The following is a 144179-nucleotide window of genomic DNA, read 5'->3' as shown; positions in this document are numbered from 1 at the left end:
GGGGCAGGAGGAGAAGGGGACGACAGAGGATGAGGTGGCTGGATGGCATCACTCACTTGATGGACGCGAGTCTCAGTGAACTCCAGGTGTTGGTGATGGACAGGGAGGCGTGGCGTGCTGTGATTCATGGCGTCCCAAAGAGTTGGACACAACTGAGCGACTGATTTGATCTGTTCTGATCTGGCAGCAGATGCCTTATGAATCTTAGCTCAAACTCTATATAGACCATGATTTTTGGTGCCAGATAGCCTTTTAGTGTCCCTATCACTGGTGCTGGTTATTCCTTCCGTCTTGGCTCTGTAGTGTAATAACTCATTGCTGACTGGCAGTTGAGTCATAGCATTTCAGCTTTTGAAAGTCTCCTCATAATAACTGCCATATATTATTCAATTAGCACTGCTTCATAAATTACTCTGTGACAACTGTATCTGGTGGTATCATCATGGCAATTTCCTGCTCATGCATGACACAATATCAGTTCAGTTCAGATCAGTCGCTCAGTCGTGTCTGACTCTTTGTGACCCCATGAATTGAAGCACGCCAGGCCTCCCTGTCCATCACCAACCCCTGGAGTTCACTCAGACTCACATCCATCGAGTCGGTGATACCATCCAGCCATCTCATCCTCTGTTGTCCCCTTTTCCTCCTGCCCCCAATCCCTCCCAGCATCATAGTCTTTTCCAATGAGTCAACTCTTCGCATGAGGTGGCCAAAGTACTGGAGTTTCAGCTTTAGAACCATTCCTTCCAAAGAACACCCAGGGCTGATCTCCTTTAGAATGGACTGGTTGGATCTCCTTGCAGTCCAAGGGACTTTCAAGAGTCTTCTCCAACACCATAGTTCAAAAGCATCAATTCTTCAGCACTCAGCTTTCTTCACAGTTCAACTCTCACATCCACACATGACTACTGGAAAAACCATAGCCTTGACTAGATGGACCTTTGTTGGCAAAGTAATGTCTCTGCTTTTGAATATGTTATCTAGGTCGGTCATAACTTTCCTTCCAAGGAGTAAGTGTCTTTTAATTTTATGGCTGCAGTCACCATCTGCAATGATTTTGGAGCCCCCAAAAATAAAGTCTGACACTGTTTCCACTGTTTCTCCATCTATTTCCCATGAACTGGTGGGACCAGATGCCATGATCTTAGTTTTCTAAATGTTGAGCTTTAAGCCAGCTTTTTCACTCTCCTCTTTCACTTTCATCAAGAGGCTTTTTTGTTTTTCTTCACTTTCTGCTGTAAGGGTGGTGTCATCTGCATATCTGAGGTTATTGATATTTCTCCTGGCAGTCTTGATTTCAGCTTGTGCTTCTTCCAGCCCAGTTTTTCTCATTATTAGCTCTGCATATAAGTTAAATAAACAGGGTGACAAAATACAGCCTTGAGGTACTCTTTTTCCTATTTGAAACCAGTCTGTTGTTCCATGTCCAGTTCTAACTGTTGCTTCCTGACGTGTATACAGGTTTCTCAAGAGGCAGGTCAGGTGGTTTGGTATTCCCATCTCTTTCAGAATATTCCACAGTTTATTGTGATCCACACAGTCAAAGTCTTTGGCGTAGTCAATAAAGCAGAAATAAATGTTTTTCTGGAACTCTCTTGCTTTTTTGATGATCCAGTGGATGTTGGCAATTTGATCTCTGGTTCCTCTGCCTTTTCTAAAACAAGCTTGAACATCTGGAAGTTCACAGTTCACATATTGCTGAAGCCTGGCTTGGAGAATTTTGAGCATTACTTTACCAGTGTGTGAGATGAGTGCAATTGTGTGGTAGTTTGAACATTTTTGGAACTGCCTTTCTTGGGGTTGGAATGAAAACTGACCTTTTCCCGTCCTGTGGCCACTTCTAAGATTTCCAGATTTGCTGGCATATTGAGTGCAGCACTTTCACAGCATCATCTTTCAGGATTTGGAATAGCTCAACTGGAATTCCATCACCTCCACTAGCTCTTTTCATAGTGATGCTTTCTAAGGCCCACTTGACTTCATATTCCAGGATGTCTGGCTCTAGGTGAGTGTTCACACCATCGTGATTGTCTTGGTCATGAAGATCTTTTTTGTACAGTTCTTCTGTGTATTCTTGCCACTTCTTAATGTCTTCTGCTTCTGTTAGGTCCATACTATTTCTGTCCTTTATCGAGCTCATCTTTGCATGAAATGTTCCCTTGGTATCTCTAATTTTCTTGAAGAGATCTCTAGTGTTTCCCGTTCTGTTGTTTTCCTGTATTTCTTTGATTGATCGCTGAAGAAGGCTTTCTTATCTTTTCTTGCAATTCTTTGGAACTCCACATTCAGATGTTTATATCTTTCCTTTTCTCCTTTGCTTTTCTCTTCTCTTATTTTCACAGCTATTTGTAGGGCCTCCCCAGACAGCCATTTTGCTTTTTTTTTTTTTTTCATTTCTTTTCCATGGGTTGATCTTGATCCATGTCTCCTGTACAATGTCACGAATCAGTCCATAGTTCATCAGGCACTCTATCTATCAGATCTAGTTCCTTAAATCTATTTCTCACTTGCACTGTATAATCATAAAGGATTTGATATAGGTCATACCTGAATGGTCTAGTGGTTTTCCCTACTTTCTTCAATTTAATTCTGAATTTGGCAATAAGGTGTTCATGATGATTTTCTATCTAATGTTATGACATTTAGAAGCAAGTATCACCTTACTACTCAAAACTGTGTTTAAGGGTAAAGAATGCTCATATTTTAATCTTGTATATGTAACCAACAGGGAAAAATAAGTCACCATTTATTAATTTTATCAAACTGACTGGACGAGGCCGTATAAAGCAATTACACCCCTTTTGTGAGTGGTTACTAGCTTTACACAATGAGGTGTTCAGAATTATAAAGAGCTCATTTGCACCCTTGTCCACCGTGCTAATTTCACAGTTGCAAAACCTGAAGTCCAGGTAAGTTATAGTTGCTAGTTAGTGTCAGGTTAGGAATGAAAGCCAGCACTTTTGACCTTCAGTTAAAAATCTTTTGACATGAAGCTAAGTTTTCATCATCACATCTTACAGAGCTATAATGGGTTATCATGAATGGTGCACCTGCAATATAAAAACACATTGAAACATTCATACTGGTGATTAAAAGGCTGCTTTGGAAGTTGTTATCTCATATCCTGTGGTAGGCTTAAATTGGGCACAGTTTTATATAACATCATATTTATAATGTAAAATAAAACTAGTAAATAATATTGCTAATGCCATTATTTTATTTTTAATATAAATTTATTTATTTTAATTGGAGGGTAATTACTTTTCAATATTGTAATGGTTTTGCCATACATGTTATTGGGCCCCAGAGCAAAAAGAGCTCACCTTACTCACTCAAGTGCTTTGAAAACAATTGCTTCACAAATGTGAATTTATAGCATTGCTTTCTATTATTCAAACAATAGTTCCTTGGGGGAAAGAGATCTTTTTTCATGCCCTTCACCCAAATTTTAGCAATGCAGGGAGTACTAGTGCTAATTATGCCTATATCATTTAGTTGCTGGATGACTGTTTTGAGATTAAATGGATCTCTATATGTAAATGGTCTTCTCTGGTGGCTCAGAGAGTAAAAGCATCTGCCTGCAATGTAGGAGACCTGGGTTAGATCCCTGGATCAGGAAGATACCCTGGAGAAGGAAATGGCAACCCAATCCAGTACTCTTGCCTGGAAAATCCCATGGATGGAGACGCCTGATAGGCTACAGTCCATGGGGTCACAAAGAGTCAGACACCACTGAGCAACTTCACTTTCAGTTTTTCACTTTCTGTATGTATGAGTTAGAACAGTGATCGTGTGTCATAAATTCCTGTTGCTGTTGTTGTTCATTCCCTAAGTTGTGCCAGCTCTTTGCAACCCTATGGACTGTTGCCTGTCAAGCTCCTCTCTCCATGGAATTTTCCAGCCAAAAATGCTGTAGTGGGTTGCCTTTTCCTTCTCCAGGGGATCTTCCCGACCCAGGGATCAAACTGGCATCTCTTGCATCTCCTGGATTGGCAGGCAGATTCTTTATCTCTGCGCCACCTAGGAAGTCCCGATCTATAAAATTGGAACATCAATAATACATACCATAGGTTATTTGTAAGGATATGAGTTAATATATGTAAAAGACTTAGAACAGTACCTGGCACATAGAAAACACTTTGTAAATTATAGACATTACCATTTTATTATGCTTAATATTTTAATATTATTTATGTATTAGTGTATTAATTCATCCAAAATATCATTTGCAGCTCTGCTATGTTTGACTCATGATGAGGATACAGTTTATTGTGGGAAGTAGGCAAATAAATAAGCATTCTGCAGTGTCATTAATGATATGCTGTGGGGAATGCAGTGTGTTCAGGCAGCACATTAAAAGCCATCTTCCCTGTTTGTGTATCTATATGGTGGGAAGGGGACTGAAAGATGGGAGTGGAAAGCATGGTGAATGAGAGATAATGGCTCAAAGAAGACTGCCTGGCTGAAAGAAAAAGCCTGAATAAGAGGATGGGATGAAAGGGATGGAAGAAGGAGAAAATTCAAAAGAAATTTTTCTGAAACTATATTACTGTATGCTAAATCATATATGCTAAATATATAACTGTGTATTATGTGTCAGGTTTTGGTATTAGGGTGATGGTGGCCTTATAGAATGAGTTTGTAAGTTTACCTTCCTCTGCAATATTCTGGAAGAGTTTAAGTAGGATAGATGTTAGCTCTTCTCTAAACTTTTGGTAGAATTCAGCTGTGAAGCCGTCTGGACATGGGCTTTTGTTTGCTGGAAGATTTCTGATTACAGTTTCAATTTCCGTGCTTGTGATTGGCCTGTTAAGATTTTCTATTTCTTCCTGGTTCATTTTGGAAAGTTGTACTTTTCTAAGAACTTGTCCATTTCTTCCAAGTTGTCCATTTTATTGGCATGTAATTGCTGATAGTATTCTCACATGATCCTTTGTATTTCCGTGTTGTCTGTTGTGATCTCTCCATTTTCACTTTAATTTTATGGATTTGATTTTTCTCCCTCTGTTTCTTGATGAGTCTGGTTAATGGTTTGTCAATTATATTTATCCTTTCAAAGAACCAGCTTTTGGCTTCGTTGATTTTTGCTATGGTCTCTTTGGTTTCTTTTGCATTTATTTCTGCCCTAATTTTTAAGATTTCTTTCCTTCTACTAAACCTGGGGTTCTTCATTTCTTCCTTTTCTAGTTGCTTTAGGTGTAGAGTTAGGTTATTTATTTGACTTTTTTTCCTGCTTCTTAAGGTATGCCTGTATTGTTATGAACCTTCCCCTTAGCACTCATTTTACAGTGTCCCATAGGTTTTGGGTTGTTGTGTTTTCATTTTCATTCATTTATATGCATATTTTGATTTCTTTTTTGATTTCTTCTGTGATTTGTTGGTTATTCTGCAGCGTGTTGTTCAGCCTCCATATGTTGGAACTTTTAATAATTTTTCCCCTGTAATTGAGATCTAATCTTACTGCATTGTGGTCAGAAAAGATGCTTGAAATGATTTCAATTTTTTACATTTACCAAGGCTAGATTTATGGCCCAGGATGTGATCTATCTTGGAGAAGGTTCTATGTGCTCTTGAGAAAAAGGTGAAATTCATTATTTTGGGGTGAAATGTCCTATAGATCAATTAGGTCTAACTGGTCTATTGTATCTTTTAAAGTTTGTGTTTCCTTGTTAATTTTCTGTTTAATTGATATTTCCATAGGTGTGATTGGGGTATTAAAGTCTCCCACTATTACTGTGTTATTGTTAATTTCCTCTTTCATACTTTTTAGCATTTGTCTTACATATTGTGGTGCTCCTATGTTGGGTGCATATATATTAATGATTGTTATATCTTCTTCTTGGATTGATCCTTTGATCATTATGTAGTGTCTTTCTTTGTCTCTTTTCACAGCCTTTGTTTTACAGTCTATTTTATCTGATATGAGTATTGCTACTCCTGTTTTCTTTTGGTCTCTATTTGCATGGAATATCTTTTTCCAGCCCTTCACTTTCAGTCTTTATGTGTCCCTGTTTTGAGGTGGGTCTCTTGTAGACAAGATATATAGCGGTCTTGTTTTTGTATCCATTCAGCCAGTGTTTGTCTTTTGGTTGGGGCATTCAACCCATTTACGTTTAGGGTAATTTTTGATAAGTATGATCCCGTTGCCATTTACTTTATTGTTTTCAGTTCGAGTTTATACACCTTTTTGTGTTTCCTGTCTAGAGAAGATCTTTTAGCATTTGTTGGAGAGCTGGTTTGGTGGTGCTGAATTCTCTCAGCTTTTGCTTGTCTGTAAAGCTTTTGATTTCTCCTTCATATTTTAATCAGATCATTGCTGGGTACGGTAAAGTGGGATGTAGGTTATTTTCTTTCATCACTTTAAGTATGTCTGCCATTCCCCTCTGGCCTGAAGAGTTTCTATTGAAAGGTCAGCTATTATCCTTATGGGAATGCCCTTGTGTGTTATCTGTTGTTTTTCCCTTGCTGCTTTTAATGTTTGTTCTTTGTGTTTGATCTTTGTTAATTTGATTAATATGTGTCTTGCAGTGTTTCACCTTGGATTTATCCTGTTTTGGATTCTCTGGGTTTCTTGGACTTGGGTGATTATTTCGTTCCCCATTTTAGGGAAGTTTTCAACTATTATCTCCTCAAGTATTTTCTCATGGTCTTTCTTTTTGTCTTCTTCTTCTGGGACTCCTATGATTCGAATGTTGGGGCATTTAACACTGTCCTGGAGGTCTCTGAGATTATCCTCATTTCTTTTAATTCGTTTTTCTTTTTCCTTCTCTGATTCATTTATTTCTACCATTCTATCTTCTAATTCACTAATCCTATATTCTACCTCTGTTATTCTACTATTTGTTGCCTCCAGAGTGTTTTTGATCTCATTTATTGCATTATTCATTATATATTGACTCTTTCTTATTTCTTCCAGGTCTTTGTTAAACCTTTCTTGCATCTTCTCAATCCTTGTATCCAGGCTATTTATCTGTGATTCCATTTTGATTTCAAGATTTTGGATCATTTTCACTATCATTTTTCAGAATTCTTTATCAGGTAGATTCACTATCTCTTCCTCTTGTCTTTGGTTTGGTGGGCATTTATCCTGGCCTTTACCTGCTGGGCATTCCTCTATCTCTTCATCCTTTTTATATTGTTGTGTTTGGGGTGGCCTTTCTGTATTCTGGTAGTTAGTTGTGTTCTCTTTATTGTGGAGTTTCATAGCTGTGGGTGGGGTTGTGCAGGTGGTTTGTCAAGGTTTCCTGGTTAGGGAAGCTTGTGTCTGTGGTCTGGTGGGTGGAGCTGGATTTCTTCTCTCTGGAGTGGAATGAAGTGTCCAGTAATGAGTTATGAGATGTCAATGGGTTTGGAGTGACTTTGGGTAGCCTGTATATTGAAGCTCAGGGCTGTGTTCCTGTGTTGCTGGAGAATTTGTGTGGTATGTCTTGTTCTGGAACTTGTTGGCCCTTGCGTGGTGCTTGGTTTCAGTGTAGGTATGAAGGCGTTTGATGAGCGCCCGTTGATTCGTGTTCCCTGGAGTCAGGAGTTCTCTGGTGTTCTCAGAATTTTAACTTAAGCCTCTTGCTTCTGGTTTTCAGTCTTATTTTTACTGTAGCCTCAAGACTTCTCCATCTATATAGCACCATTGATAAAACACCTAGGTTAAAGATGAAAAGTTTCTCCACAGTGAGGGACACACAGAGAGGTTCACAGAGTTACATGGAGAAGGGAAGAGGGAGGAGGGAGTTAGAGGTGACCCGAATGAGATGAGGTGGAATCAAAAGAGGAGAGAGCAATCTAGGCAGTAATCACTTCCTTATGTGCGCTCACAGTCTGGACTGCTCAGAGATGTTCAAAGAGTTATACAGAGAAGAGAAGAGGGAGGAAGGAGACAGAGGTGGCCAGGAGGATAAATGCAGGGAGTCAGAAGGAGAGAGACAGATCCAGCCAATAATCAGTTCTCTAAGTGTTCTCCACCATCCAGAACACAGAAAGAAATTCACAGAGTTGGGTAGAGAAGAGAAGGGGGAGGGAGGAGATAGAGGCGACCTGGTGGAGAAAAAGGAGAGTCCAAAGGGGGAGAGAGCAGTCAAGCCAGTAATCTCGCTCCCAAGTAAAAATGGGCACTGTAGATTGGGTTCTTAAACGTACAAAATTGGTAACAATTTGATAACAAAAAGCAAAGATTAAAAATCTAGAGTAGAGGTTGGATTTTCAAAAATTCAATATTAAAGAAATTTAAAAAACCACACAAATTATAAATATATATATATATATATGAAGTTTGCAAAGTAATAGTAGGTTATAAAAATGAAAATTAAAGGAGTAATAGGGGACTTAAAATTAATAAAAATTTAATAAATGATAGTAAAAATATATCTAGGACTTTCTCTGGTGGTGTTGTGGGCAGGGTGGGGTCAGTTCATTTTTGGATAGTTCCTTGGTCCGGCTTATATTTCTCAAGATCTATAGACCCCTTCCTATGTAGTCGGTAATAACTACAGAGTTTTAATCCTTTGCACCTGTCAATTCCAAAGCGGTTCCCTATGTTTTAGCTTCTTCTGTTTGCTGCTTTCTTCAGTGTCTGATTTCTGCCCTGCCACAAGGGGGTGGTAGTGGATAGTTTTTTAGGCTCACTTGTTCAGTCACACTGTGGGGAGGGAGGGACGCTGCAAACAAATAACACTGGCGTGTGCTTGCAGTGTCTCAGCCACACTGAGCCTGGCCCTGCTCACGGTGCATGTGCCCTCCCTGCCCACACTGCTCAGGCTCTAGGTTGCTTCACTGGGAACCGTCTGTGGCCAGCCCTGGGCTGCATGCACCTCCCAGGTCTAAGCCGCTCAGGTTCAGGTACTCCAGTCCAGAGGAACTGAAGTCCTCAGAGGCGCAGACTTGGTTGTGCCTGCATTTTGTGACCTTCCCAGGTCCGAGCAACTCAGGTGACCAGGTGTTTGGTGAGCACAGTCACTGTGACTTATCATCTCCCCCATCCCTGCCACTTGTTTTTCTGGGTGTACAACTGGTGCACCTTCTCAGGTGGATGTTGACAGTCCAGAATCCCAATAAATCTTAGTTAGCAAAGAAGCCTGCTTGCAGTTTGGTAGATAATATCTCTCTGGGGTTGTGATTGCCCCCTTCTGGCTCTGGCTGCCTGTCACAGGAGGGGGATGGTCTGCAGTTGGCTAGGTTTGTTCAGTCCTTTGTTCTGTGAGCGGGCCTGACAGTGTCTTAGGTTAGGGCTTTTCGCATAGCTCTAGTCTATCCTTTGCTCTGTGAGCGGGCATGGTGATGTCTTAGGTTAGGGCTTTTCACGTGGTAGCTAAATCACAGTCTGGTTTGCTAGCCCAAGTTAGTTCCCTCAGATTGCCCTCAGGGCATTCAAGCCAGGTCCTTACTCTAAGCAATGCAGCCTGGACCTCCCTGCCCAGTCCCCACTTGCTACTGGTGGGTGCAGGCATCTGTGTTGCTTCTACACTGGAGGAGTTACAGTTGGGCATGTAATCTGTGGGTTTTAATTATTTATTTATTTTTCCTCCCAGTTATGTTGCCTTCTGTGGTTCCAAGGCTCGCCATAGACTCGGTAGTGAGAGTGTTTCCTGGTGTTTGGAAACTTCTCTCTTTTTAAGACTCCCTTCCCAGTACGGAGCTCCATCCCTACCTCTTTTGTCTTTCTTTTTGTCTTTTATATTTTTACCTACCTCCTTTTGAAGACAATGGGCTGCTTTTCTGGGTGCCTGATGTCCTCTGCCAGCATCCAGAAGTTGTTTTGTGGAATTTACTCAGCGTTTAAATGTTCTTTTGATGAATTAGTTGGGGAAAAAGCGGTCTCCCTGTCCTATTCCTCTGCCATCTTAGCATCGCCCCCCACTTTCGGATATTTTTAACAATTGTGATGTGATATAAAATTATCTGACTTTTGTGAATGACAAATTTATAGGTATTATTTATAGTGTTTTATTTTTTTAAGTAATACTAACTTTCATTTTGGGGAAAGAAATGGCAACCCACTCCAGTGTTCTTGCCTGGAGAATCCCATGAACAGAGGAGCCTGGTAACTGAAGTCCATGGGGTCACAAAGAGTCAGACACAACTGAGCGACTAACACAACTTTCACTTAAACTCTTAGAGGTTAGTGAAAATAAAGATGTAATACATCTGTACCCAAATCACATGACTATTATTATTATTACTATTATTATTCTTGAGATCTTTGAAATCTGTGGACTCCAGATTAACAGGCTATTAGAGCCCTGATAAACATTGATACCCAATGGGATGTGCAGAGTAGAAGGAACTCAAAAAGGAGGCCAAACTCAAAATGTGAGTGAAGCCAGAGAAAACCTTTTAGAATGGAAAGCAAGACAAGAGGATATTTCCAGAAGTAGTGATTCCTGGTGTTGAATGCTATGGAGAAGTCAAATAAAGTAAGAACTGAGAAGTTTTCTTTAGATTTTGCAGGAAAGAGATCAATGTTAGACTTGACAAGAGGTTTCAGTGATGGTAGTAGGTGTCCTGCTGGTGGTAGTGACAGAGATTAGCTAAATTTCAGTAGGTTAAGGAATAATCATTGGTGGTGAAAGGCAGATGGCAAACAAAAATGTCTTTCTGGAAAGGTGATGATGTAAAGAACCATACATAGATGTAAACATGGGCCAAAAGAAAATTTTTGTTTTTTATTTTTAAGATAGCAGACAGTTGATCATATACACTTATAAAAAAATGTCTATAATGTTAAAAATAGCATAAATACATTGAGTTAAATTTTGAGAACGGGCAGAGGAGGAAGTGGACTAGGAGAATTATTAAAAATGCTTTGAAAGTTCCCAAGTAAAATTTTGTCCAGAACAATGAACAATAGCATCTCTTTAAAGCCTGAGAAGTCTGTGACAGTATAGCCCTTCCTAGGTCAGGGATTTTAGTCTTTGATTACACCAAGACAGTCTGAATATGAAATGCCCTACCCTGGGATTCACCTTTCCATAACCTCTTGATCTATAGTTTTCTTCAATTGACAGGGTTCTTTCTCCATATTATTGAAGTTTGTGTGTGTGTGTGTGTTAGATGAAAGTCCACATTGAAACACACAAGCTGTGGGACTTCTTTGGTGGTCCTGTGGCTAAGACTCCATGGTCCCAATGCAGGGGCCTGGGGTTTGATCCCACTAGATTCCACATGGAACAACTAAGACTCAGTGCAGCCAAGTAAATAAATAAAAATTAAAATTAAAAAAAAGAATGTATAAAACTGCCTTAATTGCTCTGCAAGTATTAATATTACTAAGATTATATTATTTAGCCATTTTTTAATGGAAATCATATTTTTCCACAGGTAGCTTAACCCACCTCTGTGACGTACATTTAACAGTATGTTGAAACACACTCTAATATTTAAATAATGTTTAGAGATGTTGTACCCTTTCTACTGTTACTTTATAAATCATCTTCTAAATTTTTGCTCTTGAAATATACATTTAACAAAGTATTTGTGAGAAAATAGGCTTCCCAGGTGGAACTAGTGGTAAAGAACCCACCTGCCAATGCAGAAGATATAAGAGATGGATTCAATCCCTGGGTTGGGAAGATCCCCTGGAGAATGGAATGGCTATCCACTCAGGTATTCTTGCCTGTAGAATCCCATGGACAGAGGAGCCTGGTGGGCTACAGTCCATATGGTGATAAATAGTCAGACACCACTGAAGTGCCTTAGCACACAAGCACATAAGTCCCATGATGCAAATCCAAGTTATACGGAGGTGGGTCATATTGTCCCTGATCAAGAATGTGGGCTCTGAAACCAGACTGTCTATCTTTGAATCTTGCCTCCACCACTGAGTTGCTGTGTGACCTCTGACAAGTTACTTAACCTCTTCATTACTCAGTTTTAACATCTATATATAGGGATAATAGTGGTACCTGTTTCCTAAAATTCAGTTCAGTTCAGTCACTCAGTAGTTTCTGACTCTTTGCAACCGCATGGACTGCAGGACGCCAGGCCTCCCTGTCCATTGCCAATGCAGGGAGTTTACTTAAACTCATGTCCATTGAGTCAGTGATGCCATCCAGCCATCTCATCCTCTGTTGTCTCCTTCTCCTCCCACATTCAATCTTTCCCAGCGTCAGGGTCTTTTCCATTGAGTCAGTTCTTCACATCAGGTGGCCAAAGTATTTGAGTTTCAGTTTCAGCATCAGTCCTTCCAATGACTATTCAGGACTGCTTTCCTTTGGGATGGACTGGTTGGATCCTTTTGCAGTCCCAGGGACTCTCAAGAGTCTTCTCCAACACCACAGTTCAAAAGTATCAATTCTTCGGCACTCAGCTTTCTTTATAGTCCAACTCTCACATTCATACATGACTACTGGAAAAACTATAGCCTTGACTAGATGGACCTTTGTTGGCAAAGTAAGGTCTCTGCTTTTTAACATGCTGTCTAGGTTGGTCATAGCTTTTCTTCCAAGGAGCAAGCATTTTTTTTTTAATTTCATGGCTGCAATCGCCAACTGAAGTGATTTTGGAGCCCCAAAAAATAAATTCTGACACTGTTTCCACTATTTCCCCACCTATTTCCCATGAAGTTATGGGACCAGATGCCATGATCTTAGTTTTCTGAGTGTTGAGTTTTAAGCCAACTTTTTCACTCTCCTCTTTCACTTTCATCAAGAGACTCTTTACTTCCTCTTCACTTTCTGCCATAAGGGTGATGTCATCTGCATATCTGAGTTCCTAGAGTTCCTAAATTTCTTAAAGTTCCTTAATTCCTAGAATTGCTCTGAAGTTAAAATGAGTCAGGGTAGATAGAAATTTAAGATGATGCCTGGCACGTGGTGAACACAATGGTTCACATGCTAAACACCATTCCCTATACCATGTTTGCTATAGGGCAATAATGGAGAAGGAAATAGCAACCCACTTCCATATTCTTGTGTGGGAAATTCCATAAAACAGAGGAACCTCAGGGTTTACAGTCCAGGGGTCACAAAGTGTTGGACATGACAAAGCACAGCACAACATAGGGCAATAAATGTTTTGCTAAGAAGGCTAAAAATGCTTCATCATTTTATTGAACATAAATCTGCTGAATGTAAAAGTGCTAACTGGATGTTGTGTCCTGAATGGTGGGCCTCAAAAAGTTAAATACATTTCCCGATGCCCATAACCTGTGAATATTATTTTATATGGTAAGAGTGAATATTACCTTATATGGCAAATTATGTGATTATGATTAAATTAAGAATTTTGATAAGAGATTGTAAGATTATCCCAGTTGGTCCTAAATCCAATGACTAGTGTCCTTTTTAGAGTGAGACAAAGGGACATTAGACAGATGAGTAAGAGGCAATATGACTATGAAGGCAGAGCCAGGAGTAATGCAGTCACAAGAAAAAAAGCCTGGAGCTTCCAAAAGCTGAAAATGGCAAGGAATATATCAGAGCTTTCTGAGGAATTACAACCCTGATGACATCTTGGGTCAGACTTCTGGACCCCATAACTGAGCAAAAATACATATCTGCTGTTTTAAATCACCAAGTTTGTGATAAATTTGTTATGACCATCCTAGGAAATTAACATACTGGGACTAGTTGCTTAGCTCACTTGTGTTTCTTTGACTAGCTTTCCTTTTTAATCTGTTACAAAGTATTTTGTTTGATTTTTTTTTTCCAATCCTCTTATTTGACTGTTTACAGCATTTTTGGACTAGTAGAGGGAAGCAGTTCCAGTATTAATTTTTCAACACACAAAGGGAAAAGTTTAGATCTCACTCATTATTTTCATCATAATAAACATCATCATACTTTAGTAAACAAAAAGCTACTATTTGTTTAGAAAGTGCACACCATGCTAGTGTACACTTTATTCCTTGACATAATTGTTTTTCTTCTTTTTTTCTTCCTCACTTAGTTTTTTGGCATATATTGATTTAATTGCTCACCATTCCATCTGTTTTCCCTCTGTGTTATTCCTCCACCCTTGAATCTGTCCTAGGGAGATAAACCACCATATTGTTTCAATCTATCTTAATGTTTTGCATTTCACAATATTTTTACATAAATACTAATTTGATCATATATTAACTCTGAGGTAGCCATGTCAGAATTATCTGTCAGAATTATCTTTTTATAGATGAGAAAACTAAGGCTTAGAAAGGGGAAAGAAGTGTGCTCTTCCAAGTTTTGTGGGCACATAAATCATCATGGGACCTTGTTAAAATGCAGATTATGATTATGTACATTTGGAATAGGACCTGAAATTCTACATTTCTGTTAACTTTCCAGGTGATGCCTATGCTACTGTTTTGTGGAACACACTTTGAGATGCAAGGAAGATTTAGTTGATAGATTTATAATAAAAACTAGAAACCAAAACTGTAAAATTATAAAGGCTATAGCTGTAAACTTTATATGGTGGTTCATAGCTGTATTTTGCAAGGCAAAAGAAGATTACATATTTGGATGCCAAAAATTCAAGCATAAAGGTTTTTACAAGTGCTGCAAACTCCCTTTTGTAGTTTTTTCAGTAATTTGTGAAGTTCAGTTCATTTGCTCAGTCGGGTGTGACTCTGCGACCCCACAGACTATAGCACGCCAGGATTCCCTGTCCAAATTTGTGAAAGATGACCCATAAAAATGAGACATTTATCACATCTTTGTTTATACAGGAAATTCTGATTATATATACATATATATATTATATATATATGGAAATTCTGATTCATATATATTTATATATGAATAAAAGCAGGTGTGGCATTTAAACTCTCATGAACATATCAATGATATTATATATTTTTTTAACTTGGACGGTTAGCTGTTCATCGAGCCCATTTGCCATTTATGAAGTACTGTGTTAGTATCGCAATAGTTTACATATTGTTTTAATAATGAATTGAAGCAATAGGGTGTATAATTATTTGAATGTGTCTTTGCAATGACTGTACAGTGTTGCATCTCCTTGCACCTGAGAAAGTGTTTTCTTCTATCTGCCACTTTAACGAGCAAATTTCTAGTCCTTTGGCAACAAATGCATACAATTTTGAATACATCTCATTCATATAATTAGGATTTAAAATGAAATATATTGCCAAATAGTATTAGGACAGCAGACGCACAGGGACAATTGTCTTCTCATTATTCTACATTGTATTAGGCATTATGTTGTCTTTGAAACCACTGGACCATTCAGGTATGACTTAAATCAAATCCTTTATGATTATACAGTGGAAGTTACAATAGATTCAAGGGATTAGATCTGATAGACAGAGTACCTGAAGAACTATGGAATTCATGATATTGTACAAGAGGCAGTGATCAAGACCATCCCCAAGAAAAAGAAATGTGAAAAGGCAAAATGATTGTCTGAGGAGGCCTTACAAATAGCTGAGAAAAGGAAAGTCACAAAAGACAAAGGAGAAAAGGAAAGATATACCCATCTGAATGCAGAGTTCCAAAGAATAGCAAGGAGAGATAAGAAAGTCTTCCTCAGTGATCAATGCAAAGAAATAGAGGAAAACAACAAAACGGGAAAGACTAGAGATCTCTTCAGGAAAATTAGAGATACCAAGGGACAATTTCATGCAAAGATGGGCACAACAAAGGACAGAAATGGGATGGGCCTAGCAGAAGCAGAAGATATTAAGAAGAAGTGTCAAGAATACACAGAAGAACTGTGCAAAAAATATCTTCATGACCCAGATTATCATGATGGTGTGATCACTCACTTAGAGCCAGACATCCTGGAATGCAAAGTGAAGTGGGCCTTAGGAAGCATCACTACAAAGCTAGTGGAGATGATGAAATTCCAGGTGAGCTACTTCAAATCCTAAAAGATGATGCTGTGAAAGTGCTGCACTCAATATGCCAGCAAATTTAGAAATTTCAGCAGTGGCCACAGGACTTAAAAAGGTCAATTTTCATTGCAATACCAAAGAAAGGCAATGCCAAAGAATTCTCAATCTACCACACAATTGCACTCCTCTCACACACTAGCAAAGTAATGCTCATAATTCTCCAAGCCAGGCTTCAACAGTATGTGAACCATGAACTTCCAGATGTTCAGTCTGGATTGGAAAAGGCAGAGGAACCAGAGATCAAAGTGCCAACATCCTTTGGATCATCAAAAAAGCAAGAGAGTTCCAGAAAAACGTCTACTTCTTTTACTGACAACGCCAAAGCCTTTGACTGTGTGAATCACAACAAACTGTGGAAAATTCTTGAAGAGATGGGAATACCAGACCACCTGACCTGCCTCCTGAGAAATCTGCATGCAGGTCAAGATGCAACAGTTAGAACTGGACATGGAACAATAGACTGGGTCCAAGTTGGGAAAGGAGTACGTCAAGGCTGTATATTGTCACCCTGCTTATTTAACGTATATGCAGAGTACATCATGAGAAACGCTGGGCTGGATGAAGCACAAGTTGGAATCAGGATTGCCAGCAGAAATAGCAATAACCTCAGATATGCAAATGACACCACCCTTATGGCAGAAAGTGAAGAACTAAAAAAGCCTCTTGATGAAAGTGAAAGAGGAGAGTGAAAACATTGACTTAAAACTCAACATTCAGAAAACTAAGTTCATGTCATCTGGTCCCATCACTTCATGGAAAATAGATGGGGAAACACTGGAAACAATGACACAGACTTTATTTGCAGATGGTGACTGCAGCCATGAAATCAAAAGACGCTTGCTCCTTGGAAGAAAAGCTCTGACCAACCTAGATAGCATGTTGAAAAGCAGAGTCATTACTTTGTCAACAAAGGTCCATCTAGTCAAAGCTATGGTTATTCCAGTTGTCATGTATGGATGTGAGAGTTGGACTACAAAGCGAGTTCCCAAGAATTGATGCTTTTGAACTGTGGTGATGGAGAAGACTCTTGAGAGACCCTTGGACTGCAAGGAGATTCAACCTGCCCATCCTAAAGGAAATCAGTCCTGAATATTCATTGGAAGGACTTATGTTAATGCTGAAAATCCAATACGTTGGCCACCTGATACAAAGAACTGACTCATTGGAAAAGACCCTGATGCTGGGAAAGATTGAATGTGGGAGGAGAAGGAGACGACAGAGGATGAGATGGTTGGATGGCATCACCGACTCAATGGACATGAGTTTGAGTAAGCTCCGGGAGTTGGTGATGGACACAAAGGCCTGGGGTGCTGCAGTTCATGGAGTTCCAAAGAGTCAGACATGACTGAGCGACTGAACTGTCTGATCTTGTCTTTATCCTCTCTCTCTTTCTGCCTCTCTTCTTTGCCACCTGCCCGTCTGTCTCTCTATCTCTCTATCTCTGTCTCACTAAGATATCAGAGAAGTAAAAGAACCAATGGATCAGTGTTTTCTCTCGCCATGACTGTCATGCTTCCAGACTCAAGAAAAGGAGTAAAAGTAAATTACTTTATTTTCCCTGTAATTCAGTTATTAATGTGTAATGGGAAAGTATCTAGAGTGTTGCACTTAAAGGAGGGACAATACCCTGTAGCAAAAAGTTAAGTACTTCTGAGCAGTAATAATACACTCACTTGAGAAATGATGGGCATTATGTTTTATATTTAGAAAAAAAAATGTTCCTTCAAAACCTACATGACTAGGACTTCATTCAGCAATGATTCAAGGTTATGTTCTTGAGTCTTTGTACAAGGGTATTTACTTGTTCAACTCATAGTCAGTAGGGACACAGGTGTTCTAAAATTCTTGTAAGCTTAGAAGTTGCTTAAATATCAACAAGTACATATATTTAACCTGGTATTTTCATTCCTACTCCTTATTTTTGAAAAAACAGTCTGCATTTCCCATTACTGCACATGTTTGCTATTTTTTTTTTTTATTCAGGAGGGCAAAGGCTCATGTAGTGAGAAATTTCATTGATAAATATTAGTGGCATTCATAGGGCACAAGATATGGGGGAAAGCCTTTTACATGTTCTATATATTATAAAAAGAAGCGTAAATTCTCCTTTTTGACTTAAAAATTCATAATAAAAATATTCAGTCTCCTGAACCAATTTGTTCCTACCTAACTGCTGCTTTGTTCACCTACCCCCAGAGTTTTTTGAAAGATGGAAAATAAGATTCCTTACTATTTTTTATATAGATTTGTCTTCCCTCCCGGAAAGATCTCAGTCAGATGGAAAGGGGAGATAGGCTTTTAAAATGTCCCAGATTCAAACATGAACAGTATGATCCATCTGGTAGCAGAAAAAAAAAAAAGAGAGTTATTCTGAAATAGATGTTGCTGCACTAACTCTGAGCAAATACTTATTTCTTTCTAAATGTACACCATTGAGAGTAAAATGTTAACAATTATTCATGTTATTTATTTATCTTACAATGCATATATTTGTAAATTATTAATTTGCCCCTATTCTTAGACACTAATTCATTACATTTGCATCAGTAATAAACTTTGTATAATATTTTAATAGATACTATTTGACAGGGTAAACTTATTATAGGAATAGAAGAGTTTTAAAAGGACAAATTTTCCATTAGCATTAAGCAGAAATCAATTTTTTGCTGTTATGAGTTTCAAATAATATTCAAAACTGTGCATTCAAACAGCAGAATAGTAAGATAATTTTGATCTTAGTTAATTAGGGAGCCGAAATGATGGAGATTAGTCCTGATCTCTGCCACTGGCTTCCTTTGTGACCATGACCACACGTTTCCTGTCTTCTTTTTATAGTTGGGATAATAATAAGCCTAATCCTTCTCAGAAAGATTTTATATAAAAGCACAGAATACTTCTTCATTTTAACACTCACTGAATCTTTCTGGAGGGAATAGTGGGCTCCAAGTCATCGAATTTTCAGTGGATGAACTGCAGGTGCCTTCATACCTCAGGTACATCAGTTCAAGACTCCTATTGACACAAAGCATTTATATTCAATATAAAAACATTCATTGATAGAAGAGGAGAAGAGAAAACTCAGGCAAGATAAAAAATTGAGGAAATATTTTGAAGGAAAATGGTTCTAAGGTAGTCACAAAAAACAATTAGACTGTACTTATTGAAAGCCAGAAAAAATGTCTTATTCAACTTTATATTCACGAGATCTAACATAGCAATTGGTACATAGAGAAGCTCTATATAGTCAGCAAAAACAAGACCAGGAGCTGACTGTGGCTCAGACCATGAACTCCTTATTGCCAAATTCAGACTTAAATTGAAGAAAATAGGGAAAACCACTAGATCATTCAGGTATGACCTAAATCAAATCCCTTATGATTATACAGTGGAAGTGAGAAATAGATTTAAGGGCCTAGATTTGATAGATAGAGTGCCTGATGAACTATGGAATGAGGTTCCTGACATTGTACAGGAGACAGGGATCAAGACCACTCCCATAGAAAAGAAATGCAAAAAAGCAAAAATGGCTGTCTGGAGAGGCCTTACAAATAGCTGTGAAAGAAGAGAAGCAAAAAGCAAAGGAGAAAAGGAAAGATATAAACATCTGAATGCAGAGTTCCAAAGAATAGCAAGAAGAGATAAGAAAGCCTTCTTCAGCCATCAATGCAAAGAAATAGAGGAAAACAACAGAATGGGAAAAACTAGGGATCTCTCAAGAAAATGAGAGATACCAAAGGAACATTTCATACAAAGATGAGTTCGATAAAAGACAGAAATGGTATGGACCTAACAGAAGCAGAAGATATTAAGAAGAGATGGCAAGAATACACAGAAGAACTGTACAAACAAGATCTTCACGACCCAGATAATCACAATGGTGTGATCACTGACTTAGAGCTGGACATCCTGGAATGTGAAGTCAAGTGGGCCTTAGAAAGCATCACTACGAACAAAGCTAGTGGAGGTGATGGAATTCCAGTTGAGCTATTCCAAATCCTGAAAGATGATGCTGTAAAGGTGCTGTGCTCAATATGCCAGCAAATCTGGAAAACTCAGCAGTGGCCACAAGATGGGAAAAGGTCAGTTTTCATTCCAATCCCTAAGAAAGGCAATGCCAAAGAATGCTCAAACTACCACACAATTGCACTCGTCTCACATGCTAGTAAAGTAATGCTCAAAATTCTCCAAGCCAGGCTTTAGCAATATGTGAACCGTGAACTTACCGATGTTCCAGCTGGTTTTAGAAAAGGCAGAGGAACAAGAGATCAAATTGCCAACATCTGCTGGATCATGGAAAAAGCAAGACAGTTCCAGAAAAACATCTATTTCTGCTTTATTGACTATGTCAAAGCCTTTGACTGTGTGGATCACAATCAACTGTGGAAAATTCTGAAAGAGATGGGAATACCAGACCACCTGATCTGCCTCTTGAGAAATTTGTATGCAGGTCAGGAAGCAACAGTTAGAACTGGACATGGAACAACAGACTTGTTCCAAATAGGAAAAGGAGTACGTCAAGGCTGTATATTGTCACCCTGTTTATTTAACTTATACCCAGAGTACATCATGAGAAACGCTGGACTGGAAGAAACACAAGCTGGAATCAAGATTGCCGGGAGAAATATCAATAACCTCAGATATGCAGATGACACCACCCTTATGGCAGAAAGTGAAGAGGAACTAAAAAGCCTCTTGATGAAAGTGAAGGTGGAGAGTGAAAAATTTGGCTTAAAGCTCAACATTCAGAAAATGAAGATCATGGCATCCGGTCCCACCACTTCATGGGAAATAGATGGGGAAACAGTGGAAACAGTGTCAGACTTTATTTTTCTGGGCTCCAAAATCACTACAGATGGTGACTGCAGCCATGAAATTAAAAGACGCTTACTCCTTGGAAGGAAAGTTATGACCAACCTAGATAGCATATTCAAAAGCAGAGACATTACTTTGCCAACAAAGGTTCGTCTAGTCAAGGCTGTGGTTTTTCCTGTGGTCATGTATGGATGTGAAAGTTGGACTGTGAAGAAGGCTGAGCGCTGAAGAGTTGCTGCTTTTGAACTGTGGTGTTGGAGAAGACTCCTGAGAGTCCCTTGGACTGCAAGGAGATTCAACCAGTCCATTCTGAAGGAGATCAACCTTGGGATTTCTTTGGAAGGACTGATGCTGAAGCTGAAACTCCAGTACTTTGGCCACCTGATGCGAAGAGTTGACTCATTGGAAAAGACTCTGATGCTGGGAGGGAGTGGGGGCAGAAGGAGAAGGGGACGACAGAGGATGAGATGGCTGGATGGCATCACTGACTTGATGGACGTGAGTCTGAGTGAACTCCAGGAGTTGGTGATGGATAGGGAGGCCTGGTGTGCTGCGATTCATGGGGTTGCAAATTGTTGGACACGACTGAGCAACTGATCTGATCTCAACCTTTTAATAAATTTTTGTTACACTGAGTTCAGAACAAAAATTAGACTTCTTGAATTAGTCAGAGAGGTCTTTTGCTTTGAGGGATATGTTTCAGGAGACCATTTTCATACTGAGTTCGTTGGGGGTTGTCATAGCAGATATTAACTATTGCACTTGGAAAATAAGTCTTTTTGTAAAACAAAGCAATATGTTGCTGCTGCTGCTAAGTCACTTCAGTCATGTCTACCTCTGTGCGACACCATAGACCACAGCCCACCAGGCTCCCCCGTCCCTGGGATTCTCCAGGCAAGAACACTGGAGTGGGCTGCCATTTCCTTCTCCAGTGCATGAAAGTGAAAAGTGAAAAGTGAAAGTGAAGTCACTCAGTCGTGTCAGACCCTCAGCGACCCCATGGACTGCAGTCTTCCAGGCTCCTCCGTCCATGGGATTTTTCCAGGCAAGAGTACTGGAGTGGGGTGCCATTGCCTTCTCCAAATATGTTGCTAAATTTGTCTAATCCAATTTCCTTCCTTTGTTGAATACATAGCATTGATTGCTGTCAGTTCCTTCATCTTTTGAATAATATTAAACAAACTGTACTAGTTTATCAACTGTGACTATATAGCAAAGAGAAAACTTAGGCATTTACTAGAATATTCAATGGAGAAGGCAATGGCACCCTACTCCAGTTCTCTTGCCTGGAAATCCATGGATGGAGGAGTCTGGTAGGCTGTAGTCCATGGGGTCGCTAAGAGTCAGACACGACTGAGCAACTTCACTTTCACTTTTTATTTTCATGCATTGGAGAAGGAAATGGCAACCCACTCCAGTATTCTTGCCTGGAGAATCCCAGGGATGGGGAAGCCTGGTGGGCTGCCATCTATGAGGTCGCACAGAGTCAGACACGACTGAAGCAACTTAGCAGCAGCAGCAGAATATTCAAAGTAAATAATATTTTTGCAATTATCAGTAGTTTGAAACTCCTATTAATTAACATATAATTTTGAGGTCTGATGCCACTCCACAAATTACAGGCAGGTCCTCAGGTTGAGCACAGTTTAAAAAGCTGGTGATGTGGGGGCTTCACCCAGATTTGAGGAGAGCAATGAAAGCAATAGGGACTAGTTGAGATGTCTTTCCAGCTCCTGGAGAGCAAGTATAGATTAGCCAGTTGTGAAAAACATTGCTACTCCTATGAAAGGGAAAATGATGGAAGACACAAGAGTTAGGATGTCATTACAGTTATTATATTTGTGAATGTGACATTTCTTTGAAGTCATAGCAGAGGTAATGTTCCAGAGGAGAAGAAATTGGCTCTTTTTGTGTGATGCCATAAAGCCTACATTAGTGTGGACCCTGAGTTCTGTGGTTGACCAACACATCTAGGTGCAGTTAATTGCAAACAGATGGAAAATCTAAGGTGGAACACTCTCATTGTGAGGAAAAAGACTTTTCCTGGAAATGTTAATCATTGCCTCTTTTAGGAACTATTTCCAAATTTCCCTGAAACTTCCTTGCTTTATTAGTAAATGATGGGTTAAAAAAAAAAAAAAACACACAAACAAATCTTGATCTCAGTAGCTTAAAAGACAAAGTTTATTCGTTGCTCAGACCTGTTCTCTTATGGGTTCAGGCAACTCCATGAAGCATTTTGTCCTCTGTGTATTGACTTTGCATTCCAGATTGCTTATGTCAACTGTATGTCAAGATATACAGTACAATTACTATAACAGGGAAGGAACAGGGTAGAAAGTAAGCATCAACACATTTTATTTGCCAAAGCATGTCACATAGCCACATTTATGGCTCTTTTTGGATGGACACTCCTTCCATTGTTTCATGATTTTTCCTAGATTGTTAATGGTCTGTGCCATCACGTTAACAACAGATTAAAAGTACACTATCACAGCCTAACATGACAAATTACAGAAACAAACTGTACTACATACAATGTCCATTCTTGATAGCATCTGCCTCTAAGCTCAATATGGCCATATACCTTGTTTTGGAAGTGCTTATTGCATGTATTTTCTACAGTTTCATGCATTTTAATCTTGTTACAATAATTCCAACTCCCCTCACAACTTTTCCATCAAGCTATCATTACATTTTTCTCTCAAGATAAAAATCTTACATTTATTGGTTTAATTATTCATTTAGTAGTTTAATGTACATTTATGTAATCACTGCTATTATTAGGATTTAAAAAATTGCTTTCCAAAACTTACATAGAGCTTGAGTGGACTGCTCAAATATATTTTCCCCCACAGCACCATTTATTTTCATTGACTGCTTTTGCAGACTGTGAAGTTCACTTATAGTACACGTATTGCTTATAGCAGAAATGCTTGTTTTGCAGCCATTGCTGTTCCAGTACTGGTGAAGTAGATATAACCAGAATGAGGCTGTAAAGGGGCTTTGCTCTAGCAACCAGTCCATCTCAGGTTTGAGGTGCACATAAGTAACTATATAAATCAAAGAGACCCTGGGGAATTTGAGTAGCACTAGAGTAGGCTTCAGCAATATGTGAACTGTGAATTTCCAGATGTTCAAGCTGGTTTTAGAAAAGGCAGAGGAACCAGAGATCAAATTGCCAACACCCACTGGATCATCAAAAAAGGAGGGAGTTCCAGAAAAACATCTATTTCTGATTTATGAACTATGCCAAAGCCTTTGACTGTGTGGATCACAATCAACTGTGGAAAATTCTGAAAGAGATGGGAATACCAGACCACCTGACGTGCCTCTTGAGAAATTTGTATGCAGGTCAGGAAGCAACAGTTAGAACTGGACATGGAACAACAGACTGGTTCCAAATAGGAAAAGGAGTACGTCAAGGCTGTATATTGCCACCCTGCTTATTTAACTTCTATGCAGAGTACATCATGAGAAATGCTGGACTGGAAGAAACACAAGCTGGAATCAAGATTTCTGGGAGAAAGAAATATCAATAATCTCAGATATGCAGATGACACCACCCTTATCGCAGAAAGTGAAGAGGAATTAAAAGCCTCTTGGTGAAAGTGAAAGTGGAGAGTGAAAAAGTTGGCTTAAAGCTCAACATTCAGAAGACGAAGATCATGGCATCTGGTCCCATGACTTCATGGGAAATAGATGGGGAAACAGTGGAAACAGTGTCAGACTTTATTTTTCTGGGCTCCAAAATCACTGCAGATGGTGATTTCAGCCATGAAAGTAAAAGACGCTTACTCCTTGGAAGGAAAGTTATGACCAACATAGATAGCATATTCAAAAGCAGAGACATTACTTTACCAACAAAGGTCCGTCTAGTCAAGGCTATGGTTTTTCCAGTGGTCAGGTATGGATGTGAGAGTTGGACTGTGAAGAAGGCTGAGTGCTGAAGAGTTGCTGCTTTTGAACTGTGGTGTTGGAGAAGACTCTTGAGAGTCCCTTGGACTGCAAGGAGATCCAACCACTCCATTCTGAAGGAGATCAGCCCTACGCGTTCTTTGGAAGGAATGATGCTAAAGCTGAAACTCCAGTACTTTGGCCACCTGATGCGAAGAGTTGACTCATTGGAAAAGACTCTGATGCTGGGAGGGAGTGGGGGCAGAAGGAGAAGGGGACGACAGAGGATGAGATGGCTGGATGGCATCACTGACTCGATGGACGTGAGTCTGAGTGAACTCCGGGAGTTGGTGATGGACAGGGAGGCCTAGCCTGCTGCGATTCATGGGGCTGCAAAGAGTCGGACACGACTGAGCAACTGAACTGAACTGAGAGTAGTCCAGAATTTGTTTAATAATCATTTAAAAATGTTTTGGGCACCCATTGTTTTACTATGTTACTCTATATGTCTAGGATCTGCCTGTTGCAAAATGTCAGGTAATCAATACTTTCATTGTAATATAACTCCCTTTTGTCTCATTAAAGTCCAGAGTGCTTATAAATTGATGTTTTCACCTTTTGTTAGGCTGTTCAATAGAGATTGCCTCGATTTTTACATGGAGAATTACTCCAGTGAGAAATGATCACTTAAAATTAATGCAGATTTTTTGTGTCATGTTTATATCTGGTCCGATTATTATACATACAACTTCACTGTTTAGAGAAGCTGCCTTTCATTAAAAAAATGGTTTATTTAAATGTGAGGGTATAATACCTGTCAGATGCCAATATTATAAAAACAGTTAAATTCACTGGTTAGAGAAGCTGCCTTCCATTAAAAAAATGGTTTATTTAAATGTGAGGATATAAAACCAGTCAGATATCAATATTATAAAAACAGTTAAATTCAAAGTTAAATTCAAGTAATTTTCATAAAATCTTTAAAATTTTAACTGATTACTTGAAAAAAAATAACTTTATCTTAGAGAAAATAAGAATAAAAGTGATTAACAATTAGTGATTATTTTGTTTGTAATCTTTGTAAGAAATATTATTAAAAACAGTCACCTTTATTCTCTTTCCCTTATTAAAAGTATGTGAATGCATTGGTACAGTCACTGGAATTTCTGTCAGAGTTGTTACTGTCTGTACAAGAGACTCTTGCAAACCCCATCACATCTAGGATGGGACTAGGTTCAAGGTGCTCATGACACATTTTTTGGTAGTGAAAATTAAAAGATGATTAAACAAGAAGTATTTTCTATTAAAATTGCTTTTGATTTTATATAAAGGCTTAAAATATAATATTCCATCACTCCATCTCTAATTTTTGGTAAGGAAATGATAAACACTTTAAGCTAGGGTACATTTAAAATCATTACATTGAGGCAAATTCTTATAACTTGTATGTCTCTATGTAGGGTATACTACAGCTGTACAATGTGAAACCTTCCCAGAAAGATTTATTCTATTTTTGCTTTTTCAGAATTCTGTAGCCCTGGCAAAGGAAGAGATATCAAAAAGGGCTAGAAAATGATTTATTGTCAAACATAGTCCTTGACTACTAAGCTAGATAGTAGCACTAGGAAAGCTGCCACAATTTTATGAGAGGAACATAAAATAAGAGGTGAACAAGCTTTGGAATTCTCAAAGGTCCTTTCATCAGTTACCACCTTCATCCTGGAGAAAGGAGCTCTTATTTCTCCAAAGCAGGTGTATCTAATACTTTTCTATGCTAGATGTATAAAAGGCATTTCATTGTTAAAATTAATAATAGAGCATTTGTGGAAAATTCTTTGCAAACTACTTTGACTTCAAAGAAAAGTTTGAGAAAATAGTGTACATGAAGTGCTGTATATTTGTAGTTCTTGCTCTAGAGAGTAACTCAGTTCCTATTAGACATTACCAATTAGTATGTTAGATGGAAGATGCTATCAAAAATAACAACAACATTTGGATATTTAATAGATTCTGTAGAAATATGCACTTTATTTTTTTTAATTTTATTTTATTTTTAAACTTTACATAATTGTATTAGTTTTGCCAAATATCAAAATGAATCTGCCACAGGTATACATGTGTTCCCCATCCTGGAATATGCACTTTAATGTCTAATATGTTGCATTGCAAATGCAACTGTTTTCTTTTGGTACTCATCATATGTGTGCTCAGTGACTTCAGTCGTGTAGTATTCTTTGCAACCCCGTGGACTACAGCCTGCTAGGCTCCTCTGTCCATGGGATTCTACAGGCAAGAATTCTGGAGTGGGTTCCTGTGCCCTCCTTCAGGGGATCTTCCTGACCCAGGAGTTGAACCCGCATCTCCTGTGTCTTCTGCATTGCAGGCTGACTCTTTACCCACTGAGCCACCTGGGAAGCCCACTCATCATATAAGTAAGTCAAATTGCTGTTAGAAAAAAAGGTTCAAGCAGAAGAGGCAGGAATTCTGAACTTTATCTGCAAATTGGGAATAACATTTTTTCCCATACAGTTTTGATGAGAAATTGAATAAAATAATATATATTAATGTGCTTTGTGATTGTAAAATGTTCTGTAGATATTAATCCTAATTCCAATGTCAATTACAATAAGTATTATTATTCTTTTAAATTCCAGTAAGTGTTCTTTATTCCAATGTGAGAGAATATCTTTTATTTCTCCACCAATTGCATGGATTTTCTGGTGAAATATGGTATCTATGCAATTTGATCACTGAAAGAGAAAAAAAGAAATTACTGAAGAGAGTATCTATTTTGTGTAAAGGAAAGGGAATAAAATTGGAGCTAGTCCCAGCCATCCCAGGCATTTTTCAAGAAATGGCTTCATTTTTACCTATAACTAGCATTCTATTTATCTTGTTATATGTTTTCCTATAACCAGCATTCTATTTACCTTGTTATGTTTTTTCAACAAATATAAGGAAAGATCAAGGGGTAAAATTGTTCTTTGTCTGGCTTTACTTTTGTCCTTCTATTTGGCTTTCTGGATCATTCTTCAGTAGGGGAACATTTCAAAGAAATTTACAATCACTATGATTTTATTCATCTTCTGCAGTAATGGACAAGATTTCTCAAGGTATGAACAAGAAAAATAGCACTGACCAATTTTTAAATTAATGTATCTTTCAAGTATATAACATTATCTTAATTAACCATGATTTGAATTTATACGTTGAATTATTTCAGGGACTAAAGGATAAAATAATTATAACTCTTAAAACATATGTGTATTTGAACATTTTAACTGCTGTTTTATAAATTTAACAATTTGTATTTCTTTGGCATAAATTGTGCTATTCTGGGTTCAATAAGTGTTTGAAAGAACCTAGTTTTTGTAATAATATCTGTGTATGAGTGTATATTTATATGTTTATCACCAAAACTGAAAATTTTTTGACATGCACTCAGTTAAATATCTGAACATGTATGATCATATATACTACATGATTTTAAGCTAACCATAGATTTAAAAATGATTATCATTTTATTTGTGAAATTAAGGTTTCAGCTATTTTTTCCCTCTCTTATCCTAAATTAATTAAATTCTTATGATGATTCCACCAAAGTTAGAGCCTCTGGAATGTGTTATTAAGCCTTATGATTCTATTGATTTCTGTATTAGTAAAGCATATACATAGTTTGATTATAGAAGTAAATACTTTTCAGCTATTAAGAAAATAAAAAGTTGAAATAATTATTTATCTGGATTGAGATAGATGACCAGATCCTATATACTCTTTTTTTTTGTTTTTTTCTTCCCAACCTGGCTAAACCTGTGATGCTGATCAAAAGCTTTCACAAAGACTACCTTGGAAGCAACATCATAGATAAGTACTGCGATCACAAAGATAAGTGAGTATGCTTTCATTATCCTACTTCCTGCTTGGAACAACTGAAATTTTTTGTTGAAGGAAGAGATGGGAAGTGGAAACATCCTCAAGATAGTTGTTGAACAAATGTAAAATCCCTCTAATAAATACTCTACTTGCCACATCCTATATCAGAACACAGACAGTCATGTTAATGGCTGCTACTGCTGCTGCTGCTAAGTCGCTTCAGTCGTGTCTGACTCTGTGCGACCCCATAGACGGCAGCCCACCAGGCTTCCCCGTCCCTGGGATTCTCCAGGCAAGAACACTGGAGTGGGTTGCCATTTCCTTCTCCAATGCATGAAAGTGAAAAGTGAAAGTGAAGTCGCTCAGTCGTGTCTGACTCTAGCGACCCCATGGACTGCAGCCTACCAGGCTTCTCCGTCCATGGGATCTTTCAGGCAAAAGGTATATAAAAATATTGGTTTGCAAATACAAAAATATTTCATCTTTACGTGGGTTATGTGATTGTAGTAGACAGTCAGAAATACAAACATTTAGGAAATGAAGAGTCTGGGGTAAGTTGTGCAGTACAAAGATATATTTGAGTTTTGTAAAAAGAAGAAATTACTTCAGCACTTCATATCAGATTTGAAAGCACTGCCGTGGGAGCCATTTAAAAGCTGGCAGGGAGTGGAGGTGAAGGAAAATCAAACAGGAAAAAAGCCAACTGACAATAGTCATGTTTGGATTTGTTACCTATACTAAAGTAAAAATTAAAGATTATTTTATCAGGATATTTAAAACAATTTGGTTTCATTACCATTATTTTACTGACCCTTGTCCATAAATTTATTTTTAATGTAAAGTACAATAATAAGTTTATATACCATTACTAAAATCAGGTCTTATAAAGGCTTTAAATTTTTTTAAAAAATTTTACAATCAGCAACAGTAAGTATAAATTTTTTATTGTACCTAAGGTTTTTATTTTTTAAAAATTTTAATTGAAATGTAGTTAATTTACAATGTTGTGTTAGTTTTAGTTGTACAGCAAAGTGATTCAGTTTATATGTGTGTGTATGTGTGTGTGTGTGTCTGTGTGTGTTTGTGTGTGTCTGTGTGTGTATGTATTGGGTTGACCCAAAAGTTCATTTGGGTTTTCCATAAGATATTAATTGACTTTTTGACCAAATCTCTCTCTCTCGCTCTCTCTTTTCATGTGCCTTTTGGCCATTTGTATGTCTCTTTTGGAGAAATGTCTGAAGGCTTTTTAAATATTGACTTAAGAGCATGATATCTTTTATGACACATTGTATTGACCATAACAATAGAGGAGGCTCATATTTCTGTAGCTGTCACTCATTATACAATGTATTTCTGTTACTGGCTTGACATGGGTTGTGTGAGATAGCTTCAGATGAGGAGGATAATGGGTGACCCGAACCTGCAATCTCTGTCTTTGAGATACATATAGCAATCAAAAAATTGCAAACTACCACTGTGGGCTTAGGCACAAAGCAACGTTTATTAAAGCATAGATACTCTCTCAGAGGGGCTTCTCAGGTGGCTGAGTGGTAAATAATCCACCTGCCAAACAGAAGAGGCTTGTTCGATCCCTGGGTCAGGAAGATCCCTTGGAGAAGGAAATGGAAACCACTCCTTTATTCTTGCCTGGAAAATTCCATGGGCAGAGGAACTTGGCAGGCTACATTCCATGGGGTCAAAAGAGTCAGACAGAGCTTAGTGACTGAACAGCAACAACAACAACACTCTCAGAGGGAGGCAGGGCTGTTTCTACAAAGTAAAACCAACCCTCCCATACAGGGTTAAAGGAGTTGTTCTGGGAGGAAGCAGGTGTGACCATGGATGAGTGACAGGAGATTGGTATTTGATTGACTCTCCTGAGTTCTGTAACAACTTATTATTGCATATGCCTTCACTCTTGATTTGTTAAGACATGCTCACCATGGGTAGGGAAAAGCCACACACATATTTTATTATAATGTGGTATGAGTGTGGGTTTATTAGATATTATACGCCTGTCTAGTCTGGGTATGTGTAGCCCATAGAAGTTATCTTGTGTTACAATGCTCCCTCTTTATCAGGATAAGCTGCCCACCACTTGACCATATCCTTGCCTATCCTGGTGAGAGGGTAACAGGCAGGAAGGCCAGGGGTCTCCAAATGGAGGAAATAGGCTGCAAGTGTCAGACATTTTTATCTCTCTTAAGCGGCAGGAGGAAACAAACTAGCATTATTTTTTTCCTTCTCTATACAAATTTAAAAGGAGATTTCTCTTAAAATACTGTGTTGCCATAATGACACCTGGTTTCACCTGAAGTTAACTATTCTCAAACCTTGAGTTAACCAATGCATTTTTCTTATGGAAATGTTTGTCTTCAGCTATGTTAATGTACTATGTATTTACCCCAAAGTCTGTCTTCAAGTCGGTTCCGCCTAATGGCTCAGAACCTACTTGACAAACCAGTATGTTATACTCAGGCATTGTTCCCCTAATCTATGTAAATTAAACTATTTGTATGGTAATCTGCCCTTCTACAAGATTCAAGACAATCCTTGTATGGCCCAGAATGAATCCTCTGGTGCCAAGATTATCCCAAAATACATCTTATGGATGACGGGCCTGGTGCCATTCTGAGTTTTAAGACATTCCTTTCTTTCATTTACAGACTGCTAGTGACTATATAACATCCAGCTGAAGACTAGCAAAGGGGTACTCTTTCTGTCCCCTTCTGATGCCTATGTCAGAAGCTTTCTCTATCTCCTTTTTACTTTAATAAAACTTTATTACACAAAACCTCTGAGTGATCAGTCCTCGTCTCTGGCCCTGGATTGAATTCTTCTCCTCCAGAGGCCAAGAATCCTGGCGTCTTTTTGTTCAGCAACAACCTTTCATCTTAGGGACTCATACAGGATCCTTTAGGACAAGGTAAAGATACTTGGAGCTCTAGTTCTTTGTTCTCCTAGTGAACACGTTTTCTGCTGTACTTTACTATCTCTAAGGTGTGCTTGTGTGAATGAATGAAACACCTTGCGAAAGCAAGTGAGGAGCCCTGCTCTGTGGTTCCACGGTGATCTTATATGGCTTATGGCAAAAACCTGTCGGGGGTTTATACCGACCTGCCAATGCCAAGAGGCACCCAATGTCTCCTTCGGGGATCGACCAGAAATGGGCAAATTGTGTGGACCGAATTCTCCTTTCTCAGTCACACTTTTTGGTCTCTTTCACCATTTCATAACTCCTTGGAAATTAGAAGCACCAACCTAATCTATTGGATCATAGACTTTCAAGGGACTTGTGATCTATGCTGTTACTATGTACTGTGACTTAGGTCCCAAACTTGGATTGGTAGTCAAAAAGCGCCTAGCCTCACTAGGAATTGGAAGTTCAAGGTCAAGAGAGGGTCTCCAGATGGTTGGGACATAACTAGACTATTCCCCTCTTGTCTTTAGCCACCATCACCTCTTTGCTGCTACTGTCAGGGGAGAGATGCTGGATGGTTGGGGTGTGACTTGGTTATTCCTCTGTAATAAGAAAAAAAAAAAAAAATCCTTATTTTTTTTCCTGCCTATGTCACATTCTTTCTGCTAATGTCGACTATCTAACATTTCTATTTTTCACATCTGTGAATTAAATCTTAAGATAGCTTCATCATGTGGTAAAGCTGAAATAATATATGTAAATTGCATAACCAATACTTGATGCTTTCTAAATTGTAGCTCTGGTCATTCATAGTCATCACCATCTTCTTTTTTAAATGTCAAAGAAAATATTTTCATTGCATTTTATTCTTGTTATTTTAAAAGTCTGACTCTATATACACATGCATATGGGCTTCCAAGGTGGCACTAGTGTTAAAGCATCTGCCTGCCGATTCAGGAGACACAGGAGCCATGAGTTTGATCCTTGGATCAGGAAGATTCTATGAGGAAGGAAATGGCAACTCACTCCAGTATTCTTGCCTGGAAAATTTCATGGACAAAGAAGCCTGGTGGGCTGCAGTCCATGGGGTCGCCAAGAGTGGGACATGACTGAGCATGCACACACACACATAAATATTGCATCCTCTGAATTCCTTGACACGTCCTTCTTTAAATCTTTTTCTTCTCTGTTTCTAGTTCTCCAATAGAAATTACCAAATTTAGTATAGTTTAGATGTAGCTGAGCCCCACTATATAGTATAGGGATATGAGAATAAGTAAGGTTCTTTGTTTTTATTATTTTCTGGAATAATTCACAGTCAATGACAACCTAAGTCCTGTTTCTTGTCCTTAAATGATAGCATAAATAACATAGTTTGGTTACCTTTTTTCCCCCTCCTGAAGTGAATTCCCTCCCATTTACTTATCTTCAAACTTTTCTAGGACTTCTCACGTGGCGCTAGAGGTAAAGAATCCACCTACCAAGGCAGGAGATGTAAGAGACGAAGATTCCATCCCCAGGTTAGGAAGATCCTCTGGAGGAGAGCATGGCAACTCAGTCCAGTGATTCTTGCCTGGAGAATCCCATGGACAGAGGAGCCTGGCAGGCTACAGTCTATAGGGTTGCAAAGAGTTGGACATGACTGAAGTTACTTAGCACGCATGCATGCAAACTTTTCTTGAAGATTATCTGATGCTTTTTGTCAACTAAAACGATCATGTTGTAGCTTTGTATGGTTTAATGCACTCATATAAAGTGCCATTTTTTTTTTCCATTTGACTCTGTGCCATTTAAATTACCAGAGAGATAGGAAGCAAAGCCATTTAACAATGCACTGCTATGCAGGCTTCCTGAAGATTTGTCCTAAAATAACTTAACAAAGGAGTATCTCCCAATAGGATATATGGCTACATTTGTGCTATCCTTTGAGGAATGCTGTGACTCCTCCCCTATCCTCATCTACTCTCTGTCACACTTAAAAATGGCCCCATTCTTAACTTTCTGTACAGTGAGTGTCTAAAGCAAATTTTAGAATGTTTTAAGTCCTGATGGCTTTCCCAGGTTCAAGATAACCTTACTAATCATCAAAGACCCAGATTAAATATCATTTTCTCTGGGAGCACCTTCTTGATTCCTTGAGGCAATTAAACCTCATTCTCCTTCTGTTCCCTGCTCACACATTAGTTGTAGCATCAGATAAATATACTTGTCCTCACAATAGTTAACACAGTGCCTAAAAGAAAAATGCTCAATACATGTATGAACAAATTTTAAAAAATGAATAAGCCAAATGCTTAAGGTATAGTTTTTATCTTAAGCTTAAAAAATCTCAGCAGGGAATTCCTAACGAAATCTGTATGTGAGTTGGTTTGTTAAGAATGAATGGGTTGTGAGGAGTGAATGGAGTGGAAAGATGTTTCTGATCCAAATGAGAGGGGAGTTCTCTGTTGAATAGAGGTATAGAAAGACAGGTAGATAATTCTTATAGTTTTACTTAGAGCCAATTATGCCTCTGCATATCTAATCAAGAGAAATTATTTACCTTATACATGATCAAATGTAAAATAGAAATTGCTGTCAATGTGGAGAAGGCATAGAAACATAGAAACACACATATTAACAAAGAATGACAAAATTTAAAGCTGCAGTATTTTGATTTGTGAATATCCATTTAGAAGGATTCATTTCTTTGGTAAAGAAGCTATGTTTTAATTTTTAATAAAGTATAATGTGAAATATTAAAAATTTTGAATTAAATGTTACATAAAATGAAAAGTTATAGTATCGCTCTTGCATGAATCTGTCACTCAGATACATGATTTTCTGCTTATCTGCCTATAGTGTGGAATTTGATGGAGGGTTCTTTTTTTCTTTTTCTTTTTCCTTAGCAGTTTGTCAGAACAGAGGTGTTTAAGTGGGTTAATATCTTTCTGAGTGACAAACGTCTATGACTTTATTACTATATGCCCATTACTGTTTTGCTTATAGAGCAATCTTTTCTATGAGATTTTCATTCAATTTTTATGTGTTTTCCTTTATTAGAAATAAAATAAATAGGACATTTTTCCATTTAGGGAATATCTTAAGGAATGACATTCAGTTAGAAAGCTGGAACTTTATAATAAAACAGAACTGATATAGACACAGATAGATGTAATGTTGAATATTACATATGGAAATAAATTTTAAAAACACTTTTAGGATTGTTAGTGGGAAACACTGAGGCATAACATAATTTTTTTTCCACATTCCAATAAATTTATTCTGTAAAAACAATACATTTTTTGTTTTTGATTTTTTTTACAGTAAACTTTTCAACTACAAACCTTGAATATGCTAAAGATCTTCCAAGGACAAGCATAATAGGATTGATAAAACCCAATTGACTAAATGTGTTTTCATAATACAAGTTGGCATAAAAATAAATAAAATTTTCTATTATCACAATTGCAACAATAATGTAGACATAATAATGGTTTATGGATGAGTATTAACTATTCTAATTCTAGTTCCAAAAGAAAACAGATCAGTCTATATTTAAAAGTCAATGCTTTGTCTTACTTCCCATAGGGCTACTGATGAGTCCAGCTTTAAAATGTAAAGTATCCAGCTTGAGTAATTAGCTCAGATTGTATTGGCACTGGGAGAAAATAAAGCATAGCCTTTATCTTGGAGTAACACAAAAGACTCACTTAACTTCACATATGGAAACTGAGCTTGTGTACGTAAAACATGAGTTTTTAGAAGTAGAAGTTGTCAACTAGCTATTTCTAATACGGAATAAGTATTTTAGAGCGTGGTTCAACTTTACACATGGCCTAAAGACTGAAGGACAATTTTAAGTTCACCTTCAATATGCCAACATTATGCATCTAGTAATTTGTTCCTGGGTTCTGTCACAGAGAAGAAATCCCTTAAGCATTATGTTGAGTGGTCTTTTTATTTATTTATTTATTTATTTATTTTTGATAACTGACATGGTCACAGGATTTTTTTTTCAATTATATTTATTTATTTATTTATTTATTTTTACTTTACAATATTGTATTGGTTTTGCCACACATTGACATGAATCCACCATGGGTGTACATGTGTTCTCCATCCCATCCCTCTGGGTCATCCCAGTGAACCAGTCCTGAGCACCCTGTGTCATACATCAAACCTGGACTAGCAATTCATTTTACATGTGATAATTTACATGTTACAATGAAATTTTCTCATATCATCATGCCCTCGTCCTCTCCCACAGAGTCTGAAAGACTGTGCTATACATCTGTGTCTCTTTTGCTATCTTGCATACAAGGTTATCATTCCCATCTTTCTAAATTCCATTTATATGTGTTAGTATACTGTACTGGTGTTTTTCTTTCTGGCTTACTTCACTCTGTATAATAGGCTCCAGTTTCATCCACCTCATTAGAACTGATTCAAATGTATTCTTTTTAATGGCTGAGTAATACTCCATTGTGTATATGTACCACAGCTTTCTTACCCATTCATCTGTTGATGGACATCTAGGTTGCTTCTATGTCCTGGCTATTAAAAACAATGCTGTGATGAACATTGGGATACATGTGTCTCTTTCAATTCTGGTTTCCTCAGTGTGTATGCCCAGCAGAGAGATTGCTGGGTCATATGGCAGTTCTATTTCCAGTTTTTTAAGGAATCTCCACACTGTTCTCCATAGTGGCTGTACTAGTTTGCATTCCCACCAACAGTGTAAGAGGGTTCCCTTTTCTCCACACCCTCTCCAGCATTTCTTGCTTGTAGACCTTTGGGTAGCAACCATTCTGACTGGCGTGAAATGGAACTTCATTGTGGTTTTGATTTGCATTTCTCTGATAATGAGTGATGATGACCATCTTTTCATGTGTTTGTTAGCCATCTGTATGTCTTCTTTGGAGAAATGTCTATTTAGTTCTTTGGCCCACTTTTTGATTTGGTCATTTATTTTTCCAGAATTGAGCTGCAGGAGTTGCTTGTATATTTTTGAGATTAAATCTTTGTCAGTTGCTTCATTTGCTATTATTTTCTCCCATTCTGAAGGCTGTGTTTTCACCTTGCTTATAGTTTCCTTTGTTGTGCAGAAGCTTTTAACTTTAATTAGATCCCGTTTGTTTATTTTTGCTTTTATTTCCAATATCCTGGGAGGTGGGTCATAGAGGATCCTGCTGTGATTTATGTCGGAGAGTGTTTTGCATATGTTCTCCTCTAGGAGTTTTATAGTTTCTGGTCTTATGTTTAAATCTTTAATCCAACTTGAGTTTATTTTTGTGTATGTAGTTAAAAACTGATATAGTTTCATTCTTTTACAAGTGGTTGACCAGTTTTCCCAGCATCACTTGTTAAAAAGATTGTCTTTTCTCCATTGTATATGCTTGCATTCTTTGTCAAAGATAAAGTGTCCATAGGTGTGTGGGTTTATCTCTGGGCTTTCTACTTTGTTCTATTGATCTATATTTCTGGCTTTGTGCCAGTACCATACTGTCTTGATGACTGTGGCTTTGTAGTAGAGACTGAAGTCAGGCAGGTTGATTCCTCCGGTTCCATTCTTCTTTCTCAAGATTGCTTTGGCTATTCAAGGTTTTTTGTATTTCCATGAAAATTGTGAAATTATTTGTTCTAGTTCTGTGAAAAATACCGTTGGTAGCTTCATAGTGGGGAGAAGGCAACGGAACCCCACTCCAGTACTCTTGCCTGGAAAATCCCATGGATAGAGGAGTCTGGTGGGCTGCAGTCCATGCGGTCGCTAAGAGTCGGATATGACTGAGCAACTTAACTCTCACTTTTCATTTTCATACATTGGAGAAGGAAATGGCAACCCACTCCAGTGTTCTTGCCTGGAGAATCCCAGGGACTGGGGAGCCTGGTGGGCTGCCATCTATGGGGTTGCACAGAGCTGGATATGACTGAAGTGACTTAGCAGCAGCAGCAGCTTGATAGGGATTTCACTAAATCTAAATATATCTTTGTGTAGTATATTCATTTTCACTATATTGATTCTTCTGATCCATGAGCACGATATATTTCTCCATCTATTTGTGTTCTCTTTGATTTATTTCACCAGTGTTTTATAGTTTTCTATACACAGGTCTTTTGTTTCTTTAGGTAGATATATTCCTAAGTATTTTATTCTTTCCGTTGCAATGGTGAATGGATTTGTTTCCTTAATTTCTCTTTCTATTTTCTCATTATTAGTGTATAGGAATGCAAGGGATTTATGTGTGTTGATTTTATATCTTGCAATTTTACTATATTCATTGATTAGCTCTAGTAATTTTCTGTTGGAGTCTTTAGGGTTTTCTATGTAGAGGTGCCAAGGTCCAGCCTCAGTGGATCCAGGGAAATTTGAAGGAGAGACGGCTTCGGCAAATACACTGGCTTTAATTAGATATTAATTACAGATATAAAGAGTAATAGAATAAGGATAGCTCAGTGAGAAAATTCAGTGGAGAAAAGAGGCTGAGTAGCTTGGTTTACGCAGAAAACCAATAAAACTTCAAGACAAGAAGTTTGCACCACTTACGTAGGCCGCAGGCATCCTTCCATTCTCCCGAAGGAGAGGAGACACTGAGGCCTCCCTGGACGGATCTTAGAAGCCCAGGCAAAATTTGTAAGCTTGATGGGCCTCCGAGCTCCAGATGGAAACTCAGCCAGAGTTTGAGAGAAAGAATGACATGAGGAGACCAGTATTTCGAGGAACTGATCCCAATTCTTTATTTTCCAGGGTCTGTTTTTATACACTGAGATGTTATACAAAAGTCATGCGGGGTCAGCAGTCCTGACTTTTATTAAAGTCAGGTGCTTCATACAGATGTATACAGAGGTCTTAGGGGTGTTACATCATCTTCTGGCCAGGGGGCCTGCTGACAATTTATGACCCTCTCCTTGTGACAGCGGTCAGTCAACACTTATTTCTCCAGGGGTGATTATTCTTAAAACAGATGCCACCCAAATAAAGTTACATTCCTATAGGGTGAGGGTGTAGTGGGTTTTAATTAAGGAAAGAATTTACTTAGCCTAAGGTCTAACGTGATTTATATCAAAGGTTAATACTTATTTCTTCTATATATTCATTACTGTGTATAAGGGCAGGAAATGTGGAGACTTAGCAGCAAACATTGGCTCAAAAAATTAAAAACCCTTCACCAATACAATTTCTAATCAGTCCACTATACTATACTAATAGTTTTCTAACTTCTCTAAAGAACCTGTTTTTAGAAGGTTTAAAGCATCTCGTGCCTCTCACGGTTGGGAGGCTGTGAGCAATCACATGTGGCCGGACAAGCCTGTCAGGCAGGCTAGAGAACCTTCAGAGGAGTTTGTAAGTTTGGAACACTCCTGTCACGCCCAGGAATTATTATCAACTGGAGCTCTAAGTTAACTCCTTCTCTGAAAGAGGTGGTGGGGGACAGCCCCCTGTAAAGACAGAGGTGTAGGTTAGAGCACAACGTAGTAAAGTAGGTAGGCTCTGGTTATGGGGGTAGATGCTCGAGAATTTCCAGGGGGACTCCTGAGGCTCGATCCCACCTTTGCGTATGTTGAGCCTCCTTCCTCATGACCTTTGCCACGGGCAGAGCTCCTCACGCTGGCCCCCGGCATAGAGGATCATGTCATCTGCAAACGATGAGAGTTCTACTTCTTCCTTTCCAATTTGGATTCCTTTTATTTCTTTTTCTGCTCTGATTGCTGTGGCAAAAATTTCCAAAACAATGTTGAATAGTAGTGGTGAAAGTGGGCACCCTTGTCTTGTTCCTGACTTTAGGGGAAATGCTTTCAATGTTTCACCATTGAAGATAATGTTTACTGTGGGTTTGTCATATACAGCTTTTATTATGTTGAGGTATGTTCCTTCTATTTCTGCTTTCTGGAGGGTTTTTATCATAAATGGATGTTGAATTTTGTCAAAGGTTTCTCTGCATCTATTGAGATAATCATATGGTTTTTCTCTTTCAATTTGTTAATGTTGTGTATCACATTGATTGATTTGCATTGAAGAATCCTTTCATTCCTGGGATAAAGCCCACTTGATCATGATATATGATCTTTTTAATATGTTGTTGGATTCTGTTTGCTAGAATTTTGTTTAGGATTTTTGCATCTGTGTTCATCAGTGATATTGGCCGGCAGTTTTCTCTTTTGGTGGCATCTTTGTCAGGTTTTGGTATTAGGGTGATGGTGGCCTCATAGAATGAGTTTAGACGTTTACCTTCCTCTGCAATTTTCTGGAAGAGTTTGAGTAGGATAGGTGTTAGCTCTTCTCTAAATTTTTGGTAGAATTCAGCTGTGAATCCGTCTGGACCTGGGCTTTTGTTTGCTGGAAGATTTCTGATTACAGTTTCAGTTTCTGTTCTTGTGATGGGTCTGTTAAGATTTTCCATTTCTTTCTGGTTCAATTTTGGAAAGTTGTACTTTTCTAAGAATTTGTCCATTTCTTCCAAGTTGTCCATTTATTGGCATATAGTTGCCAATAATAGTCTTTTATTATCCTTTGTATTTCTGTACTGTCTGCTGTGATCTTTCCATTTTCATTTCTAATTTTGTTGATTTCATTGTTCTCCCTTTGTTTCTTGATGAGTCTGGCTAATGGTTTGTCAATTTTATTTATCTTCTCAAAGAACCAGCTTTTGGCTTTGTTGATTTTTTTCTATGGTCTCTTTTGTTTCTTTAGCATTTATTTCTGCTGTAATTTTTTAAGATTTCTTTCCTTCTACTAACCCTGGGGTTCTTCATTTCTTCCTGTTCTAGTTGCTTTAGGTGTAGAGTTAGATTATTTATTTGACTTTTTTTCTTGTTTCTTGAGGTAGGCCTGTATTGCTATGAACCTTCCCCTTGCTGCTGCTGCTGCTGCTAAGTCGCTTCAGTCGTGTCTGATTCTGTGCAACCCCATAGACGGCAGCCCACCAGGCTCCCCTGTCCCTGGGATTCTCCAGGCAAGAACACTGGAGTGAGTTGCCATTTCCTTCTCCAATGTATGAAAGTGAAAAGTGAAAAGTGAAAGTGAAGTCGCTCAGTTGTTTTCGACTCTTAGCGACCTCATGGACTGCAGCCTACCAGGCTTCTCCATCCATGGGATTTTCCAGGCAAGTGGAAATGCCATTGCCTTCTCCAATGAACCTTCCCCTTAGCACTGTTTTTACAGTGTCCCACATGTTTTGTGTTGTTGTATTTTCATTTTCATTCGTTTCTATGCATATTTTAATTTCTTTCTTGATTTCTTCTGTGATTTATTGGTTATTCAGCAGCGTGTTGTTCAGCCTTCGTATGTTGGAATTTTTAATAGATTTTCTCCTGTAACTGAGATCTAATCTTACTGTGTTATGGTCTGAAAAGATGCTTGGAATGATTTCAATTCTTTTGAATTTACCAAGGCTAGATTTATGGCCCACGATATGATCTATCCTGCAGAAAGTTCCATGTATGCTTGAGAAAAAGGTGAAATTCATTGCTTTGGGTTGAAATGTCCTATAGATCAATTAGGTCTAACTGATCTATTGTATCATTTAAAGTTTGTGTTTCCTTGTTAATTTTCTGTTTAGTTGATCTATTCATAGGTGTGAGTGGGGTATTAAAGTCTCTCACTATTATTGTGTTATTGTTAATTTCCCCTTTCATACTTGTTAGCATTTGTCTTACATATTGTGGTGGTCCTATGTTGGGTGCATATATATTTATAATTGTAGTATCTTCTTCTTGGATTGATCCTTTGATCATATGTAGTGTCCTTCTTTGTCTCTTTTCACAGCCTTTCTTCTAAAGTCTATTTTATCTGATATGAGTATTGCTACTCCTACTTTCTTTTGGTCTCTATTTGCTTGGAATATCTTTTTCCAGCACTTCATTTTCAGTCTGTATGTGTCCCTTGTTTCGAGGTGGGTCTCTTGTAGACAACATATTTAAGGGTCTTGTTTTTGTATCCATTCAGCCAGTTTTTGTCTTTTGGTTGGGGCATTCAACCCATTTACATTTAAGGTAATTATTGATAAATATGATCCCGTTGCCATTTACATTATTGTTTTGGGTTCAAGTTTATATACCCTTTCTGCATTTCCTGTCTAGAGAAGATCCTTTAGCATTTGTTGGAGAGCTGGTTTGGTGGTGCTGAATTCTCTCAGCTTTTGCTTGTCTGTAAAGCTTTTGATTTCTCCTACATATTTGAATGAGATCTTTGGTGGGTACAGTAATCTGGGCTGTTGATTATTTTCTTTCATCACTTTAAGTATGTCCTGCCATTCCCTTCTGGCCTGGAGAGTTTCTATTGAATGATCAGCTGTTATCCTTATGGGAATCCCCTTGTGTGTTATTTGTTGTTTTTCCCTTGCTGCTTTTAATATTTGTTCTCTTTGTTTGATCTTACTTAATTTGATTAATATGGGTATTGGAGTGTTTCACCTTTGGTTTATCCTGTTTGGGACTTTCTGGGTTTCTTGGACTTTGGGGTTATTTCTTTCCCCATTTTAGGGAAGTTTTCAACTATTATCTCCTCAAGTATTTTCTCATGGTCTTTCTTTTTGTCTTCTTCTGGGACTCATATAATTCAAATGTTAGGCCATTTAACATTGTCCTGGAGGTCTCTCCGTTTGTCCTCATTGCTTTTATTTATTTTTTCCTCTCTGTTTCATTTATTTCTACCATTCTATCTTCTACCTCACTTATCCTATCTTCTGCCTCCGTTATTCTGTTGTTGGTTCCCTCCAGAGTGTTTTTTATCTCATTTATTGAATTATTCATTATGTATTGACTTCTTTTTAATTTCTTCTAGGTCCTTGTTAAACCTTTCTTGCATCTTCTCAATCCTTGTTTCCAGGCTATCTGTAACTACAATTTGTTTTCAAGGTTTTGGATCATTTTCACTATCAATATTCCAAATTCTTTATCAGGTAGATTCCGTATCTCTTCCTCTTTTGTTTGGTTTGGTGGGCATTTATCCTGTTCCTTTCCCTGCTGGGTATTTCTCTGCCTTTTCATCTTGTTTATATTACTGTATTTGGGGTGGCCTTTCTGTATTCTGGCAATGTTGTTCCTCTTTATTGTGGAAGTTCCTCACTGTGGGTGGGGTTGCATGAGTGGCTTGTCAAGGTTTCCTGATTAGGAAAGCTTGTGTCAGTGTTCTGGTGGGTGGAGCTGGATTTCTTTTCTCTGGGGTGCAATGAAGTGCCCAGTAATGAGTTTTGAGATGTCTGTGGGTTTGGTGTGACTTTGGGCAGCCTGTATATTAAAGCTCAGGGCTATGTTCCTGTGTTGCTAGAGAATTTGCGTGGTATGTCTTGTTTTGGAACTTGTTGGCCCTTGGGTGGTGCCTGGTTTCAGTGTAGGTATGGAGGCATTTGATGAGCTCCTGTCGATTAATGTTCCCTGGATTCAGGATTTCTCAGGTGTTCTCAGGATTTGGACTTAAGCTTCCTGCCTCTGGTTTTCAGTCTTATTCTTCAGTAGCCTCAAGACTTCTCCATCTATACAGCACTGATGATAAAACATCTAGGTTAATGATGAAAAGTTTCTCCACAGTTAGGGACACACAGAGGTACACAGAGTTACATGGAGAAGAGTAAAGGGAGGAGGGAGATAGAGATGATCAGGAGGAAAAGAGGGTGAATCAAAAGAGGAGTGAGAAACCTAGCTAGTAATCACTTCCCTATGTGCTCTCACAGTCTGGATCCCTCAGAGATGTTCACAGAGTTACACAGAGAAGAGAAGAGGGAGGACGGAGACAGTGGTGGCCAGGAGGATAAAAGGGGGAATCAAATGGAGAGAGACAGATCCAGCCAGTAATCAGTTCCCTAAGTGTTCTCCACAGCCCGGAACACACAAAGAGATTCACAGAGTTGGGTAGAGAAGAAAAGGGGGAGGTGGGAGATAGAGGCAGCCTGGTGGAGAGAAAGGATAGTCAAAAAGGGGAGAGAGCAATCATGCCAGTGATTTCACTCCCAAGTAAAAATGGGTACTGAAGATTGGGTTCTTAAAAGTACAAAGTTCATAGCAAAAAATGAAAAGCAGAAGTTAAATACCTAGAGGAGAGGTTAGAGTCTCAAAAATGCAATATTAAAAAAAGTCACAAAATTATAAAAAATATGTATATGAAGTTTGCTTTAAAAATAGGGTCTTTTTTGCAAGGTAATAGTAGGTTATAAAAATGGAAATTAAAGGAGTAATGGGGACTTAACTATATATATATATATTTTAAATTTAAGAGATGATGATAGTAAAAATATATCTAAGACTTTCTCTGGAGCTGTTTTGGACAATGTGGGTCAGTTCATTTTCAGATGGATCCTTGGTCCAGCTTGTACTTCTCAAGGTCTATAGGCCCCTTCCCATGTAGTCAGTGCTAAGTACAGGGTTTTAATCTATTGCACCTGTCACTTCCAAAGCTGTTCCTTCTGTTTATTTTAGCTTCTTCTGTTTGCTGGTCTCTTAAATGTCTAATTTCTGCCCTGACACAAGGGGGGCGGTGATGGTCACTTTTTTTAGGCTCACTTGTTCAGTTGTGCTGTGAGGAGGGAGGAATACTGCAAACAAATGTCACTGGCATGTGCTCACTGTGATTCAGCCACACTGGGTTTGCCCCCATCACGGCATGTGTGCTTTCCCAGTCTACACTCTTCAGGCTCTAGGTTGCTCTGCTGGGAACTGTCTGATGTTGGCCCTGGGTTGTATGCACTCCCCAGGTCTAAGCCTCTCAAGTTCAGGTTCTCGGGTACTCTGCAAAGCCACAGACTTGGTTGGGGCTGTGTTTTGTGCCCTTCCCGGGTCCCAGCAGCTCAGGTGACCAAGTGCTTGGCAAGCACAGTTGCCCCCAGTTGAAGGCTGTGACTTATCCCCTTCCCCGTCCTAGCCACTTGGTTTTCTGGGTGTACAATGGGCGCACCTTCTCAGGTATGTCGTGTGTCTGTTCTGGGGAGCTGATCTCTGGCTGTGACCCTCCCGGCAGATGTCAGCCATCCAGAATCCAAAGAAGTATTGGTTAGCAACGAAGTCTGCTTGCAGTTTGGTATAGAATGCCTCTCTGGTGCCACAATTGCCCCCTTCAGGCTCTGGCTGCCTTACCTACCTATCTCTGGTGGGGGATGGGCCAGTCCACAGCCGGCTACCTCTGCTCAGTCCTTTGTTCTGTGAGCAGGCCTGGTGGTGTCTTAGGTTAGGGCTTTTCACAGAATAGCTATCCCACAGTCTGGGTTGCTATCTCAAGCTAGTTCCCTCAGATTGCCCTCAGGGCATTCAGGCCCGGTCCTTACCCTAAGCAATGCAGCCCATGCCTCCCTGTCCAGCCCCGGCTTGCTAGTGGGGATGTGAGCGTCTAGGCTGCCACTCTGCTGGAAGTTGGTGTTAGGCACATAATCTGTGGGTTTTAATTATTTATGTTTCCTCCCAGGTATTTTGCCATCTGAGATTCCAAGGCCACAGACCCACCAGAGAGAGTGTTTCCTGGTGTTTGGAAACTTCTCTCTTTTTTAAGACTCCCTTCCTAGGACAGAGATCCATCCCTACCTCCTTTAACTCTATTTTTATTTTTTATATTTTGTCCTACCTCCTTTCAAAGACAATGGGCTGCCTTTCTGGGTGCCTGATGTCCTCTGCCAGCATTCAGAAGTTGTTTTGTGGAATTTGCTTAGCGTTCAAATGTTTTTTCGATGAATTTGTTGGGGAGAAAGTGGTCTCCCAGTCCTATTCCTCTGCCATCTTAGGACTGCCCTCCTGAGTGGTCCTTTTAAAAAAAAATGCTAATTTATATTTAACTGAGTGTTTGGTGATGATGGAGTAAAAGGCAGGAGAATGATGAACATAACTGCCTTGATAAACGATCCTAGACTTGTATGAGCTTTTGCAAAGATCTTGATAATCCTTAGTGGTTAAGGGCAACTTCATGCAACCAAATAAGATGAAATTAAGTCAATAACCTTAAAAAAGGCTAAAATGTTTTTTTTTCCCCCCAAACACATCAGAGAGGAATGTGAATAATGTACATACAAACTGGTGTTCTGTCAATGACAACAAGGACTATGTGTTGGTTCATATCAAATCCGAGAATATTGGATTACCAAACATATAACCTTCTTGTGGTTTTCTTAGTATGCAGCATTCATTATGGTAGTTAGATCCCTTCACTGGCTTTTTGCAAGTCTGAAGTTGTGTTTCTTGTGTCGTTGCTGGCATCTCCACCCTCAGAGCTGCTTTTATTTTCTTCTTCTTTGCAGTCCTTGTCATCTTTGTCTCCTGGAGATTTCTGGGACTGTTTAGAGGATTTCTTTGAAGTGTATGACTTTTTCCGCTTTGAGCCTGCTTTTTCACTCTTTCTTTTGCCTTTTCCATCTTCCTCTACTCTGTCGCCTTCTTCCTCACTGCTTGTGTCAGTGGTATTCCCACCTTCTCCCTCGGTTTCTGAAGAGCTCTGTGGCTGAATTGCCTGGTATCCAGTAAACTTTACTCCTGTGTTATTTTCTATTTCCCACAATCCTTCATCAAATTCTTTACATTTGTTTGATTTTCCAAACTTGTCTTTGTATTCCTTGTAAGGGAAGAGGTGTTTGGGACCTAGAAAAGCAGTTTTGTAGGTGCCAAAAAGAAGATAGGGTACTTACTGGCTGGAGGCTTCACAGCTCCCTCTGGGAGTTCATCAATCCCAGTGGGTTAGTGCAGGTAGCCCTTCATCTTGGCGAAGACCAGGTAGCTTGCCTTGTACTCATGGGGCTGTGGACCCGCCATCCAGGCCGCTCCCCTTCCTGGTCATTCTTGGGAGCCGAAAAGATTCCAGGATGCTGCCCCCACAGCAGGCCTCGAACTGGGCAGGTGGGCGGACAAGCGGCCACTCAGATAAGGGGAAGCATCAAGGTGGCGGCTGAGGCAAGAGGGTGGGTAGGGGGGCTCAGCAGGCTCAGCAAATCACCACCCGGCAGCGAGAGAGGAGAGTCCCCGGGCTCTCGGCTCTTGCCCAGGCCGAGGTCCCTGCCACCGTCACGCGCTGCCCATAAATTTTAATATTTCAGAAAAAATGCCTATTTCTGGTACTAATTCCCTCATAGATGTTTTGAACATTTTGGTGATGTTGTCCTGAGGTGTAGCAGCCTTAACTGTCCTTATCTTAACTGGATTTCTGGTTCCGTAAGCCTTTTCAGTACAATTTTCAGTCAGTAGTGGCATTTTCTCAAAATTAACATGTGGAAGGTAGTGTATAATTAGTAGAGAGTATGTGCTTTGCCTCTTAACTGAACTTTGAGAACATTTTCTGTATGTCTAGCATCAGTCTACCTCATCCCACCAGGAATGAACAGCCCATTTTATTCTCTCTTGATTTGGACCATATGGCCCATCTTTATAAATGAATGGCTATGTATGTGGCATGATGTGAAAACTTCTGACATTCCCCTTGGTGTCTTAATATCTCTCCTATGCTTCCTGCCAGTATTCTTTACAAGGTCTTATATTATCATTCCTGTTGTGATTTTGAACAGACATTTTAACTTTTATTAGCTGCAGTGTTTTTGTATGTACAGCAAAAGTAATGTGTTATTCTTAGGTTCAAGGGAGATTATTTGTATGAAATGCTTAGTAACAACAACAATGTGGTAACTACAGCAAATGTGAGGATAATTTCATTTTATTTTTATCGAAGACATTATAGTTACTCACTAGTATTTCTAATTATTTTCCCTTTCAAGGTGTAATTGAAAGTTGGACTTCCCTTCCCCTTTGAAAATAGGTGCAGCCATTAGAATTGCCTTGAGCAGGCAACAAAATGTGAGCAGAAGTTATGAGTATCATTTCCAAGCAGCTGTCTTAAAATGTTTGTCTTGTTCTCCCTCATAACTCACCATGTCAGTTAAAGTAAATGACAACCTTCCAGATAGTGGAGATTTGGTCAGACTGTGTCTCTGAGTGAAGACCTGTGGAGCAAAAGAGCAGACATATAGGGAATATAACATGAGGCAGAAACAAACTACTGTTTTTAAGCCAGTAAGATTTTGGTATTGTCTTTTTACCATACCATATATTATTGTATCCTGATTGGTTTAATCTTATTAAGTCTTTCATAATGTTGAGTATTTTTTAACTGTGGTAAAATACACATGAACACAGGATACTTTTCCATTTATTTATATGTTGTTTCATTTCTTTCAGCAATATTTTGTTGTTTTCAGTGTACAATTCTTTCATCTACATGGGTAAGTTTATCCCTCAGTATTGTATTATTTTTGCCATATGTTATTTGTTATTGTAGTAAAATATACATGGCATAAAGTTTACCATTGTAATCATTTTTAAGTGTACAGTTCAGTGACATTAATTATATCCACATTATTGTGCAACCATCACCACTATTTATCTCCAGAACATTTTTCTCACCACAAACTGAAATTAATTATGTGCCAATTAAATAATAATCATCTATTTCCCTCACCCTCACTCCCTTGTTACTACTATTCTACTTTTTGTCTATATGAATTTAACTACTCTGGGAAATTCATAGTATAGAAATCATACAATATTTGTGTTTTTAAATGGTTTATTTCACTTTGTATAATGTCTTCAAGATTGATACATGTTGTAATGTGTCAAAATTTTCTATTCATTTTTAAATTTGAACAATAATTCATTGTATGTATATAACAACATATTTGCATATCCATTCAGCAGTTGAGGGACACCAGAGTTGTTTCTACCTTTTGGCTATTGTGAATAATGATGCTATATTATATAAACATGAGAATTTCTCTTTCACTTCTTTGGGGTATATATCCAGAAGTGGAATTGTTGGATCATATAATTCTATGTTTAGTATTTTTTAAGAATCGTTGTACCATTTTCCATAGTACCTGTTCCGTTATACATGTCCCCCAGCAATGCAAAAGGAATCCAATTTCTCCATATCCTTGCCAACACTTATCATCTTCCTGCCTTCCTTTCTTTTTTTTTCTGATAGATTTCAGGAGCTATGCTGAGCTGGGAGACAGAGAGAGAAAGGGAGAGAGAGGGCTGAACTGTTACATGTCACAGTAGCTCATTAAAACAACAAACCATTAGCCCATTAAAACAACAAACCAAAAATTGAAAAAAAAAAAAGTGATTAATCACTTACTGTGGTAGTAGAAGACATTAAAACCAGGAAAAGTGCCACTTTCCTCTGTTCCCCCATGGAACAGTTCACAAGTGGGTGATCAGGTGTATCAGCACAGATATGGGCTACTTCTCAGTGTTGAGAGAGCACCAGATAAAAGGCCCCAATATTTTTATGGACTCAGGGGTTGCAGGTAGGTCAGGAAGAGGGCTCAGAGTGGACTAGTACTGAGTCAGAGTAGATAAAAGTGACTTTAGAATTTCCTCCATCTTCTTCCATAAGGAGGTATTGGCAGAGGTGCTTGAAAAGGACCTCGAAGGAAGTCCTCAGGTGAAGAGACATAGGAATCAAGGCACGAAGGCTAGGAATGTAAATATGTGAAGGGCATGACTAGCTAGGAGAGCCTGAGACCTTGACTGTAACTCTCTTCAGAGATTGTGATGCACTGAGCCGTGGCTGCGCAGGTGCAGGAGGGCCTACAGGAGCTATCCCATGTTGAATGTCAGGAAGGGAGGTTTGTTGCTTTAATGGGCTAATGGTTTGATGTTTTAATGAGCTACTGTGACATGTAACAGTTCAGCCCTCTCTCTCTCTCCCTTTCTCTCTCTGTCTCCCAGCTCAGGTACCTCTCGTCCAAGGTAAGGAGCAAAGGCTACACTTTGCTGGAGGAGCCAGGAAGAGATACCCCACGCCCAAGGTAAGAGAAACCCAAGTAAGAGGGTAGGTGTTGCAAGAGGGCATCAGAGGGCAGACACACTGAAACCATAATCACAGAAAACTAGTCAATCTAATCACACTAGGACCACAGCCTTGTCTAACTCAATGAAACTAAGCCATGCCTGTGGGGCAACCCAAAATGGGCGGGTCATGGTGGAGAGATCTGACAGAATGTGGTCCACTGGAGAAGGGAATAGCAAACCACTTCAGTATTCTTGCCTTGAGAACCCCATGAACACTATGAAAAGGCAAAAGGATAGGATACTGAAAGAGAAACTCCCCAGGTCAGTAGGTGCCCAATATACTACTGGAGATCAGTGGAGAAATAACTCCAGAAAGAATGAAGGTATGGAACCAAAGCAAAAAGAATACCCAGCTATGGATGTGACTGGTGATAGAAGCAAGGTCCGATGCTATAAAGAGCAATATTGCATGGGAACCTGGAATGTCAGGTCCATGAATCAAGGCAAATTGGAAGTGGTCAAACAAGAGATGGCAAGAGTGAATGTCAACATTCTAGGAATCAGCGAACTGAAATGGACTGGAATGGGTGAATTTAACTCAGATGACCATTATATCCACTACTGCAGGCAGGTATCCCTCAGAAGAAATGGAGTAGCCATCATGGTCAACAAAAGAGTCCGAAATGCAGTACTTGGATGCAATCTCAAAAATGACAGAATGATCTCTGTTCGTTTCCAAGGCAAGCCACTCAATATCACAGTAATCAAAGTCTATGCCCCAACCAGTAACACTGAAGAAGCTGAAGTGGAATGGTTCTATGAAGACCTACAAGACCTTTTAGAACTAACACCCAAAAAAGATGTCCTTTTCATTATAGGGGACTGGAATGCAAAAGTAGGAAGTCAAGAAACACCTGGAGTAACAGGCAAATTTGGCCTTGGAATAGGGAATGAAGCAGGGCAAAGACTACGACAGAGAGGCCTGGCGTGCTGTGATTCATGGGGTCGCAGAGTTGGACATGACTGAGTGACTGAACTGAACTGATGCCAAAATCAAAGTTAGGAAATCAAGAGGCTTGAGAATATACAGATTATTTTAGAAAATGTGTGCCATGTTTACCTAAGAAAAGTAAAAAATAAGACTTGAGAAAATATCCAGATGTCTGGATAATGTGTGCCACATCCATATCATTGTTTGAAATACTCATGGAATTGGGTTTAAAATGTGTACTTATTTGTATATATTTATTTCAGGTTTTCACTTCACTGTTACCTTATAGGTATAGTCACAAAAATATTTCACTATGTTTTGTACTCAACTAGTTTGGTTTACTTTGACATTTCACAAACAGTCGTGCATGTTTTCTTACTTTACATGATGCAAACTGTGAAAGGCTGCCAGTTGTATCAGGTTAGACAAATATCATTCTGCCTGTAGAAATCAGATGAAGAGAGTTCATGCAGCCTGTTTACCTCATCTGTCAAACTAGAATAGAACGACATATTATAATTCTGAATCTCATTGCATTCACTCAACCTCTGCTTTATGAAACTTGGCTGGAAAAAGTACATAATGCTGGGTTTCGGATCTGTCTTGCTGTTTCTGAATTTGGAATAAGTAACTACATATGGTGGTACCAATATTGTATGTCCATATGACAAACACAAAATTTAAATTTTCTCTTCCTGAAAAGACTTTTGGTACACTCAGTATAATTTACAGTGTTGCTTATGAATTCATACACCTTTTCTGCCTGAGGAGAGGGATAAATTGATTGATTTACATATTTGTTAAATATATCTTACAAGGATGCACACACATGATATTTCATCTCATTTACAGGGTCACTTTTGTTTCAGCTAGTCATAAATGGAAGACATGAAACAAAAGTCGACATAAATTGAATATCTAAAACAGAAAATAAAGTAAAACATGAGATATAGACATATATTCATAGACATACAAAGGACATATATAGAGCAAACAAAACATAAGGTTTTAAGGAATGCTTAGATAGCATATTGAAAAGCATAGACATTACTTTGCCAACAAAGGTCCGTCTAGTCAAGGCTATGGTTTTCCAGTGGTCATGTATGGATGCGAGAGTTGGACTGTGAAGAAAGCTGAGTGCCGAAGAACTGATGCTTTTGAACTGTGGTGTTGGAGAAGACTCTTGAGAGTCCCTTGGACTGCAAGGAGATCCATCCAGTCCATTCTGAAGGAGATCAGCCCTGGGATTTCTTTGGAGGGAATGATGCTGAAGCTGAAACTCCAGTACTTTGGCCACCTCATGTGAAGAGTTGACTCATTGGAAAAGACTCTGATGCTGGGAGGCATTGGAGGCAGGAGGAGAAGAGGACGACAGAGGATGAGATGGCTGGATGGCATCACCGACTCAATGGACGTGAGTTTGAGTGAACTCTGGGAGATGGTGATGGAAAGGGAGGCCTGGCGTGCTGTGATTCATGGGGTTGCAAAGAGACAGACACGACTGAACGACTGAACTGAACTGAGTGCTTTTTAAATTTAACAATGTTACAATAAATGCAAACTCTTTTAAATTTGTTTAACATTAGAATTAAATATTATCTGTGAAATATGATTCAGGCTTTCTGGTAAACAAAACAGGAAATATATTCTAGATATTTTTATAATTTCTTCATCTAAACGTGACTGTTTTTATTAATAGTATGACTTGAGCCGGAGAAGGCAATGGCACCCCACTCCAGTACTCTTGCTTGGAAAATCCCATGGACAGAGGAGCCTGTTAGGCTGCAATCCATGGGGTCGTTAAGAGTCGGAGACGACTGAGCGACTTCACTTTCACTTTTCACTTTCATGCATTGGAGAAGGAAATGGCAACCCACTCCAGTGGTCTTGCCTGGAGAATCCCAGGGACAGGGGAGCCTGGTGGCCTGCCATCTATGGGGTCGCACAGAGTCGGACATTACTGAAGTGACTTAGCATAGCATGACTTGAGGATTGTTTTCAGTAATTAGAAAGTATTTGTTTTTGGTGCTTCTTTAGCTATAACATCTACTTTCTGGATAGCAGAGAGATATTAAATATATAATCATACACAATTTTACAAATGTAAAAATAGAGTAAATATTTGAAAGACAACTCTTTCTTCTGTAGTAAGAGTAAATTCACATTTCTTTGAACTATGAAGTAACCTTAAGATTTATAGCTATTGAAAACATTGCCATAGAGCAAGAACTCATGTTATATAATCTTATAAATGTGTCTCAAGGTTCTGTGTGTATGTATGTGTGTGTTTTGTGTGCTCAGTCATGTCCAACTCTTTGAAACTCCAAGGACTTTAGTCCTTCAGGCTCATGGAAGTTTCTAGGCAAGAACAGTGGAGTGACGTGCCATTTCTTACCCCTGGGGATCTTCCTGACAGAGGGATTGAGCCTGCATCTCTTGTGTTGCCTGCATTGGCAGGCAGATTATTTACCACTGCACCACCTGGAAAGTTTTAGGTGGTAAATAATAAATATTGCATAAATTAGGTTTTCCAAAAGAATACAATATATGGAAAATAATTTGATGATTCCTCATTTTGAAAGATTCCTGAATACCAAACAACACCAGACTTGACAGAACCATCTAGTTTGCATTGGTTATAAGGTCAGGTCATGTGGAAGCTTAGACTAGTTTACTGATTGTTAATATAATTGTTTGGATCAGAACAAATTACACTCCACAGCAGGAGGTTCCCCATATAAATCACTATTTTATTTTATGTCATGTTTGACACCATAATCCTGAACCATGAAATTCCTATGCCCTTTGAAACTGCAAAGAATCACATTCATTTTTTTCCTAAATTTGGTTTGATTGACCCCTTTAAGAAGTTTCAGAGCTGTATTTAGAACTCAGCTCACCTAGGAGGTATCAATATGTCATAGTATATAGCACTATACTGGGGGATTGATGTTTTCCTAGAAGTTACTTTTTTTATGTCAAAGTATGTAGGTACCAAATTGTCTCTTATCAGAGACTATGAAATATAGCTGGAAAATTGCATTCAATAGATTTTTGTAGCATGAAAACCAGAGTTTAAATGCTAGCTCTCCTACATCATACAGGGAATCTCTGGTGTCTCAGTGGTGAAGGATTCATCTGCAAAGCAGCAGATGCTGGTTCAGTTTCTGGATCAGGAAGATTCCCCGGAGAAGGAAATGGGCAACCCAATCCAGTATTCTTGCCTGGAAAATGCCATGGACCGAGGAGTCTGGCAAGCAATAGTCCATGGGGTTGCAAGAGTTGGTCAAGTTTGGCAACTAAACCACCACCACAGCTACATAATAATGGAATAATCATGAGCAGGCTAATTATTTTTTTGAGCCAAAGATGATGATACCTCCTCATACCTAATCATACCTCATGTTTATTACTATGAAGATCACTTGAGATATAATGGCTAACTAATTTAGATAGTTTGGCTTATAGTAAGAATTCTCTCAAATAATATTTTCCTTCAAAATGTTTGCTTCCCTGCCCCAACATTCCAAATCTCTTGAACAACTAAGGTTTCTGGTTATCATCCTAGTATTATGAAGCATAATGACTGACCAATGGAGAAGGCAAGTGACTAGCTTTTCAGATATGCAAATTGTATATCCCTAGTTATATTAATGATAAAGTAGTTACCTTTGATGTATTCCATTTTACTTCCAGAGGAAAATAAAATTCTTTAACAAAACATTCTAAATGAAATATATCTGTAATCTACATATAATTTATATTGAACAAAATTATATAGCAAACAAGAATAAGTGACTACTTTGATAAGGTCTCAAATTTAAAAGTTTCTACTCCTAAACATAACTTAACCCATAAATGAATGAAGTAGAGCCTAATTTCAATGTCTTAATTGACATCTAACATTAATTATTTTGGCATTTGATTTTGAGATGTTTCATTATATACTTTTTGGAAAGACTATGAGCAGATAATAAATTGCATTTTTATTTTTGTTTGAAGTCAGTATGTATTTTGTTGAAATGGATCCTGAATTTTAAAAATGTAATGCAAGATTATAATAGATGGTGATAGTCAGAGATTTCATCCTAGAAGTCAACACTAATAAGAAATGAAATGTCAAGGCATCATAAATATATGTCATATATTATGACAATATATGTATCTCAGCAGATGTTTTAGCTTTACTTTCCTTGAACAATGAAGACTCTGAAAATCCTTATTGAACTCATCTATTAATGATCCAACAACATCAAGTCTTGTTTTAGTACATGTAAAATGGCAATAGATTACATTATGATGTTGCTTTATCTTTCTTCAAGATAATCTAATTTCCGAACTGGTGTAAATTTCAAAGGGCAATGTAAGTAAAAGTTAGTAAATATGAATGATTTCTCAAGGTTTGGATTCTATACATGTCAGCAACTGTCAAATCACTATAAAATTTGTATATTATCTTTATAGATTATTTACATAATGATGCATTAACTTCCTACTGCTGCCATAAGAGAGTATCTCAAACTAACAGCTTAAAGTAACATCAATTTATTTTCTCCAGTTCTGGAGGTCAGAAGTCTAAAATCAAGGTTCTGGCAAGATCATCTCTCAACAAAATCTCTCTGGGGAGAACATTCTTTGCCTGTTCCAGTTTCTGGTAACTCGAATTGTTTTGTGGCTTGTGGAAGCATAAATATAATTTGTCTTTATCATCACATGGCTGTCTTTTTGTTTCTATCTCTCCCCTTCTTATAAGGACACCAGTCATACTGGATTAGTGACCTATTCTACTAAAGAATGACCTCATTTTACCTTAACTAATAAAATCCTCAGTGAGTCTAATTTTCAAATAAATTCATATTCTGAGGTACTAGGGACTAAGACTTCAATATATCTTTTGGAATAGGAATAGGAATAAGTTGCTCAGTCGTGTCCAACTCTTTGCGACCCTGTGGACTGTAGCCCACCAGGCTCCTCCATCCATGGGATTCTCCAGGCAAGAATACTGGAGTGGGTTGCCACTTCCTTCTCCAATAACTTCTATATATTTTGGGAGGGACATAATTCAACTGACAATGTTTCACCCTGTGTACCACTAAGATTCATATCATTCCCACCTACAAGATATATTCACCCCATGCCCAAATCCTTCAAAATTGTAACCCATCCTAGAATCAACTCTAAGTCTAAAATCTCATCTAAATATCATCAACTTAAAAAGTTCCAAATTTTACCTTATAAGGGGAAACAGTGGAAACAGTGGCAGACTTTATTTTTCTGGGCTCCAAAATCACTGCAGATGGTGATTGCAGCCATCCAATTAAAAGATGCTTACTTCTTGGAAGGAAAGTTATGACCAACCTAGACAGCATATTAAAAAGCAGAGACATTACTTTGCCAACAAAGATCCATCCAGTCAAGGCTATAGTTTTTCCAGTGGTCATGTATGGATGTGAGAGTTGTACTATAAAGAAAGATGAGCACCGAAGAATTGATCCTTTTGAACTGTGGTGCTGGAGAAGACTCTTGAGAGTCCCTTGGACTGCAAGGAAATCCAACCAGTCCATCCTAAAGGAGATCAGTCCTGGGTGTTCATTGGAAGGACTGATGTTGAGGCTGAATCTCCAGTACTTTGGCCACCTCATGCTAAGAGCTGACTCATTTGAAAAGACCCTGATGGTGGGAAAGATTGAGGGCAGGAGGAAAAGGGGACAACAGAGCATGAGATGGTTGGATGACATCATTGACTCAATGGACATGGGTTTGGGTGGACTCCGGGAGTTGGTGACGGACAGGCAGGCCTGGCGTGCTGTGGTTCATCGGGTCACAAAGAGTTGGAAATGACTGAAAGACTGCACTGAACTGAAGTCATCTAAATAACATATAAATTAGACTGAATATGATTCATTCTGGAGCAAAATTTCTCTCTATCTATGTGCCTGTAAAACCGGAAAGCAAGTTATATGCTTCCAAAATATAGTGACAGTACAGACATAAGATAGACATTCCCATTCCCAAAGGGAGAAATTGGAAGAAAAAAGGAGGTTGTGGGTCCCAACCAAGTCCCAAACCTAACAGGACAAACTACATTAGATTTCAACTCCTGAGAAATATTATCAGTGACTTGATGCTCAGTCTCTGGATCTGCATAGTGGTAGGGGGCAGGCTTCCAAACTCTTGACCTAATTAAGTTCCATTAGTCCCAGTCTCTGAATCAATGGTTCTTACTTTGAAGCCATTCTCCTCTCAATTCAGTTTGACTGTCCGTTTTACTTCAGACTGGCAGTTTTTCTGTTAGCATAAAATCCTTAAAAACTATAATATAACTATGTATAATATAATCATCAAAAATATAAGAGTTATATATATAACTCTCTCTGTATATATATATAATATTTATATGCATTGTATAATTCCCTAAGACAGTATAAGCTTATTTTACAGCTCTCCTCTCTGAGACCTCACCAGAAATGCCTATAGTATCCATAATCTCTGCTAACAATCTCTCCAAAGCAATTAAGGTTTTTTTTGTTTTGTTTTGTTTTTTTCCTAGCCTGTACTCATTACCCAACTACAAAACCATCTCCACATTTTTAGGTGTTTGTTACAGTAACATCCCTCAAGCCAGTACTAGAATGTGTATTAGTTTCTTAATGTTGCTGTAACAAAGTACTACAAACTGGGTGGTTTAAATCTATGGCACATAGCATAACACAGTTGTGGAGGCTAGAAGTCTAAAACTAAAATGTCGGCAGGGTCAAGCTCCTCCTAAGCCTCTAGGTGAGGATCCTTCCTTGCCTGTTCTGTCTTCTGGTAGCCTCAGTGTTTCCTTGACTTATAGAGACATAAATCCAATCTCTCCCTCCATTTTCCTGTGGCCATCTTCTTTCTAAATTTGTCTCTATTCTTCTCATAAGGAGTCTGATCACATTAGATTAAGGGTCCATCCTACTCCAGTATGACTTAGCTAGTTACATTGCAATAACTCTTTCCAAATATACTCACATTCTGAAGTACTGGGGTTTAGGGCTTCAACAACATGTCTTTTGGAGAGATAAAATTTAACTGATAACAATGGATGAACTGTGAAATGAGCCCTAAAAATGAACAATATTTCAGTGCTTTGAGTTATCTTTACATCATATGAATGGTGCTGGTAATATCCATTGCTTCACTTTTTCTTATTGTGCTGCATTTATAAGTGAATAATCAGAATTTTCAGCATGTATTCAGAAGTCATATATATTTGAAAAGATTAAAGTTTCCCAAAAGATCTTGTAGGAACAGAAGTTACAGTAGAGTATTTCAGACATCATGTAAATTAATGTGTCAGTTTGGAAGATAATATTTTAAAAGCAAGACATTATTAAAGTAGAAGCATTTTTTTCAGATGTTAGCTTTTCAAACATTAGAAAAATTTAGCCCATGTTTCCAGATTTATTTTTATCCTCCAAAAGATTGTGTATTAATTTTCTATTGCTGCATAAGAAATTACCACACACTTAGGGGCTTAAAATAGCATTCTTTATTTTTTTAATCTCAAAATTCTATAAATTAGAAATCTGGCCTAGCAGGTCTGGGTTCTCTGATCAGGTTAAAATCAAGGTGTTGGTCAGGCACTGTCCTAATCTGGAAGCTCTGGGGAACCATCTTTTTTCCAAGCTTATTCAGGTTGTTGGAAGAATGCAGTTCCTTTGGGTTATAGACTGAGGTCTCTATTTTCTTTCCCTGCTGTCCATTGTGGGCAGTTCTCAGCTAAGTAACCTATTCGTATTCCTTCTCAGGTCCATCACCTACAGGAACAGCATTGTTGAATCTTTCCCATGTTTCAAACTTCTGACTTCTTTCTCTGGGAAAAAAGACAGAGAAAACTCTCCTCTTTTAAAGGGTTCATGTGATTAAGTCAGGCTCAACTTGATAATCTCCCTATCTTAAAGTTAACTGTGCCATATAATCTAATCATTAAGAATAAATATCCTTACACTTACAGTCTCAAGTTTTATGTAGTGTGTGCACATGGATGGCAGTAAGTTCCAGGGTCCATCTTTGAAATCTGCTCCTCCAATATGGTGCCTGTTATTTCAGCTTATTATTTGTTTAAAAAAAAAGAGTGAACAGAAGGAATAGGTTCATTAGTATCTTCTTTCCATTTCCTAATGGCATTTATTACATTTTAAAAGAAGTATTTGCTACTTAGAAGTAATATATGTTTATACATTATTATGTTATATATATACATATATATACACATATATATGTGTGTGTGTGTATATATATATATATATATATATATATATAATATTAATTAAATGAACAACCACTGACACATCTTGCAACCTAAGAACTAGAACCTCACCAATACCTTGTGTATATTTCTATGGGATGCAATCTTTTGAGAATTTCTCTTTTAACTTAAAAGAGCTGTAGTCATAATTTGGTGTTAACTAAATTTGTTAATATTGTTAACATCAATATTCCCTGATGTCCCTGACAGTTGAAAATTAGAAACACTGGTGTAAATTTTAAGTTCCAAGTAGTTCTGAGAAGAAAGACATTAGCTCGAAAAATTAGAGGACATTTTATGGCAGAGCAGAGATTTGATCTGTTACTGAAAGAATGATGAGTAGTGCTTGGTAGTCAAGGAGAAGACAATGAAGTAAACTCACATAGAAGAAATAACTTAGGAAAAGGTATATATTTGAGAATGAATAGTTTATATTTGAAAGGGAATGTGGAGATGTTTCTGGCTATATTAGAGAGTTTATGTTATATAGCATATAAAGAGATATATGTAAAAATAATTACAAGCCATATCTTAAACTACCTTAAGTACATAATTGTGGAGTTTGAAACTGTCTCAAAAACAGGGGGAACCATTTTAGGTTTTAATTATTCAAAAATCAGTATCTCTTTTGTTTACCACTGTATCTAAAATGCCTGACATAAAGTAAGTGCTCAATGAATATTTGTTAATGAACAGATTATATAATGGAAGATATTAGATTGTTCTGGTTGCTATTGTTAAATCTCTTATTTGTGCCTGACTCTTCTGTGACCTTATAGGCTGTATCCTACCAGGCTCTTCTGTCCAAGGGATTAGATGCAAGAAGATAATTTATGAGCCCATTCCATGAAAGACCTGGCACAGAGTGGTAGAAGTGGGAATTAATATGAAAATTGGGATATATGTCATGAGCACAATAGAAACTGTGGTTGTTCAAGAGCATCTTAAGTACTGATGAGGTCAACAGTGAAGCAGGTGACTGCAGAATCTACTCTGGGTGCAGAATTATTATGTGCTCATGTACAGGGTGGAGTGGGTAATTTGGTGGCCTGAGTGAGGACACAGAATTGATTCACTGGGTCAGGGAATTTAGATAATCTTGATTTAAAATGTTTCATTTGGGAACATGAATGACTTGGAGAAGTATCATGATTCTTAGCAGGCTAAGCAACATATATCAGATTTCATAGTGGGCATTCTTTCAATGCATTATGCCAATAAGCAGACTGTTTTTAGGATTATTCTCATTTCTAGTGTGAGGATGGTAATGGTAATTACTTCATAGTATTTTTATAAGTATTAAATGAGTTAATAGATGTAAAACACTTAGTAGAGAACATGCCACATAAAAAAGAGCTTGATGAATATATTCTAGTGTAATTACTATTATTAATTCAATATTAACTTCTGTTTGAACATTTATCTGACCAATTCTTGCTAAAGCTCAACCAGAGCTATTATGGGTTTGGGGACTTTTTATGTAGAGTAAAATATACTTCACGCTCTTACCAGTTTTGGCCTTGAATTGGACTTATATTAAGATGATTGGTGTCTTCAATCTATTTATTACCTTTTGGATGGCCGTATTTGTGAAGAAAATAAACACTTTTAAAATAGCATCATCTTATAAATTATTTGCTTGTGTGACTAGGCCATATTTGCTATTTGAAGTAAATTTAGTGTCAAACCATGGGGTTTTTGTATTTCTGCCAACATTGAAATATACTATTGAATTCTCAAAACAAACATATAAATAACTTCAAATGTCTTGGATGACATATGAACCACATTGTTACCTTTAATTTAAAGGTGTTTCTATTAATAAAAAGAAAATGTAAAGGCCTTTCTATAAAGAAAAATAAAATATTTATGCTTTTTTCTACTTTGAGAAAGTGAAATCAGTTTAGAGATTAACTTAATGTGGAAATTGAGACAATTTTCCTGACTAATGATTTATCTGAATATATCAAGTCAGTGGGTTTCCCTGGTGATTCAGATGGTAAAGAATCTGCCTGCAGTACAGGAGGCCAGGGTTCAATTCCTGGGTTGGGAAGATCCTCTGGAGAAGGGAAAGGCAAAGCACTCCAATATTCTTGCCTGGAGAATTCCATGGGATGGAAAAGAGTCATATATGACTGAGTGACTTACTTCACATCTAGTCAAGGCTATGGTTTTTCCAGTGGTCATGTATGGATATGAGAGTTGGACTGTGAAGAAAGCTGAGTGCCGAAGAATTGATGCTTTTGAACTGTGGTGTTGGAGAAGACTCTTGAGAGTCCCTTGGACTGCAAGGAGATCCAACCACTCCATTCTGAAGGAGATCAGCCCTGGGATTTCTTTGGAAGGAATGATGCTAAGGCTGAAACTCCAGTACTTTGGCCACCTCATGTGAAGAGTTGACTCATTGGAAAAGACTCTGATGCTGGGAGGGATTGGGAGCAGGAGGAGAAGGAGAAGGGGACAACAGAGGATGAGATGAATGGATGGCATCACCAACTCGATGGACATGAGTCTGAGTGAACTTCAGGAGTTTGTGATGGACAGGGAGGCCTGGCATGCTGCAATTCATGGGGTCGCAGAGTCAGACATGACTGAGCGACTGAACTGAAGTCATTATTTAAGCTAAACTTAGAATATAGTTATAATAATTTACCCAGAGTGATTTCTATAGATATTTACTATAAATATTGAAAAATGTTTGTTATTGAATTTTTGCCAAAATATTTTTTTAGGTACTATATTTTTTTTAAAGAAAAGGGCATAAAGAAACAGATTACCAGCATGAATGCTGTCCCACTTTTTTTGCATACTTTTTCTCATTTAAGAAAAGGGATGATAATAGTATTAATTTCATAGTTTTTTTTGTGAAGATTAAGTAAATTAATACATGTGAAATGATTAAAATTTGTGTATGTGCTCAGTCGTGTGTGACTCTCTGAGACTCCATGGACTGTAGCCTGCCAGGGCCCTCTATCCATGGAATTTTCCAGGCACGAATACTGGAGTTGGTTGTGATTCTCTTCCCCAGGGGAGTTTCCATACCAAGGAAAAAAGCCCATGTTTCTTGCATTTCCTGCACTGGCAGGCAAATTCTTTATCTCTGTGTCACCTGGAAAAGTGGATTAAAGCATACCTGACATATATTAGATGCTCGGTAAGTATTATCTATTATCATTACTGTTTGATTTTAGAAAATTATCATACTTGAGTGTCTTTTTATTTTTATTTTTTTTACAATGTGGTGCTAATTTCTTTTTAAAAATTTATTTATTTTTATTTTTTAATTTATTATTATTATTATTTTTACTTTACATATTGTCTTTTTAAAAAGTCTCTCACTTTACATATTCTATATATGTGTCTCTCTGTGTGCCAGTAGTATAAGTGGTTATTTGAAGATGTTATTTTTTGATTTGCAACTTGCTTTTGAAAAGCTATTTAAAATATATAAATGAAATAAATTTTCTGATGTTAAAGGCTGAATTTCCATTTCTCTCATGGACTTGATGGTTTTCTTTATTCATTCTAATAGCTAGAGATGTTAGATTCCTCCTATAGTTTCCTTAATTCAGAAAATTCTTAATTAATTAAGAATTAATTATAAGAATTATTAAGAATTAAGAATTAATTAAGAATTAATTAAGAAAATTCGTAAATAATATAAGACTTGCCTCTTGAGAAATCTGTATGCAGGTCAGGAAGCAATAGTTAGAAGTGGACATGGAACAACAGACTGGTTCCAAATAGGAAAAGGAGTACGTCAAGGTTATATATTGTCACCCTGCTTATTTAACTTATATGCAGAATACATCATGAGAAATGCTTGACTGGAAGAAACACAAGCTGGAATCAAGATTTCTGGGAGAAAGAAATATCAATAATCTCAGATATGCAGATGACACCACCCTTATGGCAGAGAGTGAAGAGGAACTAAAAAGCCTCTTGATGAAAGTGAAAGTGGAGAGTGAAAAAGTTGGCTTAAAGCTCAACATTCAGAAAACGAAGATCATGGCATCCGGTCCCATCACTTCATGGGAAATAGATGGGGAAACAGTGGAAACAATGTCAGACTTTATTTTTCTGGGCTCCAAAATCACTGCAGATGGTGACTGCAGCCATGAAATTAAAAGATGCTTACTCCTTGGAAGGAAAGTTATGACCAACCTAGATAGCATATTCAAAAGCAGAGACATTACTTTACCAACAAAGGTCTGTCTAGTCAAGGCTGTGGTTTTTCTTGTGGTCATGTATGGATGTGAGATTTGGACTGTGAAGAAGGCTGAGCACCGAAGAATTGATGCTTTTGAACTGTGGTGTTGGAGAAGACTCTTGAGAGTCCCTTGGACTGCAAGGAGATCCAAACAGTCCATTCTGAAGGAGATCAACCCTGGGATTTCTTTGGAAGGAATGATGCTGAATCTGAAACTCCAATACTTTGGCCACCTCATGCAAAGAGCTGACTCATTAGAAAAGACTCTGATGCTGGGAGGGATTGGGGGCAGGAGGAGAAGGGGATGACAGAGGATGAGATGGCTGGATGGCATCACTGACTCGACGGACATGAGTCTGAGTGAACTCCGGGAGTTGGTGATAGACTGGGAGGCCTGGCATGCTGCAATTCATGAGGTCGCAAACAGTCCGACACCACTGAGTGACTGAACTGAACTGAACTGAAAGATTTTATTTATAGATGTCTGTGGGTACTGGCATGGAGTATGGGCCCCAGGTAAATAGCAGGGAGGGAACACAGCTCCACCCATCAACAGAGAATTGGATTAAAGATTTACTGATGATGGCCCTGCCAATCACAACAAGACTCAGTTTCCCCCTCAGTCAGTCTCTCCCATCAGGAAGCCTCCAAAAGCCTCTTATCCTTCTCTATCAGAGGGCAGAAAGACTGAAAAATACAAACAGAGAAAACTAACCAATCTAATCACATGGACCATAGCCTTGTCTGACTCAATGAAACTATTAGCCATACAGTGTAGTGCCACCCAAGACAGATGGGTGATGGTGGAGAGCTCTGACAAAATGTGGTTCACTGGAGAAGAGAATGGCAAACCACTTCAGTATTTTTGCCTTGAAAACATCATGAACAGTAGGAAAAGGCAAAAACGTAAGACACTGAAAGATAAACTCCCCAGGTCTGTAGGTGCCCAATATGCTACTGGAAATCAGTGGAAAAATCACTCCAGAAAGAATGGAGAGATGGAGCCAAAGCAAAAACAACACCCAGTTGTGCATGTGACTGGTGATGGAAGCACGGTTCAAGGCTGTAAACAGCAATATTGCACAGGAACCTGGAATGTTAGGTCCATGAATCTGGCAAATTTGAAGTGAAGTGGTCAAACAGGAGATGACCAGAGTGAACATTGACATTCTAGGAATCAGCAAAATAAAATGGACTGGAATGGGTGAATTTAACTCAGATGACCATTATATCTACGACTGTGGGCAAGAATCCCTGAGAACAAATGGAGTAACCATCATAGTCAACAAAAGAGTACGAAATGTAGTACTTGGATGCAATCTCAGAAATGACAGAATGATCTCTGTTCATTTCCAAGGCAAACCTTATTCAATATCACAGTAATCCAAGTCTATGCCCCAACCAGTAATGCTTAAGAAGCTGAAGTTGAACAGTTCTATGAAGACCTACAAGATCTTATAGAACTAACACTCCCAAAAAGATGTCCTTTTTATTATAGGAGACTGGAATGCAAAAGTAGGAAGTCAAGAAACACTTGGAGTAACAGGTAAATTTAGCTTTGGAGTACAGAATGAAACAGGGCAAAGCCTAATACAGTTTTGCCAAGACAACTCACTGGTCATAGCAAACACCCTATTCCAACAACACAAGAGAAGACTCTACACACATGGACATCACCAGATGGTCAACACCAAAATCAGGTTGATTATATTCTTTGCACCCAAAGATAGAGAAGCTCTATACAGTAAGCAAAAACAAGACCAGGAGCTGACTGTGGCTCAGATCATGAACTCCTTATTGCCAAATTCAGACTGAAATTGAAGAAAGTGGGGAAAACCACTAGACTATTCAGGTATGACCTAAATCAAATCCCTTACAATTATACAGTGGAAGTAAGAAAAATTTAAGGGATGAGATCTGATAGACAGAAGGCCTGATGATCTATGGATGGAGGTTCGTGACATTGTACAGGAGACAGGGATCAAGATCATCCTCCGAAAAAGAAATACAGAAAAGCAAAATGGCTGTCTGAGGAAGCCTTCCAAATAGCTGTGAAAAGAAGAGAAGCCAAAAGCAAAGGAAAAAAGGAAAGATATACCCATGTGAATATAGAGTTCCAAAGAAGAGCAAGGAGAGATAAGAAAGCCTTCCTCAGTGATCAGTGCAAAGAAATAGAGGAAAGAAATAGAATGGGAAGATTAGAGATCTCTTCAAGAAAATTAGAGATACAAAGGGAATATTTCATGCAAAGATGGGCTCTATAAAAGACAGAAATGATATGGACCTAAGAGAAGCAGAAGATATTAAGAAGAGGTGGCAAGGATACACAGAAGAACTGTACAAAAAAAATCTTCATGATGGTGTGATCGCTCACCTAGAGCCAGACATCCTGGAATGCGAAGTCAAGTGGGCCTTAGGAAGCATCACTACAAATAAAGCTAGTGGAGGTGATGAAATTCCAGTTGAGTTATTTCAAATCCTAAAAGATGATGCTGTGAAAGTGCTGCACTCAATATGCCAGAAAATTTGGAACACTCAGCAGTGGCCACAGGACTGGTAAAGGTCAGTTTTCATTCCAATCCCAAAGAAAGGCAATGCCAAAGAATGCTCAAACTACCACACAATTGCACTCATCTCACATGCCAGGAAAGTAATGCTCAAAATTCTCCGAGCCAGGCTTCAACAGTATGTGAACCATGAACTTCCAGATATTCAAGCTGCTTTTAGAAAAGTCAGAGGAACCAGAGATCAAGGTGCCAACATCCTTTGGTCATCAAAAAAGCAAAAGAGTTCCAGGAAAAAATCTACTTCTGCCTTATTGACTATGCCAAAGCCTTTGACTATGTCGATCACAATAAACTATGGAAAATTATTTAAGAGATGGGAATACCAGACCACCTGTCCTGCTTCTTGAGAAACCTGTAGGCAGGTCAGGAACCAACAGTTAGAACTGGACATGGAACAACAGACTCATTACAAATAGGAAAAGGAGTATGTCAAGGCTGTGTGTTGTCACCCTGCTTATTTAACTTATATGCAAAGTTCATCATGAGAAACGATGGGCTGGATTAAGCACAAGCTGGAATCATGATTGCCAATAGAAATATCAACAAGCTCAGATGCAGATGACACCAACTTAATGAAAGAAAGTGAAGAAGAACTAAAGAGCCTCGTGATGAAAGTGAAAGAGGAGAGTGAAAAAGTTGGCTTAAAACTCAACATTCAGAAAACTAAGATCATGGCATCAGTCCCATCACTTCATGGAAAATACATGGGAAACAATGGCAGACTTTATTTTTTGGGCTCCAAAATCCCCGCAGAATGTGACTGCAGCCAGGAAATTAAAAGGCCCTTGCTCTTTGGAAGGAAAGTTATGACCAACCTTGATAGCATATTAAAAAGCAGAGACATCACTTTGCAAACAAAGGTCCATCTAGTCAAGGCTATGGTTCTTCCAGTAGTCATATATGGATGTAAGAGTTGGATTATAAAAAAAGCTTAATGCTAATGAATTGATGCTTTTGAACTGTGGTGTTGAAGAAGACTCTTGAGAGTCTCTTGGACTGCAAAGAGATCCAACCAGTCCATCCTAAAGGAAATCAGTCCTGAATGTCCATTGGAAGGACTGATCTTGATGCTGAAACTCCAATACTTTGGCCACCTGATGTGAGGAACTGATTCATTTGAAAAGAGCCTGATACTGGAAAAGATTGAAGGTGGGAGGAGAAGGAGATGGCAGAGGATGAGATGGTTGGATGGCATCACGGAGTTGATGGACATGAATTTGAGTAAACTCTGGGAGTTGGTGATGGACAGGGAGGATTGGCGTTCTGCAGTCCATGGAGTCGCAGAGTCGCAAAGACTGAGCGACTGAACTGAACTGAACTGAACTGATGAGTATTGAGACAAGAGGTTACTTTTTCAAGGAGGCAGTCATTCTTCTTAGTTGAATGGCAAGTTTCTTATTTTGAACAATCTTCTATTTTTTACTTGTGTATAAGAAAATCATTTACAGTTTAGACTTTAGGCTATATAAGAGGCTAGCTAACTTATCTTTGTATTGAAGAGCAGATATTTTGAACCTCTTAACAATGATGATTGTGTCAAAATATTGTAATGAATTATAAGCTTCAGTATGATCAGCTTTGCCACTATCCTTTATGAGAGCTATGCCTGATTCTTGGGCTGGTTGCATTTGCCATTTATCATACTAAAGTTGATTTTGATTCTCAAAATATCATCATTTTTGTGAATAAGTATTCTCTAGTATGATTTCTCTTCAGTTATCCTGGTTCTATTCTAGTCAATTCTTCTCTTCCATGTGTTTAGAATTTATTTCAGTCACAAAGAATGTATTCATAATCCTAAAAAAGGTTCTGAAAAAAATCCAATTTGCAATATATTTATCATTAGAGAGGAAAGGATTATTTTTTTCAACTGGTACAAATAGATTTATTTTAACAATTTCAAGTAGAAAGAATATAAATATTGATAGCCAATAACAAAAATCTAAGTCCTCTGTCACACACTGGTAATTTATAATTTTTAGTTTAAAGTTTTTTATCATGTAAATACATAAAACAACTCTGCAAGTTATTTATAGTGATAAATGTGTTTAACCATTATTTTCATTAAATGTGTATAAAATATATAAATGCCTTAACTTTTATGTGTATACAATAATTACATAAAATAAAAATGCACTACATCATTCTCTATTTTTATTTTAAAATTCACACTTGAACCACTGATTTTGTATTTCGAATACATGTGAACATGCTAAGTTGCTTCAGTTGTGTCTGACTCTTTGTGACTGTAGCCCATCAGACTCCTCTGTCCATGGGATTCTCCAGGCAAGAAAACTAAGGTGGGTTACCTGCCCTCCTCCAAGGGATCTTCCCAACCCAGGGAACAAATCCAAGTCTCTAATATCTCCTGCTTTGGCAGGCAGATTCTTTACCACTAGAACCACCTGGGAAGTCAAAATTTAGAATACTCCTTAGTTATTTAAGTTTTATTTTCCTTTTTGCAGATATTCAGAATTATTGTCACTCTCCAGTATTTATCATGACATGGTTTTAGCAAACACAACCTATATTTCATGCAATACAGGAAAATTATTCTTAATGAAAAAACACGATTAATGAACTTTATTTCATTAACATTGTATTACCTGATATTGCCTAGATTTTAATTACAGGTTTTCTCTCTTGTTTCTCAATTTCTATTTGTTTTAAAACTTCTAACTCTGGTGTCTGTCAATCACTATCAATTTTCATTAATAATTTTTGTTTTATATATGACACAAAATTTGGAAAAAAAGATGCATTTTCATAGGCTAAGTAAAGAGTTTTCAAAGTTGAGTAACAATCAATGTTTTGAAAATACTTTACTTAGCCGATAAGTAATTTATTAATTTTAATTGGATGATAATTGCTTTAAATATTGTAGTGGTTTTTGCCATACATTCACATGAATCAGCCATAGGTGTATATGTGTTCCACATCCTGAAACCTCCTCCCAATTCCCTCCCTATCCCATCCCTCAGGGTCATACCAGTGCACCAGCCCTGAGCACCCTGTCTCATGCATCGAACTTGGACTAGTGATCTATTTCACATATGATAATATACATGATTCAATGCTATTCTCTCAAATCATCCCACCCTCGCCTTCTCCCACAGAGCCCAAAAGTCTCTTCTTTACATCTGTATCTCTTTTGCTGTCTTGCATATAAGGTCGTCATTACCATCCTTCTAAATTCCATATATATATATATGTGTTATTATACTGTATTGGTGTTTTTCTTTCTGATTTACTTTGCTCTGTATAATAGGCTCCAGTTTCATTGACCTCATTAGAACTGATTCAAATGCATTATTTTTAATAGCTGAGTAATATCCCATTGTGTATATGTACCACAGCTTTCTTATCCATTCATCTGCCAGTGGACATCTAGGTGGCTTCCATGTCCTGGCTGTTGTAAACAGTGCTGCAGTGAAAATTGGGGCAAACGTGTTTCCTTCAATTCTGGTTTTCTCGTTGCTTATGCCCAGCAGTGGGATTGCTGGGTCATATGGCAGTTCTATTTCCAGTTTTTTAAGGAATCTCCACACTGTTCTCCATGGTGGCTGTACTGGTTTCCATCCCCACCAACAGTGCAAGAAGGTTCCCTTTTCTCTGCCCTCTCTCCAGCGTTTATTGTTTGTAGACTTTTTGATAGCAGCCATTCTGACAGGCATGAGATGGTACCTCACTGTGGTTTTGATTTGCATTTCTCTGATAATGAGTGATGTTGAGCATCTTTTCATGTGTTTTTAGCTATCTGTGTGTCTTCTGTGGAGAAATGTCTGTTTAGTTCGTTGGCCCATTTTCTGATTGGGTGGTTTATTTTTCTGGAATTGAGCTGCAGGAGCTGCTTGTATATTTTTGAGATTCTTTGTCAGTTGCTTCATTTGCTATTATTTTTTCCCATTCTGAAGGCTGTCTTTTCACCTTTCTTATAGTTGCCTTTGTTGTGCCGAAGCTTTTAATTTTAATTAGGTCCCATTTGTTTATTTTTGCTTTTAGTTCCTTTACTCCAGTAAGTGGGTCATAGAGGATCCTGCTGTGGTTTATGTCAGAGAGTGTTTTGCCTATGTTTTCCTCTAGGAGTTTTATAACTTCTGGTCTTACGTTTAGGTCTTTAATCCAACTTGAGTTTATTTTTGTGTATGGTGTTAGAAAGTGTTCTAGTTTCATTCTTTTGCAAGTGGTTGACCAGTTTTCCTGGCACCACTTGTTAAAGAGATTTTTTTTTTCCATTGTATATTCCTGCATTCTTTGTCAAAAATAAGGTGCCCTTAGGTGCATGGATTTATCGCTGGGCTTTCTTTTTTGTTCCATTGATCTATATTTCTGTCTTTGTGCCAGTACCATACTGTCTTGATGACTGTGGCTTTGTAGTATAATCTGAATTCAGGCAGGTTGATTCCTCCAGTTCCATTCTTCTTTCTCAAGATTGTTTTGGCTATTCAAGGTTATTTTGTAATTCCATACAAATTGTGAAATTTTTTGTTCTAGTTCTGTGAAAAATACTGTTGATAGCTGATAAGGATTGCCCTGAACCTATAGATTGCTTTGGGTAGTATACTCATTTTCACTATATTGATTCTTCCGATCCACGAATATGGTATTTTTTTCCATCTATTTGTGTAATCTTTGATTTCTTTCATCAGTATTTTATACTTTTCTATGTTGGTTTTTGTTTCTTTAGGTAGATTTATTCCTAAGTAATATATTCTTTTCATTGCAATGGTGAATGCAATTGTTTCCTTGATTTCACTTTCTGTTTTCTCATTGTTAGTGTATAGGAATGCAAGGAATTTCTCTGTGTTAATTTTATATCATGAAACTATATTATATTCATTGATTAGCTCTAGTAATTTTCTGGTGGAGTCTTTAGGGTTTTCTATGTAGAGGATCATGTCATCTGCAAACAGTGAAAGTTTTAATTATTCTTTTCCAATTTGGATTGCTTTTATTTCTTTTTCTTCTCTGATTGCTGTGGCCAAAACTTCCAAAACCATGTTGAATAGTGGTGGGGAGAGTGGGTACCCTTGTCTTGTTTCTGACTTTAGGGGAAATGCTTTCAGTGTTTCACCCTTGAGGATAATATTTGCTGTGGGTTTATCATATATGGCTTTTATTATGTTGAGGAATGTTCCATTTATTCCTGATGTCTGGAGGGTTTTTATCATAAATGGATGTTGACTTTTGTCAAAGGCTTTCCTGCATTTATTGAGATTATCATATGGTTTTTAATTTTTCAATTTGTTAATGTGGTGTATCACATTAATTGATTTGCAAACATTGAAGAATCCTTGCATCCCTGGGATAAAGCCTATTTGTTCTTGATGTGTGATTTTTAAAATATGTTGTTGGATTCTGTTTGCTAGAATGTTGTTAAGGATTTTTGCATCTGTGTTCATCAATGAGTGATATTGGCCTGTAGTTTTCTTTTTCTTTTTTTTTTTTTTTTGGCATCTTTTATACTGGTTTTGTTATTAGGGTGATGGTGACCTCATAGAATGAGTTTGGAAGTTCACCTTCCTCTGCAATTTTCTGGAAGAGTTTGAGTAGGATAAGTGTTAGCTCTTCTCTAAATTTTTGGTAAAATTCAGCTGTGAAGCCATCTGGTCCTGGGCTTTTGTTTGTTGGAAGATTTCTGATTACAGTTTCGATTTCCGTGCTTGTGATGTGTCTCCTAAGATTTTTTATTTCCTCCTGGTTCAGTTTTGGAAAGTTGTACTTTTCTAAGAATTTGTCCATTTCTTCCAAGTTGTCCATTTTAGTGACATATAGTTGCTGATAGTAGTCTCTTATGATCCTTTGTATTTCTGTGTGACTGTTGTGATTTCTCCATTTTCATTTCTAATTTTGTTGATTTCATTGTTCTCCCTTTTCTTCTTGATGAGTCTGGCTAATGGTTTGTCAATTTTATTTATCTTCTTAAAGGACCAGCTTTTAGCTTTGTTGATTTTTGCTATGGTCTCCTTTGTTTCTTTTGCATTTATATCTGCCCTAATTTTTATGGTTTCTTTCCTTCTAGTATCAGTGGGGTCCTTCATTTTCTAGATGCTTTAGGTTTAGAGTTAAGTTATTTGTTTGACATTTTTCTTGTTTCTTGAAGTATGCCTGTATTGTTATGAACCTTCCCCTTAGCACTGCTTTTACAGTATCCCATAGGTTATGGGTTGTTGTGTTTTCATTTTCATTAATTTCTATGCATATTTTGATTTGTTTTTTGATGTCTTCTGTGATTTCTTGGTTATTCACAAGTGTGTTGTTTAGCCTCCATATGTTTGTATTTTTAATAGTTCCCCCCCACCCCCGTAGTTGACGTCTAATCTTACTGCATTGTGATTAGAAAACATACTTGAGATTATTTCAATTTTTTTGAATTTACCAAGGCTAGATTTATGGCCCAGGATGTGATCTATCTTGGAGAAGTTTCAGTGTACACTTGAGAAAAATGTGAGATTTGTTGTTTTCGGTTGAAATGTCCTATAGATATTAATATAGGCCTAACTGGTCCATTGTATCATTTAAGTTTGTGTTTCCTTGTTAATTTTCTGTTTAGTTGACCTATTCATAGGTGTGAGTGGAGTATTAAAGTCTCCCACTATTATTGTGTGACTGTAAATTTCCCCTTTCATACTTGTTAGCATTTGCCTTACATATTGCAGTGCTCCTATGTTGGGTGCATATATATTTATAATTGTGATATCATCTTTTTTGATTGATCCTTTGCTCATTATATAGTGTCCTTTGTCTTTTTTCACGGCCTTTATATCCAAGTCTATTTTATCTTATATGAGTGTTGCTACTCCTGCTTTCTTTTGGTCTCTATTTGCATGAAATATTTTCTCCAAGCCCTTCATTTTCAGTCTGTATGTGTCCCTTGTTTTGAGGTGGGCCTCTTGTAGACAGCATATATAGAGGTCTTCTTTTTGTGTTCATTCAGCCAGTCTATGTCTTTTGGTTGGGCCATTCAACACATTTACATTTAAGGTATTTATTGATAAGTATGATCCTGTTGCCATTTACTTTGTTGTTTTGGTTTTGAGTTTATACCCCTTTTCTGTGTTCACTGTCTAGAGAAGATCCTTTAGCATTTGTTGAAGAGCTGGTTTGGTGGTGCTGAATTCTCTCAGCTGTTGCTTGTCTCTAAAGCTTTTCATTTCTCCTTCATATTTGAATGAGATCCGTGCTGGGTACAGTAATCTGGTTGTATGTTTTTCTTTTTCATCTCTTTAAGTATGTCCTGCCATACCCTTCTGGCCTGAAGAGTTTCTATGGAAAGATCAGCTATTATCTTTATGGGAATCCCCTTGTGTGTTATTTGTTGTTTTTCCCTCGCTGATTTTAATATTTGTTCTTTATATTTGATCTTCATTAATTTGATTAGTATCTGTCTTGGGATGTTTCACCTTGGGTTTATCTTCTTTGGGACCCTCTGGGTTTCTTGGACCCGGGTGGTTATTTCCTTCCCCATTTTGAGGAAGTTTTCAACTGTTATCTCCTCAAGTATTTCCTCATGGTCTTTCTTTTTGTCTTCTTCTTCTGGGACTCCTATGATTCGAATGTTGGGGCCCTTGATGTTGTTTTAGAGGTCTCTGAGATTTTCCTCATTTCTTTTAATTCTTTTTTTTTTCTTTTTTTGCCTCTACTTCATTTATTTCCACCATTCTCTCTTCCACCTCACTTATCCTATCTTTTACCCCAGTTATTTTACAGTTGGTTCCCTCCAGATTGCTTTTAATCTCAGCTATTGCATTATTCATTACTGATTGACTCTTTTTTATATCTTATCAGTCCTTGTTAATCATTTTTTGCATCTTCTCAATCCATGTCTCCAGAGTATTTATCTGTAACTCCATTTTGGTTTCAAGATTTTGGATCATTTTTACTATCATTATTCTGAATTCTTTTTTAAGTAGACTCCCTATCTCTCCCTCTTTTGTTTGGTTTGGTGGGCATTTATCATGTTCCTTTACCTGCTGAATATTTATCTTCCTTTCATCTTGTTTAGATTGCTGTGTTTGGGAAGGCCTTTCTGTAAGTTGGAAGTTTGTGGTTCCTCTTTATTGTGGAGTTCCTCCCTCTGGGTGGGGTTGGACGAGTGGCTTGTCAAGGATTCCTGCTTAGGGAAGCTTGTGTCAGTGTCCTGGTGGATCTTCTCTCTCTGGACTGCAATGAAGTGTCCAGTATTGAGTTTTGAGATGTTTATGGGTTTGGTGTGACTTTTGGCCACCTGTATTTTTGTGCTCAGGGTTATGTTCCTGCTTTGTTGGAAAATAAGCTTAGTATGTCTTGCTCTGAAGCTTGTTGGCTCTTGGGTGGAACTTGGTTTCAGTGTAGGTATGCAGGCTTTTGGATGAGCTCTTGTCAATTAATGTTTCCTGGATCAGGAGTTTTGTGGTGTTCTCAAGTTTTGGATTTAAGCCTCCTGCCTCCGGCTTTCAGTTTTATTTTTAAAGTAGGCTCAAGACTTCTCCATCCTTACAGCAACGATGGTAAAACATCTAGGTTAATGGTGAAAAATTCTCCACAATGGGGGACACGCAGAAAGGTTCACGGAGTCACATGGAGAAGAGAAGAGGGAGGAGGGAGATAGAGGTGACCAGAAGGAGAAGAGAGGGAATCAAAAAGGGAGAGCGAAATCTAGCCAGTAATCAATTCCCTAAGTGGTCTCCACAGTCTGGAACACTGAGAGAGGTTCACGGAGTTACATAAAGAAGTAAAGAGGAAGTAAGGAGATAGAGGTGACCAGGAAGAGAAAGGGGGAGTCAAAAGGAGAGAGACAGATCTAGCCAGTAATAAATTCCCCAAGTGTTCTCCACAGCCTGGAACACCCAAAGAGATTCGCAAAGTTGGATAGAGAAGAGAAGGGGAAGGGAGGAAATAGAGGTGACTTTGGGGGAGAAAAAGGAGAGTCAGAAGGGGGAGAGATCAATCAAGCCAGTCATCACACTCCTAAGTAAAAATTGGTACTGAAGATTGGATTCTTAAAGGTACAAAATTGATAACAAGTAACAAAAAGTAAAAATTAAACATCTAGAGCAGAAATTAGACGCTCAAAAATACAATATTAAAAAACAAAACAAACTCGCAAGAATTATAAAAATATATATATGTGAAATTTGCTTTAAAAATAGGGTCTTTTTTTGCAAGGTAATAGTAGGTTATAAAAATGAAAATTAAAGGATTAATAAAGAACTTAAAAATAAAAAAATAAATTAAAAATGATAATAGTTAAATATATCTAGGAATTTCTCTGGCACTCTTGAGGGCAGTGTAGGGTCAGTTCAGTTTCAAGGTCAGTTCCTTGTTCCAGCTTATACTTAAGGTCTATAGGCCCTTTCCAGCATAATTGATGCTAACTACAGGGTTTTAATCTGTTGCACCTGAAACTTCCAAAGCGATTCCCTTTTCTTTGTTTATTTTGGCTTCCTCTGTTTCAAATCTCTCCAGTGTGTAATTTCTGCCCTGACACAAGGGGGAGAAGGTGGTCTCTTATTTAGGCTAACTTGTTAAGTTGTGCTGTGGGGAGGGAGGAACACTGCAATGAAATATCACTGGTGTGTGTGGAGAGTGCTTGCAGTGTTTGGGCCACACTCGGTTTGCCCCCACTCATGGCATGTATGCTTTCTGGTCTACAATGTCCAGGCTCCAGGTTGCTCTGTAGGGGAACTGTTGAAAGCGGACCCTGGGTCGCGTGCACTTCCCAGGTCTAAACTGCTCAGGTTCAGGTTCCTGGGTACTCTGCAAAGGCACAGACTCGGTTGGGCCTGCGTTTTGTGCCCTTCCCAGGTCCGAGCAGCTCAGGTGACCAGGTACTTGGTGAGTACACTGTCCCAGGTGGGCGGTGCATCTTATCACCTCCCTGGTTCCAGCCCCTTGGTTTCCCAGGTGCCCAGCAAGAGTGCCATCTCAGGTGTGTTGTGTGTCTCCTCTGGGGAACTGATCTCTGACTGTGACCCTCCTGGTGGATGTCAACTGTCCAGTATCCAAGGAAGACTTTGTTAGCAATTGGGAGCCTGCTCACAGTTTGGTGGGGGATCCTGTCCCTGGTGCCGAGATTGCCCCTCACCTTCAAGCTCTGGCTGTTGTCTGCATGCCTCTCTGCCTCTGGTGCGGGGAGGGGCTGGTCTGCAGCCAGCTAGCTCTCCTCTGGTATTCGCTCAATTCTTTGTTCTGTGAGCAGGCCAGGCTGTGCCTTCCAGCTTTTTGCAGGAAAGTTCTCTCTCTCTCTCTCTCTCTCTCTCTCTCTCTCTCTCTCTCCCTCTTTTTTTTCTCTCTCTGGCTATCCCACAGTTTGTGTTGCTATCTCACGTTAGCTCACTCAGGTTGTCCTCAGGGCATTCAGACCTGGTCCTTACCCTAAGCATGCAGCCCACACTTCCCTGTTCAGTCCCCGCTCTCAACTGGCAGACCTGAGCGTCTGGGCTACTTCTCCACTAGGAGTTGCGGTTAGGTGCATAATTTGTGGGTTTTTGTTTTTTATTTTTCCTCTCGGTTATGTTTCCCTCTGAGATTCCAAAACTCCCCGCAGACCCTGGTGTCTGGAAACTTCTCCTCCTTCACGACTCCCTTCCCAGGATGAGTCTCTGTCCCTAACTCTTTTGTCTCTCTTTTTATTTTTTTATATTTTGTCCTACTTCCTTTTGAAGACAATGGGCTGCCTTTCTGGGTGCCTGGTGTCCTCTGCCAGCTTTCAGAAGTTGCTTTGTGGAATTTGATCAGCATTCAAATGATCTTTTGATGAATTTGTGGGGGAGAAAGTGGTCTCCCCATCCTGTTCCTCCGCCATCCAATCCTTACTCTTCAAAAATGCATTACTTTAAAAAAAAAAAAAAAAAAAAAAACTAGGATCATGGCATCTGGTCCCATCACTTCTTTGTAAATAGAGGGGGAAACAATGGAAACTGTGAGAGACTTTATTTTTTCAGGGCTCCAAAATCACTGCAGATTGAGACTGCAGCCATGAAATTGAAAGACACTTACTCCTTGGAAGAAAAGCTATGATCAACCTAGACAGCATATTGAAAGCAGAGACATTACTTTGCCAACAAAGGTCCATCTCATCAAAGATATGATATTTCCAGTAGTCATGTATGGATGTGTGAGTTGGACTATAAAGAAAGCTGAGTGCTGAAGAATTGATGATTTTGAACTGTGGTGTTGGAGAAGACACTTGAGAGTCTCTTGGACTGTAAGGAGATTTAACCAGTCAATCCTGAAGGAAATCAGTCCTGAATATTCATTGGAAGGACTGATGTTGAAGCTGAAACTCCAATACTTGGCCCCCTGATGTGAAGAACTCACTCACTGGAAAAGACCCTGATGCTGGGAAAGATTGAAGGCAGTAGGAGAAGGGGACGATAAAGGATGATATTGTTGCATGGCATCACTGACTCAATAGACATGAGTTTGAGCAAGATCTAAGCGTTGGTGATGGGCAGGGAAGTTGGGTGTGCTGCAGTCCATAGGGTCACAAAGCATCAGACATGACTGTGCTACTGAACTGATCTGAGGAGAGTTAAAGAAGAAATAGAAGGAGAGGGCCTATGGCTATGTTAATTTACACTCAATTGTAGTTACAGAATTAAAAATAAAAATAAAAACAACTTTTTACTTCTCCACATCTCCTTATTCTCTATTATGCCCTTAAACACTAGGCCTAGGTCATACATGTCTCGTTTTTCTATATAGTGGATAGATTTAGATTGCTATAGATTTATTTTTTACATACTAAATTATAGCTTTGGATTGTTATAATGCTCTTTCTTGAGATGAATGTGTATTAGTAAAACATAAATGGGATAATTTAAATTCAATTATTGAACTTTTTGAGAGTAATCTAATTTATGATTCTGCATTAATCAGAATCCCTGTATAATCAGAACTACTTGATTAACAGCAATTCTAGCTTTCATATGAGATATGATTTTTGAAGAATACTCCAACATGTTCCATTCTGTTTTCTTAGATCTTCTTAACTATCCTATAGAATATAGAAATGTTAGTATCCCTACTTTAAAGATGAGGAAACTGAAACTTGTTAAGCATAATATGATAAGTAGGATTTAAATGAAAATTTTTATGTAATCAAACATTTTTTCATCTGAATGACCAGAGTTTACTGTAGTTATCTAGATCATTGCCTAATGTATGTACAATGTATCACATGTCCAAGGAATTTTATAAGCTGTTTTATTATTTTCTGAAATCTCATCGATTTCAACACTCAATTTTTTAATTATTTTACATAATTATTGTAAAGAGTATTCCTATATATTTCCAAGGTTTTTGAGTATGACAAGTGAATCTATTTTGAAATGATTTATAATAAAATGAACAGTTGAGTAACATATAACTTTGAGGTTGATTCTAATAGAGTCATAACATTGAGTTTAAGAATGAGCATAGATAGGAAGGGAAACAGGAGTGTGGGTGTGCACACAGGTGATTGCACACATTATTGAAAGAAGGTTGTCAAATGAAGACTAATATTAATTTACTTTGCTTATTTCAATATAAATTGTATTTACCTAGTTTCCCTTATCTTAATTCTCATATACTTTATTACAACTTTTTCTATGTTCTTTGGTCTTACTGTACTTGTGAAACCCCACACCATGCCCCTATTTCATTTCCATTGATTTGACTATTTATCTGACAGGCTTAAAACAAGAGTATATCAGATAGAGAGAATTCCCATGAAGTCAGCAAGAGGTTCCAACTATAGTTTTCTTTTCCTTCATTCCACATTTTTGTAAATAAATCACACCCATATGTAAGAGAAACCCTCTGTGTAGCTCTTAGTTTGAACCATCTAGATTTACAAACCAAGACTTTATAAGAATGCTAATGAAGCATAAGACTGATTTATTTGTAAATATTTTATTGGAAGTTCCAACAAGGAGTAAAATGAAAGGAAAACTAAAGTGGAATTATAGTAATTCACTGCTCCAGGGTCATCTCAAAATGATAATGTGCATAATATTTTATTTTATTAAAAGTAAACAAAATGGTATAAATTGATATGTTAAAACTTAGAAAAATTAAATATAAAATTATCTGTTCCATTAGCAAATTAATCACTGCTTTGCTTGATATAATAAACATATGTCCTTAGAGTTAAAAAAATGCTCAGTCCTAATTATCATTTGGATAAATAATTCACTAATTTTATCAGTAAAGTATCCCTGTGAATTCCTCTTATCTGAAAGAATAGAAAATTTTCTTTATGTCTTGTTTATAAGCTTGAATAATAAAAAGTTATATTATTATGAAGTTTTAAGTGTATCAGCCAATAATTGATATAAATTCCAGTTTGAGGTAGGTTAATTATGTCTGCTCCACAGTTTCCCTTTTTAGTAAATAATGATGGAAGCAATTTCAAGTAAAAATACTATTCAGAATTTGGAGAAATCAAAAGCATTAGCTTTAATTGAATCAAAGATATTGTTGAATAATGGCTACCCTTTAAATGTTATCAAACAATACCTAAATAATTAAATTCCCTATGTCTTTTCAGAAGCAACGGTCACTGAATTCATAAATAGCACAAAATTTCTGGCTCTCTTTTGATTTTTTTATTTTAAAATTGGGTTGTCCAACATAACATTATTGAAGCTTTCTTAGCCATATGTATACATTAAAGTTTAGATATTGGTTTCCTTTTTTAATTTTTTGTTGATGTGCCAAATTTGTTTCACATATGTTACATTAAAATTAGATTGTCTTAGATTCTTTGTCCTACCTTGATAGTTCATTTTCCCTCTTCTTCTCAATACATTGTCTTTGTATTTTCCTAAATTCTGAATAATAGTGAATTATAAAAAAGTGAACAGGCTAATACGTGTACATCTTTTGTTATTTTGGAAATTATGCTGAGCCATCCAGACCTTTCTACTTCCAAAGTTATTCCATTTGCAAAATGATAAGTGAATGCAGCATTGTGCCTTTTCAAAATTCCAAATTTTTCATTCAAATAAGCAATAAATATTAAAAATATTTTCTCAACAATACTCTTTGGTTTCATGTAGTAAATCTAGTCTCAGACTTGTGTGATTCTAGTCTTTGTGCTTTGCTCTCTGCCTTTGAAATTAAGTATAAAATTCTTCCCGTCTGCTAAGTAAAAATTTTATAATGTTTCAAATTAATATGAAGCTAATTAGTTTACAATTTGCTATACAATCCAAACATAAGACATCATTAAAGACTGAAACATATCTGCTGCTTCTCTTTGTTAACACCAAAGTCAAGTACAGATGTTCTTCCCAGGGGGAGAGATACAAGGTCATGAACTTTGCTTTATAGAAAACAATAACTATGCCTTTAATAATTTAATTCATAACATTAAGAGAATTGGCAGTGTTTTCATTACAAGTCAGAAAATAAACCTTAGAATTTTTGTGAATAACAGAAAATTTATTAAATATACCAGAGATCAATTCAATACTTAAACAGAATATCATCTTTTTTAACACTGGAGAACAAAAGAATTACCTTGGTTACTTTTTTTTTTTTATTTTATTTTTTAACTTTACAATATTGTATTGGCTTTTCATTTCTTTTGATAGAAATTAAGTAAAAATAAAATTGGAAAGTCATGAAATACTATGACATCTTCTGATATAAATAATTACAGGCAAATAATTAAATTCATGTCTGTATAATGAGGTGACTGACATCAGTCAGTTCAGTTCAGTCACTCAATTGTGTCTGACTCTTTGCGACCCCATGAATCGCAGCACTCCAGGCCTCCCTGTCCATCACCAACTCCCGGAGTTCACTCAAACTCATGTCCATCAAGTCGGTGATGTCATCCAGCCATCTCATCCTCTGTTGTCCCCTTCTCCTCCTGCCCCCAATCCCTCCCAGCATCAGAGTCTTTTCCAGTGAGTCAGCTCTTCACATGAGGTGGCCAAAGTATTGGAGTTTCAGCTTCAGCATCAGTCCTTCCAATGAACACCCAGGACTGATCTCCTTTAGAATGGACTGGTTAGGTCTCCTTGCAGTCCAAGGTACTCTCAACAGTCTTCTCCAACACCACAGTTCAAAAGCATCAATTCTTTGGTGCTCAGCTTTCTTCACAGTCCAACTCTCACATTCATACATGACCATTGGAAAAACCATAGGCTTGACTAGATGGACCTTTGTTGGCAAAGTAATTTCTCTGCTTTTCAATATGCTATCTAGGTTGGTCATAACTTTCCTTCCAAGGAGTAAGCATGACTGACTTCCAAGACTTCCAAGGTGACTGACATAATGGGCTATAAAATACAGTGAAGACAAGGGTCAAACTGAGTGAGCCAGGAAATCAGCTAGTATGATGAATCCTTCTCCCATTCACAATAGCCAGTTTTTATTCTAGCTACACCAGTTCCTATTGTTTCCATGAATAGCTCTGCTCATTCTTATCTGTGCAGCTTTGCTTATGCTTTTCCTATATCTACTAATATTCTCTAGCTCTGACCTTTTAGGCAATGTCTTCCATTGCAAGTTTAGGGAAACTTTCTTAACTACTACAATTTTAAAATATCTACCTTTTATTTGAAGTATCAATAGTATTTTCAGTATGCATCACATAGTTTAACATATAATTTATATTATCATATTTTTTCTTAGCTTTTTACTAATTAATCTAGCCTCAGTAGCTACATTGTAAACTGATTGATGATATGTTTAAATATTTGTATTTTGGGGCTCTACCACAGTTCTAAAAACAAAACATCAAATAAAGAATTGTTGATACTTACTGAATGAAATAGTACAATCTGTATATTCTACCATTGAAAACTTCTCACTGATTTTTTTATTTTGGATCTTTGAGGTTTATTCTATTCTCCAAACCCACTTGCAAAGTTTTGGAGGATTTACATACATAAAATGGAGCTTTTATTTTTATCAATGTATAGTATTGGCTTATCTAATATTTACAAGTTTGATAGATATTTTCTGAGCACCAAACTCTGTTGCAGATCTTGCATTATATTAGATATTGGAATTAAAAGAATAAGAATACATAACAGATATCCTAATATAGCTTATAATTTAGTGCAGAAGATAACTTATGGGTCTTAGAAATTAGATCTATGAATCCTAGGTATTCATGAACCTTGTTTTGGGAAACCATGGTACAGTAACTTTAAACAATGTATTTAGAGATTTAGAAAGAAAATACAGAGAGAATGCTGCCTCCAAAGTGAAAATAGGATAAGTGAAAAAGTGAAGTCGCTCAGTCGTGTACAACTCTTTGCAACCCCAAGAACTGTAGCCCACCAGGTTTCTCCATCCATGGAATTTTCTAGGCAAGAGTACTGGACTGGGTTGCCATTTCCTTCTCCAGGGGATGTTCCCGACCCAGAGATCGAACCCAGGTCTACCACATCGCGGGCAGAGGCTTTACCATCTGAGCCACCAGGGAATCACAAAATAGGATAGGAGATAATTAAAGAATTAGAATGTGTTTAGGGTGTTACATGCTGCTATGAGGTTAAGTGAAATGAATATGAAATTGTCCACGGTATTTAGCAGTTAGGCTACTACTGACAATCTTAGAGTAGTTTAATTGGAATGGCAAGAGCATAAACAAGACTGAAGTGATCTCAGAAATAAATGTTATGTGGGAAACTTTCTCTTCCTGGGGAGAGGGATTAATGGAAGAAAAAGATGTTAAATTATGGCAACATGTGGTTTTGAATGCAATGTGCACTCTAGAAAGTAACCTAAAGTTTATTATGCTCACTTCTGCAAGTAGCATCCTAGAAGCATAATTTTTAAAAAGTCAAATATCTTTCAGCAAGTAAAGGAAAGCAAAGACTGAATTCACCCTGGTGTACAAACAAGAGAAATAAACAAAAAACATGATATAGCCTTATAGGCCTTTTTCAGGGAAATTATGAGGAATATACCAGCTTATAACCTTCCTAAGAACAGGGGCAATGTGCAGTTCTTTTTTGTGTATCATGTTGATAACTATATCTTATCTTTATTTTACAAATGTAATCAATTGGATTTTTTTAGACAGCAAGATACTGAATGTTATATTCAAAACTTAAGAGAACATTGTTGTCCATAAAAGTATGGAGCACATGTTGTTGCTTTTTGTTGTTATGCTGTTTGCTTTATTTTTAGGAATGGATATTTGGTATTTTATCTAAATTACTGATGTAGTCACTATGGGGGATAAATTGAGAAATGTATAGGCTTCCCTCTCTTAGGAGCTTCCCTGGTGGCTCAGACAGTAAAGAATCTGCCTGCAATGCAGGAGACCAGGGTTCAGTCTCTGGCTTGGGAAGATCTCCTGGAGAAGGGCATGAGTACCCACACTACTATTCTTACCTGGAGAATTCCATGGACAGAATAATCTTGATATTAATATTCCTTTTATTTCAATTCATATGGAACAGAATGGCCCCCTTCTACATACACACCTTTATTGTTTGTTTGATTAATGTTTCTAGAGGCACTAATTGGATTTGAATTTAAAGCATTTAACTGGGTGGGAGGTGGTGGTGGTGAGAGTTGTGTGATGGGACAAGGATACACTCATGGAATCTTGGACTCATGAGTGCTTGGACCATCCAGAAATTGGGATTTTGATTTTGTTGATCATGTACATCCCATGTATAACTAGGTATGAATGGATGGAATTTATTTGTGGATATATAATAGAAAACCATTAAATGGCTATCCAATATTTTTATTATTATTATTTTCATCATTGCTATCATTAGCTGTGCAATTTTGAGGCATATTGATTATTGCTACAGAGCTTTTCTTTTTTTCTACATAAGTACTGTCTGTGATATCAGAGATCCAAAGTAAAAAACATTTTCAAGTAAATATCTGTGCTAATGCATTAGTTTTCTCTTCTGCTATAACAAATTACCACTTATTTACTGGCTTAAACAACACAAATGTATTATTATCTTAGCTAGAGATAAGGTCAGGAAAAAAGTTTCGCTAAGATGCAATTAATGTGTTGGTACTGCTGTATTCTCTCTGGAGAACCTAGGGGAGAATCAATGGACTTTTCCTGTTTCTAGAGTCTATGTACATTTCTTGGCATGTGGTCTGACCTCTGCTTGCATAATAGCACCGCTGTCTCTATCTCTGACTGTCCTTCCTCCTTAGGGACACTTGTGATTACACTGAGCCCACACAGATAGCTTAGCATAATATTCTTCTCTCAAGATCACATCTACAAAATCCTTCTTGCATGTAAGGAAACATTCCCAGATTCCAGGGTTTGGATGTGGACATATGTGGGAGGTCATTTTTCTGCCTACCACAGCTTGTGTGTTTTTCATGGGACAAAAATGTAATGGCTTGATATAAGAATATTTTCTATGTAAATACTCATATTTTGATAATGGTGCAAGATGTCTTTCTCATCTCCAGTTATAAGTAATAGAAAATTCATTTTAGCACATGGGTGCTTTAAAATTTCCACTGACTTTAACAATTGTAATACCAGTTAAAAATGAAGCGCTCTTTCATAATTTAGTGTTGTTCATCCGTAAACCAGAGAAGGCAATGGCAACCCACTCCAGTACTCTTGCCTGGAGAATCCCTTGAACGGAGGAGCCTGGTAGGCTGCAGTCCATGGGGTCACGAAGAGTCAGACACGACTGAGCTACTTCAATTTCACTTATCACTTTCATGCATTGGAGAAGGAAATGGCAACCCACTCCAGTGTTCTTGCCTGGAGAATCCCAGGGACGGAGGAGCCTGGTGGGCTGCCGTCTATGTGGTCACACAGAGTCGGATACAACTGAAGTGACTTAGCAGCAGCAGCAGCAGCAGCAGCAGCATCTGTAGACTGCCTGCTGCCAAGTTGCTTCAGTCGTGTCCGACTCTGTGCGACCCCATGGACTGCAGCCTACCAGGCTTCTCCGTCCATGGGATTCTCCAGGCAAGAACACTGGAGTGGGTTGCCATTGCCTTCTCCAATGCATGAAAGTGGAAAGTGAAAGTAAAGTCACTCAGTCGTGTCTGACTCTTAGCGACCCCATGGACTGCAGCCTACCAAGGCCCCTCCATCCATGGGATTTTTGGGGCAACAGTACTGGAGTGGGGTACCATTGCCTTCTCCCATCTGTAGACTAGATACAGTTAAATTTTTAAGTAATTTATTGCAATTGCCTTACCCAAAGTGTATTTCAAAAGCTTAGGCTTTTGGTTTTTTTTTTTTTTTTTTTCAATTATTTTGGCTGAGATTAGGGTATCTCAGCAGAAAAATAAAAATTTTGCTTCAAAATAGTAAAAAAAAAAAATAGTTAAATGTGTGGAATTATTCCTTTCTGTTCGGAAAGAGATGTTTCTCTCTTGTAAATGACTAAAACTGGCTTTTTTTGTGGTTGTTACCTATCAGCTTCGAAGGTCATGGTTGAGACCACGACCAAGTCTTTTGGATAATGTTTACAGTGTTCTCAAATGACTTGAAAAAGGACTAAATTGTTTTGATTCTGCAGAAGCAAAGGTCAGAGAGAGTATCAGTTTAGTCAGTCTTGTCTTGTTCCTAAGTACACATAGTAAAATATGGTATAAAGTACAGTGAGCAACTTTTAACTTTAGAGGAAATTGGCAGCATAGTGATTAGAATACATGCCTTGTGTACTTAAATTGCTGGAGAGGAACTTTGAAATATAGTTTATTATTAAAGGTTGCAGACCAATCACTCCTAAATTTTATGTTTTATGTTTTCACTCTTAGTCACATTAGACTACATTATTTATATGAAAAATATTTTTAATGTATCCCCTTTTCAAATTATTGGGCATAGTTATCGTGTGTGTTGGATATACTTAATATCCAACAATATCCAATATACTGTGTTGGATATTCTTAAGATTATTTTATTTTGATATTTAAATCTTATTATAATTTAATTTTTTTAATTCATTAAGCATTAAGAAAAGCAGCTATATGCTAGGTACTCTGTTAGGCATTGGGGAAAATATAAATAAGATATACTTTTATTCATTAGTGATATCACAGCATAGCAGGAAATTCTTCAGACTCTTAACACATCCTAGTATTACTGATCAAAATAATCATTTTGGCTTGAGTAGTGACAATGTAAAGAGATGATGCAGCAGCTTTCTTAGAATCATCATTACCATAGTAATTAAATTGAAGACGTTGTAAATAAGATAACAGTCTTTTTTCTTGAGGTATATTTGACTTTTGATATATGAGTTTCAGATGTACAACATAGCAATTCAATCTTTTGATAGATTATACTTTGTATAAAGTTACAAAATATTGACTATATTCTTGTTGCTGTATATTACATCCTTCCACTTATTAATTTTATATTTGGTAGTTTAAAAATAAGTTACATTAACATAGTTTCTATTTACTTTAAAAATAGGTCCTGATTAGATTGAAGCTACTTTGAGCAGTAAAGCAAGTAATAATTCATTTGAGAAAAGTTTCATTATCCATGAACTTGCTGCAATACTCTTATCTGTTCAAAACTGAGTCCTTTTTCTATTTCATTCATTCAGTTATTTATTTGTTCACTCATTGGGGTGATAATTCATTTACTAAGCAATGTCTTAGCCCTAGGCATAAGGAGTGAAGTCGATATGGTCCCTGTTCTCAGCCCAGTTTCTTAACTTGTTGTAACCCTCTATATTCATTTTTCTTAAAATGGTTGCACCCCTGAAAGTTTTCACAGTAGTAGTATAAGATCAAGCAGTTCAGGAAAAAGGTTTGAAGTAGGGGAAGAAATCAGAGTAGAGGAAATACCTAATCTCTTACTTTCCAAGTCCCTTATCTTCTTCATAGAACATTGGCAATAAGAGGTCAATATTTTACCACAATAATAAAAGAGGAAGACTGGTTCAGGAATTCCCCCTCACCTTCAATTCTTTCCTATATAAGACAGCTTATTTTTATTATTTATTTTACAGACACTTAAATAGTACTTAGCACTTACTATGTTCTGGATACTGTTTGAAACACTTCAAGATTACAAAGCATTTTATTAAGTGGGCCCTGGGTAGAAGAAAATATACAGTCTAAAAGCTAATAGAATTGAACTTTCTGATTAAAAAAAATCAAGTTAATTATAATGACTAACAAGATATGTGCCTGGTACTTCACATACATTTTCTTTTAATATCAATTGAAAAGCTATAGACAAACCCTACTGGCATCTCAGTTATACTGTTGAGTAAAACAGAGGTTAAATAAATCCAAGGTCACCAAGTAATTGATGGAGCCTGATTTCAAATCGACATGTTTGACTTCAAAGCATAAGTCCATACCATCACACTGAACTGGTTGTGTGTGAATTTGGATACAGAGTTTAGAAATTTGTAGCCCTAAAAATTTTACCTCATAACTTGTAAAGTTTTCTGAAATTGTATCATTTTTTGAAATTAATTTTTCTTGCAGTATAGTTGCTTTATAATGTGTTAGTTTCTACTGTACAGCAAAGTGAGTCAGCCATAGATATACATATATTCCCTCTTCTTTGGACTTCTGAAACTGCATCTCTATTGATTCATTTTTAGGGATCTATTTCTTTTTTAATTGAGCTATTTTTTATTGTAGCTTTATTTTTATTCTTCAAAATTAGAACAGACACACAGAACTCAATAAAACACATATATAGTCACACAGTAGAATATTATACAGTAATTAAAAAGAATTTATGACTTTCACAACAAAGATCATAAAATTTACAGGCATAATATTAAGGTAAAAAATCATTCCTTTTATACAAAATTTAATTTTTTAGTTAAAATATAGTTGACTTACAATTTTATATTAGTTTCAGGTCAGCAACATAGTGATTCAGTATTTTTGTAGATTATGCACCATACAGACTTATAATACTATTGACTATATTTCCTGTGCTATGCATTCCAGCTCTGTAACATTTATAGGAGGTAGTTTGTACTTCATAAGTCCCTTCAACCTAATTCGCCCATCCACACACACCTCAGAAACCACCGCTGCTGCTGCTGCTGCTGCTGCTACTGCTGCTGCTAAATCGCCTCAGTCGTGTCCGACTCTGTGCGACCCCATAGACGGCAGCCCACCAGGCTCCCCCGTCCCTGGGATTCTCCAGGCAAGAACACTGGAGTGGGTTGCCATTTCCTTCTCCAACGCATGAAAGGGAAAAGTGAAAGTGAAGTCGCTCAGTCATGTCTGACTCTTAGGGACCCCATGGACTGCAGCCTACCAGGCTCCTCCGCCCGTGGGATTTTCCAGGCAAGAGTACTGGAGTGGGATGCCATTGCCTTCTCCTCAGAAACCACTAGTTTGTTCTTTTTATCTGTATCCTTTCTCTTTGTTTTTTGTTTGTTAGATTCCACACATGAGTAAAAATATTTTTCTTTTTCTGTTTAGCATATTTCACTTAACATTATACCCTTCAGGTCTGTCCATGTTGTCACAAATGGAAAGTTTCATTTTTTTTTTTTTTAGTTTTTTTTTTAATTAAATTTGTTTATTTTAATTAGAGGCTACTTACTTTACAATATTGTATTGGTTTTGCCATACATCAACATGAATCTGCCACAGATGTACACATGTTCCCAATCCTGAACCCCCCCAGCCCACCTCCCTTCCCATACCACCCCTCTGGGTTATCCCAGTACACCAGCCCCAAGCTTCCTGTGAACGTGAACGTGAACGTGAAGTCGCTCAGTCGTGTCTGACTCTTTGCGACCCCATGAACTGTAGCTTACCAGGTTCCTCTGTCCATGGGATTTTCCAGCCAATAGTACTGTAGTGGGTTGCCATTTCCTTCTCCAAGGGATCTTCCCAACCCAGGGATCAAACCCGGGTCTCCCGCATTGTAGACAGACGCTTTACCATCTGAGCCACGGAAGACACATGTACCTTAATATCCACTTCAGAGCTATTTACAATAGCTAGGACATGGAAGAAACCTAGATGGCCATTGGCAAATGAATGGATAAGGAAGTTGTGGTACATATACACTGTATTCTGCATCAAATCTAGACTGGCAACTCGTTTCTCATATGATACTATACATGTTTCAATGCCATTCTCCCAAATCACCCCCCCCCCCCAACAGAGTCCAAAAGACTGTTCTATACATTTGTGTCTCTTTTGCTGTCTCCCATACAGGGTTATTGCTACCATTCTTTTTTATAGTTGAATAGTATTCCATTATAAAAATATATACCACAGATTCTTTATCCATTCATCTATTGATGGACACATAGGTTGCCTCTAAATGCAGAGTGTTGTAAATAATGGTGCAATGAATATTTGCATGCATATATACTTCAAAATAGTTTTTTCATTTTTCTTCAGATAAATACCCTGGAGTAGAATTGCTAGATTGTATGGTAACTCTATTTTTAATTTTTTGAATAATTCCATGGTGTTTTCCATAGTAGCTATACCAGTTTTTATCCCCACCAACAGTGCATGAGGGTTTGATTTTCTCATTTCTTATTTTTTGATGATAGCCATTCTGAAAGGTATGAGGTGATATCTCATTGTGGTTTTGTTTTGCATTTCTCTGATGATTAGCAATGTTGAGCATCTTTTCATTTGTCTATTGGCCACCTGTATGTCTTCTTTGGGAAAATGTCTCTTTAGGTCTTCAGTGCATCTTTCAAAGCGATTTTTTTTTATATTGACTTGTATGAATTGTTTATATATATTGGATATCAACCCCTGATCAGTCATATATCATTTGAGAATATTTTTTCCCATTCAGTAGGTTGTCCTTCTGTTTTGTCAGTGGTTTCTTTTGCTGTGCAAATCTGTTAAGCTTAATTAGGCCCCCTTTAGGAGACATATCCAAATAAATATTGCTAGGATTTATACCAAGGATTTTTCTGTCTGTATTCTCTACTAGGAGTTTTATGGTTCCAACCTTATGCTTAGGTCTTTAATCCATTTTTAGTTTATTTTTGAAAATGGTATGAGAAAATTTTCTAATATCATCCTTTTACATGTTGTTGTCTAGTTTTCCCAGCACCACTTATTGAAGAGGCCATTTTTTTCTCCATTGTATATTCTTGCCTCCTTTGCCATAGATTAATTGTCCATTGGTGTGGGTTTATTTCCAGGCTTACTATTCTGTTCCAGCGATCTGAGTCTGTTTTATGTCAGTACCATGTTGCTTTGATTACTGCAGCTATGTAGTATTGTCTGAAGTCAGGTAGCATGTTTCATTCATCTCTGCCCTTTTCTTTTCAAGATTCTTCTGGATAATGGGGCCTTTTTTGTTTCCAAACAAATTTAAAAATTATTTGTTCCTTTTCTGTGAAAAATATCATTGGCATTTTGATAGGGATTGCATTAAATCTGTAGATTCCAATATTATGTTGAGTGAAAGCAGTGAGCGTGGGCATCCTTGCCTTGTTCCTTATCTTAGAGGTAGTGTTTTCAAATTTTCACGATAAAGTATGACATTACCTGTGGACTTATCACAAATGGCCTTTATTATATTGAGGTATATTCCCTCTACAACATTCTGGAAAGGTTTTTTTTTTTTTTTTTTTTACACAATAAATTGATGTTGAATTTTGTTAAAAGCTCTTTCTATATCTATTGAGTTGATCATATGGTTTTTATTCTTTAATTTTTTAATGTGATACATCACACTGATTGATTTGTGGATATTGAACCAAACTTTGTGTCAATGGGATAGATCTTACTTATTCAAAGTTCATTACTTTTTAAAATGTATTTTTAGTTTCAGTTTGCAAATAGCTTTTTGAAGATATTTGCATCTATGGTCACTTGCTGCTGCTGCTGCTGCTATGTTGCTTCAGTCGTGTCTGACTCTATGCGACCCCATAGACGGCAGCCCACCAGGCTCCCCCGTCCCTGGGATTCTCCAGGCAAGACTACTGGAGTGGGTTACCATTTCCTTCTCCATGGTCACCAGTGACACACAATTTTTTTTTCTGTGTCAGAGTGATCCTAGCCTTCCAGAATGAGTTCCAAAGCAAATTTTTCCTATCCAGTTTTTGGAATAACTTCAGTAGGATAGGTGTTAACTGTTCTCTAGCTGTTTGGTAGAATTCACCTATAAAGCCGTCAGTCCTGGACTTATTGCTGGGAGATTTTTTTTTTTAATTATTGACTCAATATTTTTACTTATAATTTGCCTGTTCATATTTTCTATTTCTTCCTAGTTCAGTCTTAGGAGATTGTGACATTTCTAGGAATTTGTCCATTATTTTCTAGGTTGTCTATTTCTAGGTTGTCTATGCCAATAGTTGTTTATAATAATCTCTTATTATCCTTTGTATTTCTCTGGTGTCTGTAACTACTTTTTAATTTCTCAGTTTATTGATTTGGAACATCTTTTTTTTTTTTTTTTTTTTTTTTTGATGGCTCTAGCTAAAGACTTATTGATTTTAACTTTTCAAACTCTTAGCTTTTCAGCTCTTAGTTTTACTTTTTAACTTTCTACTTTATTTATTTCTGCTCTGATCACTAGCATTTCTTTCCTTCTACTAACATTGGGGTTTGTTTGTTCTTCATTTTCTTGTTCCTTTTAGGCATGGTGTTAAGTTATTTATTTGAATTTTTTCTTGTTTCCTGGGATATTGCTATAAACTTCCTTCTTAGAACTGCTTTTGCTGCATCGCACAAATTTTGGATTGCTGTGTTTCAGTTTTCATTGTTCTTTGGATGTATTTAAATTTCTTCTTTCATCCACCTCATTAGAACTGATTCAAATGTATTCTTTTTAATGGCTGAGTAATACTCCATTGTGTATATGTACCACAGCTTTCTTATCCATTCATCTGCTGATGGACATCTAGGTTGCTTCCATGTCCTGGCTATTATAAACAGTGCAGAGGGATGGTATGGGGAGGGAGGTGGGTGGGGGGTTCAGGATGGGGAACATGTGTACACCCGTGGCGGATGCATGTTGACATATGGCAAAACCAATACAATATTGTAAAGTAAAAAAATAATAAATAAAGAAAGAAAAAAGAAAAACTTGGAAAAACATTAAAATAAATAAATAAATTTCTTCTTTGATTTCTTCAGTGACCTGTTGATTGTTTAGTAGCGTATTGTCTAGCCTTCACATATTGTGGGGGCTTATTGATTTTATTTTATTTTTGGTTTGGTTTATTTTTTTATTTGTTTGTTTTTGTTTTGTTGTTGCAGTTTTTCTTAAGTTGATGTCTAGTCTCATAGCACCATGGTTGGAAAAGTTTCTTGAGATGATTTCAGTTTTCTAAAATTTGCTAAGGCTTGTAAAGAGCCTACCATGTTCTCTGGTCTGGAAATGTTCCATGTGCACTTGAATTGTTATATCTTCCTGATGATGTGACCCTTTTACATTATCTATTAAGTCTGTCTGGTCTAACGTGTCATTTAAGACCAATGTTTTCCTATTGATTTTTCTCTCTGGATGATTTGTCCATGGGTGTAAGCAGGGTCCTAAAGTCGACTACTACTATTAGTTACTGTTGGTTTTTCCCTTTATGTCTGTTAATAACTTCTTCTTCTTCTTCTTTTTTTTGTAAATTCATTTATACTTCTGTTGCTGCTGCTAAGTCGCTTCAGTCGTGTCTGACTTTGTGACCGCATAGACGGCAGCCCACCAGGCTCCCCCGTCCCTGGAATTCTCCAGGCAAGAACACTGGAGTGGATTGCCATTTCCTTCTCCAATGCATGAAAGTGAAAAGTGAAAGTGAAGTCGTTCAGTCGTGCCTGACTCCTAGCGACCCCATGGACTGCAGCCTACCAGGCTCCTCCGTCCATGGGATTTGCCAGGCAAGAGTACTGGAGTGGGTTGTCATTGCCTTCTCCATCATTTATACTAATTGGAGGCTAATTACTTCACAATACTGTACTGGCTTTTGCCATGCATTCACATGAATCAGCCATGGGTGTACATATGTCCTCCATCCTGAACCACCCTTCCATCTTCATCCCCATCCCATTGCTAAGGGTTGTCCCAGTGCACTGGACCTTAGCGCCCTGTCTCATGCATTGAACCTGGACTAGCGATCTATTTCACATATGGTAATACAGATGTTTCAATGCACTTCTCTCAAATCATCCCACCCTCGCCTTATCCCACAGAGTCCAAAAGTCTGTTCTTTACATCTGTGTCTCTTTTGCTCTCTCACATATAGGGTCATCATTACCATCTTTCTAAATTCCATATATATGTGTTATTATACTGTATTGGTGTTTTTCTTTCTTACTTATTTCACTCTGTATAATAGGCTCCAGTTTCATCCACTTAATTAGAACTTTTTAATAGCTGAGTAATATTCCATTCTGTATATGTACCACAGCTTTGTTATCTATTCATCTGATGATGGACATCTAGGTGGCTTTCATATCCTAGCTATTGTAAACAATGCTGCGATGAACATTGGGGTACACGTGTCTCTTTCAATTCTGGTTTGCTTGGTGTGTATGCCCAGTGGTGGGATCGCTGGATCATATGGCAGTTCCAATACTCTTGCCTGGAAAATCCCATGGATGGAGGAGCCTGGTAGGCTGTAGTCCATGGGGTCACAAAGAGTCAGATACTTACTGGGCGACTTCACTTTCATGCCTTGGAGAAGGAAATGGCAACCCAGTGTTCTTGCCTGGAGAATCCCAGGGATGGCGGAGCCTGGTGGGCTGCCATCTGTGGGGTCGCAGAGAGTCAGACACGACTGAAGCGACTTAGCAGCAGCAGCATGGCAGTTCTATATCGTTTTTTAAGGAATCTCCACACTGTTCTCCATAATGGCTATACAATTTTGCATCCCTACCAAGAGTGTAAGAGGGTTCACTTCTCTCCGCACCCTCTCCATTATTTATTGTTTGTAGCCATTTTGATAGCAGCCATTCTGACCAGCATGAGATGGTACCTCATTGTGGTTTTGATTTGCATTTTTCTGATAATGAGTGATGTTGGGCATATTTTAATGTGTTTGTTAGCCATCTGTATGTCTTCTTTGGAGAAATATCTGTTTAGGTCTTTGGCCAGTTTTTTTATTGGGTGGTTTATTTTTCTGGAATTGATCTGCAGGAGTTGCTTGTATATTTTTGAGATTAGTTCTTTGTCAGTTGCTTTGTTTGCTATTATTTTCTCCTATTCTGAAGGCTGTCTTTTCACCTTGCTTATAGTTTCCTCCATTGTGCCAAAGCTTTTAAGTTTAATTAGGTCCCATTTCTTTATCTTTGCTTTTAGTTCCTTCACTCTGGGAGGTGGTTCATAGAGGATCCTGCTGTGATTTATGTCAGAGAGTGCTTTGCCTATGTTTTCCTCTAGGAGTTTTATAGTTTCTGGTCTTATATTTAGATCTTTAATCCACTTTGAGTTTATTTTTATGTATGGTGTTAGAAAGTGTTCTAGTTTCATTCTTTTGCAAGTGGTTGACCAGTTTTCCTGGCACAACTTGTTAAAGAGATTGTCTTTTCTCCATTGTATATTCTTGCATTCTTTGTCAAAGATAAGGTGTCCATAGGTGCGTGTATTTATCTCTGGGCTTTCTATTTTGTTCCATTGATCTATGTTTTGGTCTTTGTGCTAGTACCATAATGTCTTGATGACTGTAGCTTTGTAGTATAATCTGAATTCAGGCAGGTTGATTCCTCCAGTTCCATTCTTCTTTCTCAAGATTGTTTTGGCTATTTGAGATTTTTTGTATTTCCATACAAATTGTGAAATTATTTGTTCTAGTTCTCTGAAAAATACCGTTGGTAGCTTAATAAGGATTGCACTGAATTTATAGATTGCTTTGCATAGTATACTCGTTTTCACTATATCAATTCTTCTGATCCATGAACATGGTATATTTCTCCATCTATTTGTGTAATCTTTGATTTCTTTCATCAGTGTTTTATAGTTTTCTATATATAGGTCTTTTGTTTCTTTAGGTAGATTTATTCCAAAGTGTTTTCTTATTTTCATTGCAATGGTAAATGGAATTGTTTCCTTAATTTCTCTTCCGTTTTTCTCTTTGTTAGCATTTAGGAATGCAAGGGATTTCTGTGTGCTAATTTTATATCCTGAAGCTTTACTATATTCATTGATTAGCTCTCGTAATTTTCTGGTGGAGTCCTTAGGGTTTTCTATGTAGAGAATCATGTCATGTGCAAACAGTGAGAGTTTTACTTCTTTTTCAATCTGGATTCTTTTTATTTCTTTTTATGCTGATTGCTCTGGCCAAAACTTCCAAGACTATGTTGAATAGTAGTGGTGAGAGTGGGCATCCTTGTCTTGTTCCTGACTTTAGAGGAAGTGCTTTCAAATTTTCACTATTGAGGATAATGTTTGCTGTTGGTTTGTCATATATGGCTTTTATTATGTTGAGGTATGTTCCTTTTATGCCGGCTTTCTGGAGGGTTTTTTTTTTTTATCATAAATGGATGTTGAATTTTGTCATAGACTTTGTCTACATCTCTTGAGATAATCATATGGTTTTCATCTTTCAATTTGTTAATGTGGTGTATCATACTGATTCATTTGTGGATATTGAAGAATCCTTGCATTGCTGGGATAAAGCCCACTTGATCATGATGTATGATCTTTTTAATACATTGTTGGATTCTGTTTGGTAGAATTTTGTTAAGGATGTTTGCATCTATGTTCATCAGTGATATTGGCCTGTAGTTTTCTTTTTTTGTGGCATCTTTGTCAGGTTTTGGTATTAGGGTGATGGTGGCCTCATAGAATGAGTTTGGAAGTTTACCTTCCTCTGCAATTTTCTGGAAGAGTTTGAATAGGAATGGTGTTAGCTGTTCTCTAATTTTTTTTGTAGATTTCACTGTGAAGCTATTTGGTCCTGGGCTTTTGTTTGTTGGAAAATTTCTGATTACAGCATCGATTTCCATGATTATAATGGGTTTTTTAAGATTTTCTATTTCTTCCTGGTTCAACTTTGGAAAGTTATACTCTTCTAAGAATTTGTCCATTTCTTCCAACTGGTCCATTTTATTGGCATGTGGTTTCTGATAGTAGTCTCTTATGATCCTTTGTATATCTGTGTTGTCTGTTGTGATTTCTCCATTTTCATTTCTAATTCTATTGATTTGATTCTTCTCCCTATTTTTCTTCATGGGTCTGGCTAATGGTTTGTTTATTTTATTTATCTTCTCAAAGAACCAGCTTTTAGTTTTGTTGATTTTTGCTATGGTCTCCTTTGTTTGTCTTTCATTTATTTCTGCCCTAATTTTTATGATTTCTTTCCTTGTACTAATGCTGGGGTTCTTCATTTCTTCTTTTTCTGGGTATTTTAGGTGTAGACTTATGTTTTTGTATGATTTATCTCTTGTTTCCTGAGGTAAAGTTGTATTGCTATGAACCATCCCGTTAGCACTGCTTTTACTGAATCCCATAGGTTCGGGGTTGTTGTGTTTTCACTTTCATTCATTTCTATCCATATTTTGATTCATTTTTAAAATTCCTTCTGTGATTTCTTGGTTATTCAGAAGCGTGTTGTTTAGCCTCCATATGTTTGTATTTTTAATAGTTTTTTTTTTCCCTGTAGTTGGCATCTAATCTTACTGCATTATGATCAGAAAAGATGCTTGAAATGATTTCAATTTGTTTGAATTTACCAAGGCTAGATATATGGCCCACAATGTGATCTATCCTAGAGCATGTTCTGTGTGCACTTGAGATAAAGGTGAAATTCATTGTTTTGGGGTGAAACGTCCTATAGATATCAATTAGGTCTAACTGGTCCATTGCCTCATATAAAGTTTGTGTTTCCTTGCTAATTTTCTATTTAGTTGATCTATCCATAGGTGTGAGTGGAGTATTAAAGTCTCCCACTAATATTGTGTGACTGTAAATTTCCCCTTTCATACTTGTTAGCATTTGCCTTACATATTGCAGTCCTCCTATGTTGGGTGCATATATATTTATAATTGTTATATCTTCTTCTGGGAGTTATCCTTTGATCATTATGTAGTGCCCTTCTTTGTCTCTTTTCAGAGCCTTTATTTCAAAGTCTGTTTTATCTGATATTAGTATTGCCACTCCTGCTTTCTTTTGGTCTCCATTTGTGTGAAATATCTTTTTCAAGCCCTTCACTTGCAGCCTCTATGTGTCCCTTGTTTTGAGGTGGGTCTCGTGTAGACAACATATATAGGGGTCTTGTTTCTGTATCCATTCAGCCAGTCTTTTTCTTTTGGTTGGGGCATTCAGCCCTGAATGACTAATAATTTTTATTTAGAGTAATTATTTATAAGTATGATCCCATTGGCATTTACTTTGTTGTTTTGGGTTTGAGTTCATCAACCTTTTTTGTGTTTCCTCTCTAGAGAAGATCCTTTAGCATTTGTTGAAGAGCTGGTTTAATGGTGCTGAATTCTCTCAGCTTTTGCTTGTCTGCAAAGCTTTTGATTTCTCCTTCATATTTGAATGAGATCCTTGCCGGGTACAGTAATCTGGGTTGTAGGTTTTTATCCTTCATCACTTTATGTCCTGCCATTCCCACCTGGCCTGAAGAATTTCTATTGAAAGATCAGCTGTTATCCTTATGGGAATCCCCTTGTGTGTTATTTTTTGCTTTTCCCTTGCTCCTTTTAATATTTGCTTTTTGTGCTTGATCTTCATTAATTCGATTAATATGTGTCTTGGGGTGTTTCACCTTGGGGTTATCCTCTTTGGGACTGTCTGGGTTTCTTGGACCTGGATGGCTACTTCCTTCCCCATTTTAGGGAAGTTTTCAACTATTAACTCCTCAAATATTTTTTTCATGGCCTTTCTTTTTGTCTTCTTCTTCTGGGACTTCTATGATTATAATGTTGGGACATTTAACATTGTCCCAGAAGCCTCTGAGGTTGTCCTCATTTCTTTTATTTCTTTTTTCCACTCTGCTTCATTCATTTCCACCATTCTGTCTTTCACCTCACTTATCCTATCTTCTGCTTCAGTTATTCTACTGTTGGTTACCTCCAGATTGCTTTTGATCTCAGCTATTGTATTACTCATTATTGACTGATGCTTTTTTTTTGTCTTCTAGATACTTGTTAAACGATTCTTCCATCTTCTCAATCCTTGTCTCTAGTCTATTTATCTGTAACTCCATTTTGTTTTAAAGATTTTGGATCAACTTTACTATCAGTATTCTGAATTCTTTTTCAGGTAGACTCCCTAGCTCCTCCTCTTTTGTTTGGTTTGGTGGGATTTATTGTGATCCTTTACCTGCTGAATATTTCTCTGCCTTTTCATTTTGTTTAGATTGCTGTTTGGGGTGGCCTTTCTGTATGGTGGAAGTTTGTGGTTCCTCTTTATTGTGGAGTTTGCTCCCATGGGTGGGGTTGGACTATTGGCTTGTCAAGGTTTCCTGGTTAGTATGCTTGTGTCAGTGTCTGGTGGGTGAAGCTGAATATCCTCTCTCTGGAGCTCAATGAAGTGTCCAGTAGTGAGTTTTGAGATGTCTGTGGGTTTGGTGTGACTTTAGGCAGCTTCGATTTTAATGCTCAGGGCTATGTTCCTGCTTTGCTGGATGTATGTCTTGCTCTGGAACTTGTTGGCTCTTGGGTGGAGCTTGGTTTCAGTGTAGGTATGGAAACTTTTGCTTGCGCTCTTGTCAATTCATGTTCCCTGGATTCAGGAGTTTTCTGGTGTTCTCAAGTTTTGGATTTAAGCCTCCTGCCTCTGGCTTTTAGTCTTATTCTTACAGTAGCCTCAAGACTTATCCATCCATATAGCACTGATGATAAATCATCTAAGTTAATTGTGAAAAGATTCTCCATAGTGAGGGACACCCAGAGAGTTTCACAGAGTGACATGGAGAAGAGAAGAGAAGAGGGAGGAGGGAGAAAGAGTTGACCAGGAGGAGCAGAAGGGGAGTCAAAAGGGGAGAGGCCAATCTAGTAAGTAATCAGATCCCTAAGTGTTTTCCACAGCCCGGAGCACCTAGAGAGATTCACAGAGTTAAGTAGAGAAGAGAAGGGGGAGAGAGGAGATAGAGGCAACTTGGGGGAGAAAAGGGAGAGTTAATAGGAGAGAGAGCAATCAAGGCAGTAATCACACCCCTAAGCAAAAATGGGTACTGAAGATTAGATTCTTAAAGGTACGAAATTCATAACACATGCCAAAAAGGAGATATTAAAAATCAAGAGTAGAGGTTAGACCCTGAAAAATACAATATTAAAAATGCAAAACAAAATCAATCACAAAAATTATAAAAAATATATATGAAATTTGCTTTAAAAACAGGGTCTTTTTGTTTGTTTGTTTTTTCAAGGTAATAATAGATTATAATGGAGAAGGAAATGGCAACCCACTCCAGTATTCTTGCCTGGAGCATCCCAGGAATGGAGGAGCCTGGTTGGCTGCTGTCTATGTGGTCCCAGAGTCGGACATGATTGAAGTGACTTAGCAGCCACAGCAGTAGGTTATAAAATGAAAATTAAAGAGTAATCAATAATTTAAAAATAAAAAAAAGATTTAAAAAAGATAATAGTAAAAATATATCTAGGAATTTCTCTGGAGCTGTTGAGGGCAGTGTGGAGTCAGTTCAGTCAGATAGTTCCTTTTTGCAGCTTATACTTCTTCTCAAGATCTATAGGCCCCTTCCAATGCTTAGTAAATGCTAACTACAGGATTTTAATCTGTTTTGCCTGTCATTTCTAGAGTGGTTCCCTCTTCTTTGTTCCCCCCGGCCCCCAGGGATGGGGAGGGCTTCCTCTGTTTGCAGTCTCTTCAGTGTCTAATTTCTTCCCTGACACAAGGGGGCAAAGGTGGTCACTTATTTAGGCTAACTTGTTCGTTTGTGCTGTGGGGAGGGAGGAACACTGCAAGCAAATATCACTCGTGTGTGTGGAGTGCTCACAATATGGACCACACTGGGTTTCCCCCTGCTCATGGCATGTGTACTTTCCTGGTCTACACTGCTCAGGATCCTGGTTGCTCTGCAGGGGAACTGTCCAAAGCAGGCCTTGGGTTTCGTGCACTTCCCAGGTCCAAGCTGCTCAGATTCAGGTTCTTGGGTACTCCACAAAGGCACAAACTCGGTTGGATCTGCGTTTTGTGCCCTTTCCAGGTTGAGCAGCTCAGGTAACAAGGTGCTTGGTGAGCACGCTGTCCCAGGTAGGGGGAGCATCTTAATCACCTCACTGGTCCCAGCTGTTAAGTTTCCCAGGTGCACAGTGAGAGCGCCTTCTCAGGTGTGGCATGTGTCTCCTCTGGGGAGCTCATCTCTGGCTGTGACCCTTTTGAGAGATGTCAACCATTCAGGATCCCAAGAAAACTTGGTTAGCAACTGGGAACCTGCTCACATTTTGGTGGAGGATGCCATCTCTGGGGCTGAGATGCCCTTTGCCTTCAGGCCCTGGTTGCCACCCGCCTGCCCTTCTGCCTCCAGCGGGGTGCAGAAGGGGCTGGTCCACAGCCGGCTAGCTGTCCTATGGTATTTGCTCAATCCTTTGTTTTGTGAGCAGGCCAGGCTACACCTCAGGTTAGAGCTTTTTGTGGTAAAGTTCTCTCTCTCTCTCTCTCTTTCTCTTTTTCTCTCTGGCTATCCCACAGTTTGGGTTGCTATCTCACGTTAACACCCTCAGATTGTCCCCAGGGCATTCAGGGCTAGTCCTTACCCTAAGCATGCAACCCAAACCTCCATGTTCAGCCCCTTGCTCGCTGGTGGCGGCTTGAGCGTCTGGGCTACTTCTCCACTGGGAGCTGCTGTTAGGCATATATACTGTGTTTTTTTTTTTTTTTTTCCCTCCCAGTTATGTTGCCCTCCAAGATTCCAAAACTCCCCACAGACCCACCAGTGAGAGGGTTTCTTGGTGTTTGGAAACTTCTCCACATTCATGACTCCCTCTCTGGTATGGGTCTCCATCCCTAACCCTTTTGTCTCTCTTTTAGTCTTTTATATTTTGTCCTCAGTTCAGTTCAGTTCAGTCGCTCAGTCGTGTCCAACTCTTTGCAACACCAAAAATGGCAGCACGCCAGGCCTCCCTGTCCATCACCATCTCCCAGAGTTCACTCAAACTCACATGCATCAAGTCAGTGATGCCATCCAGCCATCTCATCCTCTGTCGTCCCCTTCTCCTCCTGCCCCCAATCCCTCCCAGCATCAGAGTCTTTTCCAGTGAGTCAACTCTTCGCATGAGGTGGCCAAAGTACTGGAGTTTCAGCTTTAGCATCATTCCTTCCAAAGAACACCCAGGGCAGATCTCCTTTAGAATGAACTGGTTGGATCTCCTTGCAGTCCAAGGGACTCTCAAGAGTCTTCTCCACCACCACAGTTCAAAAGCATCAATTCTTCGGCACTCAGCCTCCTTCACAGTCCAACTCTCATATCCATACATGACCACAGGAAAAACCATAGCCTTGACTAGATGGACCTTTTTTGGCCAAGTAATGTCTCTGCTTTTGAATATGCTATCGAGGTTGGTCATAACTCTTCTTCCAAGGAGTAAGCATCTTTTAATTTCATGGCTGCAGTCACCATCTGCAGTGATTTTGGAGCCCAGAAAAATAAAGTCTGACACTGTTTCCACTGTTTCCCCATTTATTTCCCATGAAGTGATGGGACCGGATGCCATGATCTTCGTTTTCTGAATGTTGAGCTTTAAGCCAACTTTTTCACTCTCCTCTTTCACTCTCATCAAGAGGCTTTTTAGTTCCTCTTCACTTTCTGCCATAAGAGTGGTGTTATTTGCATATCTGAGGATATTGATATTTCTCCCAGCAATCTTGATTCCAGCTTGTGCTTCTTCCAGCCCAGCGTTTCTCACGATGTACTCTGCATAGAAGTTAAATAAGCAGAGTGACAATATACAGCCTTGACCTACTCCTTTTCCTATTTGGAACCAGTCTGTTGTTCCATGTCCAGTTCTAACTGTTGCTTCCTGACCTTCATGTAGGTTTCTCAAGAGGCAGGTCAGGTGGTCTGGTATTTCCATCTCTTTCAAAATTTTCCACAGTTTATTGTGATCCACACAATAAAGGCTTTGGCATAGTCAATAAATCAGAAATAGATGTTTTTCTGGAACTCTCTTGCTTTTTCGATGATCCAGCGAATGTTGACAATTTGATCTCTGGTTCTGATACCTTTTCTAAAACCAGCTTGAACATCTGGAAGTTCACGGTTCATGTATTTCTGAAGCCTGGCTTGGAGAATTTTGAGCATTCCTTTACTAGTGTGTGAGATGAGTGCAATTGTGCGGTAGTTTGAGCATTCTTCGGCATTGCATTTCTTTGGGATTGGAATGAAAACTGACTTTTTCCAGTCCTGTGGCCACTGCTGAGTTTTCCAAATTTGCTGGCATATATTTTGTCCTACCTCCTTTCAAAGAGAATGGGGTGCCGTTCTGGGTGCCTGGTATCCTATGTCAGTGTTTAGAAGTTGTTTTGTGGAAGTTGCTCAGCATTCAAATGACCTTTTGATGAATTTGTGAGGGAGAAAAAGGTCTCCCTGTCCTATTCCTCTGCCATCTTAGGACCTCCAGTTAATATCTTCTTTATGTATTTAGGTGCTTCTATGGTGGGTGCATATATATTTACAATTGTTATGACTTTTCCTTGGATAGATTCCTTGATCATTATGTAATACCCTTCTTTGTCTCTTATAGCAGTCTTTATATTAAAGTCTGTTTTGTCAGATATAAATATTGCTAGCCCAGGTATCTTTTAATTTCTATTTTCATGGAGTACCCTTTCCTATCCCTTCATTTTTCTTCTGTGTATATCTATCAGTCTGAATTGAGTCTCTTGTATGCAGCATATACATGGGCCTTGTTTTTCATATCCCATCAGCCAGTTTATGTCTTTTGATTGGAACATTTAGTTCATTTACAGTAATTGTTGATACATGCATTCACATTGACACTTTATTAATTTTGAGGAGGTTGTTTTTGTAGTTCTTTTTTGTTCCTCTTTTCTTATTTTGTTCTCTTGTGATTTGATGACTATTTTTTGTCTTATATTTGTATTCCCTTCTCATTTTTGTGTGTGTATACATTATAATTTTTTGGTTTGTGGTTACCATAAGGTTTATATACATTAATAGTATTATCTCTATACATACATATAATTGTTTTAAGTTGCTGATCTCTTAATTTCAAGTGCATTTCAACAATATTGCATTTGTACTCTCCTCCCCTCACATTTACTCATTTTGGCATCCTATTTTATATCTAATTGTTTGGTGAATAACTTAACTGCTTATTTTGGATATAGATGATTTTTCCACTTTTGTGTTTTAAACTTCCTGTCAGCTTTGTATGTGGTTGATTTTCTATCTTTACTGTATATTTACCTCTACTGCATCAGGTCTTCCCTTTCCTAATTTTTATTTATCTAGTTATGGCCTTTTTTTTTTTTTTTTTTTTTTTTTTTAGCTTAGGTAAGGTCCTTTCATATTTCTTGTCAAGGTGGTTTGTTGATATTGAGCTCTTTTTACTTTTGCTTATCTATAATACTTTTGATCTCTCCATTAATTCTGAATAAGAGTCTTGACAAGTAGATTATTAATAGTTTTACATTATTCCTTTTCATCACTTTAATTGTATTATGCCATTCTCATCTGGTCTGCAGAGTTTCTGCTGAAAAGTTAGCTGATAGCTTTATGGGAGTTCCCTTGTATGTAACTTGTTCCATTTCCCTTGATGTTTTTAATATTCTCTCTATATATTTAATTTTTGCTATTTTAGTTATAGTGTGTTTTTTGGTGTATTATCATTGGTTTGATCCTGTTTGGGACTCTCTGTGGTTCCTGGACTTGGATATCTGTTTCTACTTCCAAGTTAGGGAAGTTTTCAGACATTAACATTACATCTTCAAATATGTTCTCTGCCCCTTTCTCCCTCTTCTCCTTCTAGGGCTCCTATAATGTGAGTGTTAGCATGTTTGATGTTTTCTCTGAGATCTCTTACATTGTCCTTATTTCTTTTCAATCTTTTTCCTTTTTTTATGTTCAACTTCAGTGATTTTCACTACTCTGTCTTGTAGCTTGCTGATTTTCTCCTCATTATTTAGCCTAATGTTGATTTCTTCTAGAGTATTTTTCATTTCAATTATTGTATTATTCATTTTTGGTTGTTCTTTATATTTTCCAACTTTTTGTTAAAAACTTCTACCTGGGTAAATATATGGAGAAAACCATAATTCAAAAAAATGCTTGCCCCTCAATGTTCATTACAGCACATTTACAATAGTTAGCACATGGAAAAAACCTAAATATCCATCAACAGAGGAATAAATAAGTTGTGGTACATATATGCAATGGGATATTACTCAGCATAAAAAAGGAACAGAATTATGCCATTTCCATTAATATGGATGGACTTATAGGTTGTCATACTAAGTGAAAAACAAATTTTATATGATATCACTTTTATATGGAATCTAAAAAAATGTACAAATGAACATATTTACAAAGCATAAGTAGAGTCATGTTTGTAGAAGACACACTTATGGTTACTAATGGGGAAAGAGGGGAGGGATAAATTGAGACTGACATTTACATATTACTGTATATAAAATAGATGACTAATAAGGACCTGTTGTACAGCATAGGGAATGCTACTCAATACTCTGTAATGACCCATATGAGAAAAGAGTCTAAAAAATACTGTATATATATATATACATATAAACTTAAGCATGAATATAAATTTAAAATCGGAGAAGGCAATGGCTACCCACTCCAGTATTCTTGCCTGGAAAATCCCATGGATGGAGGAGCCTGGTGGGCTGCAGTCCATGGGGTCTGCTAAGAGTTGGACACGACTGAGCGACTTCACTTTTACTTTTCACTTTAATGCATTGGAGAAGAAAATGGCAACCCACTCCAATGTTCTTGCCTGGAGAATCCCAGGGATGGGGGAGCCTGGTGGGCTGCCATCTATGGGGTCACACAGAGTCGGACACAACTGGGACATCTTAGCATATATTTAAAATAAATATATATTTATATTTATGTATATAAATATATATGTATATAAACTGATTCACTTTGCTGTACAGCTGAAAGTAATACAACATTATAAATCAATTATACTCCAATAAATTTTTTAAAAAATATTTTTACTTCTTGCTCTATGTATTCCCCTGCATTCTTTGATCAACTTTATGATCACTATTGTGAACTCCTTCTCAGGTAGATTGCCTAGCTTCACTTCTTCTTCTGGGGTTTTAACTTATTTTTTTGTTTGGAACATGTTTCTCTGTCAACTCATTTTGCCTAACTTGCTATGTGCGCCATGTACTGTGGTACACTGACTACTGTAGGGTTGTTTGGCTCTCGGTCCAGTTCACTGTTAGGTCCTGCCTTGCAGAGGCTACTGGTTGGTTGGGTCACGTCATGAGGCATCTGGCTGCTGAACCCAGGAGGGTTCGGTTCAGTTCAGTTCAATTCAGTTCAGTTGCTCAGTCATGTCTGACTCTTTGTGATCCCATGAACCACAGAACTCCAGGCCTCCCTGCCCATCACCAACTCCCGGAGTCCACCCAAACCCATATACATTGTGTCGGTGATGCCATCCAACCATCTCATCCTCTGTCGTTCCCTTCTCCTCCTGCCCTCAATCTTTCCCAGGATCAGGGTCTTTTCCAATGACTCAGCTCTTTGCATCAGGTGGCAAGGTAATGGAGTTTCAGCTTCAACATCAGTCCTTCCAGTGAACACCAAGGACTTCTCCAACATCACTGTTCAAAAGCATCAATTCTTCTGCACTCAGCTTTCTTTATAGTCCAATTCTCACATCCATTCATGACCACTGGAAAAACCATAGCCTTGACTAGACGGACCTTTGTTGGCAAAGTAATGTCTCTGCTTTTTAATATGCTATCTAGGTTGGTCATAACATTCCTTCCAAGAAGTAAGCATCTTTTAATTTTACCATCTGCAGTGAGTTTGGAACCCAGAAAAATTAAAGTCAGCCATTGTTTCCACTGTTTCCGCATCTATTTGACGTGAAGTGATGGGACCAGATGACATGATCTTCGTTTTCTGAATGTAGAGCTTTAAGCCAACTTTTTCACTCTCCTTTTTTACTTTCATAAAGAGGCTCTTTAGTTCTTCACTTTCTGTCATAAGGGTGGTGTCATCTGCATATCTGAGGTTATTGATATTTCTCCCAGCAATCTTGATACCAGCTTGTGCTTCATCCAGCCCACCGTTTCTCGTGATGTACTCTGTATATAAGTTAAATAAGCAGGGTGACAATATACAGCCTTGACGTACTCCTTTTCCTATTTGGAACTAGTCTGTTGTTCCTTGTGGCTCAGACGGTAAAGCGTCTGCCTAAAATGCAGGAGACCTGGGTTCGATCCCTGGGTTGGGAAATTCCCCTGGAGAAGGAAATGGCAACCCACTTCAATATTCTTGCCTGGAAAATCCCATGGATGGAGGAGCCCAATAGGCTACAGTCCATGGGGTTGCAAAGAGTCTGACACGACTGAGCAACTTCACTTCACTTCACTTCACTTTTGTTGTTCCATGTCCAGTTCTAACTGCTGCTTCCTGACCTGCATACAGATTTCTCAAGAGGCAGGTCAGGTGGTCTGGTATTACAATCTTTTTCAGAATTTTCCATAGTTTATTGTGATCCAGACAGTCAAAAGTTTTGGCATAGTCAATAAAGCAGAAATAGATGATTTTCTGGAACTCTCTTGCTTTTTAGATGATCCAGCAGATGTTGGCAATTTGACCTCTGGTTCCTCTGCCTTTTCTAAAACCAGCTTGAACATCTGGAAGTTCACAGTTTATGTATTGGTGATGCCTGGCTTGGAGAATTTTAAGCATCACTTTACTGGCGTGTGAGATGAGTTCAATGATATGGTAGTTTGAGAATTCTTTGGTATTGCCTTTTTTTGGGATTGGAATGAAAACTGACCTTTTCCAGTCCTGTGGCCACTGCTGAGCTTTCCAAATTTGCTGCCATATTGAATGCAGCACTTTCATAGTATCATCTGTCAGGATTTAAAATAGCTCAACTGGAATTCCATCACCTCCACTGGCTTTGTTCATAGTGATGCTTCCTAAGGCCCACTTGACTTCACACTCCAGGATGTTTGGCTCTAGATGAATGATCACACCTTCATGATTATCTTGGTCGTGAATATCTTTTTTGTACACTTCTTCTGTGTATTCTTGCCACCTCTTCTTAATATCTTCTGCTTCTGTTAGGTCCCTACCATTTCTGTCCTTTATTGAGCCCGTCTTTGCATGAAATGTTCCCTTGGTATCTCTAATTTTCTTGAAGAGATCTCTAGTCTTTCCCATTCTACTGCTTTCATATATTTCTTTGCATTGATCACTGAGGAAGGTTTTTTTATTTCTCCTTGCTATTCTTGGAACTCTGCATTCAGGTGGGTATATCTTTCCTTTTCTCCTTTGCTTTTCACTTCTCTTCTTTTCATAGCTATTTGTAAGGCTTCCTCAGACAGCCATTTTGCTTTTTTGCATTTAATTTTCTTGGGGATGATCTTGATTCCTGTCTCCTGTACAATGTCATGAACCTCAAGTCCATATTTCATCAGGCACTCTGTCTATCAGATGTCATCCCTTAAATCTATTTCTCACTTCCACTGTATAGTCATAAGGGATTTGATTTAGGTCATACCTGAATGGTCTAGTGGTTTTCCCTACTTTCTTCAATTTCAGTCTGAATTTGGCAATAAGGAGTTCATGATCTTAGCCACAGTGAGCTCCTGGTCTAGTTTTTGTTGACTGCATAGAACTTCTCCATCTTTGGCTGCAAAGAATATAATCAAAGCTTCTCCATCTTCGGCTGCAAAGAATATAATCAATCTGATCAATCTGATTTTATTGCCGACCGTCTGGTGATGTCCATGAATAGAGTGTACTTTTGTGCTGTTGGAAGATGGTGTTTGCTATGACCAGTGTCTTCTCTTAGCAGAACTCTATTAGCCTTTGCCCTGCTTCATTCTGTAGTCCAAGGCCAAATTTGCCTGTTACTCTAGGTGTTTCTTGGCTTCCTACTTTTGCATTCCAGTCCCTTATAATGAAAATTATATCTTTTTTGGGTGTTAGTTCTAGAAGGTCTTGTAGATCTTCATAAAACTGTTCGATTTCAGGTTTTTCAGTGTTACTGGTCCAGTCATAGACTTGGATTACCGTGATATTCAGTGGTTTGCCTTGGAAATGTACAGAAATCATTCTGTCTTTTTTAAGATTGCATCCAAGTACTGCATTTTGGACTCTTCTGTTAACTATGATGGCTACTCCATTTCTTCTAAGGGATTCCTGCCAACAGTAGTAGATATAATGTATAATGGTCATCTGAGTTAAATTCAACCATTCCAGTCCATCTTAGTTGGCTGATTCCTAGAATGTTCACTCTTGTCATCTCCTGCTTGACCACTTCCAATTTGCCTTGATTCATGGACCTAACATTCCAGGTTCCTATGCAATATTGCTCTTTACAGCATCGAACCTTACTTCTATCACCAGTCCCATCCACAACTGGTTTTTTTTTTTTTTTTTTTTTTTGGCTCCATCCTTTTCTTCTTTCTGGAGTTATTTCTCCACTGATCTCCAGTAGCATATTGGGCACCTACCGATCTGGGGAGTTCATCTTTCAGTGTCTTATCTTTTTGCCTTTTCATACTGTTCATGGGTTCTCAAGGCAAGAATACTGAAGTGCTTTGCCATTTCCTTCTCCAGTGGACCACATTCTGTCACTACCTCTGTACTGAGGTAGTTCTGGCTCACCGGTAGGCATGTAGGTGTTTAGGAGATTAGGGGCCTAGTGCTCACGTCCTAGTATATGAAGCCAGATCCTGGAACTAATGCTGGCCCTTTGGTAGGCAGACTGAGGTCCTGGGGTCTGGCTACAGGGCCCAGGTATTCCCAGAGCTACTGTCAGACCACTGGTACTTTGGGTTCATTCCTGATATAGCTGGCTTTAGGGTCTGCATTGTCCCAAATCTTGTGTTGGCCTGTTGGTGGGTGGATTCAGGGACCTGCTGGTCCTAAGACTAATGTTGGCATGCTGGTGAGTGGGTTGATCCACAGACTGCAAGGGTACTGTTGTCCAGGCGCTGGTTTCTGCTTGATGCCAGTAGATCTGGGACCCCATATCTCTGGTTGCAGGAACATGGGGAGTCTTGGCTCTAGTGACTGTGCATTGATATATGGAGTCTGATCCTGGGCTCTCTGGTGGATAGGACCATGTCCAGGAGCAACTGTGGGCTCAGAAAGGTCTTAAAGCAGGCTCTCTATTGGTTGGTGGGGCTGTGTCCCAGCTCAGCTATTTTCTTGGCTTGAGGTGTCCTGGCACTTGTGCTTACAAGCTGTTGTGCTGATGTGGGGCTGGGTTTTGGGGCTAATAAGGTAGAGGAAAGATTCCAAAATAGTGCTCACCAGCACCAGTATCTACATGGTAGATAAATCTCCCCAAAATGGCTGCTGTCAATATCTATGATCCCAGGGTGAAGTCCAGTTGCTTCCTGTGTCTCAGGGAGACTCTCCAAGTTCAGCAGATATGTCTGACCCAGGCTCTTTTCAAATTAACTTCTGCTCAGGATCCTAGAGCCTGTGAAATTTTGCTCCCTTTAAAAGTAGAATCTTTATTTCCCACAGTCCTCTGAGTCTCCCAAATGTAAGCCCTGGTGATCTTCAAAGCCAAACTTCTTAGTGGTTCATCTGCCTGGTTCAGGACCACTTGCCTGGGGTCATGATGTTGGGCTCAGACCTTTACTCCTTGGGGAAAACCTCTGCAGTTATAATCAATCTTTCACCTGTGGGTATGCAACTTGACTATATCACATCTGTGCCTGCTCCTGTCTCATTGTGGTTCCTTCTCTATATCTTTAGTTGTAGAAGATCTTCCTTGGTAGGTTCCAGTCTTTTCAATGATGGTTGTTCTTTTTCATCGATGGTTGTAAATTTTGTGTGTCCATGAGCAGAGGAATTCAGGGTCTTTATAGTCTGCTATTTTGGCTATCTCCCCCCATGTTTAAATCAGATTGTTTGCTTTGTCAATACTGAGTAGTATAAAGTCTCTATCTTAAAAGTCTTTTTAGAAAATAAAAAACAGAATCTTAGTAGTATACTGTAAGCGTTTTGATAGTGAGTAGGCTTCCCTGGTGGCTCAGGCTGTATAGAATCTGCCTGTAATGCAGGAGACCTGGGTTCAATCCCTGGGTCAGGAAGATCCCCTGGAGAAAGGAATGGCAACTCACTCCAGTATTCTTGCCTAAAGAATCTCATGGACAGAGGAGCCTAGTGGGGTTCATGGGGTTGCAAACAGTTGGACACTTAGTGAGTAACTAAGCACACACACACAACCATACACAGTGAGACCTGGGAAGAGTAGTTGGCAAAGTCACTGAAGAAAATGAGCTGGCTAGATAGAACCAGCAACTTGATAGGAACTGGTAACTTAATTGATTTAACAGTTTGCCTGTCCACCTCTGTCCTCCCAGCACTAATTGGCTAAGCTTGTTTATTGAAACTTAAGATTATACCATCATTTAATTAGCAGAATGCATTCATTTTTTTGGATTTAAATTAAAGGAATAGGGTTGTGGTAGTTAGCTGCTTTAATACAGGAGTATCAGTTTTGGCATATTTTAAATCAGAGACTAGATTAATAAAAGTATCGCCTCAGGAAAATGTCTTAAAGTATTTGTATTTATGACTTAATTCATCCTTAAGTGGATCCCTTTCTTGTTCTTCTTTCTTTTAGGTCTTTCCACTCAGATCAGAACCCCCATTCTTGTCAAAACATGCCTTCCTGAAATTTCTTTTCATCTGCTGTTATATTTTAGTTATTTATCTCACACATAAGCATAGAGTAGTGCCTGGATCTTTCTTTTTAAAAACTTTTTCTGTGCAACACTGATGTTCACATTTAATATGGATACACATTACTCCTGTGCTTGAAATCCTTCAGTGTCTTCCCATTCTCAGTAAGGTTAAAAGCCTAAGTCCTATACAACTCTAAACAATGAGAATATTATGCATGCTGATAAGGAAAAACAAAAGTGAAAGATAATACCATGTTACATCTTCAATTATTTCAGGAATTTGTTTTTACTCTTCTGATGCTTCCTGAAAAATAAAATAGTTTATTTCTTTTAATTGTTTAATAATAGCTGTCATAGTGCAGCCCAATTTTAGTACTATCTCGTTAATTAAATCTTGAAGAAAATATTTTTGGCACCAGCAAAGGTAGACTTCCCACAAAATTCACCTTAATTTGGTGTTAATCATGGAGTTTACATGAATACATTTACATTTCAAAATAACTCAGAACCGGCAGAAATCTTTCTTTTTTCTTCACCTTCTAAAATGGGGAAATGTTTAACCTTTTTAGCAGTAAGAAGAAGGTTCTTTATGCCTTATGGCATCACTTAGCCACACTGCTTGCTGCTGATAAAGTTTGAAGGAAATTGAATTCCATTCTATACAGTATTCTATACACATTCTATTCAGTGTTCTATACTGAATACTATAAAAATCTGTGGCCATACAAAAATGAGAATCATAGTAATATGAGCCTTTTGTTCATCATTATTAAATTTAAATTCATAATTTTAACAGTGTACTATTATGCATTTTTATTTAATTTGTTTTCATTGCTAACATACAACAGAAAATACAATTTACAGAAAAACAGTGGGAGTAAAAAATAGTGACAATCCCAACAGGGATGTGAACAGAGATTTCAATTTTATTGAAAAGACAGAGAGACACAGCGGAGGCTGGGAAACAAAAGAAATATGCTTCAACTGGTAAGTTTTGGTAGCTTTTGCTTTTATCATTTGGGGCATGTAAAATCATGTTACCCTTCTGTCTTAGTCTGCTTGGGCTGCTGAAACAAAATTCCACAGACTGAGTAGCTAATAAACAACAGATTTTTTTTTTTTTTTTACAATTCTAGAGGGTAGAAGTTTGAGATCATAGTCATTTGGACCTTGAAGTATTGGACATACAGCATTTGGACCTTGAAGCTTGTTCACAGTTAAATACATGCAATATCCTCACAAAAAGTGCTGCATAAGCGACTTCCCTCTCTTGTTTGTAACTGAATTTTTTTTTTACCCAAAAACCAACCTCATGCATATTTTCAAGCAGATGATTTGCATTTTCTGTTGGAGAGCAAACTGGAATGCTTTCAGAGGGAAAGATAACCTCATAAGTGAAAGTATATTTGAAACCCAGAACATAAATAGCATTTCAATGCTCTTTGATAGGGTACAATATTACAGGAAGCTAAACATCAAAGTATAGAAGCTCTTTCTTTCCTGTCATATAATACAGCTCTAAGAATATGCTCTCTTATAAGTTTGAAAATTGAGGATTATTCATATTCTAAATGGAATTTCCAGGAAAGTGTCTGTATATTGGGGGGTAAGTAGACAAGATGGGGGATGTCCTTAAAATTAACAGAAGCCCATGAGGTCTGATACAGGATCAATGCCTTTTATTCTTATAACTTTCAGTGTAAAATTTATATGAAATATTTATTTAGCAGTATATCATCAGCTGAAAAGTAATGGTGAGTACAGTAAATAATTAATTTACAACCCATTTGAACAAAAAGGTAGCTTTTTAATCACTAGGCTGTGAAAGAACCCCTTAGCATGAAACAATAGGTATCATTGCTAACATGGGAAATGTTAGTGTGATTTAAAAAAAAAAAATAACTCTTCTACTATCACCCAAACTTTCATAGAAAAAGCATTCAAATACACCCTTGAAAATCTATTCACCCTACATCAATCACATGTGCTAAAAAACAAAAAAAATCCAAAATGATTGTGAGAAAGGAGTAACTATTGTCTATACAATGTGAATGAGTAGATTTAAAGTGCTATTAAAAGAAATAAATTATCTAATTCAGGTTAAAATGTTTTTCATGATAAAATTGTATTATGCAGCACTTCATTAAAATATGCCTTATTTTCCCAACAGACAGCTAACACTCTAGTTAATAAGTAAAATTACATGAACTGGGCTGCAGTCTTGTGCTTCACAATTGCTGCACACACTTGCTGCATATTCTGGAGGCTGAAATAAGTCTGTTTGTACATTGGATTGCTTGACTACATGTAATAGTGGGATGTTTTCTGAAAAAATCTTTCTAGTACAAGACATCACTAAATTAATCATTCGCTGTTTTTGTTCATAGACTTTAATAGATTGACCAGTAGGATGTACAAATTAATTCCCTTAAGACAAAATGTAAAAAAAAAGGAAGATTTCAAATTTAAAATTATATAGAGAATTACCTTTGTAGTGTAATCTCTTGTTTATAATACATAGTTCTTTTTCTGAGTTTCTAAATCAGGAATGTAAACATCTTAGATTAGTTAACCTATTATACTATCTAACAAAATCATATTCTTCTCCAGGTTATACTGGATACATTTTGACAGAGCCAAAATATGTAATCAGAGTACCTGGGCTAACTCCAGAGTACCTGCTGGAGTAACTGCAGGGAGGTGATTTTGAGAGCAGTGTTAATGATTATACTGTAAAAATATATTTGTATATGCACTGCTTCAGAAAGATTAATGATTACTCATTTACTCGGCCAACAAACATTTACTGATATATGTGCTGTGCTTAGTCGTTCAATTGTATCTGACTCTTTGCGACCCCTTGGACTAGTAGCTCTCCAGGTTCTGTCCTTGGGGATTCTCCAGGCAAGGATACTGGAATGGGTTGCCATACCCTCTTCCAGGGGATCTTCCTACCCAGGGATCGAACCCAGGTCTCCTGCATTGCAGGTAGATTCTTTACCATCTGAGCCACCAGGTAAGCCCACTGACATCCAAAATACAGATATGCTTTTAAGGAGCTGACTATCTGGTTGGGGAGCAGCATGCAACAAAATAACTTATAGTCATAATATACTGGTCTAAGTGCAATTATAGAGATATATTTTTTAGGTTTTGTGGTACTGTAAGAGGACTGCTAACCTCTGCTTATTTAGGTCAGAGGAATTTTTATAGTGGTGGAAACATTTGATTTGGATCCTGAAGGAGTACCATATAGCTACTTATGTGGAAGTTACAATGAATTTATAGTCTCCAAGTTTAGATTGGTACACAACACTTTTCAGTAATTCTGCCACCAAAAAGTTAGATAAACCCTCAGAATCCCTTCTACTGCTCTCCATTGTCTATTTCAGACTTACATATTTTCCCCTCAAATCTAACGTTCCACCTTCTCCTAACATTCCATCTGTATCCTTCAGAAGACAGCCTCTCACTGCAGTGAGGAAATTGAAGCCACAAGACAAAACTTCGTACAATATTCTTCCTTCCTGCCATCTATGTTTCTTCATATCTACGCATTATTTTCTCCCTCACTCATAATTCAAATGAAAGAGGGTTTCTTTTTTCCCTACATGGCTAATTTCCCCCTTTTGCTTCTCTATGGAACTTATTTCATCAGATACCTTCTTTATATCCTTTGTCAATAACATAAATCTCTCTATCAAGCTGTTTCATTACAGCAAATAGTAATCACAAAAGCAATGTACATTTACTGCCTCTATTTACTTGCTGCCCATTTTCCCCACATACAACCATCTGGATTCCCCCCAAACCCTACCATTGCTTTGAAACAGGTCTTCTTAGTTTACCAAAGTGTTCACTATTTTCAAAGGCATTAGTCATTTTGCATTTCTTATTTCATATCTCTTTAATGTTTGAGACTGTTTGGCCAATATTTCTTTCTTGAGACTTTCCTTCCTCTGCTTCTATGATACACTTTTCTACTGGTTTTTCTCTATTATTCTGGTATTTTTATCTTACTCTCTTTTCAAGTACTTCTACATGGACATCCCTAAAATATTGATGATGTTCAGAGACCCAGCCTCACCTCCTGAACTTTTGACTCCTTGGCTTCTTCCTGGAGAACTGCAGATATGCCCACGTCTACACTTTTATGCCTATAACCCAAAGTTTCTACCTGGACTCACTACAGAATTCCAAATCAAATTAATTCAACTTCCAACTGCACATTTTTATCAGAACATTCCAGTGACATCTCAATAAACAAACCTCCTTTCTCCAATTTTTTCTTCCTGTTTCCTGTCTTTCTTGTTTGTCTAAGCACTATCCAGTGCCCACTAAAGTTTAGGCTTAAAAAAAAAAAAAAACAACTCTGTTCTTATTACATGCATCCATGCCCCCTGGTGGCTGAAATGGTAAAGCATCTGCCTGCAATGAGGGAGACCTGGGTTCGATCCCTGGGTTGGGAAGATCCCCTGGAGAAGGAAATGGCAATCCACTCCAGCACTCTTGCCTGGAAAATCCCATGGACGGAGGAGCCTGATAGGCTACAGTCAATGGGGTCGCTAAGAGTCGGACATGACTGAGCAACTTCACTATTACTATGCCCCTAAAAGTAAGAAACAATGCATAAGAAACAATGCAAGATAGAATATGAAATACCAGAAATAAAAGTGACTTCTTTTAAAAATATACTAGAACATGTTGGCTCATTATAATAATTGTAAAATTCAAGATGGACAACATATAATTATAATTAATATAGTGTCATGTGGCCTTCAAAATATCCTAGTTTAATGAGAGTCTTTAAGTGACAGCATATTAGCTAAACACATATTCACTTCAGAAAGCTAAAGAAAACACCTTGAAATTATAGTGGCAACTTAATATTTCATTTGGGATAATCTAAGAGCATGTTACAGTTTACTTTTAAAATAGATTTCTAAGAATACCACTAATTATTATAAACTAATAAGCAAGTAGAGTTAATAATTATTTTCTTAGTCTTCTTCCCAAGTATATTCTCAAAGCAAGGGGAGTTTGTTGAGAGTAGTACCATTTTAAGCCAAATGCATGTTTTGGCTTAGGTCATAATTGAAATGAAATTGTGTGTTCTGATCTTATTTTCTAAAACAGTCTTCAGCTTCTTAATTTCTGTTTTTTTATTAATAAAATATGTTTATTCAGTTTCCTCATAACTTGCCATCAAATTTTGGGGTAGGGAGATGAAAAAGAAAAATAGTCAATTTAACATGATTTATTCAATGTAAGATAACTGGCTTACTTGTTGGTTTTATATTAATTTATACTGAATTAATTTTCTCATAGAAATGTTTGAATTTTCTATTTATGTCAGTTTCCAATCCAGAAGCAGAGAATATAAAATAATTCTCTGATTGAAAAGTCCTAACTCATGTCATCAAGTGGAAACAAAGGATAAGGTATAAAATGGAGTCAGCAATAACTTTTGCCTACTAGAAATTAATAAAGTACCAGTTTTCACATTAGCTATAGCCGTTATTTATGTTCACCTTCTAGCCAGCCAATGTGTATGCTCTTTTATACCATATAGTACATTTTAAGTTGTTTATCAAAATAGCATACAGCTTTTTTTTTGCTTATACTAGCAGATCTTCAAGATATTAACAAATGATGTGCTTAAGCCTGAATCTCTTATTTTTAATGCATTTTTGGGTATCTAATGATATTTTTGTTTCTTTCATTTATATTATTATCAAACATTTATTGAGTAAATACTCTGCCAATTGCTGTTTTCTGAGAGATATAAAATTGAAAAAAAAAAAAAGACAAGCTCTCTAAACATCAAGTTATTATAGTCAAGTGAAAGAGAGAGATATACCAACAACAATAAAAGTTTTTAGTAGTAAAATGACAGTGGATATTCCAAAGTTAGGAGTAGTTAATTTCTACCACAAGTTTAGATCAGGAAAAGCATCATGGAGGGAGTTTTTGAAAAATTTTAAGCTGGAAAATGACATTGTCAAATGGATATTATATATAGATTACTTTGATGGACGAATGAGGATCATTGGATAGATGCAAAAATGAGTCTGAGAAAAACCAGTTGCAATTATCTAGACAATAAGAATACAAAGGCCTGACTTAAAGTGCCGAGGATGGAGAAGAGAAGACATAAACAATGTGAAGGATGTTAAATCAGTTGGGTATGTGGAGGTTGAGGTAAGTTTTTGGAATGATTCCTAAGAAATGACTTGACATAGTAAGACATTAGTCAGGATATGAGATACAGGAAAACACAAGTATAAGGAAGGATGTTATAATAATGTAATTAATTTTGGTCATTTTAACTTTGAGAAATATGTGGGACATCCAGGTGAAAATGTCCAATTGAAGTTGGTTTTATTCATTTTAATCTCAGAAGCAAGGTCTGGGAGGAGGGAAGATTAAGACTTTTTGAGTTGTTAGCATATTGATGGGAATTGAAGCACTGATAGTGAATGAGATTATTAAGGGATAATAAGATAAAAGGATTGAAGACAAAACTATAAAGAATGATTGCACTAAATAGAAAAAAAATGGAAACAGTCAAGGAGAGAAGCTATTCCCCAAATGGTAAAATGTAGGAAAAAAGGCAGGGCGATGTGTTATCAAGGAAGCCTAATGCAAGAGACAGTTTAAAACAAAACAACAAAAAAAGAGTAGTTAGCTGTGTCAAATGTCTTATTCTGCCTGAGACTGCTCCTGAATAGGAGTGGAAAAGGAATATTTGCATTATTTTCTTCATAGCAGTTCAGTTACCAAAAAGTGATATTTGAACCAAATATATAATTAATTCTTGCTATATCTCTATTTATGGGAAGTTTTAATGGAGATGTGTGTGTGCTCAGTCGTGTTTGACACTTTGAGGCCCCATGGACTGTAACCCACCAGGCCCCTCTGTCCATGCAATGAAGTGGGTTGCCATTTCCTCCTCCAGGGGATCTTCGCTGACTCAGAGATCTAACTGGCCTCTCCTGTGTCTGACTCCTGTATTGGAAAGTGGATTCTTTAGGACTAAAGAATTCCCACCTGGGAAACCCATTTTAATGGAGAGAGACTAAGCAAAAAGAAAAGAAGAATGGTTGGCTGGATTTATGTAAACGTTCCTGTCGACCTAAGGACCAGATTGGAATGAGTTATGAAATTAAATTTTTGTGTTAACTAATTTACTACCATGAGTTTCTAGGTTCAAAAGTGAATATGATATGACTTTTATCCTCAAGGAACTTTTGGTTTAACCTAGAAAACAGATAGATTTTTAACTCTGGTACCATACAATGAGAGATAATTACAAGTATTACTTCCTTTGAGAATTTACTCTTTAGTTCTCTAGTTCTTCCTGATTTCAGTGTTTACATCACAACATTTCCAAGTTCTTTGAAGTCTTACAGATTCCAAAAATACAAAACACATCATAGTCATATGCATGTTTAAATGACTTTTGGAATGTGCCATGAGTTTCCTAACTTCAAAATAACTTCAAACACTTCAAAATAGCATCTATATATGTATAGACAGCAAATACCTGCCTAAATTTCTCCCTACTAAAGAAAAAAGAGAGAGAGAATGAAATTAATCATTCCAAATTTAATAATTGTATTCCTCTACACATATACTCTCTCCTCTGGAATTGGAGCTTAGCTCACCAAAACATTTGATAGCAACAAAATATGTACATGATGTACTTTTAAGCAAAAACAGTAAAACAGGCAATGCATTACACTGGCATGTAACACAGTAGAATACTGTTAACTTACATTACAAGAATAAGAATAACAACAATTTTAAAACTAAATTGCTTTTAGACATATGATCTATGTAGTATTTACTCTAGCAAAATAATGTGTCTGGTGAGCTAATCACCCAGTCTCACCAATCCATACTCAGCTGAATTTAAAGAATATTCCCCAAAGTATAATTTTCTCACTATTTCTCTCATTTCAAGAGTCCGAATTTTTCTTTATCTGGGGAGCCATAAACTAAAAGATTGATATTCAAATAAAAACAGGTTCGTGTAGTGGAGAATATAGCCTATGTACAGCTATGAAAACCTGGAAGATTTAGAGTAATATTTAAACTTCAAGTCAAATTCCTTGATTAAAACATATTCTGTGAATTGGAATAGATTTTTACTGAGAACATTTTGGCCTATTGTTTCTGTAGCATTAGGACCCAAGCATTAGGGCCTTGCAAATTACCTTGGTGAAACATTCTCTTCCTATGGTTATATTTCCTTTTCTGCTTCTTACATCTCTGGCTAGCTATTAACTTAATAATTTATCTGAGAAAATATTTTGAATCTTATTTATAGAGGTTTTTAGTCTATAATTTATTTTCCTTTGGATGTGATTCAGAACATAGTGTTTCAAGGAAAAGGATACATTTAGTTATTTAGTTATGTGCTGTGCTGTGCTTAGCTTTTCAGTTGTATCAGACTCTTTGTGACCCCACGGACTGGAACCCACAGGCTCCCCTGTCCATGGGGATTCTCCAGGCAAGAATGCTGGAGTGGGTTGTCATTCCCTTTTCCAGAGGATCTTCCAACCCAGGGTGATCCCTGGTCTCCCACACTGCATGTGGACTCTTTACCATCTGATCCATCAGGGAAACCCTTTAGTTATTACACTAGGGATTAAAAGGTGACGGTGTTTCTGCTTTGGTCAATGTATCTCCTTGGAAATGTGGTAAATCCAAATTCTTTTTTTTTTTTAATTTTTTTTAATTTTATTTTATTTTTAAACTTTACATAATTGTATTAGTTTTGCCAAATATCAAAATGAATCCGCCACAGGTATACATGTGTTCCCCATACTGAACCCTCTTCCCTCCTCCCTCCCCATTCCATCCCTCTGGGTCGTCCCAGTGCACCAGCCCCAAGCATCCAGCATCGTGCTAAATCCAAATTCTAATGAGAATTAATGCCCATCCACTGGGGCTTTTACTTGAAATTTCTATATTTATAAATCAAATAATTTCTGAATTTATAAATCAAATCTAAAAAGGAAGCTGAGCATTAAGATATCCCAATATACAAAAAGAGGACTTCCCAAGTGGTAAAGAATCTACCTGCCAGTGCAGGAGACATGGGAGATGTGACTTCGATCCTTCAGTCAAGAATATCCCCTGGAGAAAAAAATGGTAACCCACTCCAGTATTCTTGCCTGGAAAATTCCATGTACAGAGGAGCCTGGTGGGCTACAGTCCATGGGGTTGCAAAGAGTCAGACAATGACTGAGTGATTAAGCATGCATGAGATATAAAAAGTTTTTGTGGTTAGTTGTGGTTGAATTCAGTCATTGTTAAATATAATTATAAACCCATAGATAGATGATTATTTCATGTTCAAGTCACTGTCTAATAACATGAAAGATTTAAGCTGTGACTGAGGCCCAGAGGGATGCAAAGAAAAGAACAATAAGGAAAGCTATCACACTCTGCAGTCCTCTCTCATGTCAACACTTAGAGAGGACAGAGTCCTCAGAGTCTTCTAGAAGCTGTTCTTTCAAACACTCAATAGGAGAGTTGGAAAGTGAGATTGAAATCAAATTATACATTTGTATTTAAGGTTGGTGATGGACAGGGAGGCCTGGCATGCTGCGATTCATGGGGTCACAAAGAGTCGGACATGACTGAGTGACTGATCTGATCTGATCTGATTTAAGGTTTTGAGTTTTCCATGCTTCCCACTCCAAGGATCCATCATGTTTTTATCACAGTTTGCCATTTTATTCAAAAGCCAAAACAACTATATTTCTTCATGACAATTAGGACAAGTTTAAACTACCAGTGTGCTTAGTTGCTCTGTCATGTCTGACTCTTTGCGACCCCATGGACTGTAGCCCACAAGGCTTCTCTGTCCATGGGGATTCTCCAGGCAAGAATACTGGAGTGGGTAGCCTATCTCTTCTCCAGGGGAAACTACCAATACATGTATTTGTTTACTTAAACATTCTTTAATATTGTTTAAATTAGGAAGTTGGAATAGAAATAACACAAGAGCAAGGAATGTTGGATAGATAATTCATTAGCAAGTAATTAATTATAATTATAAACCTATTAATCATCTCCGAAATTGACATATGTATATGTGTGCATGTGTGTGTGTGTAAATGTGTATATATGAAAATGAAACAGTTTATAAGTTAGGAATATCTACCCAATCTTTATTATTAAACAGATGGCTTACACTGTCTGCTAAGTCACTTCAGTCGTGTCCGACTCTGTGCAACCCCATAGACGGCAGCCCACCAGGCTCCCCCGTCCCTGGGATTCTCCAGGCAAGAACACTGGAGTGGGTTGCCATTTTCTTCTCCAACGCATGAAAGTGAAAAGTGAAAGTGAAGTTGCTCAGTCGTGTCTGACTCTTAGCGACCCCATGGACTGCAGCCTACTAGGTTCCTCCATCCATGGGATTTTCCAGGCAAGAGTACTGGAGTGGGGTGCCATTGCCTTTTCCTTACACTGTCTAGACAGTATTTATTGGATAATCATGCATAATCACTGAAGTGGTTCAATAACAATGAAATGAAAAGGTCAAAATATTTGCACAAATAATTACTAAGATTGATTTTATAAAACTGATTTTTAAGTAATTGTGTTGTGTTTCACATCTGCTTTAGACTCAATTTTCACTTCAATACATTTCCCCTAACTCTTTATATATTCTACCAGCTGTTCTCTACAGTTAAGTATTGTGCTTTGTGACTTACTTAATTCTGGCCCCTCTAAATCAGGCTCTCTCTTTCACTGGGTTTGCACTCTTCTGAGTGTCCCTTTTCTTACTTACCTATTTAATTTGTACTTCTCCTTTATTTCTGAAATTGAGTAAAATTCCTCTAGGAAACTTTCCCTGGGCTTCCTGACTAGGTTAAATTCATACTATATGCTCCCATAGCACTATTTTGCTCTCCTTCATATCAGTTTTCACAATTCTAATTTCACTATTTCTGAGAAATATATTTAATATATTGGATGAAAAGGTCATGACAATATTTCTCTTACTCTTTTTTAATGAAAGCATTCTGGAACGATGCTGACTGTAAACACATAGATAAACGAGAGAACCAATACATTCTCAAATGCTCAGCAGTGCTTCTTCTTTATTTGGGGATTAGTGGTTTGCTCCACTAAAAATCATAAGTCAGATGGAGACTGAAAATTTTTGTTTGAATATTTTTTAATGTTGTTCAAGCACCCTTTAGGTTAAAATTTGTTTATTCAATTCTCACCTTGACACTGTTACTTTGTTATTTCTTTCCCAATTGAAATTATAAATCTTGTTTTAAGAACCATTTAAACCTTTTGCATTTATGTGTTGTTTTCAATGTAACTGAAAATCTTTTTACCTTCATCAATCACAACAACTGTTCTTCCTTTAAAAATTACAGTAAAATGTCAATCAGATGTAGAGATGAGAGTAGAAAGTGAGTGATAATATAGAATACAAAGGGTTCTTGTATATTTTATTGATGATCAGATTAAATAGAACTTGAGAAAGAGGTTCCAAGATGCATGGCTCACTTTACCAAACATCCCCTTCCTATGGTCACCTTCTATTTTAAATGTAATTTAATGCAGAATTGGTTACAAAGTTCAGGGAAACATGGGCTTCCTAAGCAAAACCAAACGATATTGACTAAGTGTTGTGTCACTGGAAGCAGACATTCAGACTCCCCGATTTTTTAATTTTTGATTTAATTTTTGATAATGCACATAGTTGCATCTCTGTATCTCAGACAAGAAATAGAAAAAAATGACAAGCTAAACCATTAAAGCATTTGCATCTACTTACCAAGGATTTTTATTTATTTATTTTTTAGTACATTTTCTATTTTTAATATCCCAAATCTTAAGGCCTCCCAGAATACTAAAATAGATGTGACTGGGTTATTATCTGTCAAAGATAAAATACAATGACTCATACAACATGAAATCAAAGAGAACTGTAAAGTCTAAAATGATATCACTATCTCCACATTCTCATAATCAAGTTCTCATTTACCTTGGGTATATAAATATGCAGTTAGGTGCTCTATCTTTCCCTATTTCCTGCACTCTGATCAATGTCTCTGTGACCTATATTGCTATATAGAACACACCTACTTCATGAGCATGTATTTGGATCATAAAATAAAGCAAATAGAAAAATATTTTTCTCCTTCTAAAAGCATCTAGTTGATCATAAAAAGTCAAACCTACTGAAAGTTTTCCAATTGCTTGATTTCCAAACTTAAGGCCAAGGTCCAACTCCTCCACACTTTTAGCAGTTTATGAAGTTGTATTTTTTCTGTATCAATTTAAATCACTGGATTTTACAACTCAAGTTCTTAGATCAGAAAATTGTATGCTTTGATATATTTATTTCAAATAATAGCAAGGGTTTTTAATAGAAACGTTTTCATGATTAATTAAAATTATTCTGTTACCTTTGGGGTTAGAATTAAAGAGCAGTGAGAAAGAGGTAAGAGCTAGAAAAGGTAGTAACAGCCACTTTTTAAAATTATTACACACAAACACTACACATAATGGGCTTCCCTTTAGCTCAGCTGGTAAAGAATCTGACTGCAATGCAGGAGACCTGGGTTCGATTCCAGGATTGGGAAGATCTCCTGGAGCAGGGAATGGTTACCCACCTCAATATTCTACTGTGGAGAATTCCATGGACTGTATAGTTCATGGGGCCGCAAAGAGTCAGACACGACTGAGCAACTTGCATTTTCACACACAAAAAATAGTTTGTCATAATATTTTTTGCCAACCTTGATAAAATGGATAGCAAATTTCTTTATTCAATGCCTATGTGCCATGAACTGTGCACTCAGTATCCATTGTAGACAGGTATAATTATTCATATTTTACATATAGATCAAGCATCTACATAATTAGACCTCAAGTCCCTCAAATAAAATTGGCTAAGGTTAAATTTGATTCAGTTAGACATCAAGGCTTGCTCAAATTGTTTCTGCACTTCACTGGCAGAGTAGGGTATAACCCATTCTTCATATACTAGTGAAATTCAGCTTACTCCTTGAGCACAAATCAGGTGAATCTGTTACTTTGTAGCAAAGGATTCTGCTTTTCAATCTACTAACAGGGTCAGATAAAGCTGCATATTTTTATACTTGGTGGAAACATTCAAGGGATGACTTGATTCTTAATTAGCAGGTAAAGGATTCTCACATGGAAGGTGTTTTCTCCCACCATAGCAGAGAATATATATTTATTCCTAGTAGAGCGATTAAAAAAAAAAAAAAAAAAAAAAACAATGGGGAAGTCTGTGTATGTGTGTATAGAGGAAATTTTGTTACTCTCAGAGTTAGATGCCAAGGAAGGAAATATAATCTATTTAGTACAACACTAACAATCTCTCTTACAATGTTACAGATAAGATTCTTCAGGCAACACACTGAGAGAGCTTGGAATTTTGACCTATCTTGACTGTTGATTTTGATAACTCTCCCTCTTAGCAAGTTTTACTTTAGTAAGTAACTCCTTACAAATGGTTAGTGACTTTTGAGTCCATGGACTGTATAGTTCATGGGGTATAGTTTTCTTCTGGATATAGTTTTTAGTTAATATGTTGGAAATGAATTCATAACTGATTTCACTGTGCTTTCCAAGATTATTACCACACTGAGTTGTGTGAAGAAAAATATGTGGTATTTTCTCATTGTCATTCTGGCTGTATTGCCCCAGGTCGCCTAGACATCTGTTATGAAAATCATGGGTAGGTGTTGCTTGATTCTGCAAGGGGTGAAAAAATTAGGAGGCAAGGAGTTGTCTGCTGCTGCTGCTGCTGCTAAGTCGCTTCAGTCCTGTCCGACTCTGTGCGACCCCATAGGTGACAGCCCACCAGGCTTCCCTGTCCCTGGGGTTCTCCAGGCAAGAACACTGGAGTGAGTTGCCATTTCCTTCTCCAATAAGGAGTTGTCTAGAGACCTAGATTGGAGAAGGCAATGGCCACCCACTCCAGTATTCTTGCCTGGAAAATCTCGTGGACGGAGGAGCCTGGTGGGCTGCAGTCCATGGGGTCGCAAAGAGTCAGACATGACTGAGCGACTTCACTTTCACTTTTCACTTTCATGCGTTGGAGAAGGAAATGGCAACCCACTCCAGTCTTCTTGCCTAGAGAATCCCAGGGATGGTGGAGCCTGGTGGGCTGCCGTCTATGGGGTTGCACAGAGTCGGACACAGCTGAAGTGACTTAGCAGCAGCAGAGACCTAGATAATTTCTTGCAGTGCATTTTGATGCTTTGATTCCACAATTTTGTGGTAATGGCGATGAGAATAATTTCTATGCTTTTTAGCTCCCCAAACCATTGCAGAACACATTTTGAAATTTCCCAGATGATGGAAGTTAAAGTTTCATTAATTTGAGAGTTGTGAAATAGTGCCTAGAGGGCATGCAGCGCAGTTAGTAAAATAATAAATCTCAAGTGAAAGTTTACTGTCTTCCTCAAAAGAAGGCCTAGAGTTAATAGTTCTGTTCTTGCTCCATGAATATCTGTAGTGCTGGGTCTTTTTTATTTTCCTGATGCTTGGTTAGTACCATAGAGTGAAATATGAAGATTATTGAATGAGAAATTGAGTCATGAACAGATTTGACTATTCCATATATACATTTGACATTTGGCCAAAATAAGGAAAATAAGTGATCAAGACTCTGTGTTAGATAATTCTTCACAGGAGAAAGAATATGGGAAATGATTCCATTTTTATCTATTATAAAGTCTTAGCCTTAGATTGGGAAAATTTCTCTGAAGAATAAGATAATAAATTTAATTTAACAAATACCTGAGTGCCTAATATGTGCCAAAAAGGAGGCTTGGAAGAATGCAAATATGAATTAGAGGAGAACTTTACTTTTGAGAAGATCACAGTACAGCCAGAATGACAATGAGACAATATCACATTTTTTTCCCCACACAATTCAGTGTGGTAATAATCTTGGAAAGCACAGAGAAATCATTTATGAATTCATTTCCAGTGCAATAACTAAAAACTATACCCAGAAGAAAGGATTCAATATTCCTTTAAAGGATCAGGTAAATTTCATTTTTTTCACCGAGTTTTCTCTGTTTCCTTCAAAGTCCACACTCCATTTTTTTTTTTTTTAACTGTGGTGTTCGGTACTGCCTAAAATATATTCATAAATTTGGTGTCATTCTGTCATGATTTACAATCTTTATGAATAAAATTCCTATATTAGAATGTAAGCTATATGAGCAGATTTTTTTGGGGGGGGAGGTCTGGTATAATGTTGTATATGGATGAAGTACTATGGATGGAAGTTCCTAACACTGTATAGGAGGCACTGATCAAAACCATCCCCAAGAAAAAGAAATGAAAAAAGACAAAATGGTTGTCTGAGGAGGCCTTACAAATAGCTGAGTGAAGAAGAGAAGTGAAAGGCAAAGGAGAAAGAAAGAACTATACATCTGAATGCAGAGTTCCAAAGAATGCCAAGTAGAGATAAGAGAGCCTTCCTAAGTGATCAGTGCAAAGAAATAGAGGAAAACAATACAATGGGAAATACTAGACATCTCTTCAAGTAAATTAGCTATACCAAGGGAACATTTCATGCAAAGATGGGCACAATAAAGGACAAAATGGGATGGACCTAACAGAAGCAGAAGATATTAAGAAGAGGTGGCAAGAATACACAGAAGAACTGTACAAAAAAGATCTTCATGACCCAGATAATCACAATGGTGTGATCACTCACCTAGAGCCAGACATCCTGGAGTCTGAAGTCAAGTGGACCTTAGGAAGCATCACTATGATCAAAGCTAGTGGAGATGATGTAATTCCAGATGAGCTCTTTCAAATCTTAAAAGATGATGCTGTGAAAGTGCTGCACTCCATAAGCCAACAACTGTGGAAAACTCAACAGTGGCTACAGGAATGGAAAGGTCAGTTTTCATTCTAATCCCAAAGAAAAGCAATGGTAAAGAATGTTCAGACTACCACACATTTGCACTCATCTCACACACTAGCAAAGTAATGCTCAAAATTCTCCAAGCTAGGTTTCAACAGTATGTGAACCGAGAACTTCCAGATTTTTAAGCTAGATTTACTAAAGGCAGAGGAACCAGAGATCAAATTGCCAACATCTGTTGGATCATAGAAAAAGAAATAGAATTCCATCAAAATGTCTACTTCTGCTTCATTGACTATGCCAAAGCCTTTGATTGTGTGGATCACAACAAACTTTGGAAAATTCTTAAAGAGATGGGAATATCAGACCACCTTACCTGTCTCCTGAGAAATCTGTGTGCATAAGTAGAAACAGTTAGAAACAGACATGGAACAATGGACTGATTCCAAATTGGAAAGGAGTATCTCAAGGCTATATATTGACACCCTGCGTATTTAATGTATATGCAGACTATATCATGCTAAATGCTAGGCTGAATGAAACACAAGCTGGAATCAAGATTGCTGGGAGAAATACCAATAACCTCAGATGTGCAGATTACACCACCCTTATGGCATAAAGTGAAGAGAAACTAAAGATGAAAATGAAAAAGGAGAGTGAAAAAGCTGGCTGAAAAATCAACATTCAAAAAACTAACATCATGGCATCATGAGGGTCCCATAATTTCATGGCAAATAGGGAAAAAAAAATGGAAACAGTGAGATACTTTATTTTCTTGGGCTCCAAAATCACTGCAGATGGTGACTGTAGACATGAAATTAAAAGATGCTTGCTCCTTTGAAGAATAGTTATGACCAACTTAGATAGCATATGAAAAAGCAGAGACATTACTTTGCCATCAAACGTCCATCTAGTCAAAGCTATGGTTTTTCCAGTAGTCATATACGGATATGAGAGTTGGGCCATTAAAAAAAAAAAAGCTGAGTGCTGAAGAATTGATGCTTTGGAAATGTGATGTTGGAGAAGACTCTTGAGAGTTACTTGGATCGCAAGGAGATTAAACCGGTCAATCCTAAAAGAATTCAGTCCTGAATATCCATTGGAAGAACTGATGCTGAAGCTCCAATACTTTGTCCACCTGATGCGAAGAACTGACTCATTGGAAAAGACCTTGATGCTGGGCAAGATTGAAGGCAGGAGGAGAAGGGGACAACAGAGGATGAGATGGTTGGATGTCATCGACCACTCAATGGACATGAGTTTGAGGAAGCTCAGGGAGTTGGTGATGGATGGGGAAGCCTGGCATGCATCCATGGGGTGGCAAAGAGTAGGACAAAACTGAGCTACTGGACTGACTGTTGTATCTGCTGCTGCTGCTGCTGCTAAGTCACTTCAGTCGTGTCTGACTCTGTGCGACCCCATAGACGACAGCCCACCAGGCTTCCCCGTCCCTAGTATTCTCCAGGCAAGAACACTGGAGTGGGTTGCCATTTCCTTCTTCAATGCATGAAAATGAAAAGTGAAAGTGAACTCACTCAGTCGTGTCTGTCTCAGTGACCCCATGGACTGCAGCCTACCAGGCTCCTCCATCCATGGGATTTTCCAGGCAAGAGTACTGGAGTAGGGAGCCATTGCCTTCTCCAAGGTACTTCTTACAATTGCCTAATTCTATTTTTCTTTTTGGTTCAAAGCAGTAGGATGCAAGGAGATGCCTCCTCATTCCTTAAGGTGAGACTAATATACAAAACAGTGAATTGTCCTTCAAATTATTTCCCACCGAAATGTGCCAAGATTTTGATCTTGAGATAATTGAAGATTCACAAACATCTTTAACAAATATTATAGACTGATGCTGCATACTTGTTGTTGTTATTATTGTTTAGTCACTAAGTCATGTCCAACTCTTTTGTGACCCCATGGGCTGTAGCCTGCCAGGCTCCTCTGTCCATGGAATTTCCCAGGCAAGAATACTGGAGTGGGCTACCATTTCCTTCTCCAGGGAATCTTCACAACCCAGGGACCAAACCCATGTCTGTTGCATTGGCAGGTGGGTTCTTTACCACTGAGCCGCCAGGGAAGGCCTGCATATGCATTACTGCATTTTAAACTATAAGCACAATGTTATACAACATATCTTTAAAACTTTTTCATCTTGCATGACTGAAACTTTATATACATTGAACAGCTATTTCCCATTTTCCCTTTTCTCCAGCCCCTGGCAACCCCTAGCTCCTGGCAAAACTACCCTTAACCCCTTAGCCACTAGCCCCACACCCCTGGCAACACTCTGCTTCCATGAGTTTGACTATTTTAGATTCCTCATGTAAGTGATATTATGTAGTATTTGTCTTTCTGTATCTGGTTTATTTCACCTAAGATAATATCCTCCAGGTTCATCCATGTTATTGCAAATGACAGGATTCCCTTCTATTGTAAGACTGAATATTCCCTTGTTTATGTGTGTGTATACACACACATCATCATCATCTTCTATATCCATTCATTTCGTTGATGGATATTTAGGTTGCATGGTGGATGATGTATGGATAATGCTAGTGTGGATAATGTTTCCATGAACATGAAAATGTAGTTGCCTCTTCAAGATCCTGGTTGCAGTTCTTTTAAATATATACCCAGAAGTGGGATTATTGGCTCATATGTCAGTTCTATTTTCAAGCTTTTCAGGACTTTCCATGTCACTTTCCATAGTGGCTGCACTAGTTTACATTCTCATCAACATTGTACAAGGGTTGTCTTTTCTCAACATCCTCCAACAGTGGATATTTTTTTTTAATAATAGCCAATATAAATAACAGGTGTGAGATGATATCTCACTGTGGTTTTGATTTGCATTTCCCTGATGATTATATACCTGTTGACCATTTGAATGTTTTCTTTAGAGAATTGTCTATTCACATACTTTTCTCATTTATTAATGTTGTTATTTGATTTTTACCATTGAGTTCTAAGAGTCTCATATACTTTGCATATTGACCCTGCATCAGATATATGGTTTGCAAATATTTTCTTCCATGGTACAAATTGCCTTTCATTTTGTTAACTTTTTCTTTTCCTGTGGATAAACTTTTTGTTTGATGTAATCCTACTTACCTGTGTCAGCTTTCATTTCCTGTACTTTCAGCATCATATTCAAGAAATCACTGCCAAAGCCAATATAAAGAAAGTTTTCCTTTCTGCTTTCTTCTGGGAATTTTATGGTTTCAAGTCTTGCATTTTAGTTTTGATCCACTTCGTCTTACATTTTAGTTTTGATCCACTTCGACTTCATTTTTGTGTATAAGCATTTAGTTTCATTGTTTTACACACAGATACCCAGTTTTGCCAAAATGTCAAAATATCTGATTAAACCTATTATATATTGGCTTATCATCCTATAGAAGGATAATAGAAGTCACATATCCTTTAATTCCCATGTGTAAATATTCTTATCTTTTATACTGCTCCAGTCAAAGAAACATTCATTCTTAATATTTTTATCAGTTATGTTATTTTTTTCTATTTAAAGATAAAACATCAATATTTTTCTGTTTACCACAAAGAATAAGGTTGGGAGATTCTAAGTTTAAATCTTTATAATTGAAATTTTATATGTCTGTTCCTCTTGTCTCAACATCTTATAGTATTTCAAATAAGGTAGCACATTTCAACAAGAAATTAGTGGAAAACAATTGATTATTTTATACTCTGATTTATTAGATTATTTGTTCCTTTCCAATTGGGATGTCCTTTATTTATCTTTCCTTCTTTATGAACTGGCTAGAAAACCCAGTGCTGTGTTGAATAAGAGTGGTGATAACTGATATCTTTGACTTGTTTCTGAACCTAGAGGGAAAGCAGACAAGTTTTGTCCCATTTAGAATGATGTTAAATGTAGGTTTTCTGGTAAATGCTTTATATCAAGGTGAAACACTTTCCCTTCATTCCTAATTTGTTGAGAACTTTTATTATGAATGAGTTTTTTCAAAAGCTTTGTCTGCTTCAATTGATACAATCATATGATTTATCTTTTTTAGCCTATTGAAATGGTGGATTACAGTGATTGATTTTCAAATATTGAAGCAGTTTTACATATTTGGAATGAATCCCCTTTCTAGTGGTGTATTATTTTAATATTGCTATATATGATTTGCTGATTTTTTTTTTTAATGTGGGACTTTTAAAGTGGGACTGGGGAACTAAAGTTTTGATTTTAAAGTGAAAGTCGCTCAGTCGTATCCGACTCTTTGCAACTCCATCGACTATACAGTCCATGAAATTTTCCAGGCCAGACTACTGGAGTGGGTAGCCTTTCCCTTTTCCAAGGATCTTCCCAACCCAGGGATAGAACCCAGGTCTCCCATATTGCAGGCGAATTCTTTACCAGCTGAGCCACAAGGGAAGCCCAAGCATACTGGACTGGGTAGCCTTTCCCTTCCAGTGGGTCTTCCCCACCCAGGAATCAAACCAGGGTTTCCTACATTGCAAGCAGATTCTTTACCAACTGAGCTATCGGGGAAGTCCAGTTTGCTGGGAATAAATTTTTGATTAAAAAAATCAAAAGTTTAAAGTTTTGATTTAAATTAATTTTAATAATTTAAACCCTGGTGGCTCAGTGGTAAAGAATTGGCCTGCCGATGCAGGAGGCACAGTTTCAATTTCTGGGTCAGGAAGATCCCCTGGAAAAGGAAATGGCAACCCACTCTAGTATTCTTGCCTGGAAAACGCCATGGGCAGAGGAACCTGGTGGGCTACAGTTCAAGGGGTTTCAAAAGAGTCAGACATGACTTAGTGACTTAGCTGCTAAACAACAACAAAACAATCACAAATACCTAGTGGCTACCATATTTGACAGTGCAGGTAGCCCCTTCAACTGATACTTTGTTGAATTGTATTTTTATTAACTCAAAAATTATTGAGGTATAATTGACATAAAACTTTATATTACTTTCAGGTGTATAACATAATGATTTGATATCTGTATGTATTATGAAATGGTCACAGGGTCTAGTGCATTGTTATCTTCCAATAAGTTGTATTATTGTGGGTCCACTGATCTGCCAGGGAAATGCCAAGGACCATGGTATGGAGTGGTGAAATTTGTCTGCTTATATCTGCATGGTTTGGGTTAGGCCTGACTGAAGTGGTAGCCCTGACCATGGCTTCTGTTTCCCTAGGTCTTGCTGGCAATATCATGCTGCTTCCTACCTTTGATGTGCCCTGTGTAGGTTTCCAATAAAAAAGAAAGTGAGAGGGTGGGATGATTTGGGAGAATGGCATTGAAACATGAATAATATCATATATGAAACGAGTCGCCAGTCCAGGTTTGATGAACGATACTGGTTGCTTGGGGCTGGTGCACTGGGATGACTCAGAGGGATGGTACAGGGAGGGAGGAAGGAGGAGGGTTCAAGATGGGGAACACGTGTATACCTGTGGCAGATTCATGCTGATATATGACAAAACCAATACGATATTGTAAAGTTAAAAAATAAAATTAAATTAAAAAAAAGAAAGTGAAAAAATTTTAGATAAAAAGTAAATGAAAAATCACCTTTTATGCTTAGTGCCTTGCTGTGCATGATACTCAGTGATCAATAAATATTTGTTGATTACTAAGATTTTGTTAGAAGTTTTAGTTGGATAAGTTCTTATAGGCAGAGTTTGTTTTAGATATCTTAAAGAGATGTCTTCAGATTAGAAAAATTCCAGCTATGATGGAATATAGAGGCATGTTAGCCAGTACAGGAAAGTGTAAAAGGTCAACTGGGTATGATGATACAAGTGTGAAAAAGTTTTAAAAAGAAAGCAGCAAACATCCAATATAAACTTGCAGCATAGGCTAATTTACTACGTAGACTAAAGGCCACTTTTTCTATTGATACCTAGGGAGTCAATAACAAGTACAAGTGCCTTTCCTACTCCCTGTTGGATTGCACCTACAACTATTTCATTTGTTCTTGCCATTTCAGTGTCAGTTTATTGGACTATTGAATGCACTGTATGATGGCAACAGCTGGACAACTGCTGGACTATTGTGTCTAATTGTTGTAGCAGATGGTTCTGCCATGACAATTAGTCTTGAAATGTGCAACATGCTGAGGATATGAATTTTATCCTATTTGTGTTTATAGTTTTAAGCTGTAAGAATCATAAGAAGCAGTACATATCAGTAGGTCAGTACTAAGTTAAAGTGACCACTGTTAACTATTTATTTTTAAATCATTTTTTTAAAAACCCTGATAATGAACTCATATCTTTAAATCCTGCCTTAGTTAATGAAACCAATGTTATATAATGATAGTTTTGGTATATTGCTAAGTATGACTTTTTTCCCTTCAAAACACACTCAAGACAAGAATTTTATGGAGAAAATAAATCATTTACCAAGTAATAAAAACTACTTCCTATTAATAATAAAATAAATAAATTTATTTAATGAACACCTATATTTGAAAAAAAAAACAGCCTTTCTTTAGTGAGAAAATTCCTATAAAAAGAGATTTTTTTCAGCATAGAAATAAGTTCAGGAAATTCTTTAAGTGAGATACTTATTGCCATTGAGAGGCTTATTTGCATGACCAATTTTGCTTGCTATGGTGAAACCTTGTCTGATGGTATTAAACATTAGTAAATCAAATAAACACCATCAGGTATTATTCATTTCTAAATTATTAAAAGTTCTTTATCTACTATTATAGCTCAGTCTGCATCATTGGGTTTATTTTAATTTTCATTTTTTAAAATTTAAATTTATTTATTTTAATTAGAGGTTAATTACTTTACAATATTTTATTGGTTTTGCCCCAAACCACCCACTAATGTAAAGCAACATGTTTGAATGGAAAGAACAATGGATTAGGAATTAGAAAATATAATTTTAGCAATATCTCTTGCTGACTAATCATACCACTTTAGTAAGGAACAGCGCTACTGAATTTCAAGTTTCTAATCAGTTAAAAAAGTATATTCAATAATATCAGTCTTGTTCTCTTCAAGGCTGTTCTGATATTTCAAATGAAGTCATGTCAAAGAAAATATTTGGAAAATGTAAATAAAGGTATAGGTATAAAGACAGAATTTTACCATTACTGCATTACCAACTACAACTCCTTCTTTAAAAGTTATCAAAACAGTTGAATCTTCAAAGAAATTAACTCATAGACACCATAGTCACTGACAATTTAAACAATGAAGACATATTCTAAGATTTGTACAGGTAATTTGGATTTATAAATTTAGCAGATTTATAGATCTTAAAATCATAGACCCTAACAAGAAAGGACTTTCAAAGTTATGATATCCCTCTGCAGCATTCTTGACTTCTCATCTTCCACTGCAGGCTCAAGTATATAGAGTAAAAGAGAGTTTATTTCCTTAAGTAAATATTAGAAAAAAAATTTCTTTATACTGACCCCAAAACTATACATCTTCTTTCCCTTGGGGTTCTGGCTTTCTTGAAGACCACACAGGATAATTCTAATCACTTTTCTCCATGACAGCTTTTCAGATATTTAAAAGTAGCTTTCAAGGCTATCTACTTTTGTTTATTCCAAGTTAAACTTTTGATATTTCTTCAGATGCTTCCTATGTTCCCAGTTTAGGTCATAAGGAAGCTATTGCACTGATCAAGAGGACAGACAGTGAGAACCTAACCTAGGGTACTTACTCTGGGTATGAAGAGGAAGGATCAGTGCAAAAATATGTTATGGAACTTGAAGCAATAGGACTTGAAAAAAAATTAATTTTGTGTGACAAAGAAGGACTCAAAGATAAAACTGAAGTTTCAAGCCTAAACCAATGGGGCGATATTAAGTAGGATGATATTGACACAGCATGAATTAAAATATTAGAAATAAGAGTTTTAGAGAGGATGAGCTAAGCTGATTTTTAGAAGCATAGCTTTAGATGCTAAAAGATAAAGAAATGGGTAATGCTAGGTTTTAAGACGTAGATTTAGAACTCAGGAGACTATATGAAACTAAAGACATGGAAAACAAAGTATTTGAGACTGATTGGCAAAAATAAGTATGCAAAATAGATCAGTTATAGCACAGTGGCAAACTAGAGAATAGTTTGCTCAATTTGAATGCTTAACAAACATCCTGTAATTCATGTTTGGTATAGAGACTGCCAGTTTATATGTTATCTATAGAAAAGAGAGCTAAGAAAAAATACTCCCAGAAAACATACATCATGCTTTCATAGAAGGAGGAAATGAGAGCAGAAAAGCATATTGTATCACGCATGAGACTGAGAGGGAATAGTCAGAGGAGGAGGAAGAGAACAGCTGGGAGAGTAAACAGAATGGCAATAGCCAGGAAGGCATCAACATTGTAAATCAACTATACTCCAGTAAATTAAAAAAAAAATGCACACACTACTATATGTAAAATAGATAATCAACAATGACCCACTGTATAGCACAGAGGACCATGTACTCTGTAATAATCTATATGGGAAAATAATCTGAAAAAGAATAGATATGCATAATGAACTCACTTTGCTGTACACATGAAACTAACACAACATTGTAAATTGACTATACTCCAATATAAAATTAAAAACAAATAAGTTAAATTTAAGGCAGATGACAAACAGTCCCAAGATGAAAAATGAGAAGAGCTTCCTGGCCCTTTTTGATAATATTTAAATCAAGAAGAACTAGAAATACAATTAAACATCAAAAGAATATAAACTGAACATGTTCCATATAAGCTTTATTACCTATTGATATAGTAACAAATTTCTAATTAACAGATAAGTTAAATTTAACAGCTGTAATCATAATGACAAGAATTGTATTCAGTATATTTCTTAATAATAAGGTATATTTAATGCTTACTTGCAAAAACAAAAGCTCTTAACCAAGAAAACAAAGAATAAAACAAAACTCCAGAATAATTTTATTGAAGTGTAATTGATTTACAATATTCTGTTAGTTTCAGGGTAAGAACAAAGTGATACATTTTTATATATATATATATATATACACACATATATAAATATGTATATATAAATATATATATATATATATAGAGAGAGAGAGAGAGAGTGATGGACACTTAGGCTATTTTCCATTATAGGTTACTATAGGATATTGAATATAGTTCCTTGCAACAAATCATTGTTGCTTATCTATTTTATGTATAATAGTTTGTATCTGTTAAAACTAAACTCCAAATTTGTTCCCCCACATACACACCTTCATCCTTTGGTAATCATAAGTTTATTTTCTATGTCTTTGAGTCTGTTTCTATTTTGTAAATAGATTCATTTGTTCATTTGTATTATTTTTTCTTAGATTTCACTTTTAAATGATCTTATATAATATTTGTGTTTCTCTGTCTGATGCCACTCAATATGATATTCTCTAGGACATTCTGTGTTGCTGCAAGTGGCAGTATTTATTCTTTTCATGCCTGAGTAATATTTCATTATGTGCGTGTGTGTGTGTGTGTGTGTCTCTTCTTAAACTAATCATCTGTTGATGGGCACTTTGGTTGTTTCCATGTCTTAGCTATTGTAAATAGTGCTGCAGTGAACATTGGGGTGCATGAATCTGTTCGAGCCCTGGTCTTCTCTGGATATGCCCAGGAGTGGTATTGCAGGGGCATATGGTAACTCTGTTTTTAGTTTTTTAAGGAACTCCCGTACTGTTTTCCATGGTGACTGCACCAGTTTACATTCCCACCAACAGTGTAGACAAAGCTCTAGGATATTAACTCACTTTGTGTACATAATATTTTGTGTTGTAAAATATTTACTAAGATAAATTTCACCATTTTTTATCTTCATGTTTTTCCTTAAAATGAATCACCAAATAGTATATTACAAACAGTTTTTGACATTAATTGTCTTAGTTCGTGTGCCATATACCCCTAATGAAAAAGTAATAAATGGCCAAAGAAGTATAGTTATCCTGTGGTACATTCATTTCTTAAGCAGTAAAGAGGTTCAGGCAACATATTGCTTTTCTCTTGTGAGATTTTTTTAGCAGCTTTATTGAGGTTTAATTGACACATGAACTGTGTATACATTTAACATGTGAAACTTGATGTTTTGGTATGTATACATTATGAAATGATCACCAACCATAATCAAGCTATTTAATATATCCATCATCTTCACAGGTTTACAATTTTCTTCTGTGTTTGTATATGCTTGGGGGATGGATAAAATTACTTAATATAAACTTTACTTTCTCAGGAAATTTCAAGTATATGATAGTGCATTCTTAAGTGTAATCTCCAAGCTTTATATTAGAATATATTTACTTTGCATAACTGAAACTTTGCTGATGTTGGTCAAAGAATACAAAGTTTCACATACTTTTTGGTCAGATTTTCCAGTAACTCTGGTGCCTAGACCTGCTTCTGAAGCAATGGATTGATAATATTTTATGCCAATGGAAAATAAAATTTACAGCTTATAAATATGAACATTTTTTGCAATTTAAAGTGATTTTCTTTGTAGATATTCTTTTTTCCAAATAGTTTTATATAATTCCATTAATATATCCCAAAATGTGTGAATATGGCATGAATTATTTACACTAACAGATTGGAGTTTAAAACAACATATCTCTAGGGAATCTCAGAAGGATGCTTTTGTTGTATATACTGTGCACAATAGTGTGCACCAGCGTCATAGTGTGATGTTCTTACAGAGGCCAAATTTTATGTTCTGTTTCAGAATATTTGGTCATGGCAAACCTCTGAAATGTGTTTTTATTATTATTTCAAGACCTATATTGGATATCAGATTTCTCTATGGATAAAACCAAAAGCAGTGTGCAAATGCACACATTTCTGTGAATCCACTTTTTCTCTATAAAAGAAATAAGTAGATGTAAAATCATTTCTCCTAGCTCTTAAAAAAAAAACACCAATTTTCTCTAGAACTCATTTAGTAATTATACTCTATTATCTAGACAATATTCTTATAATGAAGAAGAATCTAGTTATAGGCATAAAATCATGATATTCTTATGTATGCAATCTCTTGAATGGAACAGCTGAAACAATTTATCCTCTCAAATAATATTACTGAAAACTCTGTATAAAGTAAGGTATATTGAAGACCTAGAGTCTTATTCATTAAGCTAGAAGTGCCAGAGTCATGCTGACATTATGGAATGCTGCTACTAAATATGGGAACACTTGCATACAACACCTGAGTCATTCAGTTCAGTTCAGTTCAGTTCAGTTGCTCAGTCGTGTCCGACTCTTTGTGACCCCATGAATCGCAGCACACCAGACCTCCCTGTCCATCACCAACTCCTGGAGTTCACTCAACTCACGTCCATTGAGTCAGAGATACCATCTAGCCATCTCATCCTCTGTTGTCCCCTTCTCCTTCTGCCCCCAATCTCTCCCAGCATCAGAGTCTTTTCCAATGAGTCAACTCTTCACATGAGGTGGCCAAAGTACTGGAGTTTCAGCTTCAGCATCATTCCTTCCAAAGAAATCCCAGGGCTGATCTCCTTCAGAATGGACTGGTTGGATCTCCTTGCAGTCCAAGGGACTCTCAAGAGTCTTCTCTAACACCACAGTTCAAAAGCATCAATTCTTCAGTGCTCAGCTTTCTTCACAGTCTAACTCTCACATCCATACATGACCACTGGAAAAACCATAGCCTTGACTAGACAGACCTTTGTTGGCCAAGTAATGTCTCTGCTTTTGAATATGCTATCTAGGTTGGTCATAACTTTTCTTCCAAGGAATAAGTGTCTTTTAATTTTACGGCTGCAGTCACCATCTGCAGTGATTTTGGAGCCCAAAAAGATAAAGTCAGCCACTGTTTCCCCATCTATTTCCCATGAAGTGATGGGACCAAATGCCATGATCTTCATTTTCTGAATGTTGAGCTTTAAGCCAACTTTTTCACTCTCCTCTTTCACTTTCACCAAGAGATTGTTCTGCCTATGTTTTTCTCTAAGAGTTTTATAATGTCTGGTCCTCCATTTAGGTCTAAATCCATTTTGAGTTTATTTTTGTGTTTGGTGTTAGAAAGTGTTATAATTTCATTCTTTTACACGTAGTTGACCAATTTTCCCGTCTCCACTTTTTAAAAAGACTGTCTTTTCTCCATTGCATATTTTTCCTTCCTTTGTGAAAGATAAGGTGTCCATTGGTGCATGGATTTATCTTGGGACTTCCTATTTTGTTCCATTGATCTATATTTCTGTCTTTGTGCCAGTACCATACTGTCTTGATGACTGTAACTTTGTAGTATAGTCTGAAATTAGGAAGGTTGATTCTTCCAGTTCCATTCTTCTTTATCAAGATTGCTTTGGCTATTCTGGTTTTTTGTTTTGTGTTTCCATACAAATTGTGAAATTATTTGCTCTAGTTCTGTGAAAAATACCATTGGTAGCTTGGTAGGGATTGTGTTGAATCTATAGATTGCTTTGGGTAATATAATCATTTTCACTATATTGATTCTTCCAATCCAAGAAAATGGTATATTTTTCCAGCTATTTTTTTTTGTCATCTTTGATTTCTTTCATTAATGTTTTATAGTTTTCAGTATAAGGTCCTTAGTTTCCTTAAGTAAATTTATTCCTAAATATTTTATTCTTTTTGTTGCAATGGTGAATGTGATTGTCTCCTTAATTTCTCTTTCTGATTCTGCATTGTTAGTATATAGGAATGCAAGTAATTTCTGTGTATTAATTTTATATCCTCCAACTTTACTAGTAGCTCTAGTAGTTTTCTGGTGGCATCTTTAGGGTTTTCTATGTAGAGGATCACGTCATCGGCAAACAGTGAGAGTTTTAATTCTTTTTTTCCAATCTGGATTCCTTTTTATTTCTTTTTCTTCTCTTATTGCTGTGGCTAGGACTTCCAAAACTATGTTCAAAAGTATTGGTGAGAGTGGGCACATTTGCCCTGCTCCTAATTTTAGAGGAAATTCTTTCAATTTTTCACCTTGAAGGATAATGTTTGTTGCGGGTGTGTTATACATGGCTTTTATTAGGTTGAGATATGTTCCTTATATGCCTACTTTCTGGAGAGGTTTTTTTTTTTTTTTTTTTTTTTGTTTTTTTTTTTTTTGATCATAAACGGGTGCTGATTTTTGTCAAAAGCTTTATCTGCATTTATTGTGATGATCATATGGTTTTTATCTTTCAATTTGTTAATATGGTGTATCACATTGATTGATTTGAGAATATTGAAGAATCATTTCATCTTTGGAATAAAGCCCACTTAATCATGATGTATAATCTTTTTAATATATTGTTGGTTTCAGCTTGATAGAATTTTATTGAGGATGCTTGTATCTATGTTCATCAGTGATATTGGCCTGTAGTTTTCTTTCTTACTTTTTTTTTTTTTTTTGGTGGCATCTTTGTCTGGTTTTAGTAATAGTGTGATGGTGGCCTCATAGAATGAGTTTTGGAGTTTACCTTCCTCTGCAATTTTCTGGAAGAAAATTGAGTAAGATAGGTATTACCTCTTCTATAAACTTTTGGTAAAATTCACCTGTGTATCAATCTGGTCCTGGACTTTTGTTTTTTGGAAAATTGTTTTATTACAGTTTTGACTTCCATTCTTGTGATTGGTTTGTTCAAATTTTCTATTTCTTCCTGGTTCAGTTTTGGAAGGTTATTGTTTTCTAAGAATGTGCCTATTTTTTCAAAGTTTTCCATTTTACTGGCATATACTTGGTCATAGTAGTCTCTTATATAACTCCGTTTCATGTTACCCTAAACTATGTTGTGAAGTAAATATCCTAATTTTCTATATTTCAAAAATCTTTCCTGTTGTTTCTGTCTTCTGCATCCTTATTCACACTACTTTCATTTAGACCCTAATCATCTCTCATCTAGAGTCTCAAAATACTTTTCAATCTAGTCTGTACTTTTTCTTTCTGGCTTACTTCACTCTGTATAATAGGCTCCAGTTTCATCCACCTCATTAGAACTGATTCAAATGTATTCTTTTTAATGGCTGAGTAATACTCCATTGTGTATATGTACCACAGCTTTCTTATCCATTAATCTGCTGGAGTTCAGGAAGGGGAACATGTATACACCCGTGGTGGATTCATGTTGATGTATGGCAAAACCAATGCAATATTGTAAAGTAAATAATAATAATAAATAAATGTAAATTGTTAAAAAAAAAAAAAAGAAATGCTACTTCCTATAGTAAGTGATGATGAAAATAACTCAGTATTTTCACTGGAAAGTAATATTTTTTAAGAGCTCACTCAAATTTTCAAAATGATTTAAACATTTATTGCATTCATTATTTGATGAATCAAATGGTACACTTAATTCCTACCTTTTATGTAGTCTGTAATGAGATCTAAAAATCTCTTATTTGCATAGCTATGAAATATTTAAGCTCTGTCAATAAACTTAAATGGGTCCAAATATTGCAAGTAAAGTTAATCAAAACATCCTTATGAAAAAAATAAATGCACTTGGAAAGAGTAATTTGTAAGTCAATCAAAGTACATTAAACCTTGGCAACCTGGGAACTTCTTTGGTGGTCCAGTAAGTGTCCACCTTTCAATGCAGGGGACATGGGTTTGATTCCTGGTTGGGGAACTAGGATCCCACAGGCTCTGGAGCAACTAGGCTTGTGTGCACAAGGAAGATCAATCTACTTTAGTATAGGTCTCACTCTTGTTAATAAATGATAACTCAAGTAGTACACTGAAATGCATTGTCATTTAAGGAGTGCTAGTTTCTCACCTGTTTAAAAATCATTTTTGGTGATTGCAAATGCAGATCACTGGGCCCTTCTAGAGGTAGGATTCAAGAATTTGCATTTTTAAAAATTTGTTTATTTTAATTGGAGGCTAATTACTGTACAATATTGTAATTTTTTTGCCATACATTGACATGAATCAGCCATGGGTGTACATGTGTTCCCCATCCTGAGCCTCCCTCCCACCTACCTCTCCATCCCATCCCTCTGGGTCATCCCAGAGCCCTGAGAACCCTGTCTCATGTATCGAACCTGGACTGATGATCTGTTTCACGTATGATATTTCATGTATGTTCCAGTGATAGTCTCTCAAATCATCCCACCCCCGCCTTCTTCCACAGAGTCCAAAACACTGTTCTATACATCTGTGTCTCTTTTGCTGTCTCACATATAAGGTTATCGTTACCATCCTTCTAAATTCCATATATATGCGTTAGTATCCTGTATTGGTGTTTTTTTTTTTTTTTTTTTCTGGCTTACTTCACTCTCCAGTTTCATCCACCTCATTAGTACTAATTCAAGTGCATTCTTTTTAGGGCTGAGTAATATTCCATTGAGTATATATAACACAGCTGTTTTATCAATTAATCTGCTGATGGACATATAGGTTGCTTCCATGTCCTTGCTATTATAAACAGTGTTGTGAGGAATATTGTGGTACACGTGTCTCTTTCAATTCTGGTTTCCTTGGTGTGTATGCCAGGAGTGAGATTGCTAGGTCATATGGCAGCTCTATTTCAAGTTTCTTAAGGAATCGCCACACTATTCTCCATAGTGGCTGTACTAGTTTTCATTCCCACCAACAGGGTAAAAGGTTTCCCTTTTCTCCACACCCTCTCCAGCATTTATTGTTTGCAGACTTTTGGATAACAGCGATTCTGAATGGCATGAAATGGTACCTCATTGTGGTTTTGATTTGCATTTCTCCATGGCAACCCACTCCAGTATTCTTGCCTGGAGAATCCCATGGACGGAGGAGCCTGGTAGGCTACAGTCCACGGGGTCACAAAGAGTTGGACACGACTGAGCGACTTAACTTTCACTTTCACTTTCAATAATGAGTGATGTTGAGCATCTTTTCATGTGTTTGTTAGCCATCTGTATGTCTTCTTTAGAGAAATGTCTGTTTAGTTCTTCCCCCATTTTTTGATTGGGTCATTTATTTTTCTGGAATTGAGCTGCAGGAGTTGCTTGTGTATATTTGAAACTAGTTCTTTGTCAGTTGCTTCATTTGCTATTATTTTCTCCCATTCTGAAGGCTGTCTTTTCACCTTGCTTAGAGTTTCCTTCATTGTGCAAAAGCTTTTAAGTTTAATTAGATCCCATTTTTTATTTTTCCTTTTATTTCCAATATTCTGGGAGGTGGGTCATAGAGGATCCTGCTGTGATGTATGTCGGAGAGTGTTTTCCCTATGTTTTCCTTTAGGAGTTTTATAGTTTTTGGTCTTATGTTTAGATCTTTAATTCATTTTGAGTTTATTTTTGTGTATGGTGTTAGAAAGTGTTCTAGTTTCATTCTTTTGCAAGTGGTTGACCAGTTTTCCCAGCACCACTTGTTAAAGAGATTGTCTTTTCTCCATTATATATTCTTGCCTCCTCTGTCAAAGAAAAGGTGTCCATAGGTGCATGGATTTTTCTCTGGGCTTTCTGTTTTGTTCCATTGATCTATATTTCTGTCTTTGTGCCAGTACCATAATGTCTTCACGGCTGTAGCTTTGTAATAGAGCCTGAAGTCAGGCAGGTTGATCCCTACACTTCCATTCTTCTTTCTTAAGCTTATTTTGGCTATTTGAGGTTTTATATATTTCCATACAAATTGTGGAATTATTTGCTCCAGTTCTGTAAAAAATACCGTTAGTAGCTTGATAGGGATTGTATTGAATCTATAGATTGCTTTGGGGAGTATACTCATTTTGACTATATTGATTCTTCCAATCCATGAACGTGGTATATTTCTCCATCTATCTGTGTCCTCTTTGATTTTCTTCATCAGTATTTTATAGTTTTCTATATATAAGTCTTTTGTTTCTTTAGGTAGATATATTCCTAATTATTTTATTCTTTCATTGCAATGGTGAATGGAAGAGTTTCCTTAATTTCTGTTACTGTTTTCTCATTATTAGTGTATAGGAATGCAAGGGATTTCTCTGTGTTGATTTTATATCCTGCAACTTTACTATATTCAGTGATTAGCTCTAGTAATTTTCTAGTGGAGTCTTTAGGGTTTTCTATGTAGAGGATCATGTTATCTGAAAACAGTGAGAGGTTTACTTCTTTTTTTCCAATCTGGATTTCTTTTATTTCTTTTTCTGCTCTGATTGCTGTGGCCAAAACTTCCAAAACTATGTTGAATAGTAGTGGTAAGAGTGGGCACCCTTGCCTTGTTACTGACCTTAAGGGAAATGTTTCAATTTTTCACCATTGAGGATAATGTTTGCTATGAGTTTGTTATATATGGCTTTTATTATGTTGCTATGAGTTTGTCATATATGGCTTTTATTATGTTGAGGTATGTTCCTTCTATCCCTGATTTCTGGAGGTTTTTTTTTTTTTTTTTTTTTTTTTATCATAAATGGATGTTGAATTTTGTCAAAGGCTTTCTCTGCATCCATTGAGATAATCTTATGGATTTTATTATTCAAGTTGTTAATGTGGTGTATCACATTGACTGATTTGCAAACATTGAAGAATCCGTGCATCCTTGAGATGAAGCCCACTTAGTCATGATGTATGATCTTTTTAATATGTTCTTGGATTCTGTTTGCTAGAATTTTGTTAAGGAATTTTGTGTCTATGTTCACCAGTGTTATTGGCCTGTAGTTTTCTTTCTTTTTTTTTTTTTAATTTTATTTTATTTTTAAATTTTACATAATTGTAGTTTTCTTTTTTTGTGTGATCTTTGTCTGGTTTTGCTATTAGGGTGATGTTGGCCTCATAGAATGAGTTTAGAAATTTACCTTCCTCTGCAAATTTCTGGAAGAGTTTGAGTAGGATAAGTGTTAGCTCTTCTCTAAATTTTTGGTAAAATTCAGCTGTGAAGCCATTTGGTCCTGGGCTTTTGTTTGTTGGAAGATTTCTGATTACAGTTTCAATTTCTGTGCTTGTGATGGGTCTGTTAAGAATTTCTATTTCTTCCTGGTTCACTTTTGGAAAGTTGTACTTTTCTATGAGTATGTCCATTTCTTCCAAGTTGTCCATTTTATTGGCATATAGTTGCTGATAGGAGTCTCTTATGATCCTTTATGTTTCTGTGTTGTCTGTTGTGATCTCTCCATTTTCATTTCTAATTTTGTTGACTTGATTCTTCTCCCTTTGTTTCTTGATGAGTCTGGCTAATGGTTTGTCAATTTTCTTTATCTTCTCAAAAAACCAAGTTTTAGCTTTGTTGATTTTTGCTTTCTTTCTACTAACCCTGGGGTTTTTCATTTCCTCCTTTTCTAGTTGCATTAGGTGTAGAGTTAGGCTATTTATTTGACTTTTTTCTTTTCTTTTTTTTTTTTTTTTTTAGGTAAGCTTGTAGTGCTATGAATCTTCCCCTTAGCACTGTTTTAAAGTGTCCCATAGGTTTGGGTTGTTGTGTTTTCATTTTCATTCATTTCTATTTTGATTTCTTTTGTGATTTCTTTTGTGATTTGTTGGTTAGTCAGCAGCGTGTTGTTCAGCCTCTGTATGTTGGAATTTTTAATAGTTTTTTTCCTTATAATTGAGATCTAACCTTACTGCATTGTGGTCAGAAAAGATGCTTGGAATGATTTTAGTGTTGTTTTTTTTTTTTTTTTTAAATTTACCAAGGCTATATTTATG

General features: G+C 37.3%; 1 pseudogene; it reads right to left on the bottom strand.

Moving 5' to 3' along the window:
* Nucleotides 1-45417: 45417 nt before the first annotated feature.
* Nucleotides 45418-46028, bottom strand: LOC129640021 (hepatoma-derived growth factor-related protein 3-like; annotated as a pseudogene).
* Nucleotides 46029-144179: the final 98151 nt, after the last annotated feature.

This window comes from Bubalus kerabau, chromosome X, assembly GCF_029407905.1.
Source record: "Bubalus kerabau isolate K-KA32 ecotype Philippines breed swamp buffalo chromosome X, PCC_UOA_SB_1v2, whole genome shotgun sequence".
NCBI lineage: Eukaryota > Metazoa > Chordata > Mammalia > Artiodactyla > Bovidae > Bubalus > Bubalus kerabau.
Note: the sequence above shows the minus strand (reverse complement) of the source record. Positions and strands in the feature narration are given on the sequence as shown.